This window comes from Lepidochelys olivacea (genome assembly GCF_965140295.1).
Source record: "Lepidochelys olivacea isolate rLepOli2 genome assembly, chromosome: 16".
Classification (NCBI taxonomy): domain Eukaryota; kingdom Metazoa; phylum Chordata; order Testudines; family Cheloniidae; genus Lepidochelys; species Lepidochelys olivacea.
This window is the reverse complement of record NC_140426.1, coordinates 21,152,574-21,286,184: the sequence shown is the minus strand read 5'-3', so window position 1 is coordinate 21,286,184 and position 133,611 is coordinate 21,152,574. Positions and strand designations below refer to the sequence as shown.

The 133,611-nt window shown below is 46.3% G+C and overlaps 4 protein-coding genes and 1 long non-coding RNA gene across 8 annotated transcripts; 2 read left to right on the top strand and 3 right to left on the bottom strand.

The window, feature by feature from the left end:
- Window positions 1–28,944: 28,944 nt before the first annotated feature.
- DIPK1B (divergent protein kinase domain 1B) lies at window positions 28,945–67,907 on the top strand. Of its 2 annotated transcripts, XM_084649903.1 has the most exons (6): window positions 28,945–29,124; window positions 29,640–29,690; window positions 41,547–41,681; window positions 64,537–64,644; window positions 65,651–65,827; window positions 66,683–67,907. In XM_084649903.1, exons 1-6 carry the CDS (start codon window positions 29,062–29,064, stop codon window positions 67,493–67,495), a joined length of 1,347 nt encoding a protein of 448 aa, XP_084506029.1. In that variant the 5' UTR covers window positions 28,945–29,061; the 3' UTR covers window positions 67,496–67,907. The 2 variants fall into 2 exon arrangements, with proteins under 2 accessions (XP_084506029.1, XP_084506030.1); XM_084649904.1 differs by lacking the exon at window positions 29,640–29,690 and having other exon boundaries at window positions 28,946–29,124.
- Window positions 67,908–69,693: 1,786 nt separating this feature from the next.
- On the bottom strand, window positions 69,694–84,931 carry LOC311531977. Of its 3 annotated transcripts, none has more exons than XR_014714314.1 (6): window positions 84,832–84,931; window positions 83,559–83,610; window positions 82,497–82,545; window positions 80,474–80,535; window positions 74,387–74,478; window positions 69,694–72,789 (listed from the first exon to the last, which is right to left on the bottom strand). It is a non-coding gene; the product is annotated as an uncharacterized lncRNA (long non-coding RNA). The 3 variants fall into 3 exon arrangements; XR_014714315.1 differs by having other exon boundaries at window positions 69,694–69,946; window positions 84,832–84,928; XR_014714316.1 differs by having other exon boundaries at window positions 69,694–74,478; window positions 84,832–84,919.
- Window positions 84,932–88,357: 3,426 nt separating this feature from the next.
- Window positions 88,358–92,362, bottom strand: MRPS2 (mitochondrial ribosomal protein S2). Its single transcript, XM_084649698.1, has 4 exons — window positions 92,120–92,362; window positions 91,006–91,128; window positions 90,268–90,397; window positions 88,358–89,563 (listed from the first exon to the last, which is right to left on the bottom strand). The coding sequence occupies exons 1-4, from the start codon at window positions 92,145–92,147 to the stop codon at window positions 89,020–89,022; spliced, it is 825 nt and encodes a 274-aa protein (XP_084505824.1). The 5' UTR covers window positions 92,148–92,362; the 3' UTR covers window positions 88,358–89,019.
- A 466-nt stretch (window positions 92,363–92,828) lies between these two features.
- Window positions 92,829–96,426, top strand: PIERCE1 (piercer of microtubule wall 1). Its single transcript, XM_084649775.1, has 3 exons — window positions 92,829–93,497; window positions 94,107–94,185; window positions 95,725–96,426. The coding sequence occupies exons 1-3, from the start codon at window positions 93,352–93,354 to the stop codon at window positions 95,911–95,913; spliced, it is 414 nt and encodes a 137-aa protein (XP_084505901.1). The 5' UTR covers window positions 92,829–93,351; the 3' UTR covers window positions 95,914–96,426.
- Window positions 96,427–104,319: 7,893 nt separating this feature from the next.
- PPP1R26 (protein phosphatase 1 regulatory subunit 26) lies at window positions 104,320–114,451 on the bottom strand. Its single transcript, XM_084650417.1, has 3 exons — window positions 114,312–114,451; window positions 113,289–113,426; window positions 104,320–110,320 (listed from the first exon to the last, which is right to left on the bottom strand). The coding sequence occupies exon 3, from the start codon at window positions 110,278–110,280 to the stop codon at window positions 106,465–106,467; it is 3,816 nt and encodes a 1,271-aa protein (XP_084506543.1). The 5' UTR covers window positions 110,281–110,320; window positions 113,289–113,426; window positions 114,312–114,451; the 3' UTR covers window positions 104,320–106,464.
- Between the last annotated feature and the right edge of the window lie 19,160 nt (window positions 114,452–133,611).

The following is a 133,611-nucleotide window of genomic DNA, read 5'->3' as shown; positions in this document are numbered from 1 at the left end:
AAGACAGCTGCTGTAATTGCCACAGAGCAATGGGCTGTGTGAGCCGGAGCTGCGGATGATTTGGGGTTTGGGAGATTTAAGTGAGAGGTGTGATTCAGATAACAAGGGGAACAAAACAGCTCCGTCAGGATCATGCTGCCTGCTCTGTCATCCAAACACCCCCTCTTTCCTGCTCTGGTCCTTTGTTTCTGTTGGGCATTGGGCATGTAACAGTTGTATCCCTAGCAATCCCACATTGGTTTTGAATGGTATCTCAGATCGATGGGCAGATGACCAAAGATCTGTGAATAATAATACTGCACTACAATACCATTATTATTGTAATGCTGCAAGAATCATTCATGCTGTCCATTGGTAGGTGGGGCACCTATGTTTTTAATGAAAATAAGGGCCTGATTCACCTCTTGCTTTACTGGCGAGTGACTCCGCTGAGTTGGGGGAGTTATTCCCTCTTGAGGGCTCAGCACCTTGGCTCCAGTTCAGGAAAGCATTTAAGGCCATGTTTAACTTTAGAAATCAATGGGACTTCAGCACGGGCTTAAAGTTACGCATGTACTTAAGACCCCCAATTCATCCAGCACATAACTGTAAAATAGATGGGACTTAAGTGGAGGCTTAACATTAAGCATGTGCTCAATTGCTTTGAGAAATCAGGGCCAGAGCACTCAGCACCTTACAGGACTGAGCTCTGACACCCATCTGTGATAAGAATCAGGTCAATAGATCCATGCACATTACAGTCACTTCTAATTTCTCTGTAAGACTCCTGAGTTCTTCTTTAGTCCTTACAAAACCAGCATTCCTTCAGAGGTGTGCACTGCAAACATTAATTAACTATCGCTCACAACCGCCTTGGCGGCAGGGAAGTCTTTTATACCTCTTTAAGCAGAGGCTCACAAAGGTTAAGGCCAATATTTTCATACCTGTCTGCCTAAAGTGAGGATCCTGAATGCATATTTTACCTCCCAAATAAAAGGTATCTCAAGTTAGGCTTCCCAAAAATCGGGACACCCAAAATCAGGGGCATATTTGAAAATGACATGGGGCACGTGACTTGCCGAAAGCAACACAGTGAGTCTGTGGCAGAACCAGAAATAGAACCCAGGAGTCCTGCGCTAAACACTATTTCTCCCCTGCTGTGTCCTGCAGACAACATCGTTTATGATTGCCACTCACACTGTTCTGAACAAAACAAGGTATAGGGTAGATGACTGTATTCGGTGAAGGATAGTGGGTGAATCCAGCCCACTAACTTCAGAGAGTTTCTCCTTGAATTACCACAGTGTGAGAAGAGATTCAGGCCCACCATTCACCCAGGTGATGTCTCAATAATAAGTATCCCATTCAACTTTTAACCCTGAACGTCCTCAGTAAAACTGGCTGGGAATTTTCTGACAAAATGGTTTGTCATAGAAAAATGCCCATTTGTCACAACTGAAACATCCCGGGGAAGGGCTGGTTTCAACACATAGTTTTGACTAAAAAAGTTTTGAAATTGTTGAAACATTCTGGTTTGACGTTTTCAAAACAGAAAATTCTGGTTTTCTGGCTCAGAACAACTTTTGGTTTAGCAATTAGAGCTAATTAGAATAAAACAAAATAAAAGAATCTGACATTTCAATGGACACGAACCACTGGTTTTCAGCTTGTAAACATTTTGAGATTTTGACTCTGTCCCACTTCGGGATGGATTTTTTTTTTTTTTTTATATCTCAAAAATGTTCATAGGATGGGATAATCATTTCCTGCCCATCTCTAGTGCTGGCATGGAGTGTGAACTCATTTCACTCCAACTCAGGAGCGAGCAGAGGCCACTCAAGGGAACAAGTAAGGTTAGCAGTATAACTAGCTTTTGAGATTTCATTGTGAGTCTCATGATATTTGTGTTTTTTTCTTAATGCTCCAGCTGCTGGAATCAAGAGATTACACGAGAATCTCTATTTGCATTGACATAAAGTTCATCTCCAGCCCTTGTGATTGATGAGAAAAGCTTGGAGGCATAAAGCAAAGACTCAGAAACCAGAAGAGAAAGAAAGAGAACCCATTGTTTTAAAAAACTCCTCATGACTTTTAAGCCAATCTCAAGGTTTGGGGACCTGACCCATGTTTTCTGAACACTTGGGATCGGCGATACTGGGTTACATGCTTGGCACAGCCCTCTGCACAGAGTGGCACGGCCCTGAATCCTGCTTCCCTGTAAAAGCGCAGGGCATAGCAGAAGGGTAGGGCTTGGGTGGAGAACGGTGTCTGGAGTCCACGGTGCTAATGATCGGCTGCCAGACAGGAAGAAGGTGGCGTCTGCCCAGTAGCACTGTCATTAAAGGAAGATAAGGTTCCCTGCCCATTCGGACCAGCTCATTGCTTGCATGTGCAGCTCCCTGCACCCACACTACGCAGGATCTGGCCTGAACTGGGATCTCCTGCAAAACAAATGCTATTCTGCAAGGCATGAGGTACTCAAAGCTATCCTGCATGCAGCACCTACCTCTCTGCCTGGGACTGTCTTTTGCAAAGATGCTCAGGATCCTGCCACTGCTGGTGAGCAGGGCAGGGAGAGCCTAAGTTGGTCTTTAAAATGACCCCCGTAGTTGCATCACAGCCTCAGAAGTTACCCTGTCCTCCCGCTGTTTCTTTTGAAGCTGTGTCTCCAAACCGCATTTCACTCCCCCCCGCCCCACCCCGAAGCTTCCCCTTCTTCAGCCTCCTATAACTGAAGAAGGAAGGAGTCTAGAGACCCCTGACAGGTTATTTATCCTCAGGGAGCTGGGATTCAGGAGCTGCTCAGCAAATCTTTAGAGAGGGCAGCCCTGGGCCAGGCTAAGCCACACTGCCCTCTAGCACTTCACCATGAAAGAGACTCACATTGCAAACATTGCAGAATCAAAGGCAAGTGCCAGGAATAATCCCACATCTGAGTAATGCTAATGGGGATTAGATATAATGGCTCAGATCCCCAAAGGTATTTAGTTGTGTAACTCCCAAGATGACTTTTGAGAGGGAGGAAGGGGAGATTTAGAGCCGTCTCTGGCATTTCACACACAAACCATGTTTCTCTCACAAACGCATTCACTCTCCACCTGGGGGATCTCACTTGATTTCCATTAGCAGGGAAAAGGACAAAGGAACCCCGCAAGATGTGAATCTGGGTGCAAGGGAGTGTCTGGGGCTGGTTTATGACCTCATGTGCACCGGTCCAAATCTTGAGTCATGTCATTGATTTCAATGGAGTGACTCTGGATTTACACAGGTGTAAATGAGACTAGAATTCAGCCACCAGGGGGCCAGAATTCTCCAAGGAGCACAGCTCTCATTTAGGCACCAAAATCAAGAGCCAGCTTTTCTAAACACACTCAGTATCGTGCTCTCTGGAAAATCTGACCACAAGTCTCACAATGGGAGCAGCTGGGGGCTGAGCTGTTTGGAAAAGCTGTCCCTGGTTTAGGTGTCTGGATAGGGGCCTCACTCTTTTGCAGACATGGCTCCAATTGGGAATGCTGAGCACGTGGGACGTGTGTCTAAACTGAAGTTTATATTACTATAAACTAAACCTACTTATGCCCCTTTCTATCGCACTGACCGGGTTGAGTTCAAGAGGTGGGCCTGACTGGGTTAGGAGACGGTGCCCCAGCTGCCAAAGCTGAGGGCAACGGGACTATTTTGGCAGGCCTCACTCTCTGCTGAAAAACAACTAACCCAGAAGTGCTAAAACTCCTGCGGAGAAAATGTTTCTCTTTCTCTTCCCCTCTCCCTGGCCCCCCTGCAGATCCATGCGCATTTACCTCTTATTGATTGATTCCTTTGAATGACTCCAGCTTAAAAATCTTGTAGCTGCAGCCTGCCAGGGGAGATCAATGGAGAGGCATTAGCAAGAGACACAGAGGAAAGATCTCCTGGGTGGGGGGGGGTCTCTTCAGAAGTCCTCTCTGGGAGCAAAACCACAATGTGCCCAATCGATATTTCATCATGACCTCTCTCTCCCCTCCTCCCCTGAGCGAGCTTGGTAACAAAGAAGGTCCTCAAGTCTTTCACAGAGACTAGATTATAACTATCCCAATTGATCCGATATGTAAACAAAAAGGAGGCCTTTTAAGCCAAGCGACTGTATTGGAAAAGTCCCAATGGCTGCACAGAGAGGGTCAAACTCTCATTAGTTTCTGAAAGCTTGGAACCTGTCTCCTATGGATTGTGGAACCTGAGCTGCAACACTGGAGAAATTCAGTTAGTGACGGCAAATTTTAACTACTCATCCCCAGAGACTTCCCAGTCAGCTGGCAGCACTGCATAGACCTTTTCACTGATGTCAGAATCAGTTTTCTTTCTTCACCGGTTACTGTAGGGCACAGGTGCAGATTTTGCCAAGGGGTGTTTGTATTCAAAATTTTGATTCAGTCTGTGGAGAGTTACTGGCCTACAGTTTGGATGCAGATCCAAACTTACCGAGACACTAAGAGTGTTGAGATGTGGTTCCGTCCCTAATACAGGTCGTGATATTTGGATCCTGGGTCTGAACTCTCCCAAAATTCAGACCCTGGTTTTTGGTTACTGGGGACTGTCCCCAGTAAAAATAAATAGGACGGGAGGGGAAGACACAGAATAAAACTCTGCAAAGCCAGGTTTGGTCTATTCTTAAAAGCTAGGTCAATATAGCTATGTCGGTGCAAGGTGTGAAAAAACCATACCCCTGACTGACATAGGAGGGCTGAAAAATCCACACCCCAGAGAGATATAGCTATGCCAACCTATGCCCCGGTGTAGACAACGCTACATTGACTCAAGAATTCTTCCATCCAACTAGCTACCGCCTCTCAGGGAGGCAGATTAACTGCGGCACTGGGAAACCCTCTCCCGTCGCTGTAATGAGCGTCTACACTGACGGGCTACCGTGGTGCAGCCACAGCTGTGCCGCTAAAGCATTTTAAATGTAGACATCGCCTAACTTCGTCTGGGGAGGTGGTGTTCCGACCCTGATGCAAAGCCCCTTCTCACTGATGTCAGAGTCAGTTTGTGCAGCAGGGAGGAAAAGCTTCACTTTGCTCTGCAGGGATACCCGGGCTGACTGAGGCACAAAGTCCTAGGGTTACAGGTCCATCTCCTCTTCCCAGCTGGGAGTCGTAATTACAACAAGGGCCTGTTTGCAACTGGCAGAGGAAGAATTTAAACTTTTGGCAAATCTCATTAGATCAGCATCTTCAGCCCAATACAGCCACAGGGGCTATAAGTGAGATGGGCAGGTGAATACTGGGAAAGGAGAGTTTGTGGACACTTGCTCAGATCCCCAGCGGCTGGTTGTTTAGCAAGAGACACAGAGGAAAGATCTCCTGGGTAGGGGGGTCTCTTCAAAAGTCCTCTCTGGGAACAGGTTGTTCCAGCCTCATCTGTGCTCTTTGTATTGAGTTCTTGGTGAACATTGGTGCAAATGGGTTTTTGCTCACATGACTGTTTGGAGAATGAGACAACTTCCTGGCTCTGCCACTGAGCTGCTGCATGGCCTTGGCTATGTCACCTCACCTCTTTGTGCCTCTCTTTTCCCATCTGGGAAGCAGGGCTAATGATATTTGCCTTCCTTTGGAAAGCGCTTGGAGAGCTACGCCGCTAAGGATCATTATTAGTTATCATTCTTAAATTGCCCAGAAGCCTTTGGACCAGGGCCATTTTGATGGAGTGTATAAACTCTGCTCAGCAATGGCCACAGAAGGGTTAATGGACAAAGCAGTTACCTCCTCACCTGCAGCTAATTACCTGACTAGCAACAGCTGGGATAACAGGCTGTCTCTGAGGCCCAAGGGGGCAGCTTCCAGGCAGTGGCTGGCAAAAACCTGCCAAGGCACAGACTCGGCAGCCCCACAGGGAGTGGGGTGAGATAGGTGGGAAGGGAACAGCTAAGTGCATTTCTCCCACGCCACCCCGCAAGGTGGCAGAAAGGACTTGACTTTCTGAGACTCATGTTGTCAGTCAGGCCCTTAGAAAGATTATGACAAGGAGTTAAAGGGTAGCCAGCATAGGCTGGAAAACCAGGAGAAGTAAATAAGCTGAAAGTAAATGGTCTGAAGTCAATAGGATGAAATTCAATAAGGACAAATGCAAAGTACGCCATTTAGGAAGGAACAATCAGTTGCACACATACGACATGGGAAATGACTGCCTAGGAAGGAGTACTGCGGAAAGGCATCTCGGGGTCATTGTGAATCACGAGCTAAATGAGTCGTGGAACTCTGTTGCAAAACAAACAAACATGATTCTGGGATGCATTAGCAGGAGTATTGTAAGCAAGACCCGAGAAGTGATTCTTCTGCTCTACTCCACGCTGATTAGGCCTCAACTGGAGTATTATGTCCAGTTCTGGGCACCACATTTCAGGAAAGATGTGGACAAGTTGGAGAAAGTCCAGAGAAGAGCAACAAAAATGAGTAAAGGTCTAGAAAACATGGCCTATGAGGGAAGATTGAAAAAAATTTGGTTTGTTTAGTCTGGAGAAGAGAAGACTGAGAGGAGACCTGAGAACAGCTTTCAAGTACATAAAAGGTGGTCACAAGGAGGAGGGAGAAAAATTGTTCTCTTTAACCTCTGAGAATAGGACAAGAAGCAGTGGGTTTAAATTGCAGCAAGGGCAGTTTTGGTTGGACATTAGGAAAAACTTCCTAACTGTCAGGGTGGTTAAGCACTGGCATAAATTGCCTGGGGAGGTGGTGGAATCTCCATCATTGGAAATTTTTAAGAGCAGTTTGGACAAACACCTCTCAGGGATGGTCTAGATAATACTTAGTCCTGCCTTGAGTGCAGGGGACTGGATTAGACAATCTCTCAAGGTCCCTTCCAGTTCTATGATTCGATGAGAACAAGGTCCTAAAGGGCCAGCATACCCTTACTTGTCCCTTAGGGGGGACCATGCCCCTTCACAGCATCAAGGAAGTGAGCTGATGCTCATTAAATACCTAAACAGTCAGGTTTCCTGAGCCATCAAGCTGAGAGTTTCTGAACACTGTACGAACTAGGAGGACTTGTGGCACCTTAGAGACTAACAAATTTATTTGAGCATAAGCTTTCGTGATCTACAGCTCTGTAGCTCATGAAAACTTATGCTCAAATAAATTTGTTAGTCTCTAAGGTGCCACAAGTCCTCCTTTTCTTTTTGCGGATACAGTCTGACACAGCTGCTACTCTGAAACCTGTACGAACTGGAGTCCAGCAAATAAATACAACTTCAAGCTGCTAGAGACTCTGTGGAAGGAGCTTTGATTGCAAAGACCGTGACCAATTGTCCTGTTTGCTACACAGCCTTGTTTCTTCTATTTCCCTCCTCTGAAAAATGCAATGTTTTGACAACCAAGCAAGGGGAAGGGAAGGCTGTTTGCTCTTTCCCAAATGCCAAAGAGCTGCTGCAAACGTGTGCTTTGGCTCCTGTTCATCCACGATTCCTGCAGCGCCTTTCATTGCGTAAGCACTTTATTTGGTTAAGGGGCCATCACACACACAGCCCATGCCCTGGGTAGCTGAGATGGTTTGGAGCTACATTCTGCTCCGTGACAGCGGGGAGAATCTGGATTAAATCTACTGATTTCACTGGAATTCACATTGGCGTGATGGAGAGCAGAACTGGGCCCTAACTTTGTCTAACAGGATAGTTGCAGATGAACATCGATACAAAGATAGCCACCCATCCTGGGAGGTAGATTATTTTCAGCTGCAGCAGGTTGAGGCCAAAATTTAGATTTCTTTTTTAAGTAAGAGGAGTTACAAAACTGAGCGTGACTAAAAATTACATGGTATCAAAAACAGTGTTATCAGCTGCGTTAAAACCTCATTGAAGCTGATGGGTGTGAAGATGCCGGTGCTGCATCTCTCGGGGATGACAGGGTCTTTGGGAGACTTTTAGCGGGAAGCTGAATCACGCCTTAACCCAGCTCTTGAATGTATTCTGTATGACCAACGGCTGGCACTGCATCACAGGGAAACGAAAAGGGCGCCTGCGGGCTCACAGAGGAACCAAGGATGGGGCCGGGTGAGGAGGGTCGTAGCCCCTGGGAGATTTGCAGAGGTCGCCCCGCACTCACCTTGCAGCAGCAGCTCCTGTGGTTCTGGTCCCACAGGGCTGACTGGAGCTGGCTCCCTGCTCCAGGTTTGGCCCAGCTGCCCCCTCCATCATGATGACAGGGATCGAGCCAGGCCATATTTGAGTGAGTGGCACAGCTGCTGGGCCAAACCTGAGCGGCTCTGACACCCAGGTTGTGCTGCACGGAGCAGGGAGCCGAGCCCAGCCAGCACTGTGGGACGGGGCTGCGGCTAAGGTGCACGTGATGTTCTATATCGTGGGTAAGAAATATTTAGCAAGCCAGACGTTTTTTGCACTAAAGGTATTTCCCGGGTTGTGATGGGCCATCAAGGTTTACAGACGGGTCGGGAGCCCAGAAAGGTTGAGAACCACTGGCACCAAGCTTCCATGGGGGTGACTCTAGGTATCCAGCAGATCCCCGAGATGTGGGCCAATCTTGGGGGGGAGGCTCCATTGAGCAACTGAACCTCTGCCCTGACAGAACAATTCGGGGAAGACTCCGGGACTGGGCCTTGAGTTCAGGAGGGGATGCTGCCCTGTCAAGGACTGGCGGCAGTTACTCCATCCCCCGCCATTCCTCTGCCTGCCTCAGGTCAGTAATAACCCTGCGGAGCCCCGAGACACCTGGAATAAAGCCGCACAGTGTGGTCATGGACGCTCGGCGCTATGGACCTCCGCTGCCTACGCGTCTTGTTGTTGTCGGTGTCCAGGACTGGGAGAGGCTAGTGCTCCCCTTGTGCTAAAGTGTGTGTCAGGCACAAACAGGCTGGGGTGAGACCACCCAACACCCATCTTCACCTGAACCAGGGTCTGAACCCAGGTCTCCTGACGTGCAAGGCCAATGAATTAATCCCCCCACACCAGAACTGTGTTCAGAATATGAAAGAAGAAAAACCACCCTAGGCCCAGACGATCTTGGCTGGGGCATCTGTTTCCCATAGGCTGTGGGAAACGGGTGCTCTGAGGTACAATGTGCCCCTGTCGCGTGTGTGCACACAAGGATACGCGCGTGTGCGTGACCAGCTTCGACAACGCACAGCTGTGTCCCACTAAATCATTCTTCAGGGCGTCACACCACATTCCAGCAGCACCAGTCAAACCCAGCCTCTTCCGGCAGGACTTGACCCTGGGGCGCTACCTGCCGCTCTGTGTGACTCTCAGTAACACACTCTTGACTCAGGCAAAGAAAGGCAGAACAAAGCTTTTCCTTCTTGTAAACCCCACCCTGCTATTTGTCCCCTTTCCCTTCCTTGCCTAGCACTAGTGGTAGCTTTTCTGTGGGACATGGGGGGTGAGGGGGGTTGCTAGAGAACTGTAGGCCAGGCGCAGGTAAGCGCTACGTTCAGTGTCACCTTGTTGAGTCTGACAGCTTGTTCCAGGCCTTGTGGGAAGTGGGACCGTGCAGCCTGCATCAGCCTGTACAGGAAAGGGGTCCACAGCTGCGGGGACTTGGTGGTAGGTTTGTGGGACATCTGCCGTATCTTATAACACCTGCCCCATTCTCTGAGATCCCTCGTGTTGCAATCAGCAGCACCTTCAGAGCCCTGAGCTCACCTGTTAAACAACAGGGCTTCTCCCAAAGATTGCATTCCAGTTTCTGCAGCACCCGTGGTGCTTTGTAGACAAATCAGTTTCACAGGTGCCTGCCCCAAGGGGCTTACAAGGCCCCAATCCTGCATTCAGATCCACATAAGCCCCATTGGCTTCTGCAGGGATCCAGGGGTCCATCTAGCATGACCAGATAGGAAATGTGAAAAATCGGGACAAGGGGTGGGGGGTAATAGGAGCCTATATGAGAAAAAGACGCAAAAATAGGGACTGTCCCTATAAAATCAGGACATCTGGTCACCCTAGGTCCATCCACACATATCCCATTGCAGGATCAGGGCCTAAGAGGCTGATCCTATGATGTACCCTCAGTTCCCACTTCAGTGGGGGTTTATCCAGGAGTATCTGAAAGAAGAATTAGGTGCTTGGGGTGTAGCTTATGGAAGAAAGGGGTATTAACCTCGGGGGCAGGTTATTTCATTGTTCTGCGTTTGTACAGCACCTGGCACAGTGGGGTCCTGGTCTCTGATTAGAGCCCCTGGACACTATGGTAATACAAATAATAGATAATAATACTTGTCCATTATGGAAATCCTTGCACCTTGCTCTGAGTCAGCTGGTGCCCGCCGCTGTCTGAGACAGGCGAACCTGAGTAACTCTAATCTGCTCTGGGCCTCTGGCCATTCCGGGTATTATTGCAAATCCTGCCCTTTTGCATGCTCGTCCCGCCGAGTCCAGCTTTTTCCTACTGACACGTTATGTCAATAGATTAGACGCACTTGGGAGATGAAGACTGACTTTAATAAACCCGAGAGCTGTCTATTTCTTTTCCAGCAGAACACCACTTAAAGGAGCTGTGATATTTCAGGGCTTCTGCAGATGCTCTCAGAAGTGTAGCTCAGAATTAAATTTCATTTCCTGCCTCCCTGCCTCGGAAGCTTTATTGTAATGATGTTGTAACTCTTCACTGCACTGGCTGGGGCTGCCCTGGAAAGCTCGGTTCGCCCAACCCACGTACCAGCCGGGGGAGCTCAGTGTTTTTAAGCATTTTTAATCACATGCCCGGTATTAGTGACGGATCAGCCGGAGGCCTCTGGCTATGGCTTGTCTACACACCTGCCAGAGGATAGTCCCAGACACACACGCGTCATATCTATGGGACAAATACACAGTAAATATACCCGTGCACAGTAGAGATGGGCCCAAACAGGAACTGATTAGCTGATGTGTATAGTTCTGTGTTTGCATATGGGTGAGTGTGTACGACAGCTGTGTGTGTATATGAGGACGGCATCTACGTATATAGCTGTCTGTGGGTATTTACTGTAGTTGCGTATGCAGCAGTTGGGTGTGCCGTAGCTCTGTGCGTATAACTGTGCATGTCTACAGTGGTGTGGTGTAGCAGTGTGTGTGCACAGCAGTTCTCTGTGTATTGCTCTCTGGATGTGTCTGTGCAGTAGCTCTCTGGTGTCCGCTGGGGGTGGGGGTGGGGGGTGTACAGCGGTTCTGTGTGGACAGCATTAGTGTGAGTAAAACTTTGCATCCAAAGTCCATTGCCCTTGTTTCCAAGGAACTGATCGCATTGTCCGCATGTCAGTAACTCTTGCAGGGAGAAGATGGCTTTAGCCCATGGACTCTTTCTCTGGAGAAGACCCAGGCGTCTTTGTTTCAAGAGCTAATGGTGGGATGATGCCTTGTGGTGAGGGGAGGGGTTAGAGATGGGGGAGAAGCAAAGGACACTTCCCAAGGGTTCGCAAAAAGAAAAGGAGGACTTGTGGCACCTTAGAGACGAACACATTTATTTGAGCGTAAGCTTTCGTCCCTGCAGCCTGAATCTTCCAGCACAAACAGTGAAGACTGACTAACTAACTAGCATGAACTACTTTCTCTTCCCACATCGTCTCAGGCTCCTTCAGCAGCCCCCTGCCTTTCTTCTGCTCTTGGATTCTCAGCTGGGAAGAGCCTGTAGTTGGCACATGACAGAAATCCTAATGAAAGCAGCTACCCTTTCAGAGCCGCCTGGCTGGCTGTTCTGAATGGCAGCCTCCTCCCACTCCCCCTCGCTCCACCTTTTTGCCTTTAACTCCAGCATCTGAGCCCTGGCAAGCTGATAAATTGGGCTGCCAAGCAAGCAGCTCGGGCCGAGCCCAATTAATTGAGCTTGGAATCTCCTGGTGGTGAACAGCAAAGAGGAAAAACAATTCACTGACTTATGCATTGCTAGGGATCGTCACCTGTGTCGTAAGCTTCACTCAGCTCACCTTGGGCTTGGGCGCAGGCTGGGTGCTGCACCCGGATGATATCAGGGCTCTGGCCCAGCTGGGATCTCCCCAGGGAGAGCTAAGCTGCAGGGAGATCCTCAGTGTGTTGGGTGATGAACAGACATGATGACAGGGCTGGCAGCAGCAGAGGGTGGCTAGCAGTGGGAGTGCATGGCCTAGCCTCTCCCCTCTCTGTCCCTACCCACCCACAGCCTGGCTGCTGGACTTTGCAGATGCATGGGAGTGCAGAAGGAAGCCTTGCTGATCAACCCCCTGGGAACCACACCCATTCGTGCAGACAGGTACATGCATTTGGGCTCACATGCAAACACGGATTTGTGCGCACACACACTCCCACCAGCCTGCTAACTGGGGAAGTGTCTCTCCTGGAAAAAAAAAAATCAAAGGACAGAGGAAACCGAGGAAAGGAGCAGTGCAGAACAGACCAGCCCTCTTCCTTCCCCCATCCCACACTGTACGCCAGCTTGTTGCCTCTGCACCCTAGTGGCCCAGATAAGATGGGGAACGGCACTGTTGCTGGGTGAATGGTAGGTGGGGACCTTGAACACCATGGACCAGAGATGCACTGCGGTCATTAAAGTCATGAAAGCTGAGTAAAGGGCACTGCCTCCCCCTTGTTCTGGGGCTGGGCACAAGCGAATTCCCGGAGAAAAGTGAGCTTTGAAACTCATCAGCTGAGCCAATGCTTAACACCCAGAGACAAGCGTACGTAGGTCCATCCCTCTCTCTTCTGTGACAATCCTGGCACAAGAACAAGCCCAGGACCTCCAGGCCTGGGCCTTTGAGTTCCACTTTATCTGCCCAGGAAGATTTCCTCTCGTGATGGGAAACCTCTGCAGGCCAAGTGTTTAGATTCAGGTGTTGATCTAGAGTCTCCGGACCCTGTGGGTATGTTCACATTGCACACTAGGCCCTGTCACTAAGTGTCCCAATGACAACTGTGCACATAAAACGAGACAATCACTAGGCTCTTGAATGAACTTGCACCCAAAAGCGATAAAAGACAAAAACACCCGATCCCCAGGCAAACACTTTTCCGAATGCGATCACTCCAGGTCCCTCTTAGAGGAGACTCCCTCGTCCTCATCCCCAAAGAAACCTGCATAACCCCTTCAAAAGACGAGCCTGGGAGCTTAAATTCCTAACTTTGCTAGACACCAGAAATGATGATAAAGACCCTGGATTTATGGCTCATTACAACCATCTGTAACCCACTAACCCTCCGGTTTCCTGTGTCTGCAGAGATGTTAACTGCCCACTTCACCTTGACCGGTCTCTTGCAACATGTGTTAACTCCTGATGCTTAACAATCCGGTCCACCTTACACTGAGCTGGGGCACTCTGAGGACCTTTCCCAGCCCTGAAGAAGAGCTCTGTGTGAGCTTGAAAGCGTGTCTCTCTCACCAGCAAAGCTGGTCCAATAACAGATATTACCTCACACACCTTGTCTCTCTAATGTCCTGGGACCAACATGGCTACCACACCACTGCAGACAAAGAGTTTGGGGTCAATTTGCGCCTTGGGCAAAAATCGAGATCAAAATTCAGATCGCTTCCTATTTTATGGGAATTTTGTGGCCCAAGCAGGATTCCTGCTGTCCCTTGGTCCATCCTCCCACCCCTTTGCCAGATCTCATCTGGGCAGAGCTAGGCAAACCCACCCCACAGCTCTGCAGACACAAACCAAGTGTAGCTGTTCTGCACTGCTTCACCACGCGGCCTGAGAGGATTTCACCTTCCCCAGAAATGTTGGTTTGTTGGGAGATGAGGCGAGCGGGCCTGGGGTAGATTTGGGCTTTGGAAAGAAAGGCTGCCGTGACACAGAGCTTGAGCTGCAGCAGTGTTTTTGGCGTGGGGAATCGATTGAACCAGCAGAGTAAGCGATACGGGGACAATGATCACAATGTATGTTTTGCCGGAGACCAGAAACAGTTACAAAGTCAACAGGCAATTAGTTCTGCCGCCATCTGAGAGGTTGAGGGGAGACCGCGGTGCTTGGCTCTCGCTCCTGCTCTGCTAAATCTGGTGTGCAAATGGGGCTCCCTGGGGCAGGACACAGCCAAGGCAAAAGCAAGTTCTCCTCCAGTGTGCACTGGTGTAAATCAGGAGCAATGTCACTGAAGTCAGTGGAGTTACACTGGGGTAAAAGCAGGGAAAGATGACTCAGCCCCTGAGAGTCCATCTAATCTCCACAGACTATCTCAAGGATCCAACTGAACCCAGAATCCTTTGCCCTTCTCCAGCCCCTGGCACCCGAGGATCTCAAAGCACTTTACAGTCGTGAATGGAATAAGCCTCACAAGGCCCTGCTCAGGGGCAGGGAAGGATTACTATCCCCTGGGTAATGGTATCATTAACAGGACTTTGTTCATATTTACCCTGTGCTTTGAGAAAAGTCCAGCAGTATGTAGGGGCTCAGTGTCCTTATTATTACACCTGGCTGGTATCATCTCCATGTTACAGATGGGGAACTGAGGCACAGGGAAGGGGCATGCCCCAAGCCCTCAATCTGAGCATCCCTGAGCCCTGGAGAAGTCCCAGGCTGGGTCCCAGCACTGTGGCTGTGTGTGACTCATACAAGGGAGACAGCAGAAGAGCCAGGAATAGAACCCAGGGGTCCTCTGGGGAAGAGAAAGAGGGGATGGGGATAGGAAAGGGGATGCTAAGAGTCTCAGCTGCGGGAATTGAATCCTGAGGTCCCATGGTGTGAGGAAGAAATTAAAGACAGAACCCGCCTCTCCTCCCGCTCCCCGAATCTTCGCTGGCCCTTTCGTTCAGGTTCTGAAACAGCCTGGTCCATGTCTGGGTGCCCTGTGTCAGGCTGAGGCCGGAGGTGGAAATGCTGGGAATCCCCTTGAGCTCTCGAGGTTGTCGGCCCAATTTTGCATGACCAAGGAGTCCTGGCAGGTAATACAAATGTTGCTTTTCTTTTCCCCCACCTGTGCTGATCTGAACAGACCCCCTATTCCCAAATTGGAGACTCACTGATTTCAGCAGAGGTTTAATCATAACTAATGGGGAACTCAGAGAAGGGGTGGAGGACACAGAGAGAGAGAATATTGTGTTGGAGGTGGGTGGGCTGCCAAGCCAGAAAAAAAAAAGAGCCGATTAGCATTTCTAATTATAACTGCTGCACACAGCAACATCAGCCCTGTCGGGCAGTCAGAAACAGCCGATGGCATTGTGTACGGCCAGCTGGGAGTTCGATGCAGGAAGTATGGATGATCTGCCTCAAACACTTCAAGGATGCACAGAAAATAACATTACAATAGGCGTCTGTCATCTACTGAGCAAAGCTGGGGAAGCTGGGAATCCCAGGTTGGGCGATGGGTCCAAGCCTGCGGCCATGTGGGGCCCCCAGCTCCCACCTCACCAGGCAGAAGGGGAAGTCCTTAATGCGATGTTTCCTTTTTAAGGCTAACAGGGTGCAGTGCATGCCGCTTCACGCTGATTGAGCTCTTGGGGGTTCAGGGCGTTATCCCCTTTTTCAAAGCCCTGCCTGGAGTTCATCACAAAAAGCCCCCCTCTTGCTTGATAAAGGTAACAGCATCCATGTAATAGACTTCTATGCGGCATTTGACTTGGTAACACACACCATTTTGATGAAGAAACTGGAACGATACAAAAGCCACAGGACACACACTAAATGGATTGGAAAATGTCTCACTGACAGGTATCAGAATGTAACTGTAACTGGGGAATCTCCATGAAGTGAATATGTTTCTAGCTGCGTCCCACAGGGATTGGTTCTTCCTTGGCCCTGTGCTACTTAACATGCCTATCAATGACCTGGAAGTAAACATGAAATCATCACTGATAAAATTTGCAGATGACACAAAAATTGGAGGAGGGGTTAATAATGAAGAGAACTGGTCACTGATACAGAGCTTGGTAAGCTGGGTTGCAAGCAAAAATATGCCTTTTTATAAGGCCAAATGTAAATGTATACATCTAGGAACAAAGGATGTCAGCCATTATTAGAGGACGGGGGACTCTACCTGGGAAGCAGTGACTCTGAAAAACCTTGGGGGGCTTGGTGGAATAATCAGCTGAATCCAAGATTCCAGTGCAATGCTGTGGTGTAAAGGGTTAATATGATCCTTAGATGTATGAACAGGGGAATACTGAAGAGGAGTCGGGGGGGTTATACTTTGTATCTGGCACTGGTGCGATTGCTACTGGAATATTGTGTTCAGCGCTTGATCCACAAATCATAATGGATGTTGAGAAATTGGAGCGGGTTCAGAGATGAGGCATGAGAAAGATTAAAGGGTTGGAAAATGTATTTTATTGTGATAGACTCAAGGAGCTCAATCTATTTAGCTTAACAAAGAGAAGGTTCAGGGTTGGCTTGCTCACAGTCTGTAACCTACACAGGGAACAGAAATTTGGTAATAAATGACTCTTCAATCTAGCCAACCGAGGTATAACAAGATCCAACGGTTGGAAGAAGCTAGACAGGGTCAGGCGTTTTTAACAGGGCGGGTAGTTAACCATTGGAATAATTCACCAAGGGCTGTGATGGATTCTCCATCTTTGGAAATTTTTGAAATCAAGAGTGGATGTTTTTCTACAAGAAACACACGAGCTCACATGGGAATTCAAGGGAGTCCTGTGGCCTGTGCTGTACAGGGTGTCAGACAGGATGGTCGCAGTGGTCCCTTCTGGTTTTATAATCCATAAGCCTGCTACATCCGTGGGTAACGGGGCAGGCTCTTTTAGCTGAGACTGCACAACTTGTTTAGAACCAGACGTCCAAGCTTCAATCCCTGCTGATGATAACCCACCCCAGGGCGCAGTGTGACAAATGGTGGCTCCAAATTCCCTGGGGACCACTGTCCAGATGCTGAACTTAGTGCAGACGCCCACCTGGCACAGCCCAGAACTCCTGAGCTCAAGTGATCCACCAGCCTCCTGGTAGAACGAGTCGGGGCAGATGGGGAGAAGGCTTCTAAATCTTGGGCTTTACGACAAAGGGGGCAGCTAAGGGGCTTGGAAGGGGGCATTGGATTAGCTTGACCCAGCCTGGAAACCTTGACCTGAGGGCTCCAGGTAGCTGGAGTCCTTACGCTGTTCAACCACATATGGTAAGCACAGTGCATGCTTCCTCTCCTCCCCAGGAATAACAGCTGGAGAGGTTTCAGAGTAGCAGCCGTGTTAGTCTGTATTCGCAAAAAGAAAAGGAGTACTTGTGGCACCTTAGAGACTAACCAATTTATTTGAGCATGAGCTTTCGTGAGCTACAGCTCACTTCATCAGATGTGAGCTACAGCTCACTTCATCAGATGAAGTCTTACATCTGATGAAGTGAGCTGTAGCTCACGAAAGCTCATGCTCAAATAAATTGGTTAGCCGGAGAGGGTGGGTGGGTGGAAGAGAAAGAATCTCATTTTCAGCTCTGCATTTCCTGGCGCTGGCTCATCTCAGACTCTTTGCAGTAGCTTAGTGTGGATTTCAGTGTATTTAAATCTCTTTTTAAATGTGTGTCTGTGAGAGAGAGATTGAGATCCCGCGTGGAAGGGAATAAGAACTGACATACCAGACTAGCTCACTGGCAAACCCAGTGACGTGAGTTTACTTGGCAGAATATCCTTGCTTTTGGGATTTCTGTCTCCATGGGCCACTCAGTCCTAGGGCTCTTTACTGAGGCTGCCAGCTGGCCCTGATGGGTTCTGTGACGGGGACACCTGTCCTGTTAGGAAATTAATTTAGAGAAACGCCTTGCTAAGAAGAAGCTCCACAGTCAGAAACCTCTGGCATTTGATAGGAGGCAGTAACACTGGGTTTCAGAATAATAACATCCAACCTTTATACAGAGCCTTTATCTGTAGATCTCAGTGCACTTGCAAAAGAAGGAAGCATCCTCTGCCCCCATTTTGTAGACAAACTCAGACAGAAGAAGTGGAATACCCAAGGTTACCCAGTGGCAGTCAGGAATAGAACCCAAACTCTCCTAAATTTTAGTCCTGTGTCCTATCCACTAGACCACACTGCCTCAGAGACCAGATCCTGGTTTAATCTGGATGCCTCTTAAGAGCAGGCAAGTGCTCAGTGACACGTCATCGATTTCCAGTCAGAATGACTGGGCTGTCACCAATGGGAACTGTTTGCTCTCACGCAATGCCAACATCCAACTTCCTGCCTTCTAGGATGGTCTGATGAGCCGTGAAGACTGGGGCAGCTCAGGGGGATTTTTCAGCGAGATAGTGAGTGAGGCTGGGAAAGCAAAACATCCTCTTTACAAATCAAGCAGAAAGAGCCTTGTCATCCCCCACTGAGCCCAGCTGACTGGGTCCCATTCCTTTGACAGGTTCAAATTGGTAGCAAGGGCTAAATGGGATTAGGGCAAATCTCTGCACAAGGAGTCAGTCAATTGCCAATCCCGGGGGATCCAACCTCCCCTAATATTGCACAGCAATGATCTAACGTTTCCTCGTCAGGATCCTGCCTCGCCTCTGTCGTTTGCAGAACAGCTCCCAAGAGATGGCAGCTGGGAGCCCTAGGGAGCGAACGCATCTATTGTGCAATGTGACCGAGTCGCTCTCAATGCAGCGTGCAAGAGGGGCACACACCTCATGGGGAGCTCAGATCCTTATTAGTGTGCGTGAGAGTTTACACGCGTGTGGCTGTGAATTACTCGGCGAGAGTGTCTGTGTCTGTGTGTTCATAACAGTGTGCATGTCCTTTGGAAGTCCCCGTCCCCTGCTTCGCTAGCCACTCCCGTGGCCTGGCTGTTGTGTGAGTGGATCCCTAGAGCAAGGAGAGCTGTTCTTTCCCCGCACTCCCAGGGGCTGATCCTGTAATGGATCGAGCACCCTCAAATTCCCTAAACTCATCTCCGCATGTGCAGGAGGCAATCAGCACCTTGCAGGATTGGGTCCCTAATCTTTCCTGTAACAGATTGCAGGCCTGATCCTGAGAGGTGCTGAGCACCTGCCCCGACCCCATGAAGGCAAGATCCTGTAGGATGGGACCTGACAAAGCAGGGAGGCTGCTGTTCTGCTCTCCATTTTTGTATGAATGGTTTCCATGGGGATGATTGGAGAGGCTGGGGTCCGGATTCTGCTTTTATTTCCACAAGACTCACCACAGTGATGTTAATTTACACCAGCGCAACTCAAAGCAGAATCTGACTCCTCGTGTTTCCTGTAACGCTAGCAGCATAATCAGTCCCACTCAGGAGAATTCAAACAATCCCATTTAATTCTACTAGACTCTCTGTATCTGATTCGTTTCCCTTTGCTGTGTCTGGAAGGGAGAGCTGCCATCCTTCCACCCTGGAGGCTTTCCTCCCTGGGGAACCTGGTGCCAGGAGCACCCTAGAGACACCCACATCCACTCTGTGCGGATAAAATCCCGGAGGCCGTAATCTGAAATGATGCTGGGGGGTGAGCGAGTGCGGGATGGAAAGGCAGAATGGTCTCCGGAGATGTGCCTGTTCCCTACACCAAGCAGCTACCGGAGAAGGCGGCATCAGTCTTGAGGTAGGACGACATGGCCCGAGTGTATTCACCCTGATAGGTAGGCTGTCATGGCAGCAGTGTGCTGGGGGGCAGGGCCCACACACAAAGGCTGTTGGTAGACACGATCCTGGCACTCAGCACTTGGAGAGATTTTGCTCAGAATTATAGATGCAAAGAGGAGAGGGAAGGAGGCCTTGTTATGAAGGGGCTGGAGTGACTCTGGGGAGTCAATTCCCAGCTCTCACACAGACTCTGTGTGACCTTGGGCAAGTCACCCAACCACTCAGTGCCTCAGTTTCCCTTCTGGGGATAATAATACCCCCTTTCTCCCTCCTTTAAGCTCTTCGGGGACAGGGACTGTCTCTTACTCTGTGTTTATACAGTGCCGAGCACAATGGAGCCCTAATGTCCATGACGGCCTCTAGGTGCTACTGTAATACAAACAGTAGGGGTGACTGGCACTTGGGCAGGGCTTGGTACCCCCTGGGGACAGGCATCGCTATCCACATTTGGTGGTGGCTAATAATGGGGCATCACTGGGGAAAATCAAGCACGTGCCCCATTGTCTATCCATCCATTCCAGGAGCCAGAGGCACAAAAGGGCAACGAGGGTGTTGCTGTCGGTCCTCTCACGCCATACAGGATCGCTCCTTGAACTTTACTCCTAAATGACCCAGGGACAGAGCCATCACTTCCCTTCAGAGACTCCACCACAGTCTAGAGTCATAGGCCACGTTCACCCAGCCTGACCTGCCTAACGGAGGCCATGAACTGTACCCAGTCTAATAAAGCTTGCAGATAGGAATTGCTTCCTGATGTTCAGGATTTGTTCATTCCTCTTTTGCCCACCACTACTTGTAAAGATGCCACCCCCATATCCTGGGTCTAGATGACCTAGTGCACCTTCCTCTGAAGCATCTGGTCCTGGACATTGTCAGAGACAGGAAATCAGACCCAACGAGACATTGGTCTGATGTGTTATCACAATTGTGTCTACCACATTGTTTGGAAGGGAAATCGCCTGGCACACTGGTAAATGTTTTGCCAAATGATGGAGGGGTTGGAAGTGTCATTCATAAATAAGGGCTATTTATTATTCAGGGATGCTTATTACACTATTATAAGGGTTGTATATTATACTATTCACATGTATGTGTCAGAAAGAGACAGGTATCTGAGCTCTGCCACTTGAGAACTTCTGGAGATGTAACTGGAATGCATGAGCTCTCAACAGCACTTCAAAACAAAATAACATATTCCTACCCTACTCTGATTATACACAGAAACGTTCCCGTGGGTCTCCATTTACTGAGAGGACACTTTGGAAACGGTGTCACTCTTACTGTCTGTGTCCTTTCATTGAATCAATACATTCTCTTCAAAAAACACCCAAAGACATGGATGAGAAGTGATCACAGGATTGTGGCTCTCTAGGAAGCCGATTTATCGGAGATTATCAGGGCATTTGTGGTCTAAATTACTGGAGAGAAGCTGAAACAAATAAATCAAAGGGCTTTAGTGGTAGATTCCCACAAAGATCAACATAGCTGCTTTGGGGGCTCTCAAGGATGCAGTTTGCGGGCAAACTGTTTAGCTCCTCCACTTCTGAAGCACCCGATGTTGTATCCCTTCCTATGTAGTTTCAAACAGCCATTCCACCAGCCTCATACGCCGAGGCTGGCAGATGTGTGGGTGGGTTTCCAAGGTTGTACTGTGGAAAGAATGTTCAGTTTGGTGGGATTCTCCCCGGTGCAGGGGACCACCTCAAGATCCACACCCCAGTTAACTCCCAAGGCTAGGATTTAAGTGGTCAAGGGCCTTGTGCCTTTAGCAAGGGGAAGAGAAAGTCTGAAGAAGAAATGGATTCTTCCTCCCGAGCTATGGGCTTGGTGGCAGGCTTCTCATGTAGTTAAAGGTCACGGTGCTGAGGCTGTGTTCTGATCTTTTTTGATCGCATATCTGAGCAGGCTCTTTTACTCTCAGCACAGAGGGGTGGATGATAGCCTGGAACAAGAGCAAGAATCGAGCTGGATCAAAGCAGAAATCTTGACCTGAAGAGCAACCAGCCTTCTCCAAAACTGGGTGTGCTCCTATTTTTCTCCTGCTATGGCCCTGTTTGTGATAGAGGGGGTCCTGAGGCACAAACCTGCTCCCAGATTTCAACCTCCCCACAAAGTCGTTCAGACCCTGTGTTTTGGTCTGGCTCTTCAAAGAAAGGCCCGGGATGCTGAACCCTTCTCATATCTGCAAAGTTTGGGGGCATTCAGCCCAGCCTTTGATAGATGGCTTTCAGATATTGGCCTCTGGACTGACTCTGGCTCCGGCATTGGATTAAGAATCAGGAGTCCAGGGTTCTGTCCCCAGATATGCCCATGGCCTGCTGGGTGACCTTGGGCAAGTCACTTTCCCACTCTCTGCCTCAGTTTCCTATCTGCAGAATGAGGATAATGATACTGACCTCCTTTATAAAGTGCTTTGAGACCCATTGAAGGTGCTCTGTAAGAGGTAGGCATTATTATTATACCTGGCCATCGTACTGCCATTTACACACATGGGTTCGCATCACGGTTGAATCTGTCTCAGGGTTCCTACTGCTCAGGATTTTTCTAAAAGAAGAGCTCTGTGTAAGCTCGAAATCTTGTCTCTCTCACCAACAGAAGTTGGTCCAACCAAAGATATTACCTCCCCCACCTTGTTCTCTCTAATATCCTGAGCACGACAGCGACAACAACACTGCCTAGAGCCAACTCACAGGTGAGCCTGGAACAGGCTTCAAATTGCAACCTGCTAACAGGAGGGTAAAGCCAATAGTTCTTGCTGGTGCAGGGAATGGAACAAAACTGCAGGAATTTGGTCTGACTGATTTTGTTGGGTGAGTTTAGGGTTCCTGGGAGCTCCTTATGTCCAGGCACTGAAACTTGACAGCAAGGACCCTGACCTTTATTGGTCATGTCTGCAGTGCAAGAGCATCCACAGCCCAGACAAACTTTCTAAAGTCATATCCCAGGGTACTGGGCTCAGGGCAAACGTGGGATGGAATCTCTGGGTAGGAATCACCTCTCTGGAGATTCCAGGATCCAGGGTAGGAATTTGAAAGGGATGCCTCTCAAACCCCCTCCCCCCCCTCTGACAAGCTGTTGTCATCGGTGGAGAGGAAGGAGATTAAGTGGTTTGATTCTTCCCAGGAGATACCAGCTGTGAATGGGAAACTTTGCTTCCATAGCCCTGGTCCCCAATCCAGCCACCCCTGCACAACAGAGGTCCTGTAAAACCAGTGCAGCATGGGCCTGGCACAGAGAAAAGTTTCTCCATTGGAAAAAAGGGGCAAAAATCCTGGCTCCATTTGAAGTCCACAGCACAGCTCCCATTGATCTCAACAGAGCCTGGATGGCACCTAAGGCCTTTAATGAATGAGTTATTTTTTTAGCCGGATTTCCTGCCACCCCACCCTGTTCTACCCCTTCTCTCCTTTGTTTGCCTTGCCTCTCTGGGTCTGTCAGTCTAACAGACATGAGGTGTTTTAACGAGCTCTTTGAAGAGCTGGTCAAAAACTTCCCATTGAAACTCTTGGATGGGAAATGGCTTTTTTGACGTTTCATGAAAAATGTCCATTTTTGTTAAAAAAAATTTGGGTATCTTATAAAAAAAAGTGCCAAAGCCTAAAAAAAATTGATGAATATTTTTGACAAAAACAACAAAGTTATTTTTGTACAAGTTTTCCATGGGAAACTATATTATTTCCCAACCAGCCACTAATCCTTTGGTAGATTTCAGCTCTTCCTGGAACAAAAGGATAATCTAAAAAATCCTCACACACCTGATGTGAAGGCAGAGCGTCACAGCAATGCAGTTTGGGCAACAAGGCCTTTTTGTGAAGGTTGATCTGAACAAGAGAACCATAGGGCCTGATTTTGATCTCACTCCAGTTTTACACTGGTGTAACTCCAATTACTTCAGTGGAGTTACTCCAGATTTACACTGGTGTAAGGATCTGATCTTATTCCCTTAATTTCAGTGGTGCAGGATCAGATCCTTAGAACAGGATCGGCACTCCTGATTTACACCAGTGTTCAGTGTCAGATACTGAATGCACACAGATAGATAGATCCCAGAATCAGACAGAGATGCAGAGAGATTCCTCTACTCATGCTCAGTGGGTAGATGATATAATCACACCTGCAGAATTTTTATTACGCTCATTATTGGATTAATTAATCATTCAGTGATAATTGATCTTTAAGCATTTCAACAATCAATACTAATCACTTAATTACTTGGCAGGATGCTGCTGTAGAAGGTCTGCTCACTCCTAATTAGGTACTCTGGGCAGTCCACCCCTGAATATTACACAGCCTCTATGGGAATCTCTGGCATTTCAAACCCCTCTGAGCCCTTCTCACAAATGTGTCATTTCTCATCTTGCTCCTTATTCCACCAGGCCTCCACACATGGTACGATTGTGCCTATCTGAACAGAGCTCTGCCCCAGCTCTTGGGCTTTTAAAATGCATAAATCTCCAGCAGAAGAATGACAATGAATAGCAAACACAGGGCGTAGGAGCGAAAGATCAAGAGCCGTACATCTGCCAGGGCTCTGTCAGCGAAAGCAGGATGCTGCTGGAGTCAAAGGCAGAGCTCTATACTAATGCTGGGTGGTTTTATTAGGTAGCCTGGGCCCCGTGTACAGAGTGGCCAGGGTGGTGGTTTTCTGCAAGTAGGTCAAATAGGTCACCTGTCAATAAAATACAAAACAAGGATTACTGCATAATCCTATTAGAAGGACTCTGGCTGTAGGGAGCCGGGGTGGAGGTGGGAGAGGCAGGGGGAGAGGGGAGTGGGGAAGAAGAATATTGTGCTTGCCATTTGTGACACAAAAGCCTCATGAGAACATATATATCTATTTCTACACACACACACACACATCTATATATATAATGGCCTGGAGACTGCTTCATGGATCCCCAAGCCAATGAGCATCAGGCAAGTGTGAAAATAATGATCCTAAGATTTAAAGCAAAATAATGAATGATTGCTTAGTAACACGGCCGGTTCCTGCCTTTATGACCCTAGTCTATGATGAGGGAGAGTGTGTGATGAGGGGGAGCGGGAGAACCATATTCTGTTATGAAATGAAATACTAGGTGGATGAGAGGATAGAGTGTGTGTGTGACGCGTGCGTGTGCGCGTGTGTGAGTGAGCGAACACACCATGGATCCCTCTTATTCCAAACAGATGTTTCCCTACAACTAAAATGGCAATGGGCACATTGCAATGCACTGGGCCCATTTGGGATTTTTATCCTATTTCACTCGGAGGACCTTGTCTGTACACCAAACCTGGATCTATATAATTTTCCTTATACCGGTAGCAACTGCTGTGTGTCCATGCACACACGTCCTCCTGGGGGAGTTTTCTGGACTTCCATCGACACAAATGAATCCGGCTTGCAACCAAAGCAACCCTGTACTAGTGGGGGTTAAACTGGTTTAGTAGCAGCTGGAATGCATCCCATTTCCGATTTAACTAAACCTGGGCAAGTAGGTGCCCAGCTGCTGTCCAACACTGCACTGTGGAATTGACCTGTCTGGTCATCTTTCTATACTCCGCTGCTCCAGGAGCACCTGGTCCAGATCAGATGTCAATCACCTGTTTTAATTGCTCTGGCAAATGCATGGATCCCATTAAGCTAGGCATAGGCCCAGCTGTGGTCCAGGTTCCTGAGGGCCTCCTGAAGCAAAACACTTGAGTCTCAGCAGTGAGGGTAGTGAACTACAGGGCCTGGGCATCCACTCTGCACTGACTAAACTCTTAAAAGTCCTGTCCTCCATGAACTTGCAGTAAAACCTGGGATGGATTCTCTGATGGTGATTCCAAAGTCCTGAAGAGGGATCATGATGGGATGTTGCCAGGGATGTTGGCTCAAAACCCTGGATCCAAACATCCCGGAAATATGGGATTGTCTGAACTCTGAATCCAGGCGCCAATCCCCTTTTTGCAGTTGCCTCCCTATCTTTATAATGATTTGAACTGAAAACCCGGAGCTGAACTCCCATGAATGTTGAGTTGACAGGTTACAGAGTAGCAGCCGTGTTAGTCTGTATTCGCAAAAAGAAAAAGAGGACTTGTGGCACCTTAGAGACTAACAAATGTATTTGAGCATGAGCTTTTGTGAGCTACAGCTCACTTTTCAAAATCTGGATCCAGCCTTGGACTATGGACTATAGCAGCATTTATAGTGATGCAGGCAAAGGGACTGATCCTGCAAGGTGCTGAGTACCTCCTGAGTGAGGCTGAGCACTCTCAAATCTCACTGCAGTCAATAGGTGAATAACAGATTTTAAGACTGGAAGGCCCATTACGATCATCTAGTCTGACCTCTTCTAGCTCAATACCTCCAGGATCAGGTCCTAAAATAGGGGTGGGAAAGTCTTGTGCTTAAGGATATAATAATCTGATTGGCAGATGTGCTTTTTGGGGTGGGGGAGAATGGTGGAGTGCTGGTTTCCTCTGAAACATGAGATACTGCCCAGGGCTGGAGGCAGATCACTGGGCATAATGAGTGCACGAACTGATCCGGTATGAGGTCCTATTTTCCCACACTGAAAGTGACACTGGCGACGTGCTTTTCAAACGTGCTTCCACTCACAGGGGTGACTTTGGATAAACAATTCTACTGGCCCAGTGGAATATGTTTACACCCCACTGGTGTGGTCTGTGCCAGAGGTCTCTCATCTGATCTCTTTTTGTGTTAAGAGGAACACCTGCTGCCTGGGACATTTGACACTGGCCCTACTTGTACTAGGGGTTTCTGTACATGTCCCTCACAACCTGTGTTTTGCTATCTATGTTTTCCATGAAAGTGGTTTCTTAAAAGAAAGTTCAAGGGACTTGTCTGTTTTCCTGGGCCAATTCAAACTAAAAATAAGATGAGCAAGAATTACACCAACTTCATCAGACCATAGGAAACGGAGTAAATTAGAGCTGGCTGTTAATCCAGGCTTATTATGAAAGGGATGCTGTTAACTAGAAGTTTAAAACTCCAAGTGCAGATGTAATAAAATCTTTCTAGGGGTTTTCATATGGATAGAATGATTTTTTTTATATTAAAAGCAAAATTAAATAAATGGGGTGTTTTATTTATTTGTTAATTTAAGCAGATCCCTATAGGGTTATGAACTTAAACAATAGCATCTTTGTGCTAATATATAAGAACCAGAAAGAAAAACTGAATAGAAACCAATGGGAAACTAAAGTGAAAGTAAAGGAGGACTTGTGGCACCTTAGAGACTAACCAATTTATTTGAGCATAAGCTCATAAGTGAAAGTGATCACATTCTGGTTTCAAAGTCCACTTTGAGTGAAGTGCAAAAGTAAACAAATAGCTTACACAGTGAAAAGGAAAGTAGAGTCAAACCAAACCAAACCAAGGACAAAACTACCTGTGCAGGTTTAATAATCTGAAGTGCTATTAGTAACACAGGCAAGCAATTATTTCAAAAATAGGAGTTTTAACTTTTATGTGTGACCTTACCCATATCATTTCCCCTCTCTGTGCTGCTGTTTTTCTTCCTTGTCTATTTCTATTGCAAACACATTGGGGGCAGGAACTGTCTTTTTCTACCAGTTTGTACCATGCCTAGCACAATGGGGCCTTGATGTAATACAAATAACAATACTTTATATTGTTATCGGTGTACTGTTAAATTAATAAGATGAAAGAAAGAAACTTGGAGCTTGTTTTCTCAGGATGGGGAAGAAATTTTCTCCTAGGTCAGATTGACAAAGACCCTAGGGTGGGTATTTTTTTATTTTTATTTTTTTTGCTTCTTCTACAGCATGGAGCACAGGTCACTTGCAGATTTGAACTAGTGTAAATGCTGGATCCTCTGCAACTTGCAGTCTTTAGCTTAGGGATAGCTCATTGGTTTGAGCATTAGCCTGCTAAACCCAGGGTTGTGAGTTTAATCCTTGAGGGGGCCATTTAGGGATCTGGGGCAAAAATTGGGGATTGGTCCTGCTTTGAGCAGAGGGTTGGACTAGATGACCTCCTGAGGTCCCTTCCATCCCTGATATTCTATGACTTCAGTAACTCAGCCAGAGGCTATGGGCCTATTACAGGAGGGGGTGGGCAAGGTCCTGTGGCCTAATGTGCAGGTCAGACTATATGGTTCCTTCTGGCGATGAGAATAGCTCTGTGGAGTTTCTATGATAAGCCTCATCTATTGGAACATAAAACAAAAGGGAAATATGCAGTACTGAGACTATTCTCACAGATTAATTACTGTAAACAGGTCAGGGTGTGTAAATTATTGGTCAGAAAAATCAGTGTCTTTATTGAAACGCTTTTGACGGCGAAACACATTATTTCCAGTTGAACATCTTGCAGGGAAAGCCCATTAGGGGTACATTTTCTGGGCATACTCTCTGAAGTTGAATGAGACTTCAGATGAGGTACTCAGACATTATAATGATAAGGGCCATATAGGTACCTACTATAGATAGATAGATAGATAGCCAGCCCTAGGTTTATTAGAAGGGACAGGTATGCAACAAAGTTTTTGTCCCCCCGCCCCCCCAATCTTGCAATGGGACCTGCTTGTGTGAGCTCCTTGTGGGCCAGGACTAGCAGATGTAGTTGTAAGCTGAGAGCCAGGGGGTGATGATTTCATGGGCCAGAGTCCTTGCTTTTGATGTGGCAGCAAACCGCCAGGCCAACTTGGGGGGCACTCTGCAAATAAATGATCCCCTTCACTGAAATGGGGGGGGTGGTGGAGCGGGCCGAGCTCATCCAGCAACCAGTGCCTCTATCTAGGGGCCAGAGCAGCCTTGTTCCCTGAGGGCCTTTAATGGGGTCTGGAAACCCTCAGGAGGGCTGCTGCCATGAATAGAAACCGGGGACCTGTCTCTCTATCCCCCTGCCTGCGGCACACGACGCCCCCCCCCCCAGATCTCACCAGGGTTCATCTCCCCCAGATGCTCCCCCCAAGCAGCCCCAGCCGGACCCTGACTCAAGACCCAGCCGGCGGGGCGCTGGGGGCCCCCCACGCTCAGCGCAGCAGGGAGCGGGGGGGGGGGGACGTAGGGAGGAGTGGAAAGCAGCCCCCCACCCCTCCCCAGCCCCCATCGGCCGTCAGAAACCTCCCTTCGCCTTCCCCTTTAATTCCGGCGCGGCGCGGCGCGAGGAGCCAGACGGCATCGCTGCTGCAGATCCCCCCCAGCTCGCTCCGCAGCCGCGGGAGGCGGCGTCCGCCCGGCGCCGGGGTCCCCATGCAGCGGCCCGGGGCCGGCGCCTGCGGGGTCCCCGGGCCCCGGCCGGGCTTGGGGGCGCGCGGGGCCGGAGCGAGCTGGGCTTGATCCCGCGCAGCCCAGCCCAGCTCCCGGGCCGGGGGATGCGCCAGCCGCGGGGGGAGCGGCCGCCCTCGCCCACCGCTGCCCGCGCCCGATGCAGCCGCCGAGCCGCCGGGCTCGCTAGCCCGCCCCCGGGGGGGGGCGGAGAGCCGCGGACCCCGCCTCGCCCGAGGCTTGGCGGCGGGGGCTGAGCGGCGCGCGCCCGGGGAGGGGCCGGGGGGGGCTTCCTCCCCTTGCACCCCCCCCCACGGGCTGCAGCTGGACCCCCCCCCCCGCCCCGCAGCCCGGCGCTGAAGAGCAGGGCGGGGAGCGCGCCGTGATTTTCCCTGCGGATCGGCCAGCCCCGGCTGGGGCGGCGGGGGAGCCCGCAGCATGAGGAGGCTCCGGAGGCTGGTGCATCTGGTGCTTTTCTGCCCGCTTTCCACGGGCTTGCAGGTGAGGATGGAGGCGGGGGAGGCTGGCGACGCAGCTGCCCTGGCGGAGGGGGACGGGGGGGGGGGGACGGGACATCCTGCGTCTTCGGAGGCTGGAGGTCGGGGGAGTGTGTGTGTGTGTGGGGGGGGGGGGCTGCCTTTGATCCCAAGTTAGACATACATAAATACCTGCAAAGTTAAGCCCATGGCCGGTCCTTCAGATTGATCCTGAACAACCTAGTGCCATTTGGAGAAGGGAATTTTTATTTTTTATGTTTAAAAAAAGAGCAGGGGTGGATTTAACCCCCCCCCCCATCACTCCCAAGGGGATTTGCCTGAGGGGGAAACTTACAAATGGTTAATTTCACTGCACCTTTGCTTTTCCCTTGTACTGGACCTTGTAGGTCAGGGTGCTGGACACACAGGGAGAGATGAAAATTGTGGCTGTTTAGCTTTGGGCGCATAGGACAGATGGATGGATGGGAAGAGTCTGATGAAACCATTCCCTGGTACCCAACTCATGTTCTTCTCCTGCAGAATGCTGGTTTCCTACACCAAACACTCGAAAACCCTCCAGCCCTGGGAGCTGTGAGTCACTGTGCTGGCTTCTTTTTCCATTTCCCCTGAGGATTTTTTATTTATTTTGTTTATTTTAATTTGATCAGAATGCCTGGTTCTCTGTAGTTACTGGAGAGGGTCGGTATGGATGCTGCACTTGGAAATCTGTTTCTGACCCTGCTATGAATGAAATCTCAGGTGTGCATGTAATGAAAAAAGCAAACAGATGGATATTCAGCTTTCAGCGCCACTGTATTTAGGACTTGATCCAAAGCTCATTGAAATCTGCAGGAGTCTTTCCACTGACTCCAAGGGGCATTGGATCAAGCCCTTAATCCACTGGTTTGCAGTGAGATATTTTAACCACTAATGACAGGTTTCAGAGTAGCAGCCGTGTTAGTCTGTATTTGCAAAAAGAAAAGGAGGACTTGTGGCACCTTAGAGACTAACCAATTTATTAGAGCATAAGCTTTCGTGAGCTACAGCTCACTTCCTCAGATGCATATCGTGGAAACTGCAGCAGGCTTTATATATACACAGAGAATATGAAACAATACCTATTCCCACCCCACTGTCCTGCTGGTAATAGCTTATCTAAAGTGATTTCCAGCACAAATCCAGGTTTTCTCACCCTCCACCCCCCCACACAAATTCACTCTCCTGCTGGTGATAGCACATTAACCACTAATGCTTCCCCCCCCCCCCACGCTCTGGCTTGTTTTTGAAAAGTGATCCTGGATTATTCTACATGGGGTAAATATGGACCAGCATGGCACACCAATTGCATAACATGAAGTTTAACTGTGAGCCTCATGTTGGAAAGAATCCACATTGCATCTACATAGAATGAAAGAGCCAGTTAATCAATCAGTCCTTACATAAATAACGGAATAAGCCAATGCAGCAATGTACCAGTCTAGAACAATTATTTTTTTCTTTGGCATGCCGACCTAACTGGATTGAAAGTCTGGTTTATAGAGAAGGACTAGGAACGATTATCTCCCAAGAGGTCTTTGGAGTGGCAGGGAATAGAACCTAGCAGAAGAACCTGAGGCTTTTACTCAAGGCAAAACTCCCAGGGAATTTCAAGGAAAATGAGCAGGATTTGGGACTCACTGATTTTTTTTTGGAGGGGGAGGAGATCTGACTCTGGAGAGCAGAAGTTCCTCATCCATGAATGTTCTACCAGCAAAAGTCACATTGAAGCCAGCAATGATGCTTGTCTTTTCAGGTGGCCATTAGAGCTGAAGGAACAATCTCAGCTGCTCTTACATGTTTGATTAGATGGAAAATGGGCTATATGCGGAGAGGAGATTTCCTATTATCCATTAGGGCCAGCACTGCGGGAGAAATGGAAAGAATGGCAGAGAAAGTGAGAGGAATGGCAAGGGGGGGGGGGGAAAGAGAAAGAAATCCAGCAAACCCCAGAAAGTTGAGGGAGCAGTTAAAGAGCAAAGTTCTCCCGTATGGCAGATCTGTTCCTGCAGAATGATGTATTCCATTCTGCCCTCTCAACCCCTCTCTGACTGGAATGATCACAGTCCTGGCAGCATAGATCTAATCTGCAATGCTAGCTCGGCCCTGTGCCAAAGCATGTGGGACAGTCACAATGAGATGGGGATTGCTGCCCAGGAAGGAGCTGAGCTGAAAGCATTCTGCTGGCTCCGTTTAGTCCTGATCTCAGAGGTGGAGGGCCTCTGAGCTCCCCAAGCTCTCTGCTTTCCTTGTAATGCGAAATCATGGCACTGAAATGGGCATTGGGGTGATGCTGTACATGAGGAGCAGTGTGGGCTTTACACGCAGGACTTGAAATCAGTCCCTGGCATGGAAAATGGAGTGTCAAATAGCGAGCTACCACCGCTGCGGAGCAGACACAGTCGAGCCTGTTAGCCATCCATTTTGGCATCTCTTGACTGCACCTTGCTCCTCTTATGCCAACTGTGCAGCTCTGGTAATACTTAGCAGCCTTTTGCACTTGCGTTAGGATTAGTGCCGTAGTTATTTTTCCAGTACTCACTGTGTTAACCCTGCAAGGCAACGTCAAGAGACCAACCGAACTGTTTAAAGGCCAAATCCAGCTCGACTTCTTCGCACAAGAGGTCTCACTGAAGCCATAATGGCTTGATTCTCTGGGCCCTGCACTTTGTGTCATCCATTATACTTGGGCAAAGTGGGCTAGGTCCTCAGCTCTATCCCCAAATATCCCCCTTCTATCTATCTATCTATCTATCTATCTATCTATCTATCTATCTATCTATCTATCTATCTATCTATCTATCTATCTATCTATCTACACAGCCCTCTGTCTATCAAGCCCTGTAAATGTAAACCACAGCTGTGCTGATTTGCAGGAGCTGAGGATCTGGCCCAGGATGGGCAAAGTGGGGAGTAAATGATTTGGCATTTCATGCTCCCTTTGCCCAGGTGCACATGCTGCCGTAAGGTGCAAGGCAGCGGAGAATCTGCCTCTAGGTGTCTGTGTGAAATCAGTGCATTTGGCAGCTGATGTGTGCACGTTTGATTTTGATCTGCAAAATCAGAAATGTGATGCCGACAGAAAGGAACTTGATATTCATTGGGTAGAGAACCGCTGTCGGTGAGAGCCTGGTGTGCACTGATAATAGTCCTGAACCAGTATTGTTTAAGAAGCTGTCTTTTGCTTTTTTTTTTTAAAATTTGCCTGTTATACAGTTTATGCCTTTAATGTGAGAATTGTGGGAAATCTTATTGACAAGCCCTGAGTTTCTCTCTCTGTTAGCAAGGCTTGGCAGTGGTAAAGAATCACAGAAAGAGCCTTTTTCCTCCAACACTGAACTCCATCAGAATAAGGGAAAAACCAGCATTATCCTTAAAGCTACTCTCTGTGTCTCCAGGCTTCAATGGAAAGCTTTTGCTGAGAACCCAAGGCCAATCTTATCTAGATTCCTGCAACAGATTTAAAGAAACAGTACAAATATTTTTTTCCCACTGAATGCATCCGATGAAGTGAGCTGTAGCTCACGAAAGCTTATGCTCAAATAAATTGGTTAGTCTCTAAGGTGCCACAAGTCCTCCTTTTCTTTTTGCAAATACAGACTAACACGGCTGCTACTCTGAAACCAGTACAAATGTACAGGCCATGGGGCAAATTGTTTTGAAAAGAGCCAAAACGATGTGGTTGATGAAACCGACATTACTCTGGAAGGATGCGGGGGTCTGAAATGCACTGGTGCTCTCTGTAGTGAAATAACAGTCAATCCACAAGTAAAGCCCAGCAGAGAAGAGAATGGATGTTGCACATTTTTGCCCTAGTCCCACATCTATCCTGAAAGAGCATCATCAGAGGGGCAGCTAGGTAAGCATGAGAATGGCTGGCAGGTCATGGAGAGCTGCTGCAGAAGAAAGGAGACAGAGCAGCCTTTGAGGACTCTGTCAGTTTCGCCTTTGAAGCTAACTCCAGCCAAGTATCTGTAGCACTTCAAACAGGAGGCACTAAAGACTCCTGCTGGCCAGCTGACAGCTTGTTATTCAGCCTGCCCACTGTACGCTGGCCAAAGCAAGAGCAGACGCTAGCTGCTAATGAGATGCAGTTTATCTTAATGAGAGGGTCCGGTTTAACAGTAAAACCCCGCCCGAGACTGAGAATAGGTTTTGGTGAAATATACATTAAAAATACCCAGAATGTATCCGTCCTCGCGGGGATGAAAACTCTGCGGAGGGAGCCAGTGGGAGCTGAAGATCTGTCACGCATTCTCAGGGTTTCAGATGGAATTGGAACACACTTGTCTGCAGTTCTCTTGTCCTTCCCTTTTGTTTGTTCATTCACCTGCGGCACACTGCTTAGCTCCTTGACTGTGAGCTCTCTGGGGCAGGGACGTGTCTTTGTGTTAGTTGGTAGGGGGCCCTGATCCCTGCCTTTAGGGGTTACCCACAATAGAAATAATAATTAGTCAAGGAAAGCTACCTTTTAAACACTGATACAGATTCCCTCTGATTTCCCGGAAAGTGGCCCATATTTTGCCGAAAACTAAATACATACAAATAAACAAACAGATCCCTACTGGGGCCAAATTCTGTTCTCATTTACACGGTATGAACCTAGAGTCACTCAGGGTTTTTAGCTTGGTGGAGTTACTCATAAAACCAGAAAAAATTAAACCTGAAGGGCCAGATCCTCAGCTGGTGTAAACTGACAGAATTCCACTGACTTCAGCGGAGTTATGCTGATTTATTCAAAGTGAAGATCCAGCTCTAAATAAATCAAGACAAATGGGTCCTGTTATTATTTAGAGAGAGGGGCCAGTCGCATTGTGCTAGATGCTGTACAAACGGCTCTGGGGTAAATCCAGAGTAACGCCGAGATTTTTAGCTCAGTGGATTTATTCTGGATTCCACTGGTTTAACTGAGAGCAGAAGTAGCCGTGACTTTGGAAACTCTAATACCAATTGTCTCAGCTGTGACATGCACCATTTGGAGGACGATTTCCTCTTGCAATTCACTGGGAAGGCAAAAAAGTGAAATAAAAGGAGCAGGAGACCACGGCACTGGGAGTTGCAGTAGAGATGTCTGTCTTCTAGGACCATGCTAGGAAGGTCAGGGGTCTAATTCCCCTTCATTGCACGTGGAACACCACTATAGGAACGCACCGGCACTTTGCATCCTTCAGGGCAAGAGTGATGCTTACACATGGTCAGTTATTCAATGGCTTGGAAAAAACTAACTCAGTGGATGAAGGTTGGACTATGTCACTCACAGCAGCTTAAGATGGAAAAAGGTCCATTCGATTATCTAGTCCATCCCTACTGTGTACTTTGGAATACGTTGTCTAGGCAAGTTTTACATGTCTTAAGAAATGGCATTTCCAATACCCTCCTTGGGAGAGCACATAGCTGAATGGACCATCATTGGGCTGATGGCTGAGCTGTTAGGATATGTAACTTCGCTTGAAAATGGAGATAGGATAACATGAGTGCAGCCTCTCATCTCTTCAGTTATTATCTATCTATCCAATCACTTGCCCCAATATAACATGTAGTATTCTCCTATAACTGGCTTGCACTAATTTATGAACCTATGTGTATGATGTGCTGACATTAAACCAGGGCCTCATCTGAACTGCCAGATCCAAACACCTTCAGTGTTTGGGGTGTTCAGAATCTAGATCCAAAATGTTGCTGCCCAGGCCCATCCATTGCTGACTCACTGGAGGCTGGATCCCAGCCTTGGCAGCTTGCCCAGCAAACCTCTTTGACAGGCTTAGCTAAGGAGCTGGGTTTTTGAAAAAAAAAATAAAATAAAATGCCAAAGGCAATTGGTATTTAGATAAAATTCATCAAAGGAGAAAAACCACTGGTGTCATCTTCTGGAATGATTGGCTGGCTTGCTCCACAGATGGAGACCAGGTTTAAAGTAAAGAACACTAACATTTTAGGGACCTATCCTGTAGTTCTTGTGCAGGTGAGGCTCCCAAGCACCTCAGTGGGAATGTTGACCCTGTAATTGTGTGGCAAACTCTGGCAATTTTATTGCGAGTCTCAGGATATTTGGTATTTTTTTCTTAAAGTCCCAGCTGCTGGAATCATGTGAATACATCAGAATCAAGGCTTAAACACCAGAAGGCAAATATTATTTTTTTAAATCTCTTGATTTTTTTGCGGTGGGGTGGCGGCTGACTCATGATTTGTGAGCACTTGGGGTTGTCCATATTGCTGGAGCTAGCTTCTACCTGCTGAACTGGCTTTCTCTTCTTGGCCACACAGGAGTTTCTAGCCTTGCTGCTTGGGCCAATGCAGTAGAGCCACTTTGCAGAAAGAGGGCTGCCTTTTCCTGTGCACTCTTGTCGACCCTTTATGTCTCACTAGATCCCATGAGACCACCCTTTTTATGGATAATTTAGTGCCCGTTCCTGTTTTAACACCCATGGGGTCCATTAATTTTTCCAGTCAAGGATGTGAGTAGGAGTTTGAAGAGCGCAAGGAGTGGAGTATTGAACCCTTAATTTCTGTCAGGCAAACTCCACTCTCTTCAGCGTTCCCCCTGTCCTCCCTGACTCTTCCTTTTCATTTCCTCCCTTTTTTCTTAAAAAAATATATATATATATATTTGCCTTGTTCCTTCTAAGCTATCAATGGTGAAGACACGTGGTGAAGCTTTGTGACCATCAGAGATAATCCAAAGACACTGACACCTACAGTCAGACAAATAACCAGACTAACTTGGAGAGTATAAATGTTCAGGCATTCCAAAGGACTCAAATAGCATGTGGCTTTACAAATGTTTGGGCCTAAGCGTGCTGCCCTTAATTGAGCAAAATTCCTATTGAAGCCTCCTGCTCATGAAATGCATTGGCCCAATGTGTTTTTGTCCCCCTCGAGAGGCTGAATCATGTAAAAGGAGTATGACTCTGTTACTGATGTCAAGCTTGCAGACCCAAGTCATGTTTGTAGCTTGAGATGTCCTGGATTCAGTGCTGTAGGTGACCCAAGCAGGGCATCCTTACATTCAGATACCAAGAACTGGAATAGAAAAGAATAGGAGTACCTTGCTCACTGACCTGACTTCAAGACTAAACACCCAGTCTCACTTGACAGGGCTATAGCCCCATATCAGGCCCCCTCTAGATCCAACAGAAGCAGCCTAGGTGGTAGTATTAAACTGCCACGAGAGAGCCCCATTTGCTGATGATGTGTGTGCCTTTATTGAGTACAGCTGATTTTAGATGTTAAATGCAACATAGTCAAATAGGAATAGCCACAAATCTCTTGTATATGACAACTGCTTCCAGTAATTAGAGTCCCCCTTTTTACAGACATTAATTTGAGGTGAATTTTTTTGATGGTGAAATAAGGCAGGCTAACCTAGGGCTTTGTGAGCTGATTCACACCTTGCTACAATACTTGCAATTAGCACACAGTGTGTCAAGATGTCTGCTCAAACCTAGACGCTTTCACACTTATCTGCAAATTAGTTCAGAAACAGTTATTCAGATTGAACTGAAATAATGTAGCTAACGAAAGCCCATCAAGTTGAAATGGAAGAACGGGAGTGTTTGTTGCCCTTGTTTTTTGACAGCAGGTCAGAACACCATAAGGTGTTCATGCAGCTAGATCAAGGAGGTGCTATAGGCCCAATATTTAGAATCCCTAAGTGGCTTTGGAAACCATAATGGGCCAAATCTTCAGCTGGTATGGACTGGTGTAAATCCATTGGGTCCATTCAGATCTGGCCTTACATGAATGGAAACAATTGCCGATTTTGGTGAGTTATTTCACTGGAAACTGTGGGTCAGATTCACCCCAATGTGACTCTCTGATGAATTGGATCAGTGTGTTTATAATCTTTGCTGGAGACCCAAATACAACATCACTGAGTGGGCACAGATAAACCAATAAGAGCAACATTGATTGGTTGATAAAACGTGGTTGCCGAACTCTAGAAGGGTCAGCTGGAAACAAGCTAATGAAATAACGAAGTGAACAATTAACAAAGTGACCGCCAGAGTCAGTGGAAGTTCTCACTGATATTTCTGCACCACTTGCTAAAACCATGCAGGCCCCTCAGGCCCCCCGGCTCATCCCCCTCCAGGAAAAGCCAGCAGAAATAGGGAGGCATTGAAACACACATTGACAGTCAATAAATTTGGCTTCTCAGACCAGTATGGGGCGTGAGTCCACAGCTGGTGACCTCTAAGTGAAGAGACCCTACTTCCAGCCCCGGGTGTTTGATCCAAAGCCCACTGAAATCAATAGAAAGATACCTATTGACTTCAATGGCCTTTGGATCTGGTCCTAAAAATGGGAACTCTCAGTTTGAGTGACTTGACTGATCACAGCTGTTGAGACAGAACATGAGGAGAGAGGGTGTTTCTGTGGTAGCCATGATCCACACCATAAAGTGCTTTATAGGTCAAAACCAATGCCAGGAATTGCATCTAGAAACAGAGTCTCCTGTGAAGAGCTCTGCCAAGTAAGGGACTCATCCAAAGTCCATTGAAGCCTATGGAAAGACTTCCATGGTCATTGGCTCAGGTCCTAAGTTTGCAGCTGCTATTCTGCACTAGTTGAAGTTTGCAATGCAGGAATCCAGTCTAGAACCAACCAAGGACTGGCTCACTGGGGCAAGGTCCCTCCCCTGCCCCAGGAAAGGTTGTAACCTCCTCATCACATGCAGATGAAATGAAGTGGTTTGCTGCTACATCTACTTAACTGCTTAAGAGGCACTGGAGATCCACCAGGACTCCTGGATCCCATTACAAAAATCAGGCAAAGATCCTCATTGTAGGGAAGCCAAATGATATCGGATAGCGAGGACATTGTGCTTGCTGGCCCTGGGGCAGAGAGGGAGAAATTACCATCTTAATGCCAGGAACAAATCAGTCTCTGAACCTCAGCATCGTTTGCATGGAATATTGTTGATGCCTTTGACAGACCATTCATTATTCATTGTTCCTGTGGACTCTCCAGAATGAAAACCCACAGGTAAGAACCTGACAGTCATCATCATCATCATGTTCCCATTACGTCTCTGGCATTTAGGGCAGCGATGAAGCTCCTCCACTCCTGTCTTCCAATGGTTCCCAGGTGTGCCCCAGGTTTTTCAGCTCGGCTACCACAGCTCATCGCCATGTTATTTTCAGGAAGCCTCATTTTTGCTTGCCTTCAGACGACCATCTTATTGCTATTCTGGTGATGGAATCAGTTTCCATCCGAAGTACATGGCGCAAGGCTGTTGTTAATCTTCCTGATCCCGTCCATCTGCTCTCGCTGCCACCCAGGATGTGTAAGCTGAAGCGTCTCATCTCTGCTGAGATGTCTGTGTGTTCCAAAAACCAAGTTTGGTTTTTGTCTTGGTGGTGAGCACTTCAGTCTTCATGCCAGTGGCTTCCTCTCTGCTTTCACTGCTGGCAGTCCTACGGGTCGTTGACACCTGCAGGCCATCACACACAGTAATGGTCGACTTCTCCACTGCTGTTTCCATAACATATTTTGTTTTTTATGGGACAGGATTGCTAGCCCTGTGCCTAACCCTCAACCTGGAAAGCCAGGATGTCTGTTTTGTCTGACCCCTCCTCCACAGACCAATTCGGCATGGTTGAACCTGCCAGGAGCAAAAAGCCACTGGCGACACAGACTCTGGGGATCGTTAGAGCGTGCAAGCTGTCCCACCACGACAAGGCACGGACACCAGAGGACAGAACCTGGCAGTGCTTGGTGGTTTTGTTCCATGTACACGAGGTGTTCTGAAGGAGCAACAGGCGATGCCTCCAGCTGTATATGTCAGCCCAGAACCATTTTATCCCAGTGCCCCTTACCAAGGGGACAATGGCAGTGTTAGAGAGTTTATGGGTGCCTGGAATCCCTGCCCTTGGATTATATTGTATCTAGGAATTGGAGTTTTCTGAACAGGCCCTTGGAACAGTTTCATAGGAGGGTCAGAGCCTCTGCTGTTGCAAACCAACCCAGTCAATGGTGCTACACTGGTATCATCAACTGAGCCCAACATGTGCCATGAGAGAGGCGCTTGCACTGTGAGCTCTTGCAAGCAAGGCAGCACTGGAGTGGCTCTGTACAGGGGAGATGAGAGCTCAAAGGGAACCCCAGGTGCTGGACATGATCCCAGGGGGCGATTTCCCCCCCTCTGAGCTGGCATTGAATCAAAACAGCAGCATGATGTTAGGGACTCAAAGGCAGCCCGCTGCAAGGGAAAGGGCTCTGTAGACCTAGAGTAGAGCTCTGCCCCTCGTTTCTCACATAACAGAAAATATTTGCTTTGGAAAGGGCTGATGTTTCTTGCATTGCAATGACACAGCCGAATCACCTTGGGGCACAGTGACATCACCCCAAACCTAGGAGTCATCTTGCATGTGGTTTTGCCTCACAGGTTCCAGGACATGTGGTTACCCATCTCCATCGTACTGAAGAGTCTGGCCAACTTCTCAGATCCTCACAACATAATCTTCCTTTTATTTAATTTGCAAATGACCTACTCGCAGCCATAGTTTCATGAGAGATTGGGGTGTACAGATAAATCAAAATAAAGGTTAGAAAGGGTTACCGAGAACAGAAAGTTTGAAGTTTCTGCTGATGGTCAAACTGTTCCATGTGGAAATGTAATCACGTGAGCATGTCTCCCCCAACACACACAGACACAGCGTTCAGATCTCACAGGTCCAGATCCTCAACAGTGTTTAGCTGTCTAACTCCCAGTGAGGATCTGGGTCGCAGTCACTCCCTTACGCACGCACAGGGCCATATACACAGACACAATCTCTTCCAACACAGACACACTCACACACTCTCATACACAGACACTCACTCCCCCAATAGGTATGTACCCAGATACACACGTGAATACATATGCCCATGGCCACACACACACAGAAATCACATATGTCTGCCATTGGGATATTTCCCCTGGTAGTCAATGAATGTCTACAGTCTGTTCGGTGACCTTCTCCTCTTGCCTCCACATGTAATAAGCTTTTTCGACGGCAATTCCGCTCCGTAGGGGCAGACAAAAGCCCCATTTCAGTTTAATTGGGGCTATAATCTGTGGAAAAAAATGACCAGATTTGGGCAGAAACCAGCTAGACTTCTCTGATCTCAGCCTGAGGTTTTTGACACTCCCTCCAGCTGGGCTTTTGTGTAGCAGGGCAGTGTCTACACTGCATTGTAAATCTGGACGCAGTGTTTCCAAGCCCATGCTTGAGCATCCACCCTGCATTGTAAACCTGGGTTTACAGTTGCTGGACCCGCGGTCTCTCACCTGGGCTAATGGGTCCACGCTGCCCTATGCAGACCTTCTGACTTGGATCTGCGGCTTAAGCTGCATCTGCACTGCAGAATGATAGAGCTTGGACTCAAGTCTCAGGGCATGGCTACACTTGCCAGGTAGGTACTAGGACCAGGGTCCTGAGTAGCTGACTCGAGTCAGCCTGATTTGTGTGTGGACAGAAGGGCGGGGTTGGTCTCAACCCTGAGGCTGAGCCTGGGTTTACGGTGCAGTGTAGACATACACAATGGGATTGAGAGGGGGGTAATTGTTTCTTCCCCTAGGAAGGACTCTGCAGGTGCAGAACTTACTGTGTGTGACTCTCTGGTGTGATTTGCTTTGTACCTGTCAGTAATTCTGGGAGTGAAAAACAGCCCAGTTATAAATGCGTCTATCTGCTCCGCCCAGTGTGCTTTAAACTCAGGACGACTGCAGGAGCGGGGATGGGGAGTGACTCCTGCACTTTCCTCATGCTCCTTCCCTCCACGCCCAGAGGCCACTGGGACCAGATCCCCAGCTGGGGTAAATGTGTGTTAATCAGCAGTGCTCCACTGACTTCAGTGGCCAAGTTCCACCAGCCACGGGTCTGAACCAGTTGGCCTATGGGGGATCCTGGCTCTCACTGTGCTATGTCTAAACAAATTGATAGGTCCCCTATGGGGACCGCCGCCAAAACCTTAATACTGCTGCTCCCTGCAGAGACTCACCTGGGGCCACCTGCTTATTTTACCTGATCCTTAGAGGAAGGAGATCAATGCTCCTCCCATGGGGCCCAAACCCCCTTCTCTGTACTTGCCTCCTTTTTGTTTTTTGCATTGTAGTAGTGCCCAGAGGCCCTGATCCGGGATCATGGCCCCCATTGTGCTCGTTGCTGTACAAACATCCATCCATACACGACTACAATGCAAAGAACAAAAATGATAGAAGACGGTCCCTGCCCCAGAGAGTTTACACTCAAAGCTCAGCAAGGCAACAGGTGAATACAACAGCTGGGGTTAGGGGGATGGACAAGGTAACAGTGAAATGACCACTTGGAGTGTAATAAGTCACAGTATACCCACTGCCCACCCCTTTTCAAGCGTTAACTTTTATATTCCTTGTATGTAATGCCGGCATTTTCCTGTTGTTTTTTCCAGAGTCGTCTCCCTGGCATCAAAGTGAAATATCTTTTCCTTGCCTGGCTGGGCATCTTCGTGGGCAGCTGGGTGGTGTACATGCATTACTCATCCTATTCCGAACTGTGCAGAGGTCACGTCTGCCAGATGATAATCGTGAGTGCCGGCCACTTTCACTTGATCCTGCTGCTTTACTTCAGATCTGTGTGTTTTTCAAAGCCCTCAGGAAGGGGAGCGGGGGACTTGGGGCATTGGGAGGTAGTGTGATCAGAGAAGGGGACCGGACTCAGAAGTCCTGGCTATGTTTCACCGAGGGAAGCGATCACTGTGATTGTTTGGATGTCATTTTTAACACATTTTGGGGGTTCTTGGGGATGAAAGGGGCCATATATAAAACTAAGAGAGGAGTGGGCTGAGAATCTCATAGGGGAGATGCTTTCCTGTGAGATTTCTTGCGCTTTGGCTTCCAGGCAATGGAGGGGAAACAGCCTGTTCCATGATGTTTTCACATTTCAAAAATGAAGAAACACCCCAGCTAAAGATCCAGGCATTCACATACTGTGGAGAGGCTCAGAGCCTGATGTACACTTCATAGCTGGTGTGTGCTTCTATAATGGACTGAACCAAATCCCTGGACAAGAAGCCCACCAAATTCACGGATGTTGGAATCCCTTTCCATTGTTTGCACTGGTCGCAGTTCCCACAATGGGTTGATCCTGCCCCCTAGGGACTGAACAACATTAGGGCTGGCCAGAAAACAAGAATTCCCTTTCACAAAACATTTAGAGCTTTAGTCATTTGTTTTCATTCTGTGTCGGAGAGTATTTTTGTGAAAAACCAGAGAGAAAGGGTCCCAGGCAGAGCAGAGACTTGACCCCCAGTCTGAGAAACACTAACATCAAACCCAAGCAGCTTCCGTGACAGGTTTCAGTTCTGACAAATTGGCATTTTCCAGCAAAAAAAAAGTTTCATCAAAAAATTCCCAACCATCCCCAAGCTTTGGAGAAATGTGGACACAACTCCAACCCAAGTTTTGTAGCTTGGCCTTATCTCTGATCTTAGCATTTCAGGACTGAGATGAGGTTTGGTTTGAGCTCTTATAAGGGGTCAGGAGTTGGGGGAGGTTTCTGTTTTCTCCCGGATGGAAGAGAGGGGATGACTGTAGCCAAATGATGCTGGAGGGCTTTTTGGCATGGATGTGACTCCTTCCCTTCGTGGGGAGATGATCTGCTGTACTTGGTTACATATCTAGGGAGCTCTATTGCCTTTATCCCCAATATCTGAGTACCTTCTACTGAATGAGCCAGCTGCAGGGGGATCTGAGAATGGAACACGTCCATGTGGGCAGAGATGGAGTGAGGCGAACAATGTGGAAAACGTTTCTTGACAAACGCATGGCGTGAATGAATGGCAAGGGCCATGTGTGCAGCAGGGGTTCTCAGAATGAGTTCAGTCTCACACGGGGCCGTGTGGTGTCTCAACCCCTTGCATGCCCACGGGGGCAAGGTAAAGTAGGGCCAGGAATGGGTGTGTCTGAGGAGCTGACCTGGGCTTGGCTTCCAGCCACATCATGCTAAGCAGACATGTAGCCAGGCTCTCCCCTCTCAGGCCTCGCTCCTGGTACTCAGCTGGAGTAGCCTGGAGAGGAAAGATGTCCTTGCAATGAATGCCCTGGGCTGGGACTCAAGACATAGAATCACAGACATGTAGGACTGGAAGGGACCTCAGTAGATCGTCTTGTCCAGTCCCCTGCACTCAAGGCAGGACATCTGGGTTCAAATCGCAGCTTTGCCCCAGACTCCCTGTGTGAGACCTTGGGCCTGTCACCTCGTCTTGGTGCCAGTTCCCCCTCGGTAACATGGGGTTAATCTGTTTTTGGGGACTGTCTCAAACTCTGTGTTTATGGAGCTCCGACTGGGGGCTCGCTGGTAACACAAATAACTAAGAACATGAACTGATGAGGCAAGGTCCTTGCTCTGCAGTGCACTCGCCCCTGCTCACTCCTTCTCACCTTGTGCCAATACGCCCAGTGCCCTCAGCACGTCCTGGGCAGCCCTTCCCCTCCCAAGCAGCCTCCGAATGTGCTGAGCAAGCAGCGCTGCAAAGTGCTGTTACATGATTCCCCAGGGTGATGGCTGGAAAGCTGCTTCAAACCATCACGGGCCTTCTTACGAGGTTCCTTGGGCTTTATTAATAGATGTCTAATTAGAATGAACACCCTTGGGTTGTCCCAGACACTCACCCAGTGCTTCCCTTCTGTGACCTCCCAGTGCCACAAGTGTCCGACCTGCAAAGAAGCCCACTTAGTATTCACCCGATAGCTGTAATTAGTGGGGAATCAAAGATCTTATATGCCACAGTTAACATACACAAGAGTTTTCAGCAGTGTAATGAGCCGTAGATGCCGGAGAATTTTCTGCTTCTCTGGCTCATTTCTTACTGCCTTCCTAACCCCATTAACACTTGTTGGGTTCTGCTTCGTCTCAGCTCACCTCTGCTCTCACCCAAACTTCCGCAATGGAAGTAACACCGGCCCCAGAGTGAGCTTTAGTGGGGGCCCACGGAGCCCCAGAACTGGGCAGGGCCCCTTCAGTTTAGATTTCCTTTAAAAAATGAGTCAATGTCTACCCGTTCTCATGGTACTGTTGCCAGGATAGGTATTCCCAAGGCCCTGACCCTGCTCCAGCTCACAAAGCTGGTCGTTGGGGCTTGAGACCATGCCCCTGGCTTCGTATAGCAGGAACGAGACAAAAGCAGCCCCATTTCCCCTGCATTCAGCAAGGGTGTCCACAAGAGCAGCAGCACCCTGGCCCCCTCGCATGTGGGGAAGAGCAGGCACAATATGTGATAAGGCGACGGCCTCAAGCATTGAAAGGAAGTTGCAAATGTTGCCGCCTTGAGAAGTGGCATCACTCCACAGTCGCTCTCTCCCCCGACTCCCTCCTCCGAAGCCCCCTCCCTAAAACCCAGTGTGGCCTCTTGCCAAGACAGCCTCCTGATCTCCAGCCCATCTATTTCCTGGAGATCCACCTGTTGAAGCATCATCCAGGGTGTGGAGGTGCTGTTGACCCCGGGGAAGGTAGCAGCTTCCTCCCCTCTACAACATTTTCCCTCCTCTCTGTGCTAGGACACTGTCCCCTCTCTTGCGGGAGAAGAACCCTCTGACACTAGAGGATGTGAGCAAATGGCCAGACACGGGAGAACCAGCAGGGTAGATGGGACAGCCAGCATGTAAGAGCTGTGCTAGCATGTGGAGGGTGGGATCTGGGTACCGAATGCACAAGCATCTACTACTGAACTGCAGGAATATGGCCAAGATTTGCAAAAGCAACTGGTGACTTTGGGTGCCTCCAGTAATCAACCTCAGATGCCTCAAAGGGGCATAATATTCAGAGGAGCTGAACACCCCTCCTCTGCAGGTCAGACCACTTCAAAGTGACTCAGGATGGGCCCGCACCAACCAAGATAACAAGTCGCTTTGGAAAATCCTGTCCTAAGTCTTTCATCTGGGAGTGAGTAGAAGGCTAACAGAGGATGGGGGCAGAGACTAGAGGGAGAGCCATTGCTGAATGCCTTGAGCTGGTGTATTATACCAACATGTATGCTTGGGAAGCTGAATTTTTCCAGCCTCATGCTGATTTGGTTTGGGGTGAATACACATCCGACGAGCAAGGATCACAGCTGCCTGGATGGCTATTTGTGGGGGGCCGAGCAAGTGACCCTACCTTGAGACTCCTGTGCCATGTGTTGACACTGGGACACAACATCCACGTGCTTTGAGTGCTGGATTGCATGAAGCCATGGGGATGTCTTACAGAAACATCCTGGGGGTTCCACTGCAGCCTGTTGTTGTGTTGGGAGAAGTTTGTGCTGCCATGCAAACCTCCCGAACTGACAAGATGACTAGAACACCAAATGGGTGGGAGAGGGATTTGTTGAGGTTGGGGGGGGGTCATGTCCCCAAAATGCAGGGATGTCCTGTGCCAATGCAAAATGCACGCAGAGATGGACAGGTAGCCATTGTTCAGGATCATAGGATGACAGGTTTCAGAGTAACAGCCGTGTTAGTCTGTATTCGCAAAAAGAAAAGGAGGACTTGTGGCACCTTAGAGACTAACCAATTTATTTGAGCATGAACTTTCGTGAGCTACAGCTCACTTCATCGGATGCATACCGTGGAAACTGCAGCAGACTTTATATATACACAGAGAATATGATATTCTCATATTCATATTCATATTCTTCATATTCTCTGTGTATATATAAAGTCTGCTGCAGTTTCCACAGTATGCATCCGATGAAGTGAGCTGTAGCTCACGAAAGCTCATGCTCAAATAAATTGGTTAGTCTCTAAGGATCATAGGATGGAGTCCAGTGTCTTCCTGTTATACCCACCCAATGCAAATCCTCGTCTGGCAAAGAAAATCATTCTGGGCCTGATCCTGAGCATCCACTGAGCACCCTCAACTCCCCCGATGCAATGCTCTCAGTATCTCTCCGGCTCAGACCCTGCAGGGCAGATCTCTTTGCTGCGAGATTAATGGTATTTTGCACAATAATAAAAAGAGCTAGTGTGTGTTAACAGGCATGGATGCTTGCATATATAGGCATGCACATGCTTGTGTGTGTATGTGCTTGCTTAAACATCTGCGCACACGCGTTCGAGTGCATAGGCCTGTTTGTGTGAGCATGGTTGTATCTGTGCAGCCTTGTGCACATGTGAGAGTGTGTGTGTGTGTTTACTCCATTTAAATTCCCAGAAATGTATTTCCTGGCTGGAGCTGTGGATTTCATTGAGACAGATTAACTCTCCCCCCAAGTCCCCAACCCCACTCCCACTAACCAACTCCTGCAAATGGCCATGGTAACATTGTTACGTTCTAATCGGATAGTAGGAAGGAAGAAAGCAGTGATGGGGGGTGGGGGAGGGAGGATGTTAGTGGGATTGAAAAATGCTTTATTTGCCATGCAGGCTGAGCTGTCTAATTGAGCCAGCCAGCGCTGGGAAGCTATTCAAACCCAAAGGGATGGCGGATCGGGGGAGCTACGAGAAAGACAATATTGAGTAAACGATGTAACGCTGTCCATCAATTTTATTGTTAACTCTCTGTCATCTCCCTTTGGGGTTCTAAATCGCTACTAACGAGTTATTCGTTAAGGATGTAAATCCTGCTGTCAAGATTAGAATGAAATAGCGGCACGTTCATCTCCTTTTTTAATTTTTATTTTAAAGCGATGAAGGGTCTTTTCCACTGCAGGCCATGATAGGGAACGATCCAGGGCCCCAGCCTGGTCCTGTCACCCACAGAGAGATGAGCCACATGGGCCCACAGGGGAGGAGGAGGCAGGCATCTCTTCTACCTGCAGAGGTGCCATGAGCATTCCAGGGCTGGGGCACATCTGGAGGAATCTCTGCCCCAGAGCTTCAGAACTGCCCATGGGGCTGGGGCCGGGAAATGTAGTGATCACCAGAGCTTCTCTGAGAAGGGCGTTGATCTGGAAGGGGGTTGGAACAATGAGGCACCAGATCATTGGCAGAGCTCTGAAGTCAGATCAGTTCACCCCATCTGTGGGTCTGGGACTCAGGTACCGCAGTGATAAGCAAACACGGGGCTCAGTAGCCAATAAACAGGTGCATGTGTGTCCAGGTCCGTCCCTCTACTGCTGTCCCACTGGGGCCTGGGGAGACCCGTGCATTTCCAGGCCTGAGTTCCCTTTGGAGCACAGAGCGGAGGTGGGCCGCTGAAGCCTGCTCCAGCTGACACATTTGAGCCTGTCTTAATCTCCTGCTATTGATCCTGACCCTGCAGCTAGGAACGGGTGAAGGGGGAAGTGTCTGGTGGCTCCTGTGTAGAACTCAGAGGGGAGAGAGGGACTGGGTGGGGGGGCATCCATGAGGAACAGCCCTGCGCATAGTAACGGACGTCTGTGGAAACTTGATGCCTTATGAACTGACCCAGGTCCTCTGGGTGCTCACTTGAGGTCCTTTGTTCAGGGCAATCGTCACTCGCTGGTTATCTGGCCCCATCTCGGCTCCTTTGGGCTCGTTCGCCTTTCCCTGAACCCAAAACCTCTCCCTTGTAACATGATGAGAGAATCGGCCCTTGTGTGAGCCCACCCATGTGCCAGGTATGCTCCCTGCCCCTCCGGGCCCATGCCGGGCTGGCTCCATGCTGCCAGCCCTGCGGTCACAGGGAGCCCCTCCTCCATGGCTCGGATGAAAGGTTAGTGTGGCGTGGTACACGGCCTGACATTGTGTGTGAGCAGCTCCGCTCTGCTTGGCAGCTCTGCAGGGACAAGCAGGCATTAAAGTGGATGGACCCAGGGGAAGCAGCTGTCACTGGACCAGCCATGGGAAGTGGCACGGGAAGCACACCCCGCAGCTGCCCGCTCACATCTGATACCTGTGCCCTGCCCCACACCTGGCTGGTCTCGGAAACCTGTGATGCAACTTTCATAGTTCTGCCTAGGCCTTAACTCTCTTTCTTCTTCAGACTGCACGTTCCCTTTGTTATTGTAGGGTTGCTCACGTGAGTTTGTTATTGGAGGGTTGTGCATGGGTCCTAGGTTGAGCATGTATGTTTGTTTTTTGGGTGGCTCATGAGTCCTGGAGCTGCGTGTCCTGCAAACATAGGAATTGCCTGACCAGAGCAGACCCTTGGTCCACCTAGACTGGTATCATGATTCGAAAAGTGGCCAGTGAGAGGATGCTTCAGAGGAAGGTGTGGACATTTCCCATAGAGACAGTTTCTTCCTGACCCCAACCAATTAGTGGTCTGCCTATACCCTGAAGCATGAGAATGTACTGACTTGTTTTTGCAGTGTCTTGTAAATAGCGGCCAGTGTGGCTCACGCTTACAGAAGAAAAGAACATTTCAGCTTCTACTGTGGGGAAAGAACTATACAAAGAATTACACAGACTTTGAAAACAGAGAGAAAAAGATGAAAGTAGATCAGATTTGGGGTCAGGCAACTTCAAACCTCTCTCTTTTTCTTAGCTTAGCTGCAGCATATTTGTTTGCTGACAATCATTAATACTCTCCTTAACTTTCACGCTCCTCAGGTGGTGTAAACTCGTGTAGCTCCTTTGACGTCAAAGTTGCTCCACTGATTCGCACGAGCTGGGGATCTGGCCCTTAGTGTATGTTTGTGTGTGTGAAGGGGGGTGTTTAGAGTTAACAGCAGCTTCATTTCCATGGACATTTCTCTAATGCAGAATAAGGTGGAACTTCTAAACAGGTATGTTCATGTGCCATCCATACTAACGCCAAGGAGTTGCCTTGTGAATCAGTTATTCTAAATATACAGTGAATCCATAACTCTGGGAGACAACATCAGGATCAACCTGGCTACCTATCATTTTCTTTGCAGGCATATCAGGCAAGTCAAGCATGTACTGTGACTATACACTAGGGCCCTGTAACAAAAGCTGTTGGGGCCACAGACACATGGGGGGAGGTGAGAAGACCCCACCTGACCGGAAAGCAGGTCCTGTTTTCTGTCAGTGTTGATGAGTTCAGTTATGGTAACTACTCCCCGTCTGCCTATCTTCACCCTGCGCTTTCAGTTGGATATAAGATTCCGCATCAGCATCCCTTCTAGACTGTGGTGTAGTGCTGTTGTGTGCTGTTAAACAGCTGCCATACTCCAACCCAGAAGTGGCCGCATTTCAGTGGGGGATGAAGTGACTCCTCATATAGTTTACCTATTCACTTTGAGATGAAATGCAAGATATTTGTATTGGGCCAATACTCAGTCCTTACTTAGACAAAGCCTCCATTCTTGTCAATGGGAGTTTTGCCTGAACAAGAGCGCGACAGCATTTTGGCCTATTGTTACTTATTCCAGGGGTCACCGCGGCTGACTGTCCAATCTAGTGTTCCCATCAGATCTGCCTTCAGCAGTGATTAATTCTTGTAATTGGAATGAAGTGGGGAGGAGAGGCTTCACTGTCAATGCTGCTGGAGTCAGATCTGACACCAGCCCTGATGAATGAAATCTGTGTTGTGATCTAATTAATAAAAGACAAGGGGCAATGATAGCATCGGTTTGGAACAGATTTCATTCTATATGGGGTAATTCCTTACGAATAATTATATCTAGCCCTCATATAGCACTTTTCATCAGTCAGTCTCAAAGCACTTTACAAAAGGAGAGAAGTATCATCACCCCCATTTTACACCTGGGGAAACTGAGGCACAGGGTGGGGAAGTGATTTGCCTAGGGTCACCCAACAGGCCCATGACAGAGCCAGGAGTAGAACCCAAGTCTCCTCTGAGTCCCAGTCCAGTGCTCTGCCCACTAGGCCTTATGATTTCAGTGGAGTTACTCCTGATTTATAGGGTTGTTACTGAGGTCACAATCTGAACCATTCCTTATGTACTGTTATTAACTGGTGCACAGGCCTTGTGGTGACCCTCTGCCCAAAGGTGAATCCCTCCATGACCCCTCATTGAGCTGGAAGACTTGACCAAGGGGTCACAGTGGGTGACGGAGGCTGGTTTCACGCTGAAGGCTTCACACAACAGGTAGTGAGTAGGGGTTCAACATGGGCTGCAGATACCTGCACGTTGCCCCCCAGCTTGTGTGCGCAGCTGGCCCATGCTGCATACATACATACCTCCACTGCCTTCCATGGCAACTCTCCATGCCTGGCCAGGAATTCATCCAGCCAGTGGATGGGTAAGGCTCTCGCAAAATGGAAGGAAGGTCTCAAGAGAGCAGTCTCTCTCTCTCTCTCTCTCTCTCCCCACTTACTGAGACAGGCTTTTTAATCAGCCCTAGTTATTGAAAGGACGTACTATGTTTTGGTAATGGATCAGGGATGGGAGTGAGTGAGAGGGAGATAGATAAATTCAAAGCTTTTAGCGCGTCAGGGGCCAGAATTTACCATCGAGAGCTGGGGATGGGAGTGGCCTCTACTGAAGAGTTCTTAAGGCCCCGATTTAATGGCTGTTAAACGAGGAGTGATCTGCCTCCGTCTGATTGAGTAGTTACTCTATGTGCAGCAAAGGGGGTAATTGCACAGTGAGAGGCTGGGTGACAGGAGGAGGGAGGGCACTGGAAAGCATGCAGCAGCCAGGTGGCTGGGGATGTAGAGATTGGCAAGGGTACCAAGAGCAAGGAGCGTCCAGGGCTTGTTTGCTTTTCTGTCCTGACATAGTCCTAAAAGTGGTGATCTGCGGGGTGGTGGTGCGGAGCGATGGGTGATCGGAGCTGAACGTCTCTTTATTATGATGTATTAATGGTTTGTATTAGGGTAATGTCCATTGTGGCCCATTGTGTCAGGCATCGTGCAAACGCCCAGGGGGAGACAGTCCCTGCCCCAAAGAGCTTAGACCCTAAATAGACAGGGTGGGAGGAAGGCTGGATGATTCTTAGAGCTTTGTGGATTTTCTCGTCCCTCGAGAATTTTTGAAAAAATTTTCCTGTCTCAAATTGGGACAAAAAGTAAAAAATCTCTAAAACTTTCATGAATTGAAAATCCTTCATACACTGCTGATCGTTGGGCAATGGCGCTGAGAACCGTGCAGAGAACTGGAGAGACTGGAACCAATTTGATGGTCTCGGAAGAGGCTGTAACTGATTGCAGCACTCAATAGAGGCGAGGAGAGGTGCCGAGACGTGACGAGTGGCAGTTTAGTCACACAGAGGCTTATAAGTCAGTCCACAGTGAGGAAGGGACAGTGGGTTCTCGGCTGGGTACTGTGATCAGCACCTGGGATGAGGACTTAGGACCCTGATGCTTCTTTGAACCTTCTCTTCCTGTGGAGTGTGCAGGGTTTGGCTGCAAGGCTCACAAGGACAGAGTTTGGGCTGCCAGGTGTCTGGGAATCCAGAGAGTGCTGGCTTGCTTGTGGAGATGTTTGGTGTTTCCTCTGCAGCAGTGCCGAGGGAGCTACGGGGGGGAGACAAAGTGGGGAAAAGCTACATGGCTTCCAACGGTGAAGACAGGGCCCAGTTTGGGACAGGTTCAGGTCATAGGATCACAGAAATGCCGGGCTGGAAGGGACCTTGAGAGGTCATCGAGTCCAGTCCCCTGCGCTGAGGAAGGGCCAAGGTCACCATCCTTGACAAGGGTTTGTCCAACCTGTTCCTAAAAGTCTCTTATGATGGGGATTCCACAACCTCCCTTGGAAGCCAGTTCCCGAGCGTAACTGCCCTTGCTTTTACAAAGCTTTCCCTAATATCTAACCTAAATCTTCCTTGCTGCAGATTAAGCCCATTGCTCCCCGTCCTACCTCCAGTGGACACAGAGAACAATCAATCACTCTCCTCTTTATAACATATTTGAAGACTGTTCTCAGGTCCTTGCTCTGTCTTCTTTTCTCAAGAGCAAACATGCCCAGATCGATAGGTGCTTCGGCCCCTCTCCCCAGGCTGGTGTCCCAGGCACTGGCAGAAAGGGCCGGGGGGGCTGATAAGACAGCAGCAGGTGCAATGTCCGTGGCCACACGAGGGTGGTTCTGAACCCAGCACACACTTGGCAAGGACACCTGAGAAGCTGGGTGTATCTGGTGGGGACATGTAAGCAGATACCCACTGATTAGCCAGAGACTGTGAGGCTGGGATGAGTGACTTCAGTGCGACCGGCTGGTATCTTGCTGTAGACTATGGACTGGTGATTACAGCTTATTGACTGGACAGGCGGTGACCAAGGTAAGGGGCGGGGGTGTGTGTGTCTATGGAGTGGGAGCTTTATGAAAGGACAGCAGAGCCCTCACTCCCTCTGCCCTTAGCTCTGCCCAGGCACTGCTGGGTGTTGAGATCTGGTGGCAGGGACATGGGTCAATGTGCCAGCTTCCCTAGATTCAGCTTAGTTTTCTTTCCTGCTTCCCCTGCCATGGCAGACCCTACTTCCTCCTCCTTGATCCTAGTCTTATGCTGGCTGGCTTGGTCTCCAAGGAGATCCCTGCCTTCCTCTCTGAACTGCTGACAGGCAGAGGATTACAAAGCAGACGGTGCTTCCTGACAGCTGCCAGTTAATGAGTTTCTGAGCATTTCCCTGTGTGCAGCCTGGGTTTTGCTGTGATGCACTCCTGTGAACCCACTGTCTGCACCCCCTCCCTGCCTGCTACACACACCCTGGACTTGCTCACCTCACTTTCTGTCTCTCTCCACACCCCAGATCTGGAATCAAATCCCACTGGGGGTTACACAAAGGGTTTATTTCAGTAACTCCCAGCTCTCCTGGCACCAGCACCGGTCACTTGGGTCCAGTGTTCAGAGGAGGAGACTGGGAGTCAGGCTTCCTGGGGTCCATCAGCACCTCTGCCACTCTCCCAAGATCCCCCAGTGAGTAACTCATATCACTCAGTGCCTCAGTTTCCCATCTGTGAAACGGAGTTATGAGGGTTAACGAATCCGTATTTGCAAAGTGCTCGTGGATGCTATTGCTATTGTTATGGTGAAAGGTGGTAATGGGGTCTTGGATGCAGACCAATCACAGAGCTTGAGGTGAGTGGGTACACTTAACCTTTCCCCTTTGTGTCTAAGAGGAGCAGCAATTGGAACTCTTGCAGTAAAACCAGCTGCAGACAAAGGGTGCGGTGAATGCCTCAAAGGCACCTGGAAAGGCAAGCCAGTGAGGTGAAAGAGGGTTTTCCAAGTAGCCAACAGAAGGGCTGGGCGCTCTACTGCACTGTGTGTAGAGGAGCAGCAGTGAGCAATAGACAGAAGTGTAGAGTGACCCAGGAAGGTGACAGAGGCTGAGAGACAGCAGCTTCTTGGGACCAGGGCTGGCATGTCCGGTTTGGGAGGAGAGCTGGTTGGAGCATTTTTAACAAAATTAAATGTCATCACAGTATGGTGCTTGGATGAAGCTGAAATGTTTTGTGGAGATGTGTCAATTTCGACAACGTTTTCATGGTGATGGTTTTTGTGGTCCAGGGCTCTATGGTCACCTCTGATCAGAGAGAGAGTGAGAGACACCCTAATCAAAAACCTAGACATTTTGGGATCAAAATGCTCATTTTGGCACAGTGCAATTAGTGAAAATGTTCCGAAGGTTTTTGGTCTCGTTCCAATGCAGAACGAAAACCAATATTGAAACCTCGAAAGTTGGCATGAAATGGGATTGTCGTTCTCCAGCCAGCTCTGCTGGGGATCTCAACAAAAGCCTGTGTGCTGTGTCTCCCTACTGCTGGTCAGAGATACATGACGGTGTGTCTATTTCTGTGAATAAAAAGACTGCACCCAGAATATACCCGACTCATATCAACCATTTCTCAACCGGGCAGAACAACCCTGCAGGGCCCTGGATTACGGTGTTCCGCTCAGCCTGTGGGGCCATATTATTATTAAAACTTGTTTTGATAGAGAGAGCCCAACGGACCCCATTGTGCTAGGTGCTGCATGAACATGTAGTGAGAGAGTCCCTGCCCCGAAGAGCTTATAGTCTAAACAGACAAAGCAGGATTATTACCCCCATGTTACAGAGGGGGAACTGCAGCCTAGAGAAAGGAAGTGGCTTGCCCTAGGTCACACAGGGCATCTGTGGCAGTACTGAGAACTGAACCCAGGTCTCTGGAGTCTCAGGCCAGTGCCTAAACCTGACGGCAGACCCTGTGCTGAAAGGCACTAGAGAATAGGCTTCGAGCAGAGGGAGGCATGATGCAGACGTGAAGAGGCAGCTCCTTCTGGGAAAGCGTCTCAGGTGCCTGGAAAACAGCAGATCAGCTCCCTGAATTTATCTTTCCATCTCCCCTCGCGCTCTGCCTACCTGTCTCCACTGCCAGCTCTAGTAATCTCTCTGTGACACATCAGCAAGCTTATGTGTCTGTACCCTTGCTCCTGGCTTCTCCCTCTGTCTCATTACAGCTGCATTAATGTTACAGCACCCGAGTTGTAGGCTGTCACTGGCGTTTTCTCTGGCGATCTGCAGCAGCCAGGGGCGAAGGCTTGTGTACTGGTCCGGGTCATGCTGCAGTCGGAAGCTAGGGAATGCTTTCGCTTGAGACTTGCCCCGTCTTAGATGTAAATTAATAGCACGAGCAGCAAGATCAGAGCAGGGAGATCATAGCCGTAGTCCCAGGAGCATTGTAGCGCCATCAAAGCCTATTAGAGTGATGGGTTTATATGCAGGGTGACATGCGTGGCAGATACCGAGCAGCTAGCGGGAGGTGGGAGGAAAGGGTTGCCAGAGGCTGTAGCAGTGGCAGGCAGATCTCAAGAGCAGGGATGTTGAAGAGGTTTGCAGCTCTCAGCAGTGAATTGAGCCTGTGCTAAAGGGGGCAGTTGGAGCCCTTTGCTCAGCGCCAAGAGCGCGCCACAAAACCTCCCCCTGTTCTCGTCCAACGAGGATGGAGAATGGGAAGCCAGCTTCACCCTCTGGGTTTGGGCCATGGCTAAATGGGACCAGGGCTGTTCGAGTAACACAAATCAGCTCCCTGCTACTGCAGTGCTTCATTCGCACCTAGTTTGTCCGTTGGTGTTTTTATCTGCCTGTCTAGTCCCTCTATCCACCCATCTAGAATTATAATGCCACCTCCATCACTGTGGGATCTGAACACCTTACAAAGAGATGACTCTCTCTCTCAGGCTTTCCTATGCACAATCTTATAATGCTTGAGTTTGAGTCCAATACCCCAAGCCAGCTAGCCTGAAATGTGGATTTCAGCTATGTAGGGCCAGACTGTGAACCCCTTACTCCCATTGGTGAGTAGCTACACATGTACGTTGTCCCGGAGAGGGGAGGGAGTTCACAGCCTGGGCTCTTAGCTTGTTACATCGGTTGATTTAATATTGTTCATCGTTAATAATGCAGTAGCACATAGGAGTTCCAGTCACGGCCCAGGCCCTCATTGTGCTAGGGGCTGTACAAACACAGAATGAGAAGACAATCCCTACTCCAAATTGCTGACACTCTAAGTATGGGGCAAGAAGCAATAGATGGATACAGGCAGATCCCCTGGGGAGCACAAGGAATCAATAAGACGGTACTGGTCAGCATGATAGGCTGTGGTCTGAGCATACCAGCTGTGTAATTGATCGCAAGCGTTTTGCATCCTGGCAAAGGGGAGCTGAGATATTAAAATATTCAGGTTTGAAAGCTGGGCCCCAATAACGCCTCGTAACTCCTAATTCCCCTCCGTGTTAACAGCCTAGGACTTGGCATTGTCACAGGGGGAGGTCACGAGTTGAGCTTGTCCTGGCTGGAGGATGGCAAAGCAATTTAATTAGGTGTCAGCAGAGAGGAGGCTAGGCCAGGCAGACAGCGGCAAATTAACGTCAAAGTCAGGCCATGGAAATGAAGTTACAATGTCAAGGCAATGACAAAGCGATTCCTGTGTCAGGGGAGATCACGGTGCACTAGCAGAATGGCAGCAAAATGATTTCAGTCCACGCCTGCTGTTGGAAACCAGGACTTCTCAGTGTGAGCTGCACATTGAAGAGGAGTGGGGAAAGCCGTGGCTTCTGGAACAGCGGTACAGAGGCCCAAACAAAAGCAGTGAAACACAGAGAAGTTGTGTTAATGTAACGTTACCTAATTGACCTGAATTGCTGAGTAGCCTGTATTAGGCAGGGGGTCAGGCTGCAGGATCACAAACGGCCTTGCTGGCCTTAAAATCGATGAGTCGAGAGCAGCAATGAAGTGCCCCAGAAAGGCTGCCAGCTGGAGCTCAACCTGGTTGTGCCTAGGCTTTGTAGCACACAAGCTGCTCTGCCAGAGGAACAAATGCAGCTTGTGTGGCTGCTCTGGGGAGATCCTGAACACATCAGTATATCTCTGGCAAAGGCACGCCCTGCAGGCCCATCTGCGAGAGGGTCGGGTGCATTGCTGGGGCTAGGCCAACATGGCTGGGCTGAGGCGTTAACGAAGAAGCTCCTGGTTACACTATAGTTATCTATCCACACAACCAGACTGCATTTCCCTTCTCCCCCACCTGGGTTCCAAGGAAGCATTCCCAGAGACTGGGTTATCCCTTTCTCCTTTATGTCATGGCTCCACTTCTCTGGCAAGGAGATTCCTAGCCATTAGCAGACAGCTTCACTGTCTCTACAACTGCCCTTAATGAGATTTTAACAGCAGCTCTTGATCGTCCTCAGTGCGTAACTACTGAGTTAATTGTGTCAGGCAGTGGGCACCCGATCACTAATCTTGCAGTAATAAAGGGAAGGGAAGATCAGGAGGTCAGAAGCACTAGGCCATTAAGGATGCATTAGCGTGGAAGAGTCTCTGTTATGTCCCCCAAGCACACATTGCCTGTGAGAGAGACCTGGAAGCATACACAGGCCCTTATTAAGAAGTGCAAGAGAGAAGGGCAACAGCTTCCATACGAGGAGAGATTAAAAAGACTGGGGCTGTTCAGTTTAGAAAAGAGACACCTGAGGGGAGATATGATAGAGGTCTATAAAACCATGACTGGTGTGGAGAAAGTGAATAAGGAAGTGTCATTTACCCCTTCCCATAACACAAGAACCAGGGGTCCCCCAGTGAAATTAACAGACCGCAGGTTTAAAACAAACACAAGGAAGTATTTCTTTGTACAACGCACTACCAACCTGTGGAACTCATTGCCAGGGGATGTTGTGAAGGCAAAAAGTATAACTGGGCTCAAACAAAAAGAAAAAGCGTACTTGTGGCACCTTAGAGACTAACCAATTTATTTGAGCATAAGCTTTCGTGAGCTACAGCTCACTTCATCGGATGCATACTGTGGAAACAAGAATTAGATAAGTTCATAGAGGATAGGTCCATCAATGGCTGTTAGCCAGGATGGTCAGGGAGGCAATCCCATGCTCCGGGTGTCCCTAACTCACAGTCAGTTCCTTTCTTATGGCCTCTTCCTACTTGGGTCATTTTTTTTTTCCCAACATAAAGAACACTGTCTAGAAGTTAGAACCTGGGCTCAGGAGTCAAGACTACTGGATGCTGTTCCTAGCTTTGGAGGGAGTTTTGGCCTGTTGTTAAAACAGCTGGCTGAGAGTCAGGACTCCTGGGTTCTTTTCTCAGCTTTGGAAGGAGACTGCAGGCCTGTACTTAAGGCTGCTGACTGAGAGTCAGGACTCCTGGGTTCTCATCCACTGAGTCATCACTTCGCCTCGCTGTCGCTCAGTATAAATGGATTTAAAAATACTTATTCCTCCCTGTTGCTGTGAGGCTTAGCTGACTGAAGCCCTCAGACCAAGTGCCTGGCAGATTCATTATTTTAATGGGTTTTTCCTCTTGGCATGTAAATTCTCCTGTTTGTTCCCAGTACTTCCTTTTTGCTAGGATTTTCTAGGGTGCCAGCGTGAGAAGACGGGCCCTTCCTCATTGGCTGGCGGGGTAAAGGGCATGCTCTGCCCATTTAGAGATCAGAGAGGTTGCTGCTGCGGGACATGCTGACACCTGTTCTCTATGCCTTGCACTCGTCTCTGCAGGCAGCTTGCGTCCAGGAACTGGCACTCATGCCAAGCTCCTCTGCTCACCCCCAGTGTGGCAGCAGTCGATAAAGCCGTGATCCCACCCCATTTGTGCTAAGATCTCTTCCCTCTCAGCTCCATCACTAATAACGGCTCCCTTGGTAGGGAGCCTTTTCATTTGCAGGCACACCGTGCTCACTTCAGATTTCAGCACTGCCGCGCCTGCCTTGTTTTGACACATTAATTGATTCTACTTGGTGAGATGTCGCTGAATCAACCCCGCTCCCAACGAGCCCGCTTGATGAGAGAACATATGATGACGGTATTGCTGGAAATTGCTGCCAGGATAGATAGGACTGGCCTCGGAAATGCACTTATCATTACATGGAATAGCTACGGGCTGATTAAATGGTTGGTGCTCCATGGGTCTGCTGCCGTCCTGTCACCAGCACCATTTGAGAGTCGACCCGCACAGCCGGCCAACCTCATTGCTGCTCTGGCATAAATTTCCCACTAAAATGTGTGTGTTAGGATTGTGGGGGAGAAGGGTGCAAGTGGGTGGATTGCAGTGCCTAGGCTTTCATTGTGCCCTTGAGCACAGCCTGCCAGCCTTGGTAAGAGCGCCCTTCCCTGCCGTGTGCTGAGCTGGCAGCGGGCAATGGCTGGGCTGGGTTTCTACTGACTCTACTGGACCCCATCTATTTCTCACGAGCAGCCCAGATTCCAGGCTCTGTCTGCTCCCTTGGGTTTCCTTGTTGGCTCTAACAGATTCTGCTGGGGCAGGTTGTGGGTGGGAGCAGGCAGGATTTGTAAGCTGGTGCAGGAGTCTGCCATCTGGCCATGCTGAACTCACTGCTGCAGGCACCCAACCCTCCTGAGTTGAGGGTTCATTTGTCAGCTGTGGGGCCTGGGCCAGCCCCATTGGGGAAGTGTCGGACTGGGGTACACAGGCCATGTGCTGCTGGGAGCATCCCCCCTGCCTGGCTGAGACAGCAGCTCACCTGGCTCTTTGCTTTCCCTTAGCTTCCTTTTTCAGAGGCTTATTCCCAGGCCTGAATCCCGGAGGCACTGAGAACTCAGTGCGGGAATTGATGGGAGTTGCAGGTGCATCCGGCTGCATGCCCCTGGGGAAGGCCAAACAGCCAGGGCGAGCACAGTGCTGAAGTCTGCACAAGCCTTCACGGCACAATCCCTTGCTGCCAGATTGCACAGGTGCAAGCTCAGAAAGGTCCCTCCATGGGGGAAGAGCTGTTGATGGAGTTGGGGATGGAGGGAGAGTCAATGTCATCTGGGGACACTGGGAAAATCCATTTATTTTCCTAACTCAAAGTCCAAGTCACTGGAGGGCCCAAGCTTCTTAACTGGCAACAGCTGCTATGAATCCAGCCTCTGCATGGACTTCAGTGGCAAGATCACAGGGGATGCTTGGTCAGTCAGGCAGCATCTAAATTGCCTCAGGAGAGGAGAACTGAGCAGCTCCTTGAATTTACTCATTTGTATGAAAGCATCAATCAGCTTGTGGATCAGATGGTACCTAGGCTGCATGGGCAGGTGCACAGCCCTGCTGGGGAGGGGCAGGAACTGGGTCCTTTGAGGACAGAATAGGACAAACGGATTTAGGAGGGAAGGCAGCCTTATCTTGCAAGTTTGGGACAGTGGTTCATTTGGCCAGGGAGTGTAAAGGACCCCCCCGCCCATAAAACGCCTTTTCAGTTTATATGTGGCTCCTAGTCACCATTGATTTGTATCCAGCAGCTTTACCAGCCATCCTAGCAAACACAGAACGAATACACACTGCAAGATCCTTTCTTCTCCCTGATTCAGGTTCATCCCAGCTAGCCCCTATCCCCAGCAGTTGCCCCCTCCATCAAACCTCAGAGATGTCTCATCTACTCAGCAACCTGGCATGGCTTGCATTTCCACACCCCCAGGCCTCCCTGCCTAGACTCTCTCCCTCCACTTCTAGCTACACAACAGCTTGAGCAAAGGAGTCTTTTTAAAGAACAATTCCCCCCTATCAAGAAATCCCCCAACAAGGGCCCTAGCACTGCAGCAACTAGGAGACTTGCTACCTAACTAAGGGCAGCCCAGCCCTCAGACAGGCCCTTTCAAAGGCTTGGACACCTTCCCTTCCTGCTCTCCAATCAGCTCTCCCTATTAGCCAGACTCAGTGATGGCAGGTGTAGCCCATCTCCCACTCAGAACTTGTCTACACAGAGTTGTGTCTGAGTAACGGTTCCTGATTTACTCCACGAGTGGCCATCCTGATTCTGGAATAAGGGTGCCTTGTTCCAGTTTAGCTTAACCTAGCAGGTCAATCAGGAATAACTCCACATGTAAACAGCCCCTCAGACTCACAAGCCCCTGCTTGTGACCACTTCCCAGGCTTGGCTTTATAGTGTTGCTTGTTTACTGACCCTCCCTAGTTTTGCAGGGCAGGGAATCCCAGCTCTGCTCCAGGGCCTAGCACCTTCCCCCAAACTCTCTAGCTAGCTGGCTGTCTCCTTGGGAAGTGAGGTGCTTTTCCCCACCCCTCCCCTGTTTAGCTACATGAGTGGGGAGTTGAGGTGCTTCCCCATCTGGTTTTCCTGTGCTGCCTCTGTTTGACCCAGCTGGTAACCCTCTTCTATCACCACCATAGCAAGCAGGGGCACCCACTTTCTTATAAATGGGATGATGGCGGCTCAATCCTGCAAGGTGCTGAGCACTCCTGTGAGATGCCAAGTGCCCTCAACTTGCTGACATCAGTGGGACGAAAGGGCCCTCTACCCCTGGCAGGATGAAGCCCTAGGGCAGGGTCAAGGTGACCATCTCAAATTGCAATTCACTAAAAGCAAAGGTGGCCTGTTTCCCCTCCCCTAACCCTTGATATTGTATCTGAGACTTGAGGTTGCAGTGGTGCTGACTGGAGGAAGTGTGTGATCCTGTGCTAAAGAGGGGAGGAATCTCTAGTGACAGATGCCCCCATTACCATAGGCTGGGACATGCCTTAGCACCACTTTCACCTGGAGAGGGGCTCAGAACAACTCCCCCCAGCTCCAGTTAGCCCTGACCATTTCACAGCACAGCTGAGCTCCTTGGCCTTTGTGGCTGGTACTTAGTGCCATAACCGGCCAAATGGGAACCCCAGCATCCCGGAACGCTGGGAGAGTTTGGATCCTGATCCAGTTTACAACTAATCCCCATCTCGAGAGTAGCGCCCTGGCTGGAAAGCACCAGCTCCAGATTGAGCCAGAGCATCCTGTTTGCGCTTATCGAAAGAGCTGGGCAAAGAGTGGCATGAAACAACCCAAGTGAGGGAAGCAATGCGATGACGGCACAGCCCATCTCCCCACTGTGAGAGCGGCAGGTCATTTAGTGCTGAGCTGCCTGCCAGTCCATCCTAATTAAGGCACCACTCATCTGTCAGATGGAGACTACCATGATAGAATGAGTGATTACCAAGTATTGATCCACTCCCTGCCTGCGGGGACTAATTTGTTTATTGATGCCTGCTGGATCATTACGGCAGGCCTGAGCCCAGGGATAGATTGGGCTTAAAGGGGTGGGTTACTTTCAGAACAGAGAGCAATTAGGGTGACTAATGCAGCCATCCATTTGAGTAGGCAGATGTGCAGCACATGTCCCTGGCTGGGTGGGGGAATTTGCTACATTCCAAAGCATTGGGCTCACCCTTATCTGGTGCAGCAGTTGTCCTGCTTCTGATGATGGCCGTTTGATAGTGTCCAGTACGGGGCTGGACATGGGCTGTAGGCAACAGGTCAGATCAAACTGGCAGGAAAGGCAACAGCTCCAGCTGAGCTGCACGGTCTGCTTTGCAATAAAGCCAAATGTAGCTGGCACATGGATCCAGTGTGGAAAACTCAGGCCCAGCGCAGTTGAAGTGACAGGAGCCAGTTTTACCTTGGCCTTGGCTGTTTATGGTAAAAATTCTTGGGCAAGATTTTTAGAAATGTCTAGTGAGTTTGGGCACCACCATTTGTGGGGACCTAACCTGAGCCTCAAAGTGGCTGAGCACTTGCCCTCTGAAAATCACAGCCCTTCTAGTTGGCTCAGTTTGGGCATGCAACAATCACGAGCCACGTCTGAAAATGTTGGCCCTTCTGACTGATGTAGCTCTTCAGGAATTTCACAGCTCTTTGCAAACATGAATGAGTTAAGCCTCACCCACCTAGATGATACTGAACAACTGCATTATCCCCAAGTTACAGGTGGGGAAACTGAGGCACAGAGCACCTCCAAGTATCTGAATCCCCTTGACAAGTTTTGTGTTTTTACCATCGCCCTTTCCTAGTTTGTAAGATTTTCTTTCCTGACCCCGTTACTGGCTGAAAGACCCCCCCCATGAGCAGAGGAAACCATGAAACTGAATATAAACAAAATGCTGTTGAATGCACAAAGTAAACAGACAGAAAACCAGAGCAAATATATATTTTCTCTAATCTGCATGTATGGTTATCTTAGCGGGTCAACTTCTACCAACAGAAAAAAAATTGACAGGGGGGAGGGATAGCTCAGTGGTTTGAGCATTGGCCTGCTAAACCCAGGGTTGTGAGTTCAATCCTTGAGGGGGCCATTTGGGATCTGGGGCAAAAATTGGGGATTGGTCCTGCTTTGAGCAGGGGGTTGGACTAGATGACCTCCTGAGGTCCCTTCCAACCCTGATATTCTATGATTCTATGACCAGACTGTACAAAACAGGGGTTCTCAAACTGGCGGTCGTGAGGTTATTACATGCGGAGGGTCACGAGCTGTCAGCCTCCACCCCAAACCCCACTTCACCTCCAGCATTTATAATAGTGTTAAATATAAAAAAAGTGTTTTTAATTAATGTGTGTGGGAGGTCACACTCAGAGGGTTGCTGTGTGAAAGGGGTCACCAGTACAAAAGTTTGAGGACCACTGGTATAAAACATATTTAAAACATACCTAACTATATAGAACTAGTTCATATAGCTACTGAACCATTAGCTAGTCTAAGTCCTGAATCATTTACTGTAGGGTTATAGTAAATAGTAGGTTTCAGAGTAGCAGCCGTGTTAGTCTGTATCCGCAAAAAGAACATGAGTACTTGTGGCACCTTAGAGACTAACAAAGTTATTAAAGCATAAGCTTTCGTGGGCTACAGCCCCCTTTGTCGGATGGATAGAATGGAACATATAGTAAGAAGATATATATACAGAGAAGGTGGAAGTTGCCATACAAACTGTAAGAGGCTAATTAATTAAGGTGAGCTATTATCAGCAGGAGAAAACAGTAGTTAATTAACATCAGTTTTATGTATGAGGTACAATATCCGTTAGCTAGTTACACCTGAATCCATGATTTTTTTAAAATTAGTAGTAGATGTTTGTTTACCAATGGGGCATGGGGGGAAAACTGGAAACAGAAAGCCCCTCTCCACCCCACAAAGGCCATGATACTCTTCCAAGGTCAAGCTCCAGCCGTAGAGATACCAAACCACCACTCCGCTCCCAGGAGACTGTGCAGCTTTCAAAATATGAGCGTGTGGTGCTGTGCTCCTTGCACTTGGCACTGCTGCCCCCTTTGGGCTCTTGGTCTTTGGCTTCGCCCTTTACTGGGGTTACCCTATAGGAACAGGCTTGCGAAAGCTAAAAGGCTACAACAGCTATACCGAGGACAACATTAAAGTTCCACGCACTCTTTATGAAAGCAAATAGGATTCCAGATGCCTGAAGAGCATCTAGCTGTGCTCAGAGGAAAATGCAAATCTCAAAATGTAACTAATGAGGTGCTAGAATACAGAAAGAAGTAAACTGTGCTGATCATTCAGTTGGTTTTCTAAGCATGCTGATTCATTTAGAGTTCAATGTCCCTGGACTGGCTGTGTTTAACTCCCACCGAGGGAAGCACAGAGCTCTTAGTCAAGAGTGGCTGAACCTTACATCAATCACAGAGGCTAACCTAGAGAGAAGATTGGCAGCAGTTCAGAATGTATAGTTAAAGCATTCAGCTGCTACAGGCTCTTCTGTGTTTATTTGCACATGGGTCAGAGAGTCAGAAACGGAACTGAACCTAGCTGCCTCTTATAATTAATTTTTGTTTGGGTTTTTTTAGTAACTCAGGCTGTTCTAGCTCAGTATTTAAAAGCCTTAGCACCAAGCATTGAAGTTAACATCCTGTGAAAATGGTGGTGGGTAGGCTGGACAGCTGCAGGTTTCATCCTGCATGACTCAGCGGACAGATTTACATGGACCAGGACAGCAAGCAGAAAATGCCATAATCAGATGGGGCGATTAGTTTCTTTGAACTGGCTGTTTACATTCTGCATTAAGATTAAATCTGTCCAACCCTCCTTTCATTCATTGCCCTTGGCAGTCATACCGAAGCCAGATGTTGCCATAATCGTATTCAGACAGAGTGCTGGGACCCTGACCCAGGAGGTGGTGCGTAGACTCATTGGCACAATGCTCTGGAAGCAGGGCTCAAATGACCTATGACTCCTTGCAGCTTGGGAACAACTCTGTGGCAGTAGAAAATGGATCCTGCTCATGGACATTAACTCCCATGAGTGTGGGAGTGGGGCACTGCCCCCCCCCCCATGCAGCCCCATTGGCCTGATAGGAGCTGCCCCCCATACAGAAGTCAAACTGTGCCTCTGAACCTGGAAATGAGTTGGCTAACATCTCTCTCCCTCTCCCCAGTGCGATCAGTACAAGAAGGGGATCATTGCTGGCTCAACATGCAAAGACTTGTGTGAGGAGCACACCCTGGTGTTCCAGCAGTGTCTTTCCTCATCCCCCACTCAGCAGGTAGGTGGGGCTGTCTGAGTTCTGGGAACTTAGCTTGGTGGACAAATGAGTCTCTTCCCACAGGGGGGGAAGTAGGCTACTAGTGCCCCTTTAAGATAGATGTATGCCATGCACACCCCCTACTCCTCAGAGCCTAGTTTTCACCATTTTTGTCACAAATGTCTTTTGCTTGGGAGGTCTGGGCTGAGCTCCTTAGAGACCTCAGTGGATGCTGCTTCCTTCTCCTGGAGCTGCAGGCCAGCCTGTGCTGCTAAGTAACCTCATCCATCCCCTGGCCAGTCTCCTACAGTCAAAGCAGGGCAGGGGGTGAGGGAACATTTAGGGCCTGATCCACAGTCCATGAAAGTTCCTGGGAGCCTTTCCATGGATTTTGGATCAGGCCCTTGGAGATGAGGCAGGTCAACCAGCTTTTCTAGCCTCTGGTGGCATTGACAAGAAATAATGGCTGTACGGGGGCCATTAGAAGAGTGGGGATGCAATGCTTACCTGAACTCTCTGGAGTTGGCATCCAAGATCCCCGTTAAATAAAACGGAGAAGACTTGGTGCAATGCTGGGCTACCATGGCAGTTCTGTGGAGCTGCTTTTCAACCCCTCCCTTCATAGGTGGGTGAACACACTCCCCAGAGCACCTCCACTGTGGTTACCCCCATGTGCCGCCGCACTGGCTGCTTCAGTAGAAAGGCCAAGGACCAAGGGGGCCACCCTGAACCCTTCTCTTCCTTGCCTGGGCCATGTTGGCTCCACAGCGTAGGCAAAGCTTGCACCACCACTGCCCATCTGGTGCCTATTATGCAGATATAGGGCTGCATGGCTGCAAACCCACCCTCTTACTGTTTGCCAATAGAAAACTCACTGGAATTGGTGGAATGAATCTTACTGATATCCAATGGGCCCCACAGCCACTGGGCTCTCCTGGGAACCCATGAAGAACGCACCAATTAATCATTTGCATTTGCTTTCACCCAGTCAATCTTCCCAGGGTCACTTACCTCTGTTTTGGTCCAGGTTTACAGGGGCCACTGGATGGAGAAAGAAGTGATCATTAAATGTGGTATTGAAGATGCCTTAAAGGCCGACAGCAACCCCGATTCAGTGTCCAAGAGGGACCTGGTTCTCTTTGACAAGCCTACAAGAGGGACATCCATGGACGAATTCAGAGAGATGCTCCTGAACTTCCTAAAAGTCAGTGTTGCTGAGCCTCCCAAGCTCTCGCATTGTGTTTTTCTGGACAGGGTATTATCACCTCCATTTGGAAGTCCTTGGGACCAGCAGTAGTGCTTGCCAGTGGCAAGAAGCCTAGGCTAAATGCATTCGTCTATCCCCTGTAATCTTTGAAAAGATCCAGTCCTGTCTGAAGGACTCTGATCCCCACTGTTTGTTGTAGAGTGAGGCTTTGTGTGATATGTCATATTCAAGATAATCCCCAGAGCAAATACTGTAGGAACCACTAGATAAGGATATACATCCAACAAAATCACTGTGTTAGGTGCGACGGTACATTTCATTCTCATTTTGTTTTGTTTTAGTGTGAGTCTCTACCACTCCTGTGCAGTCTAGCAGTAGTGTTTGAACCTAAACCAGGGTGTTTAAGAGGACATCCTCTTATTTTCACTTGAGATGTATTTACTCTTTTGTAATTAGAATATAGATTTGACTGTAATAGATTTCCTACGAAGAAGGAGTTGGTGGCTCTGATCCCAGATTGGCTCCAACCCGAGGCTGGCTCCAACTGGTTTAGAACCACTACACTCCAAGGGTGTTGGACAGGCACAAAGGTGTGTCAAGAGCATAGCCAGGGAATGCTGCACTCTGCCTATCCCCGTGAGGGCTTATCCCACATTAGAGCAGCTTTCAGCAGCAAAATCACTCTGAGAATCTAAAGGGCTGTAAGCAGCTGGCTGCAGCAGAATGCGTGTCTCAGGGTTGTTCTAGTATTTTTACCTCACTCAGAGAGCAGCACCCTAATACTCTGCCCTGAATTAATGTACACAATGGGTAAAATTTGAAGAGCTGATGCAATTTCTTATTGGTTTGCAGGCTAACTTAGGAGATCAGACATCACTTGCAGCCTTGGTGAACCAAATCATCACCATGGCAGATGTGAACAGAGATGGGAAAGTGTCTCTGGCAGAGGCCAAATCCATCTGGGCTCTACTTCATCTGAACGAATTCCTGCTCATGCTCTCCTTGCATGAGAAAGAGCACACCTCCAAATTGCTGGGACACTGCGGGGACCTGTATGTCACAGAGAAGATCCCTCACAACTCCCTCTATGGTACTAATGTCCCTCACTTCTTCCAGCCATTGCTGCCTTCAGCTGTACACCGGATTATTCACCAGTGGTTTGCCCCAGCCTGGCCCAGGAGAGCAAAAATCGCCATTGGCCTTTTGGAGTTTGTGGAGGAGATATTCCATGGGACATACGGGAACTTCTACATCTGTGAAACCAGCTTTAAGAATGTGGGCTACAATGACAAGTATGACTTCAAAATGGTCAACCTGAGGAGGGTGGCAACAGAGATGACAATCAGAGGTTTCCTCAAGGGACGTCACTGTGAGCAGAACGTGGACTGCACCTACGGGAAGGACTGCATGGCGACTTGTGACAAACTCATGAAGCAGTGCAAGAGTGACATGGTCCAGCCCAACCTGGCAAAAGTCTGCGGGCTGCTGCAGGATTACTTGCTGTACGGAGCTCCATCTGATTTGAAAGAAGAGCTGCAGAAGCAGCTACGAACCTGTATGACCCTTAGCGGCCTGGCTAGCCAGATGGAAGTGCACCATTCACTTGTGTTGAACAATCTCAAGACCTTGCTTTGGAAGAAGATTTCAAATACCAAATATTCCTAACAGGACAGCCGTGACTGTGGGCTATAGTGTTGGTATCCAGTTAAGGACAGAAGGTCATGCCTCCTCATTCCACCAGAGGAAATGCACCGGAAGCAGGTAGTTCACATGGCTGCAGTCCTTTTTCCTTCATGAAACCCCCACCGCCAATAAAGCATCAGTGACCCGTACTACTTAGCAAAATCATCAATAGCGTGCTTTAGGTCTGTAAAGAACATGATGCAAAGTAGAAATACCAACAACCTGGCTGAATAGGTTTGGGAGAAGAAGATAGAGGAACCAGAGTCGAGCTGCACCTCTTTCCTGCTAATCAAGGAACAATCACAAGTGCAGAAAGAGAATGAATCATCATGCTGTAATTGTCATATCTTATTTTGATGAACACTTCTGATGTAAATAAATAGCTTTTATGTGAGCAGCCCTGGTACGTCAATGGCAAACAGCCTTTTAAATACCAGCATCCTGGTGATTCTTAAAAGGGTAGATTATCCCACGCTGGAGTCTGCACAATTTATTTTAACGTCTGAATTTGATTCTGTAAAATTCAGACACCGTGTTGGGAGCAGGTAAGACAAGCTCACCCACACACACTTTGAGTCTGGTTGTTACACACCTTCCTGAACTGCCTGACCACATAGTAGGTAGGTCCTGGCGAATTCTAGGTTTTCTAGGAATTCTAGGTTTTGCTACGCTTGCGAGAAGGAGCATTGCCTGGTGGACCGCACCATTACCCATTTGCATTGTTTAATAATGTATTAAAATGATTACAGTTGAGGGAAAACACTGATGGCTATAACATAAGGATAAAACAGACCTATACAAATACAGAAAGTCCCCAGACAAAGACACGAACCAAATTAAGAGTGGCATATGCGCTATATAGTATACTGTATTCCCCGTATCAAGAGAATAACAGTGCTCAAACACCAGTTCAGGTCCAAATCTGCCTCTTGGTTTAATTGGCACTTCTAAAATTGACAGGATTTGATTGGAAAGGTAAAAGACTAATCCCCCATTAATCCACTGCTCTTCCCCTGCCCCCAAATAAAAATAAAAGAAAGGAATTTCAAACAATTTTTCAGTAGACAACAAAAACAAATCTCATTTGGCTGTCTAAACACTACCTGCTATTGAAGTACTGACCCTTTGTTTCCATTTGTATAATAATAATCCTTTTAATAATCTTATAATAAACTTATAATAATCCTTTAACATTCACAAGTGCTCTGAACACATGGATGGAGTGGGGTGTTTAGCTTATGTAAACTATTGTTAGTTGGTTCTCCATTCCCTGCACCATTTTTTCCATTCTGATAGACTGTATGCTGGTGATCCGACGGTAGCTTGGTGAAGTGAAGCACACATCTGAAGTACAATCACTAGAAAAAAAAAATTCTGTCCCACAGGATATATGGCCTCTGAAAGCAATCTTTAATGTCACAGCTGTAAAGTTATGAGTCCTTTGGAGTGGAGATATCAGTCCCTACTTTTAGTTCTATAAGACCATCATTATCACTCAACTGTTATTTATGGGGAAAATGTTTTAGTGGCAACAATACTTTAAATCTAGCTTGCAGCCAGTTTAACTTGTTGTCCCAGAGCCAGGCCAGCTTTGCACTACAGTAATTCATACACCAGAAAACTAAGCATCTTTTGTGGGGGTATTTTTGTTGTTTGGGGTTTCAGATTCATTGTGTTATGTCCATAAAAGTTACTCACACTTTTTAAATACTATAAAACTACAGTGTGTAGAAAAAAAGAAAAGAAAAGGAACCTAGAAATGCAAAGGCAAGGCCAACAATCCGAACTTAATGCATGCTATTGCATTAAAAGGGCACTCGGTTTAAGAGTTTTTAAAGGATTCTGCCTAGTTAAGTGCCGGATTTCCCATTTTTTGCCAGTTGAATCAGAAGTGAATTTAAACAATTTTTTATAAAATAAAAAAATTGGAATGGTTCAAATGGATATTACTTACAGTACTGTGAATACATCAGTATAATTCACTTTAGATTAATTGGGTAGGCCCCTTTTCTCTTTAGACTGACACTTAAATGAAGCTCAAACCCCAAGCCAGGAAGAAAGTCTGTTTAAACTTTAGTCTTTTTATGGTTTCACTATCCATTTGCTAATCTGAAAATGCCTGGAAAACACATGAATATAGCATTTAATGTAATTTATCAGGAGCACACACAGAAGCAGTGTAAAGGTCAGAATAGCTTTTTATTCTTTATTGCACCTTGGCTAAACAGGTTACAGAAAACATTTACAGTTGCAAAAATATATTAACATCACACCATATTATATTCACATTCATGGTCTGCAGCGCATGGAGCGTCTTTGAGCAAGTGCATGGCAGAGGATCAAGCTATATCTAGCAAACTTCAAGTGCAGAGATTCTAAATGCTTTCTTTTTCTGCTGTCAGGTTTGTTAGAAAACAAACCTACAGGCATCATCTGCAAACAAAGTGCACCAGCATATTAGAATAAGAACTTTAAATAAATGCATTCCTCAAAATGTTGTGCTAGACACTGCAATACTTCAGTACAGGGCTGGCACGCAACATTTTGGCACCCGAGGCGGGGAGCTCAAATGACGCCCCCATTCCCCCTTGCTTGGGCCAAACCTTTGAAATGTCTCCATTCTGCCTTCTTCCTGTTCTACTCCTCTCATGTTACTGCTCTGCTACCTACCCCAATAAAGGAGAACTAACAACTTAAAATGCCTTGTTCAAAAATTTTAAGTAACACAACTTTCAAACACCTGAACAGCAAATGTAACTTTTCTTGTCTGCATAGTAAACACTGGCATTTTTATCTGTTTGAATAATCAAAGTGGTGCTTTCCGTGCCTTCTTGGTTGCAAAGATTTGAACTGCTTCCTGAAGGTCCACAGTCTGGGCCAGCTCATGGTCTACTGAGATGGTTGCAAGGCCAACCAGCCTCTCCTGTGTCACTGTGGAGCGTAGATGTGATTTTATTAACTTCAACTTGGAGAAGCTGTGTTCTCCACAGACAACTGTTACAGGAAGTGTTAGAAGTATGCGCAGAGCAACAAAAACATTTGGAAAGAGGGTGGTCATCTTATTTGTGCACATATATTCCAGAACAGCCTTTGGAGTTGATCCAGCTGAAATGTATCTTGAAAGGGCTTTCAGTTCATCACCTAAATCACTCATATCAATATCGCGAATGTCATCACGTGTCAACACTGTCTCTGGTGCTGTCAAGGTTCCTCCCCCACTCTGAACTCTAGGGTACAGAGTAATATCTTGCATGAAAACCTCCTTAGCTTACTTTTACCAGCTTAGGTTAAAACTTCCCCAAGGTACAAATTAATTTTATCTTTTGTCCTTGGAATAACCACTGCTACCACCAAACTCTAACTGGGTTTACTGGGAAACATAGTTTGGACACGTCTTTCCCCCCAAAATCCTCCCAACCCTTGCACCCCACTTCCTGGGAAAGGTTTGGTAAAAATCCTCACCAATTTGCATAGGTGACCACAGACCCAAACCCTTGGATCTGAGAACAATGAAAAAGCATTCAGTTTTCTTACAAGAAGACTTTTAATAGAAATAGAAGTAAATAGGAGTAAAGGAATCAGCCCTGTAAAATCAGGATGGTAGGTACCTTACAGGGTAATTAGATTCAAAACATAGAGAATCCCTCTAGGCAAAACCTTAAGTTACAAAAAAGACACACAGACAGAAATAGTCATTCTATTCAGCACAATTATTTTCTCAGCCATTTAAAGAAATCATAGTCTAACACATACCTAGCTAGATTACTTACTAAAAGTTCTAAGACTCCATTCCTGTTCTATCCCCGGCAAAGCAGCATACCGACAGACACACAGACCCTTTGTTTCTCTCCCTCCTCCCAGCTTTTGAAAGTATCTTGTCTCCTCATTGGTCATTTTGGTCAGGTGCCAGTGAGGTTACCTTTAGCTTCTTAACCCTTTACAGGTGAGAGGATTTTTCCTCTGGCCAGGAGGGATTTTAAAGGGGTTTACCCTTCCCTTTATATTTATGACAGGTGCCCTGCATTGCTGGTGTAGGTCTTCTTCAGGTATAGTGAGGAGTTTTGGAATATCATACAACATCCCCCAAATATACTGCTGTGTTCCTTGAGCTGCATGAAATGTTCTTCAACTGACTGTATTGCACAATTTAGCACCTGGTTAAAGAATTCAACTTTGAATTGTTGTTTGGGGTCTCTTATGGGATTATCCAGTGCCTCGTAATCAAAATGTCATCTTCTTCGGTGACTCTTGTATTCTTGAATGGGTGGGAAAATAGCTTCAGTGTGAAGATTTCTGCCAACTTCTGTGTACTCTTCAGAACACTTTGAAATCCCTCATCTGACCGCTAAGACTGTAGGTGTGACTTTGCTTTGTCCAGTTGTTCCATTGCTTCAGATATATCAAGGTCAACACCTTGGAGTCTCTTGCTTACAACATTTATTTCAAACAGTATATCATGCCACAACACTAAGTCACACAGAAATTTGAAGTTATGTATGTTTCTGGTGATTCCATTTCTCTCTGCCACTGTTCTCCCACAAACAGTTCCTGTCATAGCATTATCCTCCCTATCTTCCCAATTTGGTTTTTGATAGGCTTTATCGCCTCCACTCGACTTTCCCATCATGTGGCACTCAGTGGTTTCAGTGTCAGAGAGGATGTTCCCAGATGTTGCTTCAAAGTTTGCCATCAACTTGTTGATGCAGTTCATGCAGAGAAAAATACACAGATGCTTTGAATTACATTAAAAAATTCAGCAGCCTCACTAGAAGCTGATGCTGCATCACTGACCACCAAGTTCAATGAATGAGAACTCCATGGGACATAAAAAGCTCGAGGGTTTAACTCTCAGATCCGTGTCTGCACTCCTCTGTTATTTCCTCTCATGTTGGCACCATTATCATAGCCCTGACCTCTCATGTCAGCTATTGCAATTCCCGTATCTTCCAGCTTTTTAAGCAGCACATTTGTCATACCAGCTCCTGTAGTATCATCAATGTCAATACTAGAAAATGCTCTGACAGTCACCATTGCAGGGACATTTTCACTAGGTTCTGTTGTTGTTACAAAACGCACCATTAAAGTCATTTGTTCCATATGGCTGATGTCAGGTGTGCAGTCCAGAATAACAGAGTAATATCTTGCTGACTTCAGATCTGCCACAATCTTCTGTTTGACTTTTGTTGCCAGTAACCGTATGATTTCATTTTGAATTGTTTTTCCAAGGTAGTGGTGTGTGTACATTTCTTGGGTGTCAGAGTAGCAGCCGTGTTAGTCTGTATTTGCAAAAAAGAAAAGGAGTACTAGTGGCACCTTAGAGACTAACCAATTTATTTGAGCATAAGCTTTTGTGAGCTACAGCTCACTTCATCGGATGCTGTAGCTCACAAAAGCTTATGTTCAAATAAATTGGTTAGTCTCTAAGGTGGCACTTAGTACTCCATTTCTTGGGTGGTGACTCTTCTTAGATGCTCCTGAAGTACAGCATCAAACTCAGCCATCAGCTCCACAATTTTAAGGAAGTTTCCACTGTTTGGCACATACAGCTGATCTGAAGTGCCATGCAGTGCTAGGTTTTGGGTAGCAAGCGTTCTCACAATGGCAATGTGCCTTTTCAGAACATTTTGCCAATAAAGAGACTGATGCAATCTTCACTTGATGCTGATTATCTATGGTGGCCTTTAACCTTAGCCTCATCTCAAGCTTTTTCCACCTATGGAATGCTGTCTGGTGATTTGCTGCCTTCTCATGGCATGCCAGATTTCTAGGCAGATTTTTCCAGTCTTCTGTTCCTGTAGAACCCAATGTGGCTGGAACATTAGACTGGAAGAGTTTGCAACACACACAGTATGCAGCATTCTGGGTTTTTGAGTACATAAGCCATGGCCTCTCCACTTTGTCACCATTGGGGATTTCACGCCAGTAATGTGTTGGATGGAAACTTCTATTTTCATTGTCTTTGGGGAACATGAAGTTTTTCACTTGCTGTGGCTCATGCAGTATAAGGAAGTCCCTCAGGCTACTGCTCAAGTGGGTCCACAGTCCTGGATCATCTAGACTTAAGGAACTAAACTCAGCAGCAGCTGTTTCTTGTGCCTCTCCCACACTGTTCTCTCATCTACACTTTTCTTCAGGAATGTACATGGTTACATCCATTTGAGATGGAGATATGGATGCTGCAGTAGCTGGCAGGTCACCTGCACTCTGACTAACTGGAAGATCAGGCATCTCCTCACCACTCACATCCTCACTGGGGCCAGAAGGCTCACCGTGAACATTTGTGTCTATGTATCTCAGGAGAGCTCCGTCCTGCTTAGATAGACCAGCTTCCTTTGCTTTCTTTCTTTTTCTGAATACTGCCCCAGAGGGAATTTTTCTTCTTTCACTCATGACTGCTGTTCTGTGCCAGCTATAGTGGCTCTCAACACTCAGTTGAAGAGGACAAATAAGCAGGCTGGTGGCAGAGCGAGTGAGGGAAGATATTAGTGTCTTAAGGGCCTAACTGGCTCCTACTACTTCAGTTGACTGCCTGTTCCCCTCAAGTGGGTTCAGGGAAGCAGCAGGAAACAGGAATCTCCCTGAGAAGCTGGTGTTAATCAGTCCAGGCTCCTGGGGGGTGCTAGAGAGGTACATAAGAGGCTCCTCCTCCTCTCTTCTCCCTGCAGCTCCTGCTGCTTTCTGTTATTCCTTCTCACCTTTTCTCCTGCCTGCCTGTTATGTCTCTTGTGCCCTCCTTCCTCTAGCACAGAACTCCACCATCTCTGTGCATCTAGATCAGAGAAAATACATACGCACCAGCAGCAGACACAATTTTCTACACTCTGGATTCTAGTGGTGCCCCCCCCCCCACAGTCTGGCACCACCTCAGGTCACCTCATGGTAAGGCCAGCCCTGCTTCTGTAGCTCAGGAAGGTACATCATACTGCTCCTCAAGCACGTCTGGTTTGACACCTCTGATTGTGGCTCTGAGGGGAAAGAGAGAAGCTGATCAGTCCCTGCATTTAAGACCTTGCTGATCACTGTGGTACAGCATCCGAGTACATTACACATTTAACATGAGCATACATCTCTGTTCTGATTAGCAACAAGATGATCTTGTCCCTGTAGCCAATGGACCAAGGATGTTGAACCGAGTCAGTTATGACTCAAGGACTATTCAGAGAATTTCATTTCTCAAAGAAAAACAGCTCTGTAAAATGAAACCCAGTTTTCAGGAAAGTCATTACAATGGCTAAATGAAGAATTCGAAAGGAGCTTACATTTTAACCATTCCGTGCCCAGGAACAGTGGTAGGTGGACATTACTAAGAAACAAAGCAATATGGATTCAGTGGGTAAAATTTATCCCAGCACTGAAGGCCTGGCAGGAGGCCTTATGCAACCTGTAAACCCCAATTAATCCCTTTGACAATGCATTTAAGTCATGAATACGGCTCTGTGCACACACTGAGCTGAATTTTGTTCCAGTAAAGAATACTCAGGGCCCATTTAACAAAGAGGATACAGGGTTAAGAAGCCATTCACAACCTCGTGACTTGTCCACAGCAAAGGATTCCATTTTTGCGTAGGGTTATTGGGCTGATGGTTCAGTGTTGCTTCAGGACATGGGTCACTCCAGAAAAAAGTTAAAGATCTAATCATTTGAGAGTTTAGCAAGCCATAGGGTCTTTTTTCCAATCCTTTCTTGCTTATGAGGGTCTTCTGCATCCCTCAGAGTCCTCTGCCAGTTCCCACCTTCCCCCCTAATCACCACTGTAAAGCCAACTTGTAGCCATCTTCCTTCCAGCCAAAGAGGAACGAAGCATCAGTAGCAAATCTCAAAATGAGTAGATGCTATTGGTGAGCAATGCAAGGTTCTCTCTCTGCCTCCCACCTCAAAACTAAAAGTTGTGTGTGCTAACCTCACAGCAGGTCCAAGCCCGTATCAATCAGAGCCAAAACTAAATTGTATGATTACATCAGCAAGCAGGCTTGAGATTGAGAATCTATGTTAGTGTAATTTCTATGAGATTCTGCAAGAGAGATATACAGGGAGGATCAATAACAGAAGGACATCAGGTGCTAAATTAAGCAGTCCTGCACCTGCTCCAACTCTTACTTTAACTTACACCTTCCTATGGCTGCTCAGTATGAAGATGCAGCTATTAGACACCCTTATGAAGTCTAGCTTGGATTTTGGCTCTTGGTATTCAAACTGGGTCTCCAATAGCAACAGAGAGCATTACCCAGGATGCCACTGAGCTGCACCAAAGGGATGATTTTTTCCAAAACCATTTGCAATCAAGGATTTATCATTCTCAGCTGTACTCCAACAGACTAGATCTAGCCTTAGTTATTTACTAAGGTTTTATTACTTTGATATCCAAATTGCTTCATCTCCTTTCGGCAACTAATTTCACTAATATGATCGAGTTGTAGTAGTTTCTGGGCATATTCAGTAATAAGATTTGATACAAGAACTCATCTCAGATAATAACACCATTGCCACAAGCTGCAGGTAAAAGCCCATGGCAGCTGATAAGAAAACCTGATGCAGAAACCAAATTATAGCTATATTTATGAAGAGATTATTGCCATATTTAGTAAGCATGAATTCTAAGACAACTCAAGAAGAAAAAGCAAAGGCAGCATAAGCTAAACTGGGTCTCAAGACATGTTTTATGTTTAATTTATAATATGCAACAATGCACATTTTAAACTTTTCTTAAGATACATGCTTCTTGACAGTTTATTAAGTTTCTCACTATATCAGTAACATTTCAACTCTTCCAAGTTTTTTTTTTTAAATCCTCCAAGTTTGTCTCTTATAGCTTTTCCATCATACTCCTATTTCCATGAGTTCAAGATGTTGGTGGGGTACATGAATTAAAAAAACAAAACTTGAAATATGAAATCATATGACCATTCCACAAATTATTGTTTGTTCCATATTAACACTTGTGTCAAGACTGGAGCTTTCATTCTCTCAAACTCAGACCCTCAAAGGCCTGACACCACATGGCTATTGCGATTTTACAACTGCAACCGTCAGGCTGCTGGAGTGCTTAAATCAAATGTGTTGGAGTCCCAACCTACTACCTCTATTTGCAGTGTCTCAAACGTTTTCAGAGATCCCAATTACATCTGTAGGAAATTACATATAAACACCTGGTAAAGTAACAAACTCAACTGAGGTTTCCATGCTCATCTGTTTAATCCTTAGGAAGACTGGTATTTTCCACACTAGATGAACACATATTGGAACATAGGCTTTTAGTTTCTCTTGAACTCATTTAGCTGTGCCCAGGTCTAGGAACAGTGACTTCCATAAGGTAACATATGCAATATCTAGCCAGTGAGCTGTAACTAGAGAACTAGCCTAATTTCTTAATTTCTTTGTATTCCTTGGTTTAAATCAGACCATTACTTAATTGTGTAGTTAGTCCAAAAAAACCATTATCTTAAATTCTGCTCAACATCTCGGACTGTAATTATGCAGATCATTTCTTTTTTCCCCCCACTCTCTTAATTATCTTGATTCTTATTTGGCTATCATTTTACTACTGACCTCTTTCTGGCACAGCTTTCAATATGCTATACCAGGGGTGGGCAAACTACGGCCCGCAGGATTGCCCCCTGTGGTGCCACAGACCCTGCACCGCTCTCAGAAGTGGTCAGCACCACATCCCTGGGGCCCTGGGGTAAGAGGGCTCTGTGCATTGCCCTTGCCTCCAGGCACTGCCCCCCACAGCTCCCATTGGCCAGGAACAGGGAACCATGGCCAATGGGAGCTTTGGGGGAGGTACCTGGAGGCATGGCAAGGGCAGCCCACGAAGCCTGGGCCCCCCCCGCAGGGACAGGGTTCCAGCTGCTTCCCAGAGTGGCACTGCGTGGGGCCAGGGCACGCATGCAAGGAGTCTGCCCTGTTGCGTACTGCTGCGACCCGAGCCGCTTTAGGTAAGCGGCACCAGGCCGGAGCCTGAACCCCTCCTGCACCCCAACCCCCTGCCCTGAGCCCCCTCCTGCACACAATTTCCCCACCCAGATGTGGCCCTCAGCCCAAAAAGTTTGCCCACCCCGTGCTATACTATAACCCCACCCCCTCAACCTCTCTTCACGTGGGGTATGAACGGTTAGACAGATGGAAGTTTCAAAAGTACTTTATTTTTCACAATATTTACATCTTGGATATTTGTGATTTAAATGCAATACAGTGAAGACGACTTATTTTAGAGATTATGCCACAGCATGGAATGGCTCTAGATTCTGAGGTATGAGTCAATGTGACCAAAGGTTTTTCTTTCAAAGCATGTCTTACTTTAAAATGTTGGTATTTTCACTGGCTGAAAGTCAGAACCATAGATGAGTCCCCCAGGAAGGTATAGTCCATATCTGGATTTCTGTCCGGCTTTGGGAAGATAATTATTAACTAGCAGTATTAACATGTTGGGGAATCCACTGAGCGAGTAACCCTTCTGCACAGAAGTGATCTTAATACTGGGCAATTTTTAAATAAGACATTTTTGTTTTACCTAATGTAACTGCATCTCCTAAAGACTAGGCATCAGATTCATTGACATGTTCAAACCAAAGCGATAAGCATCTGCTTGAGTCACTGTATTTTAATCAAATTCTAGAATTCTATTTTCTCTGATTTTCTCAAATTTTTGTCTTAGATTTTTTACATTTTCTAGCAGCATAATTCAACTGAACATGATTTTCTGAGGATTTTAAAAAGTTATACTTTTAACAAGGTGAAGTTTTAAAATAGCCTCATTAGGCATTTACTACCCTGATGGAACCCTTGATCTAATTAAAGACTTATGAGAAACCAAATATATATTTGAGGGGGATAAAAGAAATCAGGGATTTTAAATGAAACATTCACATCTTAATGCATGAATCTTTCCACAGAACTGCAGCCGTATACACCACAACCTTATTGACATTCTTTTAAGAAGCCACTGCTATCGGGCAGCGCCTTTTCCCAATTAAATGGCTCATTTTTGCAGCCACCAGCTACCCATTTGGTTAATGGCACCTTTGGCCCCTATAATGCCCACTTAATGAGGACATTTTCCAGCATTCAGCACTTCCAGATTTTATCAGGCTATTAGTCAAAGCCTTCAGGAGTTTTAGAAAACTCAGTCTGGCGATAGCCTATTCCTCTTCAGTCACCTTATACCACCAATACAGTGGAGGACTATCTGCACTATACTCCCAGAGATGGCATAGGTTGCACAATTATTACAACACGTTTATATCTTTGCTTCCTAACAGAACATTAGCTTGGAGGTCAAGCTTCTTTGCAGATGCATTAACATATAAAACTCAGTAGAAAACTTACAAGCCACGTTGCAGCTTTAAAAAAAAACCAGAACTTTTCTTTAATCAGATCAAAGCATTTCACCTTTGGATGCACTGTAAAGTTTATTCCTCTTATAAAAGGACTTCACTGAATTTCTGCATGGAGTTTGGATTGGATATTGAAAGCGTATTCTTTTATCTCATCTATTCCTTTAACATGTCTGAATTAACTTGTTTTATTACATACTTGTGACATATGATGAATGCTTTTGCAGTGTTTGAAAGGATTTTGCAAACAGACATGTGGAAACATACAATCAGCGTTGAAGTTCTTTAGCAAATGTGTGTACTGATTTAGCATAATTTTGTTGTTGAGACATTTGAGAAAAATTCTGTGCTTTAATAACTTTGTATTACAAGTTAATTGCTATACTAATGCATTAAGACCAATTTAATTTGAAACTCAACAGTCCTTAAATGTGCTTATTACTTTAAAACCTTAACACAAATTCAATCTCTACAGAACAGTCTGATACAAAGAAAACAGACAGCCCCCTCACTCTTCCTCCCCAAATTAATAAATTGTTTAGCCGCGGTAAATGTCTGCATCCATTCTTTAAGGATATAGACTCAAAGCAGCCAGTGCTTCCTGTCTGCCTCCTTCTGGCATAAAGACAACACTGCAGTTGTATTTACGTCTCCACGGGGCAGTAACTGATTAGCAGGCAATGGTAATCGGAAAATTTAAAAACGTAGCCTTGCCAACTGAAGTAGCAAACATCTACTTTAGCTATCTGAACTTAAGAGACTAATACGTCTCCACAATGTTGACACACTAGTGGTGGACCTGCCCTGTGCCAGACGGTTATCAGGAAATATTATGATGAAAGTAATGTAGTTCTGCTTGTGTGCACATGAATTTTATAGTGCTTACAAATAATGTACATCTAAAACATAAAATATGAGAGCTCTAACAGACTGTCAGTTTCCTACATTAGCCAGAAAAAAAGTTCCAGCCCAAACCCAGTAGACAATGATGTACATGATTGTTCTAAATTAAATAATGAATGCATTATAGGATTGTCTTCCACGATCACTGGGTTTTTCTTTAAGGCTTAAAAAGCAAAGATGGACACAAAGTAGGAAAAAATAATTGCTGAGTGTTTCTCAAAATTAACGGTATATAGTCTGGGAGCTTAGATCCAAAATGAACGTTGTAGAAATATAAGCTACAAAGAGAAATGTACTCAAAGTTTTTAATTCCATGAAAATAGTTTACAGGTTGAATTTAAAAATCCCCTTCAGACTAAGTAACCTAAACATATGCATGAGCACAGTGCTGCAGAGAAGAAGAAAGCGAAACTGATTACAACAAAAGTGAAACTACCAATCTAATATAAATTCGGGGCATTAAAAGAGGGGAGGGGGAAATCAGCAAAAATGGTGGAAGGTAAGTTACATTTTAAGCCTTCTTTCATTTTCAAGCATCTAACAGTTTATTGGTGATATAGATAAGGATATGTTCTTTTATAAATATGATTAAAAAAAATAACCTGACCATGATGTCCCTTAAACATCAGTTTTTATGCTCCAACTCACTGGCACCAGCAGTTGTGGTAACTGATCTCATGCCAGGAATATTAGATTCCGGTGCTAAGGATGCCATAATACGTACCTTCAACAGCACTTATGTTACACAATTTCAAAGGAAATTAGTGCTGTCCTCCTCCAAAGCAACTGTGAATAGGAGACAGAATATCAAACGTTTGCAAAGCAAGGCAGTGATTTTAAAATACTTCTCAGAAGTTCTTCCTATTTTAAAATTATACATTCAAATGTAAAACCCACTGAACTGTTCTTTTATTTCCATGCAGGCAATACGTGAACTCAGTAATGTTCCTACAATTCATATATCATTTGCTTACCCCCCCCTTTCATTGGACACTCCGTAACCTGTATAATTCAACCACTCTGCATGCCAACAATGTAGCCACAAATATTTCTACTTTAATTCATAAGTAACCAGAATTTATCTCTTTGCTCTTTCATTAAGAAGTGTGTCTAAGTCTCACAAACCCAGAACTGAAGCTAATGGATTAACATTTGAATAGAAGCATTACTTACGGCTTGTCTACATGGGAAATTAAGCAGCAAAACTATAGCTGAATAATTAGACTGCTATACGTATACTGGGAGAACGCCTCATGTGGCATTCTTATTCCAGGATAAGAATGTCCTTTTTTCACATAGCTTAAACTGCGGCCAAAGAGACATTAGATAAACCGGAAAGTCACTCTCTCATTCCAAAAAGAAAAGGAGTACTTGTGGCACCTTAGAGACTAACCAATTTATTTGAGCATGAGCTTTCGTGAGCTACAGCTCAGCTCATGCTCAAATAAATTGGTTAGTCTCTAAGGTGCCACAAGTACTCCTTTTCTTTTTGCGAATACAGACTAACACGGCTGTTACTCTGAAATCTCTCATTCCAGAGTCTTAGAATTTATTTGATAGTTTTTGTCTTTAAAGTGCTTTAAAAGTACAACCCCCAAAAAATCTCATGAGAGGTATTAAAACGTTAACCCCAATTTACAGATAGCAGAACAGACACCAAGTAGCAATCTTCCCAAGGCCACAGAAGACAGTTTCAAAGGCAAACATGGGACTGAGGAGTTCCCGAGAATAGAACAGTCACTTCTACTTGTCCTTGCATACAAGGATGTAGGGCCTTTTCCTGACGCAGCTAAAATTAGTGTGCTTTTAACTGCCTTTCAAAGGATATTTGCGCCATCTTTCACCAATTCTCTGGAGAAAGCAGGTATACTTGGAAACAATGTTAGGCTACTAATCATTCTGAGTGCTCACAGGTTTCAGAACAACTGAGCGTAGACGCAGCCTCTTCCTCTCTGCCACCTAATGACACACACATGGCATGACAGCCACAAGTGTAACGCCTCTAGGGGCATGGGACGATTAATATATAGGATGCTGAAGAGAAGTAGCGATTCTTCCACAATAAATGCAAAGCAGCAACAAACAAAAAAGAAATCCGAAGTAGGACCTCAACCATGAGACTGAAATGGACATATATAATCACCCCCTATCCACTTACAAACAGCTGCAGAATTTCATGAGCAGCTCCTCTGAGACAGCTCTCATCTCTCAGCAATCTAAAGAAATGCAAATACCTGTCATTTTGTAGCTTATATCTGTATTTGATTGTAGAGCTGTACATCAAGGACTTCGCTAACTACTTCCAAATTCTGGTCTAGACAAGACATACTAACAGGCTAGTGTAGACAAGGCTGTGTGTATAACCCATGTCAGTTTAACATGTGTTAAAGGCACACCGCCTTGTCTACACTCCAGGCTGTCAACATTGTTAGCAAAATTTCAGAGTAGCAGCGTGTTAGTCTGTATTCGCAAAAAGAAAAGGAGGACTTGTGGCACCTTAGAGACTAACCCATTTATTTGAGCATAAGCTTTCGTGAGCGACAGCTCACTTCATCGGATGCATCCAATGAAGTGAGCTGTAGCTCACGAAAGCTTATGCTCAAATAAATGGGTTAGTCTCTAAGGTGCCACAAGTCCTCCTTTTCTTATCGCTAACACATCCTAATTCCTAGTCTAGACAAGGGTTTAGCCGATGGTCTCTGATATATGGAAGTACTATTTAGAATGTACACGGTCTCCATGCTCACCTCATTCCTAGGATGCAGACTTCTTGGACCATGGTATCTTTTGATTGTTCTGCCGAAAAAGACAAAACACACTGTACAGCAATTATAATCATTCTAAAATTTGACATGAAAAGGAATTATAATTCAAGAGAGATGGAAAGGATGGGATGTTTGGATCTAGGCTATTTCAGAGTTCAGAGAAACAGAGTTGGATTCAGGCTCACCTCTGCAAACATAATGTTCTTGAAAAAATGGAGGGCGGGGGGGAATAATGTGCTAGATGGGCGTTTATTTCCATTAAAGAATCCCAGTCTGCAGAGTGAAATATCAGGGCAGGTCCACCTATAATTTTAAAGATCGCCAAATACCGAGTAAATTGCAGTTCACGGAAACACCAGGTCACAATGGTACCTAAACAAAGTTAGAGCTCCCCACTCTTGCTGATCAAAACAGTGAATTTTCACAAAAGACCTTGTTCATCCTCTTTACGCTACTTCAGAACCAATATCACCAGGGGATACCAAATGACCGAAGGGGACTGATACTGGTGGAATACAATACTCATCAATTCTAGGCTGCTGATTCAAATTCAGCTCCAACTGGTAGTACTTAACTAAAATTGGTTCGCCACTAAACAGCTATCTGCTGGTAATGCACAATAGGTTACATAGCATCAGTCCAACGTAGGACAAATGCCCACATTGCAAAAGGCATCACCACAATTTGCCCCAATGGAATGGGTAGAGAGACCAATTACCTTCTTGCCCAGAGGTGGACACACTGGGGCAGGGCAGAGAAACTGTCCCTCCTCCTGACATGTGATACCTGCAGTTGATAGAAAACTTCTATCTCCACAGCTCTTAATCCAACACCTTTCACTGACTACTACATTTACATTGAACAATGTAAAGAAAAGAAACAAAATGTCAGGCTGCTAATCATTCTGAGCGCTCATGATTTCAGAGCGCTGAGCGTAGACACAGCCTCTTCCTCTCTGCCACCTGATGACACAAACATGGCATAGCAACCATATCTGCAACGCCTATAGGGGCATGTAGTGAACCTGCATGAAATGATGCTCACCTGAGCTCTAGGAGAAAACCTCTTGCATGTGCAGTATTCACATTTCCACCCCCTGTAAAAACAGCAAAAACACAGAAAATAAATAGAGCATTTGTTATACTCATTTGGACACGCGCTTCAGGGGCCCACTATTTAGGTATCAGTGTGTGGCGGAGAGCAGTTTGGAAAACTAAACCCTACAGCCAAACTGAATATAACCTCTTGTTTCTCTTATGAGGATAAAACATGTAGCCCGAGGGGGGGGGGGGAGTGGGCGCCCTAGGAGCAGACAAGGGAGGGGGGGAAGGGAAGGGAGGCGCCGCGAACACGGACGGGGGGGGGGGGGGGAAGGGAGGCGCCGCGAAGGACGGCCGGGGGGGGGGGGGGAAGGGAGGCGCCGCGAACACGGACACGGACACGGACCGGGGGGGGGGAGGGGAAGGGAGGCGCCGCGAACACGGACACGGACCGGGGGGGGGGAGGGGAGGCGCCGCGAACACGGACCGAGGGGGGAGGGGAAGGGAGGCGCCGCGAACACGGACGGGGGGGGGAGGGGAAGGGAGGCGCCGCGAAGGACGGCCGGGGGGGGGAGGGGGAGAGGGGAAGGGAGGCGCCGCGAAGGACGGCCGGGGGGGGGGGGGGGGAGAGGGGAAGGGAGGCGCCGCGAAGGACGGCCGGGGGGGGGGGGGGGAGAGGGGAAGGGAGGCGCCGCGAAGGACGGCCGGGGGGGGGGGGGGGGAGAGGGGAAGGGAGGCGCCGCGAAGGACGGCCGGGGGGGGGGGGGGGAGAGGGGAAGGGAGGCGCCGCGAAGGACGGCCGGGGGGGGAGGGGAAGGGAGGCGCCGCGAACACGGACACGGACGGGGGGGGGAGGGGAAGGGAGGCGCCGCGAACACGGACACGGACGGGGGGGGAGGGGAAGGGAGGCGCCGCGAACACGGACACGGACGGGGGGGGAGGGGAAGGGAGGCGCCGCGAAGGACGGCCGGGGGGGGGGGGGAGAGGGGAAGGGAGGCGCCGCGAAGGACGGCCGGGGGGGGGGGGGGAGAGGGGAAGGGAGGCGCCGCGAAGGACGGCCGGGGGGGGGAGGGGGAGAGGGGAAGGGAGGCGCCGCGAAGGACGGCCGGGGGGGGAGGGGAAGGGAGGCGCCGCGGGTGACCGTTGAGCGGAGCACGGCCCCGGGTCTCTAAGAAGGGAGGGTCCGAGGCAGGGGCCGGCCCCGCTGGGGTGCGGGGTGGCGAGCTCCCCCACAGTCCCTCCAGGGCGAGGGAAGGGCCCGGCCGCTCCTCACTCACCGTCCCTGTGCGGCTCGCCGAGAAAAAGGGGCCGATAGGCCCGCTCCTCCCCCTTATATAGAGCTGCCCGACGGGAGCTCTAAAGGGACCAAAAACCCTGCCCTCCGCGGCCCGCAGCTGCCTCGTGGCCGCAGACACACTCCCCCTGCTGGACAGGAGTGTGAAGTGCAGGGAGTCGGCTTCAGGGGCCCAGGGAGGGGGCGGAGGGGAATGGGAGGAGGAAGAGGGGAGGAAGCAGAGAAGAGGAGAATCAGCAGGGGGAGGGGGGCAAGGCAAAAAGAAAAGAGGGGGCCAATATGGTCAACCTCCAGCATTCAAAAAGCATGAGCCTAGCTCTGTTCAACAGCTAAATACATTCAAAATAGCCTGTGTGTTTGTATTGCTCCTTCTGGTGTCTGAGCCTATTCAGCTCACATTTCCCAGCTTCCTTCCCCAGCCATGCAGGCTAGACACACAGGTTTCCTTTAAAAAAAATAACTACAATGGCGAGAGGCTCAATGAATCCCATGACTCCACAAGATGGAGCTTTAAGAGAAACACCAAATATCTCAAGAGCTGGCAACACTGGAAAGGGGTCTGTAAAGGCAGGGGACGAAAGGAAGGGAAATGGGGAGGAGATCAGCCTTGGGAAGGAACGAGAAGTGGGGTAAGGCTGGATTAGAGACCGATTCCTGTCCAGGAAGTGATTTTACCCCTGGAATATCTCAGTGTGCATGCATATGAGGAGAGCGCTGCAATGAGGCTGATAGACTCAGAGTGAACGGGAAGCTAGTCTGGTGAGTTTGAGTAAGACCTGTGCATCGTTTCCATATTCAAGGTGTGCGCAGACATAGGACCATATAGGTAACAGTGATTACTAAACACACCTTCCTCTTGAAATGAACAGGGACGCTGGTTTAAAAAGCAATGGCACACAGAGACCACTGATCAAATTGTGCTTGTCCAAGTCAAACACAGATCTTGCCCCTGGCGTTAAAATAAACGGATTGTTTCAAATGCTAAGCTGAGAACCCAGTCTTTTCATAATATAGGCTGCACTTCACAAAACACCTAACCATGTGAGTCGTTCAGTGGGAAATCAATGTTAAGCTAAAAAGTTAAGCCCAAGCTTAAGAGCTTTGGTGAACTGGGGCCTTCCAGCACCCATATTTTCCTTCCACATAAAGCAATAGAGTTATAAAATAAAAAATAAAACATCATAACTTCTAATGGAATGCTCTAACCTTTAAAAATATCACACAGTTGTCTGAATAATGCTTTAGTTATTATTGTTACAAGCAACACTTACAATCACTGTGATGGGAAAAGACTGGAGAAAAAAATATTTCCCGCTAGTTTAGGGCATGGCTACACTTGCAGTTGTAGAGCGCTGGGAGTTAAACCAGCCTTCGGAGACTGCAGCAGGGAAAACGCTGCCAAGTGTTTACACTCTCTGCTGGAAGCACACTGATGTGGCCACATTAGCAGCTCTTGCAACGCCACAAAGACCAGTGCATTGTGGTAGCTATCCCAGCATGCAAGTGGCTGCAACGTGCTTTTCAAATGCAGGGGGTGGGGTGGAGTGTAGTGTGACAGGGAGTGTGTTGTGTGTATGTAGGGGGAGAGAGAGAGAGAGAGTTTTTAGGGGGCTGAGAGCGTGTCAGCATGCTGTCTTGTAAGTTCAGACAGCAACAGACATAGATAAACATGATATGTTGGGGAAAAGTCAATATAGTTTTTGCAAAGCTGAAACCAGGCCTCACCAATCTATTAGAATTCTCTGAGGGAGTCAACGAGCATGTGGACATGGGTGATCCAGCTGACATAGTATTTTTGGACTTTCAGAAAACCTTTGACAACTAAGCAGTCAAAAGGATAAGAGGGAAGGTCCTCTCATGGATCAGTAACTGGCTAAACATTAGGAAAAGGTAGGAACGAGTGGTAATTTTTTACAATGGAGGGAGGTAAATAGCAGGGTCCCCCAAGGATCTGCACTGGGATCTGTGATATTCAACATATTCATAAATGATCTGGAAAAATAGGTGAACAGGTGGCAAAATTACAGTCAATACAAAATTACATAAGTACAGCCCTTCTGGGTCAGACTAAGGGTCCATCTAGCCCAGTTTCTTGTCTTCTGACAGTGGCCAGTGCCAGGTGCCCCATAGGGAATGAACAGGTAATCATCAAGTAATCCATCCCCTGTCGCTCATTTCCAGCTTCTGGCAAACAGAGGCTAGGGACACCATTTTACTCAAGAGAAGTTAAGTCTAAACCTGACTGCAAAGAGTAAAGTGATATCCCTAACCTGGGTGACTGGGCAATAAAATGGCAGATGACAATTCAATGTTGATAAGTGCAAAGTAATGCAAATGGAAAAAATAACCCCAACTATACATACAAAGTTATGGGGTTTAAATGATCTGTTACCACTCAAGAAAGAGATCTCAGAGTCATTGTGGACAGTTCCCTAAAAATATCGCTCAATGTATAGCAGCAGTCAGTAAAGCTAACAACATTATAAACCATTAGGAAAAGGAGAGATAATATAGGAGAGAAAATATCAGAATGCCACTATATAAATGCATAGTATGCCCATACCTTTAATATTGCCTGCAGTTCTGGTCGCCTCATCTCAAAAACTCTATATTACAATTGGAAAAAAAGTGCAAAGGGCAACAAAAATTGTTAGGGCAATGCAATAGCTTCCATGTGAGGAGAGATCAAAACGACTGTGGTATGAGTAGGGGGCAGGGTAATGATAGAGGTCTATAAAATCATGAATGGTGTGGAGAAAGTGAACAAGTATTTATCCTTTCCCATAACACAAGAACCGGGGGGAGGGGGGCGAGGGGGGTCACCCAATGAAATTAATAGGCAGCAGCTTCAAAACTAACAAAGTATTTCTTCACACAACGCACAGTCGACCTGTGGAACTCGTTGTCAGGGGATTTTGTGAAGGCCAAAAATAAAAGTGGGTTCAAAAAAGAATTAGCTAAATTCATGGAAGATAGATTCATCAATGACACTTAGCCAAAATGGTCAAGACCGTAACCCCTGACTCCATGTGTCCCTAAACCTCCAACTGCCAGAAGCTGGGACTGAACAACGGGATGGATCACTTAATAATTGCCCAGTTCTGTTCACTCCCTCTGAAGCATCTGGCACTGGCCCCTGTCAGAAACAAGATACTGGGGTAGATGGACCATTGGTCTTACCCCGTCTGGCTGTTCGTATGATTTTCAAGCCACAGAAATGGGCCTGGATCACCCAGGGGCAGGTGTAGATCCTAAAACTATTTAACTCATTTTTTAAACTCACCAGATTTCAAGCTGATAGGGACACTTTAAAGAGTAGAGATTTTACCAGCCATATTTTAGGATCATATGATACAATTTACACTCAGCCTATGCCATAGCACCTGACTCAGACTTCGCACTGATTATCCTATAAGACACCTTTTCTCTGCCCCAACCAATGACATTCAGTCAGTTTATATTTTTGTAAGGGATTTCTCATCTTTCATTTAATACAACACACTTGCATGTGAAAAAAAAAGGAATATTTTATTTTTTCATATGGAGAAGAGAAGTGGGAGGAGAGGGGATGGGAACTTTAACACAGTTAAATTCAGATCACAGTAAGTTTTGTGTGTGGGGCAGAAATCACAAGACAGATGCTTTACACATTCTTCCTCGAAGAAGAGGCAAATACAAGCAAACCAAACTGGATATGTCTGTCTTATTTAGCCTTGCATTGTTTTAGGTGCTCTGGATGAAGTTCCTTTTGCAGGGGGGGAAGCGGCACCCACAGGTGACTGATATTGATTGACAAATCCACTCTTTTTTTTTTGGTTCGGCAAGTTAAGAATCACAGATGAGCACAGATGTGTAACAGCAGAGCGGGGGCTGCCATTACCATGGGATCTCCTCCTCAGGAGTAGGCCAGGGACCTCTCTCCTAGGACCCCAATCCAATTCTCATTGAAGTTCATGTTAATATTTCCACTGCCTTCAATGGGAGCTGGATCAGACCCTTACAGAGCTAAGGTGGGAGCATTCCCATCCCCCACTCCCTCCCACCCAAGCCCTATGCATGTTGCCGGCAAGTCAAAGAAGCCTGGTAGGTAACCTGCTGAGTACTGAACACCATCGTGGTACGGATGAGCTAGCAGATTTTGCACTAGGGCTAGTAAGAGCACGAGGCTGATCTAACTGCTTTCGGCTTTGTTTTGCAGTCCATACAAAACCTCCATCTGCTTCCTTTTGTTCTTTGCCCGGGTAATGGTCATCTTAAAGAGCTTGCAATAGAGCTCCACCGCCAGGGGGCTGTCATCGTTCCCAGGAATGGGGTACGTGATGATGGAGGGGTTGCAGTTAGTGTCCACCACTCCCACAGTGGGGATGTTCATCTTGGCGGCATCCCGAACAGCCACGTGCGGCTCAAAGACGTTGTTCAGGGTGCTGATGAAGATGAGGAGGTCGGGCAGGCGAACCCCAGTCCCGTACTGGATGTGGGCATTGGTCAGCAGGCCACCCTGCCAGTAGCGGGTGTGGGCGTACTCCCCGCAGTCCCTGGCCGTGACTTCCACCAGGTGGCCGAACTGACGGTTGCGGCAGACGAAGAGGATGATCCCTTGGCGGTAGGCGACGTGGGCTGTGAAGTTGAGAGCCAGCTGGAGGTGTTTCATCGTCTGATCCAAGTCTATAATGTCCTGATCAAGGCGACAGCCAAAAATATATGGCTCCATAAACCTGGGGAAGGAGAATGAGACATAAAGATCTCGGAAAAATTTTATTTTTTGACTGACATTTCCAAACGCTGTCTGTCCCATAGAAACTCTCCTACATCAGGGCATCAGCCAGCTTCTAAACAATAGGAGTCAAGGAGAAAATTTCTCAGGGGGCAGGTTATTCCAAAATTGCCTTCTTCTGAAGGTTCTGCTGCTAGCCACTGTCAGAGACAGGCCACTGGGCTAGACGGACCTTGGGTCTGATGCTGTCGGGCAATTCCTGTGTTCCATTTAAGGGAAAGGGCAGTTAAGGCCCTGATCAACCAATCAGATCCCTGCACCATGCCCTGATAGACAGGGGATTGACCAGGTGGATCTGGTTTTATTTTGGTTCTAAACCAACTGACCGGCCACTCAACTCATTACACTGGAATCCCAGAATATATGCAATATGAAGAAATCTTTGGATGCCTAAAACTTTTTGCTTCCAGTGCTGCATGCCTGTGTGACAGCAAATAAAATAACCTTCCCTGTGCTAGGACAGTCAAACACAGACTTATTGTCAAAGTCATTAGGAAGGAGCCACCTTACAAGCACTTTATAGGGAAAGTAATCCTTCCCTTCTTTTTATTAAAGGCCGAATTCCCAAATTGAGGGAAATACACCCATTGACTCAGTGGGTATTGGCTCAACCCCAAGGGTCCACGTCAAAGTTGTGTAACTTACCTATGACGACAACCTTTTTTATGTCCCAAGTGCACTCTGGCATCAAAGAGATCTTTCAGGGAGAAGAGCTCTTTCACGTTGAAGAAGTCCGGGTGTCTGAGGGGCTCGGTTATAAGCTTGTCATTAATAACTGAAAGAAGGACAAAAAGAAGTGTGAGCTCTGCCCCCAGTTTGTGCAGCACAAAGGTTTGGTTGTGGTGTGAAAAGAAGAGCATTGTTTAGTCCTGGATTGCCAATAACACCACAATTGGGCATGTATATGGCGATTAATGTGTACTTTCAGCCTAGTATCTTAGTGCTTTACACTTTAAGACTGATATTATTTCTCTCTCATTACATACAGGGAACCAGAGGTACAGAGAGGTTAAGTGACTTGCACAAGGTCTGGGAGTCTGGAAATCTGTGGCAGAGCCAGGAATAAAACCCAGGAGCCATGACTCTCAATCCCAAACCTTAGCCACACAGTGTTCCTTCCTCTCCTAGGTGCGTGTTCAGATGGGTTAGAGGGGAATCTAATGTACTGAAAATCACATGCATATACTATCTGAAAACTAAAGTAGCCAACAGGGCTTAGAAGAGGTGCTCATTAACTTAGCAATACATTATCTTCTGGCTTAAAGCAAACCTGGTGGCTATCAGAGAGGGATGGTTGGCTTAACTCAACTTGCTTTGGACAGTATAAGCCAAATAGACTGGATGCTTTCACTCTCCTAAAGTAGGTGGGGTAAGGACTCTTACCATTGGGATCCACCTGCTGATTCGCTTCCGGGGCAAGAAGAGTTCCATAAAGTCGACTGCTAAGCTGTGAGGTTCTGGGAGCAGCTTTCCCCAGTGACGGAAAGCAGCTGAACCTTGGTACGACTGACAACAGAGAGAAGAGAGAAATTAAACGAAAGCCTTAAACAGATGGGCAGTAAAATAAAGACACCAATAAGAATACTTTGCAACACCCATCTGCAGAAGAACCCCAAGCACTCCACAAACACTAAGGCTTCCCAAGTCCTTGAAACGTAGGTTAATATTAGACCCACTTCCCAGAGGCAGAAACCGTGGCAGAGCGTGGAGAAGTGGCTTGCTCTGGGCCTCTCAGTGTTAAGAGCCTAGTTTCCTAAGAAAGATCTAAGAACTTTCTCTCCTCCAGCTGGGCTTTGGGAAGTAGGAAGTGTGCACACCAGATGGCAGGGAGCATGGGGCAGGCTCTGCATCAGGGATACTGGGACCTCATAACAAGTCAAGCAGCACCCCTTCCTCTAGCAAAGCAAGGAGCAGACACCCTGCCAGGGGAGGGGGTAGACAGCAGGGGGCTCAGGCTTAGAAGCTCTGCTAGGGAGAAGAAGGGGGATGCTGCTACAAAACCAGAAGCTGGGGAAGTTGGTTGCTTGATTTTGGTAACACCCGGAGGGGCTGTTTCTCGGGGGGCTAGACTCCAGCAGCATAACCCCGCAAGAGGCAAGTCTCCAGATCGTCGGGGGGGGGGGGTTCTTAAAGCCCCCGCTCCTGGAATCAGGAGAAGCTCAGCTCACACTGAAAGACAAGTGTCTAGCTTCTGTCACCCACGTGCGCCCGCAAGGCTCAGACACCAGAGAGCAAAGGATCAGGCTCCATTTTTTAAAATGAGCTTTAAACAAACAAACAAACAAACAAACAAAAAGACCTCCGGATTTTTTAAGCCACTGGGGATTTTTACATGCTTGATCTTGGCAGGACTGCCCCAGCCGGAGACACACCAGGCCCAAGGCCGAGAGAGGCACCTTGCCCAGCTCGCCTGGGCTCGGACCCGCCCGCCTGTCCCGCCTACCCTCCAGCCCCCCGAGTCTTTGCACGCAGAGCAAGCCCGGGCTCCCTGCCTCACCCGCCTGCAGCAGCCTGGCAGCGGCCATCTCCGGAGCGGGGCGGCAGCAGCAGCTCCGTGCACGGAAGGGCAGCTTAGGCTGCTGCACCGGCCCTTTCCGCTTCCTCCAGCCACAGCCGGGCCCCCTTCCCCGGGGCGGGCGCGGCGCAGCTCCGCCTGCAGCTGCACAGGGCCCCCGGTCCTCCCCTGCCTGGCGGGGGCAGCCGCCAGCCGGGAGCCCGAGCTGCCCGCCCTGCCGCGGGCTCGTCTGCCGTGCTGGGGCCGCTCTGATCACACCCCCCGCCCGCAAGGAGTCTGCAAATGCCCGGAGCAAAGGCAGACCCTGCAAAAACCTGCCCTCACAGAGCAGGGGCTGGCTGGGATTCCCAGCCGGGACCTAGTGGGTTTCTACAGGGACCCGAACAGGTGTGAAGCTCTAGAAACAATCACAGGTGCTGGAACTAGGGGTGCTGCAGCACCCCCTGGCTTGAAGTACTTTCCATTATGTACAGGGTTTACAGTTTGGTGCAATGGCTCTCAGCACCCCCCCGTAAAAATGGCTCCAGCACTGCTGGAAACAACAGGGTTTATGGGTGAGCAAATGACTATTCCTCAGATCAACCCCCCCCCCCCTTTTTTTTTTTTTTTTTTAGAAATTATCAGTATTTATTATTTGGACTGCGATAGCCCTTAAAAGCCCCAGTCACAGATAAGGACCCCATTGTGCAAGGCACTGTGCAAACACAGAAAAGATAGAACGTCAATTCTTCGCAGCAGGAACGAAGCAGAGGAGAAAAAACAACAGGTGCAGACAGACCGGGGAGTGCAAGGGAAACAATGAGAAAATATAAGTCAGCAAATGCACCTTCATTGCTTCACTTCAGCTGGGGTCTCTCTCTCCTACATGAACAAATAAAAAAGGAGTCATGCAAAATACTTTCGGGAAAACTACTGAACTAGGAGGACTGAAAGTAACAGAATTAAGGGCTTGATCCTGCAACCACTGCAGGGCTTAGGAGGAGCTAATACTTTCACAGCCCCCAGCGGTGTGCATGGAAAGTGTTTGTAAGCTGGACTCTTGTCTAGGAAACAGTACTGTGTCTTTAAGGGCCTCTCTCTTTGTTGCCAAGTTACAGCCTGTCTCCTAGCAACATACAGTTTGTTACTTAAGCACCCTGTTTCTTGTGTGCCTGGTCAATTTCCTGCCTCTTTGTCCTGCCTGGACCAGAGTCCTAAAAAGGTCTTAGCTCAAAATGTCCCAGGGGCATCTGCCGGAAACATTCACCACCTGCAACAAAGAGGCAGAGGAGGGTCAGTCCCAGAGAACCAGTGACTACTACAGAGTTAATGACAATTTGCCAGCCCGGTTCAACCACCCAGGATGGTTTCGGGGCTACAGGTGAGGAAGCTGATATAACTTGTGTGATGAGCAAAAGCAGCATGCTGAGAGAGAGGGAGGGGTTCACGGTGCACCCAAAGGTTGCCACACTTTGCAACAATGACCTGAGATCCTGTAAAGTCATCATGACCTCTGCATGATTGTGAAAATGATACCCATTTTAAGGCCTGAAGGACCTCTGGGATGTGTCCCATTACCTACAGCCAGATTAGCCATCATGGCTAGAGGTCCCAAGCATGCTTTGCTCCCTCTTCATTCAAGCCCCAGCTCTCCAAAGCCAAGCATGCACAGAATTGTCCTTGTTCTTAAATTCCTCCAGGAACCTTGTCTTGCTGTTTCCTTAGCAGACATTTCCTCTCTGCCCCATCAGTCTCACTGCTGGTGAGCTGCTTAGCAGCCCGTGTCACTTAGAAATGCCTTCTCATCTCTTCCCATCTTATCCATTCCCTACCTCATCCCAAAAGCATCTTTTCCCTTGTCTGCACTTCTTAATGTCCATCTGTTGCTGTAATTTATCTCCATAAATTACTATTTAACTCCGTACAGTGCTGTGGGATACAGTTTGTATGAAAGAAACCATACCAAGTAAAATTACATTCTATTGTGTAGAACAAATGAGGCCCATCCCAGGTACAGGACCACCAATCAGATCTATGGAAGCAAAGCACCTACTGTACATGAAATGCCGGTAAGTATATGCAGCACAAGGCTAATTACAGTGTGTATCAATCTTACCTCTTAAGTGAACTCTAGGTACCTGTTGAGGAATAAGTTATTTGCTTTATCTGTAGGAGTACTTTAAAAAAAACTCAGCTACGCTTTTTGCTTTGTTCCTTCCTTTAAAAAACGATCAATGCACTTTCTTGCGATGATACATTACCTTCCTTACAGGAGTATCTAGCCCTTGCAGTATTTTAAAATGCATATATTATCCTGTGGGCACTGTTGATTCACCCTCCTCTGCCCAGATATCACCTGCTCTTGGCATGAGCAAACTGGGTAGGGAAACGGTAGGTGCGTGGCACAGCCAACCAGAATACAGGCACAGAATAATACTGAAAAATAGTCAAGGGAAATTGGCCATGAAGAATTCTGATATTCAAAATTTATTTTACCCTTATGTCTTTTGTTAAATTTAAGGGTTTTTGATGGTGGCCAGCAGTGGTTCAAATTTAGGTCTCCTGTATAAGTCCCAAGAGGCTAATTTTTCTATTGCTATTCAAATTTGCATTTCATCTTGCCACTCCAGCCACTTACAAAGGAAGGAAAATTACAGTAATATAATTCATGAAAAACTGAGGGGGACCATAGTTCTATTTTAATATTCTAGGTCTCAGGGGATCTTTGAAATCAGAAGGTGGGATTTTCAGAAGCCTCTAAATTATTTTCCGTGAGACACGTGCTCTCATGTCACTTAGGGGCTTTTGAAAAATCCCATCCAGAAGCTTCGGTATCTCCAGGCCATGAATTTTACAGCATAGGAAGGTTAGAAAGAAAAGGCTCAGTAGTTTAAAAGGGGGCAGATGCAATGATCTAGAATCTCTTTGGAAACACACTGGAGCAGATCAATGATTTTTTTAATTGGACACAATATAGTCCCCTCCTAAATAAACCCGGAGAGTTAATCTCTGGCCACTTGTGGCTAAAGTCCGATGGCAAAAGAAAAGGGTGTTTATTCACAAACACCCCCACAACTACTATAGTATACTACTACTACGTAAAAAAACAACAACAAAAACCAGAAAAGCCAAGTTGGAACACAGGGATTGCTAAAGTGAAAAAATAAACCATAACCAAAACCACACTCAGGGAAATGTGTGATGATCAGTGCCTGAAGCTTCAGACGGTGGCCCGAGCTCTTCTCCCCACTCACACATAGTATACCTTTCTATGATAGAGGAATTAATACGCTATGTAAGAATTTCAGTTTCTGAATTTAGCTGAAGTTGGTGCAACATCTCTGGTCTGCTCCATTGGTGTGCTGCAAAAACCAGCACCCTTGCAGCAAAATTTAGGACAAGTTTCCAAGAGTACAAAGACCCTTGATTAAAAATACGCAAACGGATGGATGTGTAGGGTTTTTTTCCTGACCATAGCTGGTGTTTGATTCATGCTCTGAAGCATGAAGTTTCAGCGCCCTTGTAATTATACCCTAGCTCTTGTAAAACACAGAGATGCTATTCATATGGGTATCTAAAATATTTCCTCTTGCTTTTCTCCCCCACAGACCTCCTTTAACATTACCTCACACGCATTTTCGAAACATCTCGGAAAGTGTGGCATGTATAGGAATAACGGGCTCAACACCTACATAGACAAAAGTGACGTGACTGGCATAGATAACTTTATCACCTTCTACGACAGACTCAACTTTCATCCCAGTTACAATGGCAGTGGGCCATCCCACTGTGAATAATGTTTCAGCTGTGGTGTCTGCAGTATGACACTGTTCTTCAGTTTACTGTCTACTGCCTGGTTAAAAAAAAAAACAAGCAAACAATAGCATTGACATTTCCTTAGGATTTCTGCTTCTTTCCTAAATCAGCTCCTAAGACTCACTTTGAAAGCATGACTGGAAACAATATGCTCCTGCACTGAGTGATGTTAAATACACTTCCGTCTGCCACATTAGCTTGCAGGATGATTCATCACAAGAAACACAGGCTTCTGTTACAATAATGCTACATGCCATTAAAGCATCATTAAGCTGCAATGGGAATCTTTTATTTTAAAGTCTGACTTCAGGTTACCCTGCTGAAGGACAGCCTAGATCCAATGTTAGCATGTTAGCATAACGTAGTAGAAAAGGTCATGAAAACAGAATAAAATGGGTAAATGAGCAAGGATGAAAACTCTGTCATTGAGAGAGTAGTAAGAGCAAAATGTTGCTTTAGAGCAGGTGTGTTAATAAAGAAAATAATCCGGAAAAGTGTTTGTTGTTTTCTTAAAATGCCTGTGAACATAAGTGAATTTAATGCTGGTTAAACATAAATGGATGGCCCCACTATACACTACAGCACAGGCAGCCAGCACACACACACTTTCCCATGCCATGCTGCCCTGCCAGTGTGCTTCAGGATTGCCCAGCAAACCCACTGTCGGGTATGTCAGAGAAGTTCTATGGTCCATTCCTATCTTGGCTCTCTGCTAAGATTGCCAAGTAAGGCTACACTTATTCATAGATTCCAGGGTTAGAAGGGACCGTTGTGATCATTAGTCTGACTTCCCGTATAACACAGGCCAGAGAACTTCCTCAAAACAATTCCTAGAGCAGATCTTTTAGCAAAACATCCAATCTTGATTTGAATTCACCAAGGCCCTTGGTAAATTGCTCCAAGGGTTAATTACCTTCACTGTTAGAAATTTACACCTTATTTCCAGTCTGAATTCATCTAGTTTCAACTTCCAGTGAACCATCTTTCTCTGCTATATTGAAGAGCCCATTATCAAACATTTGTTCCCCAGGAAGGTACTTATAGACTGATCACATCACCCCATAATCCTCTCTCTGCTAAGCTAAATAAATTGAGCCTCTTCAGTCTATCACTATACGTGCTTTCTAACCGTTTAATCATTCTCATGGCTCTTCTCTCTCCAATTTATCAACGTCCTTCTTGAATTGTGGACACCAGAACTGGACACAGTACTTCAGCAGTGGTTGCAACAATACCTAATACAGAGGTAAAATTGCCTCTTTACTCCCACGCAAGGTTCCCCTGTTTAAGCCTCCAAGAATCACATTAACCCTTTTGGCCACAGTGTTGCACTGAAAGTTCACATTCAGCTGATTATCCATCACCACGACCATTTTCAGTCTCTGCTTTTGAGGACAGAGTGTCCCATCGTCCAAATATGGCCTGTGTTCTCAGATGTCTACATTTCCATTTAGCTGCATTCAGATGCCTTCTGTCTGTGCCCAGTTTACCAAGTGATCCAGATTGTTCTGTATCAGTGACCTGTCCTCTTCATTATTTACCACTCACCCAATTTTTGTATCATCTGCAAACTTTGAGAGTGATGGTTTTATGTTTTTTTTCCAGGTCATCTGCAAAAATATTAAGCCCAATGGGGCAAGAACCAATCCCTGCCAGGGCCTACTAGAAATGCACACTGTTCAGTGATGATTTCCGCATTTACAGTTACATTTTGAGACTTATCTGTTAGCCAGATTTTAATCCATTTAATGTGTTCCATGTTAATTTTATATCATTCTTGTTTTTTTAATCAAAATACCATCCGTTATCAAGTCAAACACCTTACAGAAATCTAGGTTTATTACATCAATACTGTTACCTTTATCAACAAAACTTGTAGTCTCATCAAAACAAATATCAAATTAGTTTGTCAGGATCTATTTTCCACAAATCCAGGTTGATTTGCGTTGATATTACCCTACTTTAATTTTTTATTACTCCCTTCTTTAAGTCATTATTAATCGAGTCCTGTATCAGCCCCTCTATTATGTTTCCTGGGATCAATGTCAGGCCTATAATTAACTAGGTGATACCACTTATTTTTTAAATATTGGCACAACATTGGCTTTCTTCCACTCTTCTGGAACTTCCCCTGTGTTCCAAGACTTACTGACAATCAACATTAATGGTCCACAGTTCTCCTTGGCCAGCTCTTTCAAAACTCTTGGATGCAAGTCATCTGAACCTACTGATTTATAAATGTCTAACTTTAGTAGCTGCTGTTTAACATACTTAGTTACTGCTGGAGTAGAAACATTTCATCATCTGTTTTTTCCTAATATGGAACAGACATGTTTATTGAACACAATCCGTAACTGTTACAATGGTGACTTCTGTGACATGGACACTTGTCTACTGCAAGAAACAGAGTAGTTTAAGTGGTACCAATAACTTGAGCTGATACTGCTTAGAAGTACATAAATTGGCCATAAAATAATTCCTACAGTGCAGTAAGAGGTACCAGATTAACAAAAATGCTTCAACATTAACCTTAAAAGTCAAATCTTGTCCTGTTAAACTATGTTTTTCCCACTGCAGGAAAAAAAAATTACCTTGCTTGATAACAGGACATTTCCTATGAGGATTTGACAAAGCAACTACAAAATTAAGAGGTTTAAGGTGGAATTGTGTTCATAAACCTGAGAAAAGGTATCATCGGGGAAATTTGTTTGAGAGAGACTCAAGGAGCTAAACCCTTAAATTTAGGTTTGGAGATACAAAAATTTTTTAAAAATTTCATTGTAAACAGTTTCAATAGCTTCTGTCTAGGAAACATAAACATGTTTCACGATGGAACTGGAAAAAAATCACTATAGAATTTCAAGAATAAACTTTTATTAGAAAAAAAGACATCCATTAACACACATTTAATATGGTTAAATGATATTTGGGTGTTCAGGTAGAAATGGTTACTGAACCCCTTCCAGTCAACATATAGTTACTTATAATTAAGTGGCAGTTCAGTTAACGTAGCTTACAACAAAGATAAACATATGCTTAATAGCCTTTTCTTCAATCACAAGTGATCCTTTCAACTCTTGGCTCATGTACTGCATGGTACTAAAGGATGAATGAATTTTTGAATCTTTGTTTCTATATTGTTTAGAATCTGACCAGGATATCTCAAGATCCATGTTTTCCCAAAGATAATAACCCTTTAAATAGTATTGTTAACTGATTTGTTATTCCTTCCTGTCTCAAGACTATAATTTCTTAATGGATTATTCAAACAAGGGGAATGAATCCTAGAGAAATATTTTCTAAAGTTTTATTGCAACAAATGCAGTTATACAACCAATGAAACTGCATCATTAATATATAAATCACACTCCATTGCAGTGCTAACTTCGCAATGTATTTCTACCTATAGTTCTCAAGAAATTTGTTTGTAGATGAGACACTATCCTAGTTTAACAGTGCAACACACTGGTAATATAGAACTAAAAGCTAGGAAAAATTTCCAGCAGTTGGCTAAAAAGAATATTTGATATAATGGATGAGATGTGCCCAGGTAATACTGCAACCTCTATTTTTCATAACATTTTCTTAAGAAAACGTCACTTTGACTTGGATCATTTTATACTGTCTTATAAAACCAAATTAATCAAGCATGACAGGGCTAAGTTCTCAAAAATACAAGCAAGGCAAGATTACTTTGTTACTAGTTCACAAGATCAATAATGAAACACCTGAAATATGAAACTGAATAGTAAGTCTAATAAAGGCATGAACATAGAATAAACAAATACAAATATATGGTGCCTGATCTAAAACCTATTGTAGTTCTCATTGACCTCAAAGAGTTTTGGAGGAGGCCCATGGTGTAGTTCCACTATTACACCACACAAGATTTGGTGATCTCAAATACAGAAATACCTGGCAAAATTCTGCCTTCATTTATAATCTGTCAATGGAGTTGAACAAATATTATAAAGCAAGGGCTGAAATTCGCCCAAAGGACTTATATTTTCAATATCTATCACCTGGCTTCCAAAGAAAAACCGAAGTAATTTAGAAAAAAAAATCAACCCTCTGCTTTCTCATTTACCACTTCTCTTCTAGGACTTCAGGGCATGTCTTCATTTCCTCCATTGTTTCCAATTTTTTGCCTGAAATACAAAGTCAACACAGTGCAGAATAAATAAGAATCAGTTCTGGCAATTTTACAGAATTTTACTGTTTCATCCACTTTTTCTACCGATGAGATTAGTTTACAGAGAGGACTGCCTCTTTTTAAAAAACCACTCACATTTACCTGCCCATATCTCTCTACCACATACTTTCTCCACAATTTTTAAAATCTCACCTAAAAAAAAAATCTTTTCTCTTTTGCCTAAGCCTCTTCCCTGGTTTTGGTATTTGAGCTGAATGTTTCACTTTGTGAGATAAACCATATGTAATAATCTTCCACAACAGGCTGCCTTGCATAATTTAACTTTGTAGCACATTTGGGGATACAGTTTGTATTAAAGATGCTATGCAAAATAAAATCATATAGTAACGAATTGTAGTTGTATACCATTATAAAGAGTGGGAACCCCCCCCCCCCTTTTAGATGAAATAATACAAGTTGCACAACTAAACTCATCCCTCCTTTTCGGAAACAAAGTGCTTATCCCTTCATTTTTAGAATCAAACATCACCATGACCAGGGTATTTGGATAATATTCATGCTACCTGGTAAAATGTCTAACTATCGTGGGAAAAGCCTTGACTAGCTGTTTTAAACAGCAAATGAGCTACAAAATTGTCTGCAGAAAGCCTACTAGCTGGTTTTAAAATTACAGGTGGTGTCATAGTGAAGTCCAATACATACGTTATTTTGTTATTTCCATTGCTTTTCAACCCTGAGAAACAAGTCAGTCTTCTTTTCTTTGTTTTTTTGCCTTCAGAAACATGCAGCACACTTTCAGAAAGCACCAAAAAATAAAACAAAACAAATAACCCCTTTCATTCCTAGATTAAACATACCAACATGATTTAGGGGGGAAAGTCTTTTCATTGGGCTATGAAGAAAATTGCCCATACGAAAACAGAGTGTTAGGGCATCTGATTTTTTCCCTAGGTATTTACACAGGTTTTAGTCTAAAAATTTTACACTGTATTTATCACAGGGATGCTGTTGATATGCTTGGTACTAAACTACAATGTTGACATCAGATGTTGTAAATTTACATTTTCTCTAAGCGTGACTAATCCAGAATTTACTAGTATAACATTTTTTCAGTCTCTGTAAACACTTGTTCCAAACATTTTAAGACAACCCTTCATTTCCTCTCCACCCCCACAAGACAAATATTACAAATCTCTCTGCCTAGTTATTTTTCATGAGCCCATCAGTGTTGTATCAGAGTTTGAAATATAGCTAACACTTAACCTTTACCAGTTTTAGATGAATGGAGTACTGGTGAAAAATGCTGTATTGACAGCCTTGGGGACTGTAATCCTCTGTTTAGTAGCAGATCAGGTAAAGAATAGACAATGCAGGAATACACATGTACTTTCTTCCTGACCTGGAGGAACCTGTATGGTCCCATCTAATTCTTGACCTCTCTACTGAGACTGCCAAGAAAGCCGCTAATTAATGCCATTTGAAGTGGTGGCTTTATTAATGGGGACATCTGTACACTGGGAATGGGACTGAGACTTGTCAAATTCATTGCACATAGGTCACCAGGACGTTGTTAGATACAAGCAACTTAAAATCACAGCTGACCTAGAGGTGAAAGCCTCCATTATCTTATTACAAATCCTCCAGATTATCCAGTCCACATACAATGTATATCATGGCCAACACAGGACCTGTGCATTTAGGATAGGTGTATGAACAATGATCATCTCTCCTTGCATCCGCATGCTGCCTAAATGCTTCAGTGTAGTGTGCTCTTAAAGTTGTGCATTAAGTAAGGTAAAGAGGAGGCTTTTCTACAACCATGGCCCTGGTCCATTCTAACGAGAAAAAGGCCCCTACAGATGATTCCTAATAGGATCAATTTATATGGAGAACTATGTATAAGATAAAGTATATCTAGTAAACTCCAGAGAATATCTGTGGCAACGAATAGGCCCTCAATGTGTTTAAACATTTTAAACGTTGGGACACCGAGGATCAAAAAATGAAACACTCAAAGAAAAAGGTGAAATTTCACAGCTAAGAATATACCTGGAATTCTCTCCTTCCATTCGGGATTTTTAAAGTAAGATTTTTACATAGCTGTGTTGGAGATAAAGTTATATAAGGTTGTATTGTCAATCCAGGATCAATAGAGGTTCTTAAAGAACTGGAAAACAACAACAACAACAAAATGCATCAGTAGACAAAGTGAAACAGACCTGCATTATAATCACTTCTGCTTTAGGCATGAAAAATATATATATTTTAAATTGCTTAAAACCTAAATTAGCAGAATTTATGCACAGAGTTAAAAATCACAAATAATTACATTTTAAAATAAGACGGTGGATGATTTTAAAGTCAGTCATTTTCTTCTTTACCTACCTGCCAAGATCTGAGTTTGTCTACTGCAGAGGAAATATGGAACAGTGAAAGGATAACACCAACCTCTAAAGGAAGTTTGGAGTCACTGTAACTACAGGACAGGCACTGCAGGGGCATGCCAGTGCACCTTCAGCCATCACCTGGGAGGTGTCACAGGTAGAGAGTTAGTCTAGCTCCATACCTTTCCAATCATTGGCTTTTTTGATGGCATTCCTCAGTACAAAGAAAACAGAAGCTTCAACCATTTTGGTATTGTGCCTAAAACGACGTTGCCTTGTATAAAGGGGCCAGGTTGATCTCTTTTGTGATCCCAAAGCAGGTTCTGGATGCAGCTTAAATCCACATAAATTCATATAGTCACTGACTCAGTTAATGCAAAACTACTATTCCTTAACTGGGCAGCCTTTATTCTGTTAGTTTAATATGGATTTTTTAGTTGTTCCAAGCACTCAGGTTTTATTTTCTTGACTAAGTGAATGATGCTGTTGCAAACACAGCATAGGAAGAAGCCTGACAACAGCCTGCATGTGGGTGTGGTGCCAACACTGAAGATGATGTGTAGTGTTTAGAATAAAGTTCCCTGTGGAAAAGTTTGCTTCTCTGACGAGTGAGCAATTCTAAGGGGAAGAAGTTTGAAAAATTCAGGAGAAGCATCAAAGCAATCTAGGGGGATATCCGTAAGGCACACATTGTGACAGAAACATCAGGGAAGACTGGCTGAGTCACATACCAAAATGCAACCTCAGGCCACAATAGACAAGCTTCTGTGAAGTGCAGAATATCTTTAATCCCCAACCACCCTCCTCCCAGTACAGTCTCAAACCCCAGCCATCCACACCCCAGTGTAAGCAGGAAAACTTTCACTTCCTTCTCTCCCAGTGCAGGCAGATAACCACCCTCACTGCCTCCAAACCTCAGCACTGGCCCTGGGAGCTGTAAGGAGTGTATGCTGGTCCTGGATACTGGAGAAGTGGTGCTGGGTAAGAGTGAGTGCTGATCCTGGAAGGTGGGGGTTGGTGGTGTCCAAGTATCTCAGTGAAGTCTCTACAAATGCTTTCTGCCTCCAATCCCACTATCTCCTGCTGACCTCTGCCTACCTCCCAAGAGAGCAAAAACAATGCTCCTGCAAAGCAGTCTTCAGAAGCTGCTACGGCAAGCTGAGGAAAGATCCCCCTCCTTGTCCACAAGCTTAGGGGAAGAAAGGTGCCTACTATTACTTCTCTTGCAGCCCTGGAGCATCTGGCAACCCAGCTCTGAATGCAATTGGGAGCCATTAGAACTTCTAGATCTACAGACCCCTTTTTTCACATCACTCATGAAATTCTCCAAACTACATTCTTGTCACACTTCCTCCTGTAAGCTTTGTAGGTTCTCCTCTCGCTTTCTTTATTGTTACTAGGAATATCTGCATAAAACCCAGACCTTTTAAAATCTGTTCCTGCTTCTTCCCACTGGAAACCTTCTTCTGTCATAGCCACAGAATTATGATTTCAGATAAGATGTGTACAGAAGTGGGAGGAGACAATAAGCAGCAGGAACAGATGAGCCTCTGGTCTTGCTCCCAGTTAAGTCAATGGGAGTTTTGCCATGGTCTTCAAGGGAAGCAGAAGTAAGTCTTTTTTTCATCCAGCTGACCTACTCACAAGAACTGCTGGCAGCAGTTCTTGACAACTTTGCATTTAAAAAATGGACAGGGAAAGAAAGATTTCATTTTCAATCAGTCTTTCTACTCAGGATGTTGATACAAACCACTTGAAATCTTGCTGGTTTCATGGTTCATGATCAGAACCCAATTTATTAAATGTTATAAACTTATGAATTCACACCATTTCTTATATACAAATCAAGTTTTTCAATTTTTAAAAAAGTGCTCTTTAAAAATTAGATTAGTATAAAGCACAAGTTACAAGAAACTGCATCTTAATTGAAAGTGAATTAGTACATCAAGAAAGGTTTCAACCACACACACATCAATTGGGGCATGAGACACTTTTAAAACCTTAACGTTGGTTTACTGAAATTTTAACTAAGGAAACACTTAGCCTTGTTTATATAGACAGGGTATATAGTGCTTTCGTCATTAAAATTAATTACAGCTTAATCTTATTAAAGCAATATATTTGGAAAACTGCTATTTTAAAATACCAACTTGCATCCCAATTTCAAACTAAAGACCCCAGGCCTGCAATCAGACTCAGGCAGGCAGAACCTTATGCCTGTGCAGACTGATTGCAGGTTTGGGGGCTTAGAATAAATCTTTTTTTCCAGGTGTACTATTACTAAATTAAAATTTTTAGTGACCTGATGTAAATATTTAATCTAAAAATCAAATGTGGTCAGGCAATAAGATGCCAGACGACCACGACTGAAATATTTTTAAGTTTAACTGCACAACAGTATAAAGCACACAAAAGATGTCTAGACATAAAGGTCATTGTTTCTTTTTTATAACAACATTACTAGTACTACACTATTCTATGCTACAGCCTGCCAATTCTCTGCAAGATCAGAGCATATAGGGGGATGAAATGCAATACTGCATGCATTCTTGACTGCTTTTGCTCTATTCTGGGAAATTAAGGCCAGCCTCAGGCAGGCTGTTGAAATAAGAAATAGATGGGTGGTAAATAGAGATTTGGAAGAGGTTAGCCATTTAAAAAGACCAGATTATTACAGAAATGCTAAATAAAACTGCTGATACAAAAGATACAGACTGACTTGAAGGGGTTCACTACACACAAACTGAAACAACTAAATTAGTTTTAATTCACATATTTTAGTTATTTCAGTGCAAGTCTATGCATGGGGATGCTCTTATTCCAACATCAGTGTCCCGTTTAAAAAAAACCTGATTTTTACTCTGGATGGAATGTGGGTGGGAGGGGTGAATGGAGTAGAGACACTGAAAATACCCTAGGATCTCACTCAAACAAAGATTTGCCCGCCAAAAATTTTAAGGAAGTATTTATTGTAGCAAGCCTAAGTTTGCTCTATTGCACAAAACAGTAGAAAGGGATCAAATTTTTGCAGAGATGCATCTTATAGAAACCATTGTTAAATACTAGACACAAGACACTCCAATGCAACATAAAGTTAATTTTGAAGAACAAAACGCATCACGTAATTGTAGGGCATCAAAATGAGATTAAAGAACGCCTCTGGAATTATTTTGGCCTCGGATACTTCAGCAACATGTAGATCTAGAGCAATCCACTGCAGAAATGTTGTTCGAATGAACATACAGAAGCAAAAAGCCACTTTGCAATTGTGCTTCGAAGCACCTGCTTACAGGAGGCTACCAGGATGTTCAGAAGATAAAAAGGACTCAGCAGTCCCAGAGTTGAAGCAGGAAGCCCTTAAAAGGCAGCTCCACACCATGTTCCTGAACTTGCAACTGAATCTATAGGGACAGACTCCTGACTTCAGTGGGCCTGTGTTAGTTATAGTAGTCCAGCAGAGCAGTTCTAATTTCAAGATGGGGACCCAAGTGGAAAATGGCTATATGAGGCTGTTCTAAAATAGTTCCAATTCCACGAAATGTCAGAGAACGTGCTTCACTATCTATAGTATTCCTAATCAACTGCTGTTGTTTTCTAAGATCTCTTAGCAACTGGCCAATACATTATGGACACAAATGGGTTCAATTCCAATATATGTATGTTTCGATGCACCATATAATTGAAAGCATATTTAGCCATGCTGTCTTCTTATCTATGACAATTACATGTCAAATACAGCATCCTGTAGTAATGCATGCCCTAAAAATCATTATAAAAATATTTCCTTAAAGCACTTTAAATAATTTACAAAATTCTACAAAAAAATTTAAACATTTATCCATGATACACCTGTTAAATAGGATTTTTCACATTAGCGTACACATGATATATATCAGTATCTTCCATCTTCTTCCTTTTACTCTCAAGTTTTATCAAGATATTTACAATGATAGGTATTTTCTAAAAAGACTGAACGTTGTTATAAAAAAAAGTACTTACAAATCTGACACCTCGCTTTTCACCAGGGAACTTGTGCATTCCTCTACAGCTATGTCACTAAATTCTGCAGAACTTCTGTCTAAAGCTTCCTGAACATGGTCCTCTTTACAATCAGCTTCTCTACTTTGCTGGGCTAACATTTTCCCTTCCAAAGTAGAGTTGGGTACATTAATTTCTTCCTGCCTGCTGCTGTCTTGCTGGCTCTCTCCTTCCTCTTCCTTAGTGTACGTGTTTTGGCTCTCAAAAATAAATGTTCCTACACTAACTTGGTCCTCATCTACTGCTGCCATGATGGGTTCCTGCAATGGGGGATCTGGATTTGAATCTGAGCTGCAATACATCTGCTTGTCTCCCAAACTGTTATCCTTTCTGTAATCATCTGCTTCAGTTTTAACATGCAAAGAAGCAGCCTCCAGTTGTTCACAGGTTTCTGCTATATGAAGACTTGTCTCCTCTACTATGAGGCTCTGAGTAAAATTTGCTTCTTTTATTCCTGTCTTTCCCTCTCCACTAAGGTTCCCATTTTGCACCAAGGCTCCACTTTTCTGTTCAAGTGCACAAACATTCGGGAGAGTTATCTCAGTCCTTAATGTGCTGCTATGGGGAAGTGAAAGTTCTACATTTTGCCTTTTGTTTAAAAGCACAGATTTCTTTCTATCACGAGCATACTTTAGACCAGCTATAAATTTGCTGGAAATTTTTAACTGAAAGGTGCTATTTCTTTTGGAACTCGACTTAGCATTAAAGTAATTTTGCAATTTACACCCATCACCTTTGCTGTGTGGCAATGGAAGACTTTTCTGCTTAGGCTCTATAGTACCCTTTTTACTTAATGAATTTCCTTTTACAGATAAAGCACCAGCAGCTACACCTTTAGTCCACACTGTCCCTTGCTCAGCCTTCAACTCCAGAGTAGTATGGAGGTACACATTCTCTGCGTAGGATGCACCTTCCCCACTATCATGCATTATTGCACTTTCTCCTACAGTTCTCAGAGAGCTTTTCAGTTCATCTGTTTGCTGAGATACCTTTTTAGTTTTTTTACTCTGACCTGATAACATGTTAGTCTCATTTTTGATTAGCTGGTGCTTTGCTTTTCCTTTATTTGCACGTGGTTTGGTAACTCTCAATGAGTCAGCAGTTAAGTTAACCCTCCGTATTTCCATACTGCTTGCAGAGTCTTTAGCCTTTTCTGCCAAAAATTTCCTAATTTCTTGTTCGATGCTGTCATCACTATCCACAGAGCTGCTGTCATCTGTTGCTGAAGTAGCAGTCAAAGAACATCTTTTATTTTTAGCTGCCTCCAGGTTATTCTGGTTGCAAACTGGTTTAGGTTTACATTCTTTTTTAAACTGCAACGCAAACGGTAAGTCCTTTATGCTTTCTGATCTTCCCTTTGACAACCTGCCATTTACATTGTTCTGGGGGCTTCTAACTGCATTTTCCTTAGTATCTTTATATGACTTTGAGAGGCAGCTTTTTAGCAGAATAGGACTTTTGCATTTCCAGTCCTTTTGCTGGAGGCTACTGAGTTCATCCAAAAGCTGGGTTTCTGTGTCACCAAATCTGACTTTCTTCTTGCATTGGATTTTTTGGTCTTTGGACTTTTTCTTTAGTTTCCTCTTGGACCTTAAGAGGTCTTTGATAGCGCTATCAAGATCTTCATCGCTGTCCAGAGAACTGCTCTTGTCATCTGTACCATCTCTCTCTTGAGCCTGGACTGTATTTTTTATCAGTTCTCTTGTGTTACTCTGAACCTGCATCAAGCTGTTTGCGAAGTCTAAAGCTACATGCTTCTCAACAAGTCCAGTTAATTCTGTAGAGATCAGCTGCTGACTTGTTTCTTCGTTACCAGACCTTCCAGCTTCACAGGCTTTTCTATGACTGCTCAGGCCACTCCCATCTTGCAAAACTGGCATTTTGGCGCTATTACCATAACCCGCTTCAGTACACCCCCTCTCCATCCCTTCCGTTTTATTGTCTATGCTCTGTTTTGCTACTTTGCTTTCTCCTTTAAGTCTCCTTTTACGACTCAACGATAGATTTAAAGTTTTGGGGAGGGAAGGTTCAAGGCCACCAATTACACTGTTACGCTCAGAAGACAAAGGCCTTTGGACAGAGTAGGAGAGATTATCAGGTTTTGTTACAAGACTTTCTGACTGTGCCTTGAGAGCCAAAAAAGCCCTTATTTCTTGCTCTATGCTATCATCACTGTCCACAGGGCTGCTGTCACTTTCACAGTGGGAGGAAGGCATGCTTTGGGGATAGAAAAAAGGGTTTGCTGCAAATGATTTGTCCTCACCTCCCATTTGGGGTGGCATGATTGTTTTGGAAATGTCAAGGATGGCTTCCGCACACATCAGTTCTGCGGACGTGTCTGCCCTGCAAGAAGCCTGCAATGTGAGCTCGCATTTGGCAATTTTGTTTACTGGAGATGCACAACTTCTGCCTTTTCTCAATGGCTTAAACAGTTTGTTAAATTCATTGCCAGTGCCTTTTAATGGTGTAGATTTTGTACTAATCTCTCTCCTCTTGCGGCTTAAAGATTTTTTAGGGTCTTCTGCCAATGCACATTTTGTTGAACTAATTGTTAGGCTTGCAGAAATGTCTGCCACACCTTTTTGCAAGTCTGTTGTAGGATTCGCCTCTTTCTTGATTTTCTCCAGCTGATAAAGCTGAATGGCTTCTTCGATACCATCATCGCTACTTGAATCAGAGAAGTGTGTGCTTTCAATTATTTGTTCCCCTCCGGTTTTGCAGAAATTTCTCTTGCCTTCACCTTCTTTACTGTGCTCGACAACCCAAGGTTGGCTAATAGCAGTCATTTTAAAATGTGCATGGTTTGTTTTACTGAAATCACTAGGCTCTTCACTGATTTTAGACTTCAAACATTTAGATTGTACATTGGTCCTCCTTAGTTTGGACTGGTGCCTTAAGAGGAGTGCTTTGGATCCTTGCTTTAAAGTACTGCGATTTGCTTTGTTAGCTGATTCTTTGTTACATTTAAACATAGATTTCACTTGAGTTTCTCTCTGTTCTAGTTTTTTATCCTCCACAATTACACACTTATTAGTTTCTTGCTGTTTCTTTTCATTCAAGAACTGTACAATTTCAGCATGTATGCTCTGTTCAAAAGAGTCATCACTACTGATGCTCAGAGGTGAAGCAGACCGTAGCTTTTCACAAATTCCCAAGTGATCAGAAATGAAGCCTTCAGTTACCATTTCAGCTTTAAATTTCATAGGGAGTAGATTATTAGTCACCTTATTCTGTGAGAGTTCCCTTTTGACCCTCTTGTCTCCATCTATTCTATCTGAACACTCTGCATTGTTTGGCAATGGCTGGATACTCTTGCTTTTCTTTTTCAAGTACTCTTGAATGGCTTCCTCTATGTCTCGGTCAACAGAATCGTCACTATCAGAATCCAACAGGAGGGTCCCAAACTCTGAACTGTCTTCCACTTCTGTCCCATCAGAATCAGCAGGGCAACCACGCTTGGAATATTTAGTGTGCTGTTGTAGCATCCGGGTACTAGATGTAAGTCTGTTACCCCTTTTTTCTCCCTTTCGTTTTTTCTGTGTAATACAATCATAATCATTGTTCATACCCAGGGAAGATTCTTGACTTTGCAGGTTATTTATGATCATCTGAACTTTTGCACTTACAGATGCTCTAGTAACATCCTCTTCAGATTCAGAGAAGCAAACAGGGTATCTACAACTCCTCGACTGTCCAAAGGACTCCCATTTTGTCTGCAGAGCTATCAAAGGAGAGGCATTCATAAGAAACATTCTAGCAGGCAATGAAGACATCCGCAAAAGAACAGTTTTTCAGGCTGGTCTCTCGTCCATCCTAAGGGAAAAGAAAAAACACTAATGACAGGTTTCAGAGTGACAGCCGTGTTAGTCTGTATTTGCAAAAAGAAAAGGAGTACTTGTGGCACCTTAGAGACTAACCAATTTATTTGAGCATAAGCTTTCGTGAGCTACAGCTCACCTCATTGGATGCATACTCTTATGCTCAAATAAATTGGTTAGTCTCTAAGGTGCCACAAGTACTCATATAATGTATATAAAATAAAATATATAAACACACCACTTAGACAGATTTGCATGTGATACAACTCATACGTTACTAATGTCCAGTAGTCTTGTTACATCAGCTATTCTCAGAAGTTGCTCCTAAATATAATTTAAATGGGAAATCTATTACTAGTACCATTTAAAGAGGAGATAAAACTGAGTTGCTGACCATTTGAGCTCATTAAAGGTCCCCTGGCACTCTGGCTCTAGCTATAGTCCAATCCAGGTAATTATACTCTGCCTACCTAAAACTCTTCCTGCACTTTGAACATAGTATTCTTTTACTCTAATTCTAATTGCTGTGGGCTGTAAAAAGTTGTCAAGGTGGGCTGTAGCTGCATTTTAGGGATGAGTAAAGAGGACCGTTTATATGGGGGTCCATCATTTTATTAATTCTATAAAGAGTTTGGGGACAAAAAAGAAAAAAAAATTAAGGACTTTCAAACTGGAACAGACTTAGGGGGAAAACTGCAAAATATTCTACTAATGTCTGTTTGTATTTTCTGTCATCATTATTGTGTTTAAGTAATTTTCACCATCCATAACCAGGTTTCACTATTTGTTTGTGCGGTAAAATCATTTATGAATATATTTCCACTGAATGACTGCAACATTACACATTCAGCAATATGACTTCACTGCAGGATCAAGGCCCTTCTATAAATACAAATCTTCAATAGCCAGTAAAAGTGGTAAGAAGATTATGAATTATTCTTTATATTACAGTAGGGCCCACTCTCGTAAGTATTGTACAGCCACCCAGTGTAAAATAGACTTCATCCCCAAAGACCTTACAATCTTCCATGGGACTCCACAAGGACACAGGATTTTGACTGCAGGCATCAGTTTGCAGGATCAAGATCGAATTTTGCTTGCTCAATGCATACTCTTGTCAACCCCGTGTTCTGGCAAAACACTGCTGCAGGGGAGCCATTCCACAACTCTGACACGCAGTCACTCCCACAAACATGGTGGGTCTCAACCACTGCGTGGCATTGTACTGTATAGAAACTATAAAACCAAGCTTCTATCTTTGAATTTCTTCCAATCTAACTTTTCTCTAGACGGAGCATTCAGAAAGATTTTTTTTGCAACAATTTAATTTGTGGCAGTATATTTTCTTTAAGAATTATTATAGTTCTAGAATTTTTAAAACAAAGCATATTAACTTTTTCTTACCTCTCTCATGGTTTTGTTACAGACAAGTGGGTATTAAAAATGTGGGGGGAATGATGCTTGCTTGCTTACTTTTATCAGGCACTTGGAGCACCAAGAATGAAAAAAGCATTACAAGTATTCCTGTTCTTATTACAAATGTGCTACATATGGTTATTTTTGTCAAACCTGTTCTTTGACCTAGAGGCAGGGGTCAACTTTAACACCATTTAAAAAATAGCCTGGGTCATTGTTCAAATCCCATCAGTCTAGGCAGAGTCACCCCTGATCTGCCTTACGTGATTTCCCATCCCGGAAAGTCCAACGGAGCTAATGCTTCGCTGCTCCTTCATCCTTTGGCTCCCTGCCACAATGTTCTGGCATAAAACATTCTCACCCAAGCCTTTGGCTCTAGATATTGATTCTTGATTTTTCCCCTGTTATAATTAGTTTTAGAGCATTGCTCTTGTTGTATAATTTAATTTTTAAGGGTATTGATTAAGAATGTTCTTCAATTTGGTTGGTGCCCAGAGCAATCTGACACATGCCATTATAAATTATTTCTATAGTCAAGCAAAAAAAAAAAAAAAAAAGTTAAGGATTTACCCCTAGTATGCACGTTCTAATAAAATACAAGTATCTTTGACCTTTCAAGTGTCAAGCAATTAGGAACCACAGGTAAACTGGTGACCTAGCTAGGTGGTGATTACTTAGTAGTAGCCTAGAAGACTTTACTTGTAATGTGTACTACAGTGAGGGTCACTGGTAGAGAATGTGGATGATTAAATAGTTTCCAAGTTTTCTGTAATACAATTTACAGTACACTTCATAAAAAACCTGGAGGCTTTCAAGCACTGGTGGTAAGTTAAACAATCATGTTATGAGAGAAATGAATTGAGAGAGACTCAGAACACTTGGGCTAGTTACCCCTGAGTAATGCATTCAATACATTTAAGCTTTGGGCTCTGTACACATTGCTATTTCTTCCCTATTAAACCTCTTTCTTTCCAGAATAGTGGATGTCTTCATTATCTGAACAACATGGGATTGTTGGCGTACTGAAAATTCACAGCTATCCACAGGGGATTGGGTTTAACTTTTGTGTCATGTTATCCACCCATAACTTCAGTGGGCCACTGCCAATCATTTAATAGAGGCTGACGGAACTTAACTGCACACCACTATATTAAAGCAATAGACTACCTATAATAACCACATTCAGCATCTGCATGGACAAAGGATCCCAAAGTACTTTACAGAGCACATACATAGCTATCACTTTCTCCAGCTATTGAAATGCAGCCACTTCTAAAAAGGTACATAGCAGCTATTTAATGCTAGACAGTAGTGTACCACAATAATTTAAGACAGCAAGACTGCACCCAAATACAAGCACAGAGATTTTAGGAGGTAAAATGAAGTTATCCAAGTGGAATTTAGCCACGACATTAAAGTTAGCATCCTGACTCTTGCTGGTTGGGCGTGGACCTGAAGAGGACACAGTTCTCTTCAGAGCTGTGCCACTGACTTGCCACACAACCTTCAGCAACTTGCTATAAATGGACACAGTGATAGCAACCCACCTCGGTAAAAGGATTTGAGAACAGCAGCTGAAGAGTCCGATCGCTGCAAAGTAGATGTCCCATGAACAGTGCCACGGTACCTTCAGTGCCCGAGAATGGCCAGGCACATTGAATTTCACCTTCCTGAAGGAGATGCCCCTATCAGGAGACATCAAAGCATCGGTCTTCCTCAGCCCCACCTCACGCGGGCCTCTGCCTTCACACCCCCCGGGACCCCAACCCAGAAACGCTCCCAACCAGCCCTTGGCTTCTCTGCTCAAACATCACTACCTCCACCCTCCTGGGCTGCAACTTCTAGTCCTTTCCAGAGACACCCTAGGCTGCCACACCGAGGGACCCCTCCCACCGGCCCAGCCTCAGAGATCTCAGCCTGTCGCCCCCAGAAAGCCCTCGACCCCAGCCCTGCACACCCCAGGGACCCTGCCTTGTCACTCCCCGGGATCTTAGCATGTCACCGCTAGAGAGCCCCCCCCGGGGTGGCAGCCTGTCACCCCCTTAGCGAGCCCCCCCCGTATCCCAGCCCCCTACCCCCAAGGACCCCGATCCCAGGATCCCAGCCCTGCACACCCCAGGACCCCGCCTTGCCACCGCTAGAGAGCCCCCCCCCCCGGGGTCGCAGCCTGTCACCCCCTCAGCGAGCCCCCCCCGTATCCCAGCCCCCTACCCCCAAGGACCCCGATCCCAGGATCCCAGCCCTGCACACCCCAGGACCCCGCCTTGCCACCGCTAGAGAGCCCCCCCCCCGGGGTCGCAGCCTGTCATCCCCTCAGCGAGCCCCCCCCCGTATCCCAGCCCCCCCAAGGACCCCGCGCCCGCGATCCCAGCCCCTCCCCCAGGAGCCCGGCCCCCCAACCGCCCCCGAGACCCCGGCCCCCCAACCGCCCTTGGCCTCGCGCCGGCCCCGGGCCTGGCCCCTCGGCTCCGCCTGGCAGCGACTCCCGCCGCCCTGGGCCTGGCTGTTCCGCTGCCCGGCCGGGGCCTCGGCGGCTGCCGCGGCGCCTCCCCGCCGCGCTGGCCGCTCACCTGCCGCGGGGCCCCGGGCTGGGGGCGCTGGGGGAGCGGGGCGCGGCTCCCGCCTGCTCCGGCCGCTGCCCGCCGAGCTGGTGCAGGGGCGGGCGCCGGGCGGCGCTTCCTCCCCTGCCCCCGGGGAGCGGGGGGCATGCGCCGCAGGGCTCCGCCGGGGGAGGCGGCGGCCTGGCGGGCCGGAGCGGCGGGTAGGGGCCGGGGCCGGGCCGGGGCCGGGGCCCCCAGCTGGGGGGGCGGCGGCGGCGCAGGCAGGCGAGTGCGTTGCCCCAGCCCTGCCCACTCTGCCCCCGCCGAGGGTGCGCTGGGGCCGGGGTTGCAGATGGCGAATTGCTGGGGGGTCCCTGTTGTACATGAGGCTAAGGGTCCGGTGGGGGGACGGGGGGACGGACCGTCTCCGTCTCTTTAATCTCTGCCCCCCTCCCTAGTCACCGGTTCCTAAACCTCCCAGCCCCCCCCGTGCCTGAACCCGGCAACGACTGCGGCATCCTTTGTTCGGGGCTGCGGGGAGCCGATTTTCAAGAGAGGCTCAGTTCCCGTTTAGCTGCCCAAAGATTTCCAGAATCTGGCCCCTTCGTTTGGGTCCCGAGACGGGAGGGGAGCCCGCTGGAAAACCTGCCTCCCCCCCCCCTCCGGCGGGTGGCGTGAGCCCTTCTGAAAAATCCCCTCTCCGAGCCCAAGAGCCTGAAGTGAAGACCTCCCTGGGCTGCAAGAAGTCCTCTTCTTGCCTCTCGTCTGTGGCGAACCGGATTCTCCGCTTCTGGCCCCGAGCAGTGCCCCCCCCCCCGGGGGTTCCTTGCACGTTGCTGATACCTGGCTCCATCACTGCAGGTGTCCCATGCTGGGGATGTTAGCAGGTCTCCTTTAGGCCTGCTGTATTAACACCAGCACCTCAGCTGTGGGGTTAATCTCTGGACAGTCACAGACCCCTACATGCTGCTGGTGTCCATAGAAACAAGTTGCCTCTCGGAAAAGTAAACTTTTCTTTTTTTTAAGAGTTAACATGAGGTCAACTTGATTAATGCATTTGGGGCCTGATCCAAAGCCCAATTGAAGTCAGCAGGCATCTTTCTACTGACACTTCAATAGGTATTAGATTGGGACTTGGTGAATTTATGAGTGTCAGTCTTTGCTCAAATAAATTGGTTAGTCTCTAAGGTGCCACAAGTACTCCTTTTCTTTTTGCAAATACAGACTAACACGGCTGTTACTCTGAAACCTGTCTTTACACACATATGTATAGCTAAGCAGTGAGAGACTCAGACTTGATCTAAAGATCGCATGTTCAAAATTTGCAAGTGACCCCACCAGTAGTGTCTTTATGTAGGCAAATCATCATACAGTGCTTGTTTGAAGTTCTTCCTTTTTCCCAGCCAGGTCTGTCTCTCCTTGCACTTAACAAAGACCTTTAGCTCAAGCTATACTTCGCATCTAGCTCTGTGGCTATCTCTGGGTCTTCTCCACACCATCTGCCATCTCCTATTTAACTCACTGAAACACCCTGTCAGAAATACCACTCCTTCTAGTAACAGACAGCTCATAAAAAGGACTATTGGTTCCTTTTTCTTAGCCGTGAAAGAACACTATTGTTGCAGTGACAGTGCTCTTTCAGGATTATATTTATCGTCGTTTTTACTCTGTTCATTTTCTGTCCTGCATTGTTATGCAGGCCTAAAAAAGGGCGGAGGGACAATCAGCTTGAAGAAGATATGAGCTGGAGGTGTAAAAGGAACCAACAAAAGCTAAACAACAGTTTGCACTCTTCATCAGAGAGAGAGAGAGAGCAATAATGGAATATTCCTTGAACAAATAGGTAATATTTTCCTTGTAAATGCACATAATATTTTTAAAGACTGGAAAGAGTTAAAACCTAAAATGTTTTTCAACGCCAGGTAAAAATGAAATAGAAAAAATATGCTTTAGAACAAAAAATACTTTAAACTATATATAATGGATATTTTGCAATAAAATTACAAAAAAAGACACTCCCCCAACCTGCAAATACTTACACAGGTGAGTAGTCCCAGGCTACTGCCATGTTTAAAGATAAGCACATACATAAATCTTTACATGATTGGGGCCTAGAGTCACCTGTGGAACTCATCTCAAGATCAGGGCCTAAAGTCCCAATCTTGCAAATATTGATGCACATATATAACTTTACTCACCTGAGTTGTCCAACTGAGTTCAACAGGACTACTCACTTGTGTTAAATTTGCAAGATTGGGCCCATACAGTGCAGTGTATTTATACACAGATGCTATTACCAAGACCAGGAAAAATGTCGCATACAAAGATAAAAAATAATTCACGCTAATGGACCCTTGGGAGTGTAATATAAACCCCTTGGCCAAGAGAAAAAAATCCTTAAAACCAAATAACCCCCAAGCAAGCAAGCACAAAACTCAAAGAGAGATTCTGCTCCCTACACTTGCTCCTGTCTGCAGCAAGCCCTGGTCTAGGGGGTATATTGAGGGTGGAACCAGGGAGTAGGAGGAGACCGGGCATAGCACATACCGTTACAGCGATTCTGACTCGTGCCACAAGCAGCACTGAGGAGGAGAAAGCAACAGGTATTCTGGGAACTGTTTTTGCCACTGGAGAAACTTTGAATCAGGAGGGTTCAAAGGTGGCTTCAAGCTTCCCCCTGGGTTGGCTCAGCAAAGAATTTGGCTTCAGTTTCTAATCACTGCATCTAGAAACCTATAAACATAGGAACAGGGAGACATATAATCAGGATTAATGAGCAGGCAATTCTAGAGCATTTGTTGCTGTTCAGATACTGTACAACGGAACAGCAGATGTAACACTTTCAGAAGAGAGCAAGAACTTCCGTTAAGTCCCTGATTCAACCCATGACTTCAGTGCAGCCACTCACGTACTTAAAGTTATGTACATGCTTAAGAGCTTTGCTTCATTGGGGCCTTAATGATCAAAAAGCCCAACAACTCTTTTATGATGGGCCAATTTCAATGTTCATGTAAAGAATATTAAAGTTGCCTTCAATTTGTATATCATAGAAATGTAAGGTTGGAAGGGAACTTGAGAGCTCCCCCTCCCCCACAATGCAGTGGCAGGACCAAGTATACCTAGGCTATCACTGACGGGCGTTTGCCTAACTTGTTCTTAAAGACACCCAGTACTGGGGTTCCACAACCTCCCTTGGTGACTTATTCCAGTACTTAATTATCCTTACAGTTAGAAAGATTGCCTTATATCTAACCTAAATCTTCCTTGCTGCAGATTAAGCCCATTACTTCTGGTCCTACGTTCAGTGGACATGGAGAACAATTGATCACCATCCTCTTTATAACCTTCCTTAACATATTTGAGGACTATCTGGTCCCTCCTTAGTCTTCTTTTCTCAAGACTAAACATGCCCCATTTTTTAAACCTTTCCTCATAGGTGAAATTTTCTAAACATTTTATCATTTTGGTTGCTCTCCAGTGGACTCTCTCTAAATTGTCCACATCTTTCCCAAACTGGACACAATAGTCCAGCTGAGGCCTCACCAGTGTTGAGTAGAGCAGGACAGTTATCTCCCATGTCCCACATATTACACTCCTGTTAATAATATCTTCAAATGTATGTCAGTTCTCTTTAGTTTCCCACAGATGAAAGGGCCAACATGCCACCTTGATTTATTTTCCAATACACTCAATTTCACAGAGCATAAATATTTGTATGATGCTTCACAACAATTAGCATTCACTACAAATTCATCTGATGAAACATACAGTATTTGGTATGCTTGTTACCAAAACCACACAGTGAAGATCCAACATGAATGCAGGAAATGCTGCAAATTTTACAGATACCTCAGCCCCCCTCAAGTACATGTCAATAGAAAAGAGAAAAAATCTAAAATTTTCAATCACAGTCTTAAAACGGAGTGACATCTAGTGGCTGTGCCATCAATCTGCTGCACAATGCTAGCCTGACACAATGGCCCTGATTCTCCGCTCTTCCACTTTTTGTACACCAGTGTTACTCCATTAATTTCAGGAGAGTTGCTGTTGATGACGTACTAACGTAAATGAGGTCAGAATCAGACCCTACTCCTCTTAATAATCATATCACACAATCATTTTCTCTAACCTTTTTCTATTCAAAGATTACAAAGCATGCTGTGCATTTTGGATAGAGATTGCATGACCACAACTGAAATGCTGCCACCTCTGGATGGAACGTGTCAGCTGCCTGACAGCATATTGCAATGACACAATAGAGTTTAGGATAGAAAGTATAACTGAAATTGGAGTGGAGGTTTAGCTACGTACAATACGATAGCTAGAATTTGGTCAGGACATGAAGGCTTATGGTTCCTCATAGAATAGAATCATAGAATATCAGGGTTGGAAGGGACCTCAGGAGGTCATCCCCCTCCACCCCCCCCCTCAAAGCAGGACTGATCCCCAATTAAATCATCCCAGCCAGGGCTTTGTCAAGCCTGACCTTAAAAATATCTAAGGAAGGAGATTCCACCAGCTTCCTAGGTAACGCATTCCAGTGCTTCACCACCCTCCTAGTGAAAAAGTTTTTCCTAATATCCAACCTAAACCTCCCCCACTGCAACTTGAGACCATCACTCCTTGTCCTGTCATCCGCTACCACTGAGAATAGTCTAGATCCATCCTCTTTGGAACTCCCTTTCAGGTAGTTGAAAGCAGCTGTCAAATCTCCCCTCATTCTTCTCTTCTGTAGACTAAACAATCCCAGTTCCCTCAGCTTCTCCTCGTAAGTCATGTGTTCCAGTCCCCTAATCATTTTTGTTGCCCTCCGCTGGACTCTCTCCAATTTTTCCACATCCTTCTTGTAGTGTGGGGCCCAAAACTGGACACAGTACTCCAGATGAGGCCTCAGCAATGTCGAATAGAGGGGAACGATCACGTCCCTCGATCTGCTGGCAATGCCCCTACTTATACATCCCAAAATGCCATTGGCCTTCTTGGCTACAAGGACACACTGTTGACTCATATCCAGCTTCTCATCCATTGTAACCCCTAGGTCCTTTTCTGCAGAACTGCTGCCTAGCCATTCGTACCCTAGTCTGTAGCGGTGCATTGGATTCTTCCGTCCTAATCCCTCCGCTGTGCTGTCCAGATGCCAGCGAAGCATGCGGCTCTGCTCCCTCCAATCCACAAGCTTTGAAGGGCCTTTGCTGGCGCAGCTGCACAGAGCTGAAACTTCAGGGCTTTGTCTGCAATTCTAATGTTATCAAACAGCTAGAGAGGGACACCGGGAGGGAAGAGTCAGTGGAGCAGCCCAGGGATCAAAGGCAAGAATGAGCAAGACAGACTGTGATGTAGTGAGAGGGAGAGCAGGGAAGCAAACAAAATGTGTGAGAGAGAACAAAGCCAGGGGGAGTCATGCATGTATGTTGATGAGTGGGACTGTGTATCATAGAACTGGAAGAGTTCATCTAGTCCAGTCCCCTGCACTCAAGGCAGGCCTAGACCATCCCTGACAGGTGTCTGTCCAATCTGCTCTTTAAAAATCCCCAACGATGAAGATTCCTACTCTTGCAAAAAGTGCCACTGGAACTTTAATGACCACTCGTCCAATTTGCTGTTACCCTGCACCTTGTTAAGTCTTTGCACCACGCAAATGTTGGTGTGACATGCTCCAGTTGTGATCTAGTAGCATGAGCACACACCTTTGCACTCACTTTGCAACATGCAAATGTCTGAACTGGGTGTGGGTAGATGAGAACTGGAACCCCTGTGTGGACAAGATGTTGGTTCTCTATTTCACCCAAAAGAGGGCACTTCTAGAGAACAGGGATATTATTTCAATATGACTTCAGAGAGAAGCATGCCATTTCCTGGGAAACTAACGCCACTTCCTGACGTTTCCTTAGACGTCTCCCATCTAACTAATGACCAGCCCCAACCCTGATTTGTTTGAAAAATCTGATGAGATGCCAACTCAGGCTGGCATGTATGGTTACAGCCTCCCATATTAACTTCCTCCTACCCTATGATAGCTGAAGCCGGGGAAATAAAACTCACTGAATGTTCAGTGTTTCTTTTGGCATATATAATGTGCTTTTCAATTCAGAGATTGCTTGGCTGAACAAGCTTTCTAAAAGGTACCTTCTACAAAACCCCACCCAGACAAAGCTTCTAATAAGCTTCCCTCATCCCTAACCGCCAAGCCTGTAGCTCAGTGGTGACTAAGGGCATGGCTACATTTGCAGATGTAGAGTGCTGTGAGTTAAACCAGCCCTTGGAGAGTGCAGTAGGGAAAGCGCTGCAGTGTGTCCACACTGTCAGAGTCAAGTGCACTGGCATGGCCACATTAGCAGCTTTTGCAATGCCACAAAGAGCAGTGCATTGTAGTAGCTATCCCAGCATGCAAGTGGCTGCAACGTGCTTTTCAAGTGGGCAGGGGTGGAGTGTGAGAGGGAGTGTGTTGTGTGGGGGGAGAGAGTGGGTTTTGGGGGGGCTGAGAGCATGTCAGCATGCTGTCTTGTAAGTTCAGACACCAGCAGACCTCTCTCACCCCCCCGCCTTTCTCTCACACATACTCACAACAAGCAACACTCCACAGTAATGGTTTGCTCTGTCCCAGAGCAGATAAGCATGCCAGCTGTCAGAAACAGAGCTTTGAAAGGGCATATCCGCATTCCTACAGCCGATTCCAAAACAATGAGAAGAGTGGCCACTTGACTTAAGGGGATTATGGGATGTTTCCGGAGGCTGATCAGAGCTCAGTAATGCTCATTCACACTGACGCTGGGGCGTTTCAGCCGAGGCACAGCAAGCGTTATGCTTCTCGTGGAGGTGGATTACCAGGAGCACTCCAGCTGCAGAGTCCAGACGCTCTAAGTGCCCTGCTAGTGTGGACAGGTCATGAGTTAGGGTGCCTGGGGCTGCTTTAATGCACTCTAACTTGCAAGTGTAGCCCTAAGGTATGCTCTCTGCATGACACGTCCTTCCCTCCAAAGCCATGTGAGAAAGGAGGAAGGACTCAATGTTTGTGCACCCCATTGGAAATGTACCAGTTCGATTTGCACATACATACACTTTTTAAGATAAAAACCTAAATGACTGCAGCACTGTTCTTGCACACACACCTTTCCTTGGGAGCTGCATAGAAATTGCTTGTTGACTGACAGCGCTCTGCAGTTACCAAGCACTAGAAAGCTGTGGCAGGATTTTACGTCTCTGCTGGGTGAGTTGCCACATTGCACATCCCTTGACTTGAGAGACCAACCAAGCCACTTCCTGAGGTCATTTGTCTTTCTGATCAATAATGTATATGCAAATGAGGCCAGTGCTCTCAGCCCAGTTCCCTCAGGGACAGATGACAAAACTGATTAGCACTAATTGGCACCCTTGTTAAAATTACTAGAATGAAAATGTCAGTGTTTTCAAAATGGAACATTCTCCTGACCACAGGATCTGACTATTTCATTTGCAGCTCATTGCAGGGGGCTCTGCTTATATGGGGCGATGCATTAGACACTAAAGCTGCTTCTGTATATGGATTATCCAGGGTTGAGCCTGGAGCATTGAAAATGGCTTTTTTTCAGACAGAAAAAGGACAAGGCTGAAAAGACATGAAAAAAGAATCACCTGGCAGTTTCTCCTGATGTTAGGTAACCTGTGGCTCCATGTCCAATTATATTTCTCATAGTGACACTTGTTAAAACCCACACACTTCTACCAGGCTCCTGTTTCATTCAGACCATTAAGGGTTCCTATACTGTGCAATGCACAAGCATATAGCTGTGTTGAGAGCAGTGTGAAACTTGCCAATCTCAGCCTGTGGGGCTTGCGTGAACTATTTTTCCTGGTAGGTTTACATTCGCAGAGTTTCACTTTGAATTTCAGGTTCAAACAAACCTTTAAAAAGTGAAATCCAGCCCAGGTCATTGAGTTTGGGGGTGGAAACGGTATAAAATTATATGGTTTTGTATGGTTCCAAGTTGAAGCTATAACTGACCCCTGGGTTTACTCAGAACTTGGGGCTATAGGTTTGGATGGCTGTCAACCAAGGTTCATGAGACTCAGCAAACTTTGCAGCAAAACTGGTGCACGTTTTGGCTTTATGGTGAAACCCAGAAGGGATGTTCCCCCTGGTTTTGTTGCAAAACTTGTGTGTGGATCTAACTTGCTTCCCACTAATGTGGGAAGCACAGCCCACTGCTCTGAACACCAGGGGACATCAGCTGGCAACAAACAAAGAACTGCATCAGTTCTCCAGGATTGTTATAAACACTGTAATTTTGTGGGTTGGAGTGACAAGGAATGGTCCCCAAATAATGCCCACTTGCACCTTCTCATTTTGAAACATTGTTAAATCCCTTCCACCCGGTTATACTCAGCAGGCCTGATGGAGAACGATCAGGTCAGGGAGTAATATCACTGATTGTACAGTTAAGTTGTTATTTAACGAATGCTAAAGGGACACATCTGGGGCCTTGAGGTTATAAGAGACAGATCTAATTTTCTAAAGAGTGAATTCACCGTTGGTGAAAGCTGCCAGCGAACAACCTTGGAAACTGAATATCTCCATTTACTCGCAGGAGAGATACAGCAGGAGCAGAGGTAGTGTGAGCTTCTATCCCAGAGTGCCTCAGTGTTGACCTGGAAGGCCCACCTGTCGGGGGAGGAGGGGAATTGAGGGCAGGTCCTCAGCTGGTGAAATCAGCATAGCTTCACTGACTTTCCACTCTTAGTCATCATGGCCCAGTTCGTCATTGGCACCTTCACTGCGACTGCAACATAGGGATCAATCAATGTAAATGGCCCTTACATGCCACTTAAAATAAAATAGAGGCACATGGTACTTACTAAGTGTATCCAAAGGAAAATTATTACTTTTGGTGTTTCAGGATCCAATCCTATGATGTGCTGAACAGCCTCTGTTCTCATTACCACCAATGGGGGCTGAAAGTATTCAACACCTCCCAAGATTGGGCCCAGAATTTGTATAGGGCAGAGTCAGGTATTGTTTTCAGTCTTCCCTATATTGGTGCTAGCAGCCTGCACACCTGGAATTAGAGTAAAACCTAGGAATAGAATTTAATGCCAAAAGATTTGGTTGCAACCTCTTCTGTTTCTGGTTACCATTATAGACAAGTCTTATATTTTGACCTGTCTCTAGAAATCAGAAGAGAATAAGTCTCCATTACATGCTATAAATAGGTTAAAAAGCTATCAGAAGGTTTTCTTTCTTTCTTTCCTTCCATATACACACATATATAAATAATCCTGCTATAAATTCTGTTGGAGGTTTAAAAAACACAGAAAGTATCTAATATTCTGTAGATTATGAGAGTAATCTCCACAGATATCTCCTAAATCTCGGTGGACTCCTCCTGGTTTCATCCTTAATAAATGCTATACGTTTCCCCTCCAATAACTGAATAGCTGGCCAATTTCTATTCTTGTTACACTATCGGATGTGACCATTAGGTGTCAGACTTTTATCACCATAGTATCTGGTTTCTGAAATTTCCCATAGAGCCGCAGACAGCATGAAAAGTCATCTCAAGAGATCATCTTCCAGTCCTATTAGTAGCAACGTGAGCGGATATCAAGACATGTCTGCAATGCAGGATACACTCTAAATGGACAGAGGGATTTTTCCCCCACACCGGGACATTTGGATTCCATCTGCTGAAAATGAGGTGATGGTGCTTAATCAGCCACCAAACCATGACCTTGTGCCAGCCACTGGCACCTTCTTTCTGGGCCCCATTTGCTCCTGTTAATGCCCACCTCAGACTCTGCCCTGGAACAGCTTCCATTTCAGGGACCTTGGTTTACAGATTGGGAAGTAGGTGGAGGCTCTGCAGTGTGGCGCAGAGATTTCTGCCCTTTTATTGCATGTACTTTACATGATTCATTTATATTTTACATCTCAGGTCACAACTTTAAGCTTACTACAGCACCTTTGCACTGCTTTGGAAGCAGAAAAGGACTGTAAAGGCAGCTTAACTAGCATCCTGAGAATTTCTCCAGGGTAAGGGGAATTTCTGGGTTGTGCAGAGCTGATGAATTAGTTCTATGCCTGGTGTAAAGGGGGCATAGCCACAGTGCCATTGCACTCTGGCCATTCCTGGCTGCTGGGGCCCTAGAGATCTGGGTGAGACTGTCGAGGCTGCTCTGAGTTACTCTCGGGTCCGAACTGGCTCCCAACCAGCCCTGCCAGGGTTGGGAAGCTGCAAAAGTGACACAAATCACCTTTGTTCCAACTCTCTCTTCTGTGCGGCACACAGCTCGGCTAGCTCAGAGGGCGCATCTCACTGATCATAGCTTTAAAAATCCCTCTTCAAAAATACATAATCTGTAAAAGGCAATTTATAGAGTTTTGTTACCGAAAACATTTTTGGGCATCTGTACAGGTGACCCGGCACTTTGAGCTCATTGGGCCAAACACACCTGGCATAAGGAGGAGGAACTCCCTTTCAGGAAGGATGACTTGCATAGCTGGAGAGCTGGATCTGCGAAATGCCGACACTATAGTGCTGCATTCATCATACATTGGTAGCCTCTGTGATCCGCCACCTGCAAGTTATTTAGTAAAAAAAAGGATCAGTAAAAAAGACAAAAGCTTTACGTTGAATGGAATCAAGACAGGGGCATGCTGCACCCAAGCAACCGCATGAAAGTATTATTGCAAACCCTGTCCTTTCTCTCCCTCTTTTTGTTTGTTACTTTGACTTGTTGTGTCACTTCTAACATGAGCGTGTCAAGCAGGGGCCATGCCTTCTGATTGGTTCTGTAGAGCGCCTGTCACAGCCTGGCAGCTGTACAAAAAGATGCAAAACAACAACATAGTTGGGTCCTGACTTTTCCAGTATTGGGCCCTCACCCCACTTTCATCGAAGAGGCTGAATACTCACAATGGCCAGCCAATCAAAACAAAGAACACCAAAGACTGTAGGCCAGGGTTGTGTCAGTTGAACGACTGTAATGCTCCTCTGAAAGCATATCTGTTTTATGAATCATTCGTCCCATCCTGCTGGAGAATTTCCCACAGTGATGCTTTGATGCCTGCCCCGAGCTGGAATATAAACACAGAGCATTAGGATCCACAACTGTGGTTGGGGAAGTCGATTAATAAGAGGGCTGGGGGCTTCAGAATGGACTGTTTAAAGGGTGAGATCAAAGCAGCCCAGTGGGAAATCCACCTTTATCGCTACCTGAAGGAAAAACATAATGAAACTGAGCTGTTGCCCCGTGCCACTTGTTTCAAAAGGCAATTGCTCTGCTTTGGCTTTTCACTAGGATCACAGAAAGCATCTCAGTGGAACTGGGGGGACAGAAAATGCATTCTAGCCTCAAACTACCAACCTTTCCTCATTGCGGTTTCTCTGACTGTTTTACTGGCAAGTCCCAACACAGTTTTGGACCAACGGCTTTTTAGTTGCAATGATAACGTCTCAGCTATATCGAGTGGATTCTCTGCTCCTTGAAGTCTTTAAACCACGATTTGAGGACTTCAATAGCTCAGACATAGGTGAGAGGTTTTTCGCAGGAGTGGGTGGGTGAAATTCTGTGGCCTGCGTTGTGCAGGAGGTCAGACTAGATGAACATAATGGTCCCTTCTGACCTTAGTATCCATCTATCTATGAGTGCCTATCTTGTCCACGTGCTTCATGGACACAAGAATCACTCTAGCCACCTATGAGATGGGACTCAGCAGCTGTATGTCAGTGCAGGGCCTCCCTGCAGGAGAAGAAGGAGACTGAACTTCCAAGATAATTTTAGGGAGGGTGAATTTGGCCAGCACATGCATTGTTAACAGATACCCTATGAAAAGCATCTTGGGGTCAGCACATTTATCTTACATCTCACCTGAGAGCTGACCCTTACTGCTCCACTGGGACATTGATTCAATACTGACTCAGAGAGAAATGATTCCCCTACTATTATATGTGTGTACAGCACCTTGCACAACTGAGCATCGATCGTGGCCTTTCGGTGCCACTGCAATACAAATAATAAATAGTCATTTGTCATTTTGGGGCTAGATCCACAATTAGCGTAAATGGGCAGCGCTCCGGGGAAGTCAACAGGGCTGTGCAGCTCTGCCCATTTACACCAGTTTAGGATCTGGTCCCTTTAGTCCACTTGTATGTAAAACCTCATTCTTGCTCTCATCGAATTCAATGACTTCAAGGGCACCAGAAGCAGGCTCTATAAATGAGGACCTAATTCTGATCTCTGCCTGGTTCTATACAAGTGTAACCCATGGATTTCCCTGGAGCTACTCCTGATTCAGGGTGTAAACTGGATCAGAACCTGGTCCTGAGTTAGCATTTTGAACTAGTATTCTTAAAAAATATCGTTATTTTTCTATATTTTTTAAGCTTTGCAGAACAGCTTCCAGGGATACTCTACTATTTTTAGAATGCGTAGACTCTCTTGACTGCAAAGAACGGAGACTTCTCTGCATTGAATTCATAACAGGGTTACTTGGCAGATTTTCAAAGCTTACAGCTGAAGCACACCACAAAAAGTTGACCCTTCCTGAGATCTGTTATTAAACTCCATTTATTGGTGTTCCACCCATAGACAAATATATGCAATTGCTACAGGACCCCACATCCCAGATTATGCCTGGATAACCAAGGGTTAAAACTTGATGCATGTGACAATTTCTTTTAATAGCTGAATATATCCACTATGAACCAACAGTTTGTTGGGCATTTGAAAATGTTGGTGTGTTGGTAATGGATATACGAAGGAGTGCCAGGCATGATTCTGATCTCAGTTTTACGCCAAGGCAACTCAAAGTCAGTTCCAGCTACTACACTGTCAAACCTGCAACTGCAGGAGGCCCAATGGTCTCCAGGGTCCCCCCCAGGGACAGGCTGAAATGTTACCATTCTGGCTCCAGTGAGATCTAGTGTCAGCTACAAGCGATTCCATGCTGGCATAGCTTTGTCTTCTTGAAAGGCTTACATTCCTAATTTAACAAACAAAGAGCCAATTGCAACAACCACCACAAATAGTCAAGAATTCATTTAATCTAAGAGATGGCCCCTGCAGTGGCTCAGCATCTCCTAGCCCCATGCTGGGCACCAATTCTGCGCTGACTCAGAGAGAAGAGCACCCTACTGTACCCAGCTGAACTTCTAGAAGGAGAAATTTTATTTTTATCCCTTATTTTGGATACACTTGCATTTTCTGTCAGGGCCCTGGTGTATCTCCAGTGGTGACAATTTTTGACCAAGGACAATATCTGATTTATCCCCCCATCCTTTTATTAGCTGGCAAGGGCTGGAGAAATATTGATTGTAAAAGGGCACTAGAAATATGTTATGTGAGAAGGGTTTATCGGAGCCTTCTGGAGCATAAAGCAGGTCTATTCCTGTCCTTCCTGTAAACATTAAGAAAAACAAGTTGATATTTAGAGAGATGTTTCCTTTGGGCAGGCGTTGTACCTGATGTCATTGGGTGCTTAACATTCAGCCCATCTGAAATTATCATCCCACTCAGTGTTTGATTCCTTGACTGCTAGACAAACCCTTTAGCTAATTATCTACTCTCACCTATTTTCTGCATTTATATAGCCCCCTGCATTGTGGTGCCTCGGCACCAGTCACAGGAGTGAGTGCTGAATGAAGTTTGGTGTGTGTGTGTGGGGGGGTTATTGTTATTAACTAACCGTATTAACGGTAGCAACTAGAATCTCCCAGCCAAGGTTGTGTCTCCAGGTGCTGTACAAAGGCATAGTGAGAGACAGTCCCTGCCCACAAAGAGCCTACAGTTCAAATAGAAAAGTCGAACAAAGGTGGGAGATTATTATTCCTACTTTACAGATGGAGAAACTGAGGCAGAAAGCGATTACGTGACTTGTCTAAGGTCACACAGGGACTCTGGGGGCAGAGTCACATATATGGGCCTAATTCTCCACTCCATTAACCAATCTAACTCCATGACTTCAGTGGAATTACACCAGCATGACATGGGAGAGTCAGGCCCATAGTTTTATTTAGTTCTAGTCACTGAATGATGGAAGTTTCTCTAGTCTAGCTCTGCCAATGTATTTTATCTCTGAGCTTCGCGGTTCCTCCCTATTCCACTCCTGGGCAGAGACTGTGGCTGAGCTGAGCAGAATATGATTGTTTGGTGCTCTTTGTAAGAAAAGACAGATTTCTAGAGATGAAAGGCCAGTCTATTAAGCCACGTGGGCAGTTTAAGCAGTCTACCATTGACAATGCATTTCAGAAATTATTTGCTCGAGGAAGCATGACATTTAGTTCATATAACAAAGTCACTTCTGAATGCTAGTCACAAAAGGCCCGGCTTTGTTCAGTTATGTGGCATTGGTCAGATTGGACTATGTGGATCAAAGAGACAAAAGTTTCCTTACCATTTACTTGGTGTCTTTCACATTTTGCAAGGTCCCCCTGGGCAGAGCTGTTCCACGGGAAAATTCAGCTGAGAACTTTGGCCATATTTAACGGCACCTTTCCTTTCCTGGTCATCACGCAGTTTGAATCACCCGCAGAGGAATAAGCTCAGTGTGGAAGGCAAAGAGAGGAATCAGCCCCAGTTCCTTCTGTTACTCTTCTTCAGGTCAGCTGAGCAACTTGTGATGAGCTTGGGAAGGAAAGGCATGAGCAGCTTGGATAAACCACAGGGGAGCTAGAGGAAGGAAGCTGGGTGGCAGCGAACTAGGGAGAATTAAAACCTGACATGCTTTAGCTTTGTACGTATTAGCAACATTTCCTTGTGGCAGAGATAATGAGGAGGGCTAGATTCTGCTTGACTACATGCCTGCTCAAGGGAGTAAGAGTGCCCTCTACACCCATGCCTTGGCCACCTAGACATTGCATCAAGACAGACAGGAGTAAATAGAGTTACTGACCATCATAGAATCATAAAATCATAGAATATCAGGGTTGGAAGGGACCTCAGGAGGTCATCTAGTCCAACCCCCTGCTCAAAAGCAGGACCCATCCCCAATTAAATCATCCCAGCCAGGGCTTTGTCAAGCCTGACCTTAAAAACTTCTAAGGAAGGAGATTCCACCACCTCCCTAGGCAACGCATTCCAGTGTTTCACCACCCTCCTAGTGAAAAAGTTTTTCCTAATATCCAACCTAAACCTCCCCCACTGCAACTTGAGACCATTACTCCTTGTCCTGCCCTCTTCCACCACTGAGAATAGTCTAGAACCATCCTCTCTGGAACTACCTCTCAGGTAGTTGAAAGCAGCTATCAAATCCCCCCTCATTCTTCTCTTCCGCAGACTAAACAATCCCAGTTCCCTCAGCCTCTCCTCGTAAGTCATGTGTTCCAGACCCCTAATAATTTTTGTTGCCCTTCGCTGGACTCTTTCCAATTTATCCACATCCTTCTTGTAGTGTGGGGCCCAAAACTGGACACAGTACTCCAGATGAGGCCTCACCAATGTCGAATAGAGGGGGATGATCATGTCCCTCGATCTGCTCGCTATGCCCCTACTTATACATCCCAAAATGCCATTGGCCTTCTTGGCAACAAGGGCACACTGCTGACTCATATCCAGCTTCTCGTCCACTGTCACCCCTAGGTCCTTTTCCGCAGAACTGCTGCCTAGCCATTCGGTCCCTAGCCTCTAGCTGTGCATTGGGTTCTTCCATCCTAAGTGCAGGACCCTGCACTTATCCTTATTGAACCTCATCAGATTTCTTTTGGCCCAATCCTCCAATTTGTCTAGGTCCCTCTGTATCCTATCCCTGCCCTCCAGCGTATCTACCACTCCTCCCAGTTTAGTATCATCCGCAAATTTGCTGAGAGTGCAATCCACACCATCCTCCAGATCATTTATGAAGATATTGAACAAAACCGGCCCCAGGACCGACCCCTGGGGCACTCCACTTGACACCAGCTGCCAACTAGACATGGACTAGCTTACTCCCTCCCTGGAGCATGTGGGTGGGGAATGGATGCACCCTTCTTTATTCACTATCTGGTGCAGTTTTGTTGATGTGAGTGGGGTTGTAGCTTGTTGCAGATATAGGTGCTTTGCTAACTGATACCAGCTGTGGATCAGGCGTTGTGTTGCTTTCTGTCTTATCGCTTATTTTTTTTCTGCCTTCCTGTCGACGTGGCGCCAGTTTGGTTTGGTTCCTGGCCGCCCCTCGCTACAGCGACAGGGAAGAGTTTGCAGGAAGCAGAAACCTGACACTCGCTCAGGGCCTAAAGCTCCAGAAGTGGCTTTATCACCCTGCAGAAGGAGACGCTGGGCGCGAGGAGAGAAGAGAGGCTGCTGTTAGATGGAGGGAGGTCTCTTTTTAATTACCACTTCACATTTCCACCAGGGTAATTTATGGGAATGTCATTGGCACAGCTGTTGAGAGACAGAAGTAATACAAGTCCAGCTGAGTAATAAAATTGCTTTCAGGGCTGTTTTATTTCAAGCTTAGGAGGCTGTGTGGTCAGCTCCGCTGCATAATAGATGCATCTTTTCTCCCCTGACCCTATTCTTTAGAGCAGGATGGAGTTTGTGCTGCTCAGACATACAAAGAATAGTCAGGACTTTAGCCTAAGGCCACACTGGACAGGTGCATATTCATGAAAGACATTCCATTCCTGCTTCCTTGGCCACCTGTAGAGCTAGGTGCTTCAGTTACTATAGGCCAGATTCTGCACTTGCTTACAGTCCAGGGAAGTTGTAAGTATCTCAAGAGGCGTAAGTTAGCACAGAATTTGGTCACAGGAGCCAAGTTGTCACAGGGAAGGAAAAATACATATAAGTAATGTCTTCTAAAAGCCTCAAACTATGGCCAAAAATAGCCTTTCTATTCCTAGAAATGTCATGAGTTCCTAGGCTAGGAAGGATAGGCTAGTGAAAGAGACAGAGAATGGGACTCAGGAGACCTAGGTTTGGTTCACAGCTCAGCCACAGACTTCCAGTGTGACCTCAGGCAAGTCACCCAATCGACATCGTGCCTCAGTTTCCCATGTGTAAAATGGAATAAGAATCCCCTACCTCACAGCAGTGTCGTGAGTCTTTTAGCGATTGTGAGGCGCTCAGATACTGTAGTGATGGAGTCCATACAAACACCTATATAGATAAGTTTAGAGGCTAATATCTCCGGATCTGCCAGGACTAGAAGCCAGCCGTGTGTGTCCATGTGAGACTCAACCCTTTCCATTGGTATACAGTTCTCCTTTCTGGCATTAAGAAGATATGAAGTTTCTGACCTCAAACCTGTCACTGGTCCAAGCCTGGGGCTGTGACATTTTTGGGGAAGAAAATTCCACATTTACAGGAAGAAAAGGAAATATTTTTGTGGGTGGCAGCTCTCCAGAACATTCTTAGAGTTTTGGAATGATAGAACGAGGCCTGGGGGAGATGGGTCAGGGTGAATGTCATTCCTTTGCAGTGGGTTAGCACAAGGCTATGGGGTGCTAGTCCTCAAGATATGATTTAAGGGGAATTATGTGTCACATAGGCCTCGTCCTCGCTCTCTGTACTGGGGCGAATTTCACCCTGAGTGAGCACATGGCAAGTTAGCCAAAGGTGCACGATAAATATACTTTATTACTTAGCTCCACAAATCACTGCATGAATGTCGTCTTCATATGTCTGCGTCTATGTCCATACTTGTGTGTTTTGGGATTTTTGTCCCTCAGGATGTTGCCAGGACAACCAACGTTATTTAGGAGCCCATTCCTTCCCTCAGATACACAGCTCATGGGTTCCCCCACAATGAAGCCAGCAGGAACTTGCTCCTTATGCCGGAGAACAGATGCTTTGAGGGAGTCTTCAGAAGCTGGTTAAAAAGGCAACATCTTCATTTGAAAAGACTGGAGCAGAACTCTCAGTTAATTTAACTTCTCTTCTGGAAGGCAGGAATATCAGTGATGAATGAGATTTCATCAGGACACACAGCTCATGCCATTACATTTCTAAAATAAATTACTATGCAGGTGCTCATTTTTCCACGTTCGTTTAGTTCAGCTTTGACAGCTTTTAGATAAAAACAAGACTTTCAAGGAATCTCTTGCCCACAGTCGTGGCCTCTGTGTGCAGGACTGTGTGTGTGTGTGTATGTGCACATATGTGTGCTTGTATACAAGTGTGTGTGTGTGTAAGTGTGCACCTGTCCCAGCCTCACCTGTGGTGGATCGGCTTACCTCTTCTCCTGCCCCAGCTGAGACGGATCAGCTTGGAATCAGGTGGCTATAAAAGCTAGCAAGTAGGCCAGCTGGGGAGAGAGCTGCCAGGAGCTCCCTAAGCAGAGAGCTTCAGGAAGCAAGCTTGCTTCTGGGGCAGGCCCTGGAGCAGAGTGCGACTGTCAGGCAGGTGGCCCGTAGAGTGGAAACCTGTAGGAATAGAGAGCCGCAGTTGAGGGGAAAGGGACAAGCAATGTGCTTCATTGGGTTTATGTTGAAGAAACAAAGATGAAGCCCTGAGAAGAGGGTTGCACCAGGCGTCATTCTGCCCTGGGCTGAGAGAACAGGCCAGCATCCCACAGCTCCTAATTCTGCCTTTCTCTAGTTATCTTCCTTTGCCTTTGCATGGCCCTACCCCTCTCCGATGTTCTCAACCTCGTCCATCTGTTCGTCACCTCTGTGCCTTCTGTCACCTGGCCCCCTACGCATGACACGTCCTCTATGGGCTCATCCACAAAAGACCAACTCCGTCCACATCTCAGTCCTTCGTAAAGACCCACTTCTGGTGTGTCGCTTACAGTAAATCAAATTGATTTATTTATAGACTTACTTATTTATAGCCCTTTCCCCATCCTCACCTCTGTCTACTTGGCTGCCTGTCTTCGGAGCGTGAGCTCCTTAGGACAGAGCCCGTTCTTCCTGGAAAGTGCCTCACATACAGAGGGTCACACTGTACTTGTCTATAAGAGATGTTTTCTCATGTGCTTTACCATCCTTCCATGCCTTTAAATATGGGCCTGATCCTGTACAAAATTGAGCACGTCCTACAAGGTACTGAGCGCCACCAGCTTGTGGGAAGTGCTCAGAGCTTCACAGGTTCTTACATTAGCATCAGTTCTTAAAGGGAGATAACCACATTTCTGCCTTGTCTGGATGAGACAGTCCCTCTTGTCTCAGTTGCTCAAGATTCTGCTCCACGGATCCTCAATGTTCAGCCAACAGCAGGCACTGTACTGTGTGGAACTGATGTGACAAAAATCTGTCTTTCATGCTATTTCTGGCACATCTGTCCTCAGCATAGCATGTCCTGGCGGCATGAGCCCAAGCGAGACACTGGCAACCTGTTTAGCAGTAAAAATGGAATTGAATTGAAGAAACAGCCAATGGGCCCAATCCTCAGCTGGTGTCAGTGGAGCTACACAAGCTGACACCAGTTGAGGATTGGC

Bases quoted from the DNA above. Each gene is read 5' to 3' on its own strand.
- DIPK1B (XM_084649903.1), top strand. From the start codon at position 29,062: ATGAGGAGGCTCCGGAGGCTGGTGCATCTGGTGCTTTTCTGCCCGCTT. The intron at 29,125-29,639 runs GTGAGGATGGAG...CTTCTCCTGCAG, and splicing joins CGCTTTCCACGGGCTTGCAG to AATGCTGGTTTCCTACACCA. The intron at 41,682-64,536 runs GTGAGTGCCGGC...CCCTCTCCCCAG, and splicing joins ACGTCTGCCAGATGATAATC to TGCGATCAGTACAAGAAGGG.
- MRPS2 (XM_084649698.1), bottom strand. From the start codon at position 92,147: ATGGCCGCTGCCAGGCTGCTGCAGGCGG. The intron at 91,129-92,119 runs GTGAGGCAGGGA...CTCTGTTGTCAG, and splicing joins TGCCAGGCTGCTGCAGGCGG to TCGTACCAAGGTTCAGCTGC. The intron at 90,398-91,005 runs GTAAGAGTCCTT...TCCTTCTTTCAG, and splicing joins TCAGCAGGTGGATCCCAATG to TTATTAATGACAAGCTTATA.
- PIERCE1 (XM_084649775.1), top strand. From the start codon at position 93,352: ATGTCCCAGGGGCATCTGCCGGAAACATTCACCACCTGCAACAAAGAG. The intron at 93,498-94,106 runs GTGAGGAAGCTG...TCTATTGTGTAG, and splicing joins GGATGGTTTCGGGGCTACAG to AACAAATGAGGCCCATCCCA. The intron at 94,186-95,724 runs GTAAGTATATGC...TCTCCCCCACAG, and splicing joins CTACTGTACATGAAATGCCG to ACCTCCTTTAACATTACCTC.
- PPP1R26 (XM_084650417.1), bottom strand. From the start codon at position 110,280: ATGTCTTCATTGCCTGCTAGAATGTTTCTTATGAATGCCTCTCCTTTG.